Raw genomic sequence first — 144,179 nt, 5'->3', positions numbered from 1 at the left:
TGTAGTTCGGGTATTTTCCTATGATACATCCTTTTGACCCAGACATTATTGTATGGATATATTAGAGGGCTAGAATTGTCCCTCTATTTGGCATTGGAGCACTAGATAGCAACTGGATCTTTCTTTTATCAGGAGGATGATTATGAGCAGACCAATTAGAGAATAAGTATTTAGACCTATAGAAATGGTGGAAAGAGGCACATGATTAGTATAGTACTGCTGGTGTTTTATCAAGAAGTAAGGATCTTTTTGGTAAAGTCCAGCTTTACCTGCAGCCCATTAGCTCTATGCAGACAGTATTCCATACTATGAGTAGTTCTTAGATTAGTCGTGATTATCATAGTTGGTAGAGTCCTCATCAGACTTCCAAAGTGTGGTATGGTTCTTCAGGCTATGCCGATCATTATAGTTTATGGGGGGCAGTATCTTAGAGTATTCTAGGATCTTGGTTTGTTTGTGTCGTGATGAGACACTAGTTGTAGGAACGGCTCATATATGAGATACATGATCAGCTAGAGTTAGCATGTTTTCCCTATCCAGCCTAGAGTTCTTGATATGCTAGTATTCCTAATATGTTTCAAAAATTGGTACGACCGTAGACAGAGTGACTGCTAGTCTTGGGAGTGTCCGCGACATAGCATTTCCCATTATTCAAGTCAGCCTAATGATGTTGTGCCATATTTATTTAGAGGCAGTATGTGTGGAACCTTAGATGATAATTTAGTTGGTCGATCAGAGTTAGACTTGTTCAAATTTATTTTTCCCTATGCCCGTCAAACATTTGGTTGCGGATGTCACCACAATTGGTGTGCTTTTATTTCCTACATTTATATCTTATTATGTGTATTGGGGTTTTCATACCCATTGATGATTATATGGCTTGATGAATTGATGTCGGTCATTATGTGCATTAATATTAAATTAATAATTATTTCACTACTCTATAGTTTATTTATTTTAGTAGTAGATGGAGTAGATATGCATTGATATTTTCCCCGATGGGTGTAGTTTTTGGGTTCGATTCCTATTTATCTTGTCATATTAGCCCTATTATGGCCTTTGCATGATACACTATATTGATGTTCATTTTGGTACCAGCTATTCAGTATGTTGATATTGATATTGTTGTTACTATTTCTGCCACTACTTGATGTTGATGATATTACTCAACATTATCACTTGATGTTGTTACTTGATGTAATTGATTCTTGCTGGGTAGTTGTATAAACTAATGTTATCTAGTTAGACTTTTATTTTCTTGTGATATTAGTTGGTGACTTAAGTAGATATAGCTCAATTTCATGATTTTTTCCCCTAGCGTGGCGAGGTTGACTGTGTTCCCTCTTGGTTATCTATATTAGATTGACTAGGGGATGTATGTGGTATCAAAGGTAAGTTGACCTTCCATGGTTCTGTGTGGTTTTTGTGCCGGTAATTTAGTTATGTTTCCCATTATTGAGTTTGAGATTCTAAGACTTGCCTCCTGCATTGCAAAAGCTTTCTCTTTGGTTGTCCCATCCTATATAGCACTTTTATGGGATTGTCCAGTTTTGAGATCTGTTTTTTATTTGGGGATATTTCTTTGTCCGTTAGTGGTTTTGATATTGATTTTTAAATGTCGTGAATTTATCTCGTAGGTTTGTAGTGTTTGTTCCTTTAGGATGATTTTCCCTATTTTTAGTGTGAAGATTGGATACTCCTTTGTTATTATAAAATAGTTTGTCTAGTGGAGTTTGAAAGTTAGAGGAAGGTGGCATTTCTTGTGATTGCTTCTTCAGTTGGAAAATTAGAAACTCTTTAGCTTGAGTTGTTGGTTCTCTGATGGTGGTTTCAACTTTGACCTTGATGTTGAGATTGGTAGCTTTTCTTTGATGATGTGATGCTTGGGTGGATTAAGGAATTCCTCATTTCAAAATTTGTTCAGCGTTGTAAGGATTGGTGGAGTGTTTCTCCTCGACGATATGTGCATGTGGCTATTGTTTGCTGAGATGGGTGTTTGAAACACCCTAAACTTTGGCCCTTGCAAAAATTTCTTTAGTTTTGGACATTCTGGAAAAGGTACAGTTTGAGCATACTTCTTGTATGCTTTAGTATAGGTCGGTGTCCCTCTCTCGTATGTTAGGTAGTGTGTTTGGGGTTGGCTTCTATCAAAGATATGACTAAGCATCATACTAGTCATATGGTAGGATACGAGGTGTATGATGCCAAGTCATATGATGCTTATTGGTTAGTCCAGTTGAATTTGTCCAAGTTATGGGATAGGGGTTCTTCTCATACGTTAGGGTATGAGTTTGCCATGTTTGTCTTATGATGATCAGTTTGGAGGTCCATTATAAGGTCTAGGGAACGAGTTAGGGTACCACTCATTCCCTAGAGTACGGCAGCGGGGGTGGGGGGTGGGGAGGTGATAACCCTCCTTCATGCTTATTTTTAGTTTTTGAGTAGGGGGTATTCTTAACATTTCCCACCCTAAACCCTTATATACCCATGTTATATAGCATGTTGTGTCCTCTCATAACACTCATTGGAAGATCAAAATACTCCAACTACCCTCTCTAAACACTCTCTTGAAGACTGAGGCTAGGGTTTCTACAAATGTTCTTCAAAGGGCTCAAGATTCAACATTACTTGAACTTATGGGATGGAATTTGTGAGTATTTAGGCTTGATGGGCGAAAACTACAAACTGTAGAAATCCTTCATCATCCTTGAAAGAGGGATGAAGGTGAACATGAGGTAACCCATAACATCCTTGAAAGAGGGTTATAGGGGGACAAGGAAATAGTGGACAATTAAGCCTATGGGTTACTACCTTTTGCAATCTTAGAAATAAGCGTAATAGGAGTGTAAATCATGTAAAGAAAATCATCCTAGAAATAGGGATGCTTAATTGAGATTTTAGGTGATTATGAATAGCACATTTGTTAGGTGCTTGAACCAACCAATGAATGAAATCATTGTGGTTTTATTGATAGATAAACCACAATGATCTTCAACCGAGCCTAGTCTTTTGTTAAAAACTAAGCTTCATGTTAAACCATCAACAACCCACATACTTTTACCTTTAGGCGGACATAATCCCAAGATCTCCTTAAATCTTGATTTTAAATCAAAAGTGACATATTCATGCATTATTAACCAAAAATTATTAAAAACCAATCCCAAACTAATTCCCCTCATTTTATATTACTTGTCCTATTCTTTAGCATTTTGGGTAACCTTTTAGAAATTAGAGCACCCATAGGACTTGACATTTATAATTCACTCTTTGTGGATTTGAACCCAAATTATGATGGGTTATTGACAATGACCGCCTCACCCTTCAAATATGGGAGTGAGTTGAGCATTATCAAATAGTGTTGTTGCCGGGGAGTGGAATATAGATTTCACTTGTGCAGTGTGATTCTTACTTGGGAATACTTGGGGTGGTATAGTTTACTTTATTTGTTTTTTTTGAACATTTGTAGATGATCGAAGTTTTAACAGAATAATGAGTGATAAAGAAAGTAACATGGGGCCTTTGATGGCCCCTTAGATGATGAGGGCCAACATAATAAAGCAGACCAAACAAGTGCAATCCGTATCCTACCAACTAATGGGAACGGAGTCTTCCATGTTACTATCATCATGGCTCACATGTTGCAAATGAAAGTATTGTACAGGGTTCAAGCCCATGAGGACCCAAATGTCCATAAGAAGAATTTTGTGGAAGTGTGTGTGCCATTTAATATAGCACACATTACTCAAGAATCCATTCAGCTTCACCTCTTTCTGTTCTCACTAAGGGGCAAGTCAGTTTATTGCTCCGCTCACTTCCACCCATCTCAATTTTATTTTGGGACAAACTTACTACGGTGTTTCTTGATAGATACTTCCCACCATCTAAAATGCTTCAAAATTGGGATGAGATTGTGAATTTTCAGCAAATCAATAGAGAGTTGTTGTTTGAAGATTAGGAATGGTTTAATGAAAAATCGACCCAATGCCTAAATCATGAAGTCCCAGAGAAGATGCTTCTTGAGATCTTCTACCGTTCCCTTGATCCTTTAAACAAAATGGTGGTGGATAATGTAGCTGGTGGCTCCATAGTGAAGATGTACCACCATGCGGCCTTTCTATTAATAGAAGAAGTGTCAAAGCAAAACCAAGATTGGCATACCCAGGATATCGAAGTTCCCAACATCCCTTCCACTACTTACATGGTAGATAATGAACAAAGAAAAAGAAATAAATAGAGGGACGAGGCCATGGAGAAAATAATGAGCCAACTTGAACTCTTGTCAAATAAAGTAATGGGTACACCTGCGAAAGCGGTAAATGCCTTAGGATCAAAATATTATGAACATAATGAAGAATCAAAGAAGTTAGATATGGAAATCCACAATTTGGGTAACTACTCTAGGGGTTCCTTCCCCATCTATCAAAGGAAAAGTGGTAAGCAAAGTTTGATGGACCACGAGCAGGATAGAGATTGGAGAGATAGGGAGTGTGATTATGACCATTATGTTCCCCGTCATGATCAAGCTAAGACAAAGAAGTCAAGTACCATCAACCCTAAAAAATTCAAGGCCGAGGATGTGTTAGCAAGAATATTAAACAGAGTAAATGATAAGGACAAAATGATCCGTGAGTTGAAAGGTGACATCTCTCAACTATCTCAAACTGTGGTGTCTCACTCCACCTCTATCAAGCAATTGGAAAGCGAAATTGGGCATATCTCCATGCAACTAAATTCTAAACCTAGAGATGGACTCCCTAGTAACACAATTGGTAATCCAAAGGATGATGCTAAAGTTCTAGAAATTGTCACAAGGAGTGGAAAGACACTTGATGAACCCTCCAAAGGAGACTGGGTTGAGAAAATGCCCAAATCTAAAGCAAAAACGGTGTTACCTCAATGTAAAGAAGAAAATAATAAGAACCTAACTGATAAGACTGATGAAGAAACCATAATCCAAGTTCTTTCCCCATCCCCTTAATGATTGCATAAGAAAACAAGGTGATAAATTAAGGAAGTTCATGGCAAGACTTAGCAATCTATCAATAAACATCCTATTGCTCAAGGCAATCTAAGAGATCCTGGGATACGCTAACTAATGAAAAAATTGATGCCTAAAAAGAAACTTATTGAAGGTGACAACATTGAGGTCAATTAGAGGTGTAGTTCATCATGGATAGTAAGGTTACAGAAAAGAATGAGACCCCAGAGAGTTCACCATTCCTTGCAAAATTAGAATGCATGAGTTTGCATAAGCTCTATATGACCTTGGTGCGAGCATCAACTTAATGCCTTTTGTCATCTATAGGAATCTTGGATTGGATGCCCCCACACCGACCTTTATGCAACTCTTAATGGCAGATTGGTCCATCAAAAGTCCGATGGAAATTTTGTTTAATGTCATTGTTAAAGTGGACAAGTTTATACTCCCAACAGACTTCATTGCATTGGATTTGGAGATAGGGGAAATAAAGTTTAGAGTATAAGAGGATGAGGAATCTTTTAAAATATGCAATACAAAGAAGCAAACCGTAGAGCTCCAAGTTTTGCACGATGTCATTAAGGGTATACATTATTTTTTTTCTTACCCACTACTATTTTATGACATAAAATAGTACCATAGCCCCATTTCCACCCATTAAACATAACATATAAACTCTCTTCTCTCTCAAATTCCTAAGTTAAGAACAAAGCTAAGGTTTATACGAGTTGGTCATCTAGGGCTCAATCTATGGTTTCTATTCAAAATTCTTCATAATTTTAGGCATGCATCTCTTTTATAAACTTGAATTTTTATCTTTGAATGTAATGGTTTGGTATATATTGTTTTAATATTTGTTATCGAATTTGTGTTGAGGGTTTTGGATGGTCTTTTCTTAGATTGTATTTCCATGGTTTACATGCATTTGTTAATGCTTTATTGGTGGATTGTGGAATTCGTTTGGTGCATGGTTATGAGTAATCGAATGGGGTCATGGATTTCTCTAAATTTATGAATAATTGAATGGGGGTCATGGATTCCCTTAAATTCTATGGATTCATGGTATTGGAATTGGTACTAACCTCAACCCACCTTTCGAAATTGCTTTCAAAGATAAATATATACATGATTTAACCATTTTGAAACTATTTCATTGCATAAAAATTTTAATAGAATATAAAAATATTTTTAAAGGCCTTGGTGGCCATGGATTAATTTTAAGTTAGAACATTAGAGTCTTATGGCCAATTAGTTTGATTTGGCATCGTGGAATTGGCTTGTAAGCATAATTAATTATCATGAAGAAACCATTCTTTAAATGCCTAAGTGGATGACTCCTTGGTTAGATGGATGGGTTATGTGTAAATATTTTAATTGCAGTTTAAACAGGGTTGTCTAGCTCATCGTGGAAGGTAGAGGTCCTAGGGGACCAATACTGGAAACCACATTTGTCAGTATAGGGGCCTTCGTGGCTGTGTGCATAGTTCAAACTTTACATATATATATTTTTGAATGGTTGGGGTCATGAATTCCCTATCCCTTACTTGGATTTCTCTCATTCGTGCAGCTAACACAAGCTGGAGCTCTTTCAATAGGAGTGGTTGAATCGATATAGCCCGTGAATGTCCTTAGGATAGTTATATATACACAGTCCAGGTTAATGCTTTGAGATCTTATTCTTAAACCCTGTACCCTATCCCGACATCTTATATATATATATGCAAGGATGCGAACTAATACATTGAGATTTTGTTTTGTTTTAGAAAATGAAATTATTTTATCTCTTGTCCTGAGTTACATGCTAGAAATCACCCCTCTAACCATACTAGGATGCTACATTTTTTCATAATGTAGATTCGAGGACACCTCTTTTACTCCTGTGCAACATTAGGTGGATTCTAGTTCATTGGTTGGTCTATATTGAAGTAGAGTGCCTCCATCTTCCAAAAGGCCAGAATTTTTATTGCTTTCTTTATGAGCACAAAAATCCTATCGGATTCTTTTCATATATTAGATTCCTTTTTTTCCATGGTGATGGGTATGTCCCAACTTAACTTGGTATTTTGGTTAAGAGGGTTTTGTGGACATATTATAGGCTGGTCATGTCTGAACTCTTAGTACCATTTAAGTTACATTAACTGTCTTTTCTTTATTATTGTTTTCTTCCGCTATTATTATTTCATATTGTGTCCTGGTTATCTTCGCTAAGGGGGTGGTCTCCATCCATTTGGTGACTTGAGATATCTATCATGAACAAGCCTTGGTTTGGATCATTACAAGCTTGGTATTAAAGAATAGGTTTAGGTTAATTGGGTGTCAAAACAATCGTCTCATGGGTGTGTATCACGCCCAACTTATAAGGGGGAGACTATAAGATATTGAGGAATATTTCCCTTTCTTGTGTTCCATTTTGGGCTATACAGTCTAGGGTCATGGAATTTCACTATCTCCTTGTAATGCCTCGAGTTTGTACCCTGAACGCTACATGGTGCTTACAACCTCGAAGGACCACAAGCTAACACATGACTGATATCTATTGTGAGCACTAAAATATGATAGAATAATAATGCCATAAGGTTCAAAATCTATAAATGTTGAAAAAATATGTCGTCTGTGATAATATCTATTAAACTGAATACTGACTAAAAATTAGTCTGAAAATCCCCTAACTGAAACTGTTTGAAAGTGGAATTCATGGGACAATTCCCCAACTAACTCTATCTACTAAAATACTAAGTCTACTGAAATAATGAACCAAAAGAATATTCTCAAATGATGAGGATTCACTACTAATCTACTACTTCTGGCTGAATTTGAATGTATCTATGTATGGTCGGGAAACTGAGCATCCGAACTATGATATAAGATCGCACAGCACCAGAAAGAGTATGCGTCGTGGAATTTACTGGTATGCTAGATGAGGTAAGGCTGAATGCATGGGTTCATATGCATTAATAATAACTAACTGTATGATATAGAGTAACTGAACATGAGACTACATGGATAACTGATACCGCTATAAATACTGAGTATGCATATAAATAAATACTGGGACTACGCTTGTATGAAGCTAAGTCCTAAATTCTGAAATTGAGTAGCTGATCTCTGAAGTTTCTGATAACTAATTTACTGATATTGGCTGACTATATCTGATAGTCCTGATTCTGTAGAACTGAACTGAGTTTTATTCGAAAGACTAAAACCAAGAATGTGGGAGGTAATCATCTAACTGACATACCCCAAATAAGATAAGAAACTGAGTTGGGGTCCAACCTATGACCCCTGTTGGAAGGGTGTCATTAGTATGACACAGGTAAAGAGACTAAAGAGTTACCGTCATCTTGCAGGTACTCTAATGAGAACGGTGGAACCCTTATCTGGTAGGTTAAAACACCTCATCAACTTTCAATTGGAAGATTTGATGTCCTAACGTAGGCTAGTTATGTAGTTCTTGAATGGAAGGATTGATTTTAGAGATCACACCCTCTACTAGAAGGTGAGACCCCATCCTTGGGTTCAATAGGTACTGAATCCTACTCCCAACTGAAAGACACTGAACTGAGTATACTAAAATGGACTGGACTAATACTGAGCTTACTAAGTTTTCCTGAGTTCATTAACTGACTGAGTTCTATTGAGTTTTGTAACTGACTGAGAGTACTACTGATTGAAACATGACTGAGATTCTATAATTGAGACTGGCTCTAGGCGCACAGCTAAATTGTCGGGTATTAAATACCCCTAGGACACGATATCTTGAACAATAAAGCATAACATACTCTTGAAAATCATAACAATGTATATTTTTCCATCTTTCACTCATAGAGGCATATAATCAAACACTTGTAGTGCATATACTTATACATGAATGGGTAATTCATGCTATTATGTTATAATGGCACCATTTCATTCACATAGGCATTTTATAAAACACATGGGGAGCATGCATAGGTTATACTATAATCAAAATATATAGTTATCGTGGCTACATCAATACTTGAAAATTGAAGGGTTTATTATGAAGATCATATAATTCAACACATACAATGATCTATTTCATAAAATCATGTGATTTAATCAAGGACTAAAACCCAACAATAACATGAACATAAATTTCAATTCAATTCAAGTATGGAATTTCATAATTCAAAAATATTGTATTTTTAAAATGGATTCGTGGACTCTATGGGTGAAAACAACCCATAGATAAACACCTAACATACCTTGGGTTATTAGTTCTTGAAGGTGGTTGAAGAAATTCTTGAGTTTTGACCTTAATTCTTGAAGCTAAGGTTTTGTATTTTATAGAGAAAGCTTTTATTCTTGTTATAAGTGAGAAAATAATGGGATAATAGGCTATTTAGGGCTTTAATCCCATGTTTTGGCTGACTGGAATGAGGAAAAAATACCTCAACACCCTTGGAAATGAAATCTCTGAATTAACTAAAAAGTCTCGATTTTCACCCTTGGCGCGCCGCCCCGCTATCGTACCATGTCTTTGGAAATGGCCAACTGCAAAAATGCATGGGTGGATTGACATGGGGTTATCGCATTGCTACCTTGGATGAGACCTGGAAGTTTGGACGATGCGGTACAATCGCATTGCTTTACTAGAAATTGACAAATGTAAACTGGGTCCTTGGCGTGACGCACCAATATCGTGGTCCCTTACTAGAATTAGACAATTGGGAATTGGAAGCCCTCTGCGACGTAGTGAGTTTGTGGGTCACACTGAAAATTTACAATTGTCATTTATACTGGCTTCGCGATGTGCTAGTGATAAAAATGAAGGTGTTTAAAAACTGGAACTTAGAATCGCCATAACTTCTAACCCGTTTATCCGATTTAGGTGAGTTTTATATTATTGGAAAGATAATTGAATTTCCTACGCAATGGCAAGCTCTAAACTAAAAAATAATGAATATTTAAAATATTTTATGTTAGATAACTCATGAATTGAGAGTTAATCTTAAGCTAAGGATATACGAGGTATCACAACATCTCTTCCTTAGGAACATTCGTCCTCGAATTAGACTAATTAAGCTGAGACACAGATAGATTGAGTTTACACACTGAACATGCCTATCTAATGCATGACTACATGACTAACCTACTAGCAAACTGAGCTCTTATCACTGAACATGCATGTCTGATGAATGGAATACATGACTGAAGTACTGATAAGCTTAAATTTCATATTGAACATGTGTATCTGATTCATGAGTACATGACTGAACTAATTCATGAATGCATGACTTAATATGCAACAGTAATGGATACCAAGTTATAATTATAGCTGAATATGGAACTGAGTGAAGCTAAGTAAGACTGTTACCATAATATGGATCTGAGGTTGCGGAGAAGAGGTGAGGATACTTGGTCCACAAATCTGGTTATACTTCACAAGTAGCTCCCTCAATGGACTGATTTTTCCAAAGAATTTTGACCAAGGGAACTTTTTTGTGCCTCAGTCTATGAATCTAATGATCGAGGATCTGAACTGGAACCACTTCAAAAGATAAATCATTCTAAATATTTATATCCTCTAAGGGGACTATGAATGTAGGGTCACCAATGCATTTTTTTAATAGGGAAACATGGAATATTGGATGCACTGAGGCTAGATCTGAAGGCAACTCAATCTCACAAGCTACCTTTCTGAAATGACTTAGAGTTCTTTAAGGACTGACATATCGGGGATAGAGATTCCCCTTTTTTCGAAACCTCCTTACCCCATTCATGGGAGAGATTTTCAAAAATACATAATCATTGATCTCAAACTCGAGATCCCATATCCTCACATCTGCATAGGATTTTTGTCAGCTCTGGGCAGCTCTAAATCTTTCTCTGACTAACTAAACCTTCTCCAATGCATCAAACACTAGGTCGGGCCCTACTATTGAGGCCTCACCTATCTAGAACCAATCGATTGATAATCTATATCTCCTATCATAGAGAGCATTAAACGGGGCCATCTGAATACTGGAATAATAGTTGTTATTGTATGCAAATTCAATCAAAGAAAAGTTGTCATCTCAAATACCCTTAAAATCAACAGCGCATACTCTTAGTATATCTTCTAGAGCCTGAATGTTCCTTTCTACTTGACTATCTTTCTGAGAGTGGAAGGTTGTACTTAGATGAACTTGGGTACCCAGACCCTTTTGGAATGCTTTAAAGAAATAAGAGGTAAATTGAGTACCTCTATCTGAGGTAATGGATATTGGAACTTCGAGTAATCTTACCAACTCTCTGATATAGAGTTTGGCTTAGTCCTCGACTGAATAGGAAGTATGAACTGGCATGAAATGAGCTGATTCAATCATCCTATCTATGATAAACTAAATATAATCATAATGATAATGAGTACGAGGTAAATCCGTCACAAAGTCCATGTTCACTTCTTTCCATTTCCATGTGGGAATACTGAACTCCTTCATAGACCCACTAGGCTTCTGGTGCATAATCTTAACTGGCTAACATGTAGAGCATTTAGATAAAAACTCTGCAATATCTCTCTTCATCCCACTCCACCAATATATCTCTCATAGATTACTATATCTTAGTGGACCCTAGATAAATAGAGTAACGCGCACCATGCGCTTCTGCAATAAGTTATTGCCTCAACCTTCTGTACCTAGTACACATAAACGACTCTGGAAATGCAACATACTATCTCCCCTTAGGGAGAAAACCTCAACATTTTGATCTCTAACTGACTCTTTTATCTTAACATGACTGCGAACTCTATCCTATTTTTCCTTCACCTCAGAAACTAAAGATGATTCAAAACTATTCTGAACTCGCACACTATTTTCTGCTAAATCGACTAAACAGACACCTAGTCGGGAAAGCTGATGAACTTTCTGAACTAAGTTTTTCTTACTGTACTCAACATGAGCAACACTACCATAGACAGTCTACTAAGAGCATCAGCCACTACATTGGATTTCTTCGGATGACATGGAACACTTGTGTCATAATGTTTTAATAACTCTGACCACCTTCTCTGATGCAAATTAAAATCTTTAAGAGAGAACACATACTAAAGGCTTTTGTGATTTGTGAACACATCAACATATGCCCCATATAAGTAATGCCTCCAAATCTTTAAGGCAAATACTATATCTGCTAACTCGAGATCATGAGCCAGATAATTCTTCTCATAGGGTTTATGATGTCTGAAGGCATAGGCTATGTCCTTATCTCTCTGTATGAGGACACAACCCAAGACTACTCTAGATACATCACAGTATATAATAAACATATTTGAACTATCTGGTATAGTCAAAACTTGGGCTGAAGTAAGTCGAGTCCTGAAAATACTTCTCGCAAGAATCTAAGTAAGTCAAGTCCTGAAAATACTTCTCACAAGAATCTAACACTTAAATTGGACTTTTTTCTGAGTCAACATCGACATGGGGGATGCATTAGATGAGAACCCTTCAATAAACCGATGGTAATATCTAGCTAAACCCAAAAAACTCCATATATCTGATGAAAAGATAGGTCTAGGCCAGTTTTTTACCACCTCGATCTTTTGAGGATCAACTCTAATGCCATCACTGGAAATAATATAACCAAGGAATGTTACTAACCTTAGTCAAACTTTGCACTTACTGAATTTACCGAACAACTAACGAATTCTAAGAGTCTAAAGTACAATTCTGAGGTGATTTGCGTGGTCATTCTCACTACAGGAATAGACAAGAATGTCATTGATGAATACTATAATGAACATGTTCAAGTACTATTTGAGCACATGATTCACTAAGTCCATGAAAGCTTTTGTGGCATTAGTAAGACCAAAGAACATGAATAGAAACTCCAAGTGACCATACCGGCTTCTAAACGCTGTTTCTAGAATTCTTTGACTCTAAGCTCATGATAGCCTGATCTGAGGTCTATCTTAAAAAAGTAACTAGCTCCCTGAAGTTGTTCAAACAAGTCACCGATTACAGGAAGTGGATATTTATTCTTGATTGTGACATTGTTTAACTAATAGTAGTCAGTACATATTCTGAGAATTATCTTTTTTATGCATGAATAGAATTGGTGCACCCCACAGTGAGATGTTGTGTTTGATGAATCCCTTATCTAGGAGATCTCTTAACTGTTCTTTTAATTCTCTGAGTTCTGTTGGTGCCATTCTATACGGTGGAATAGATATAGGTTGAGTGTCTAGAAGAAGGTCTATTTCGAAGTCTATATCCCTAATGGGAGGAACTCCAGAAAGATCATTGGGAAATGTATCTGAGAATTCATTTACTACTAGAACAGAATAAAGACTGGAGTTTCTAAGTTAGAGACTTTGACTAGCATAAGATGGTAGACACATCCCTTGGATATCATTTTTCTCGCTTTATGGTATGAAATCAACTGACCCTTAAGTTTTATAATACTACCCCTCTATTTAAGGACTGGTTTATTTGGAAACTAAAATTGAACTATTATTTTTCTACAATCAACTAAGGCATAATATGAGTGGAGCCAATCTATGCTGAGAATGACATCAAAATTTGCCATCTCTAGCTCTAAAAGATCTGCTGAATTAACTTTTTGAGATATCATAACCAGAGGATCCTGTATACCCGTTGGTCTATGATAGATTTAACCACTGGTGTAGAAAATGAGAAAAGTCTATGCTAAGATTTCTGGACTGACTCCAAAGGTAACCACTAAATAAGGAGTTACAAAAGATAAAGAAGCTCCTGGATATAGCAAGGCATAAACATGTAAATAGAAGATTTGTAACGTACCAGTGACTACATTATGAGAATTTTCCTAATCTTGTTCGGACGGAAGTGCATAAAGCCTTTTTGGGCGTAGCCTACTGGTGGAACTAGAAACGGTACCCTGCTAATTTGGGCAACCAGACTGAGTTGAAGAACGAGTATGCTGACCCTGAAAACCTGACTGAAGAGAATCTCTAACTCTGGGCCTGGATTTCCATGCCTAAAACAAACATCACTACCAACCATGTAGACATCCTTGTGGTTTCTGCCACATGTTTGATAAAAAGTATTTGTTCAAGCACTGCTGACACTACCCTGGGATTTAGAGCCTGGTGCGCTATCGTTATTTCTATTTTTGAACCTAGGTACTAGAGCAGTGGCTGTGGACGGAGCTGGAACTAAAGAGTTTTGATAAATCTTGGAATTGTTACTGCCCTCTGACTTAGGCTGATTGAAATTGAAGATACTTGTTCTAGTTTTCTTGTTCTGCCTCTCTTTCTCTCTAATCTTATCCTCTTCTATCTACTGAGCATGGACCATGAACCTGGATATGTCTATCTCCTTCATCAATATTACTGTTTTGCACTGCTTAACTTGACTAACTGATACTCCAAATACGAACTTGCTCATTCTGGACCTACTGTCTGCTACTACATAAGGAGTATACCTAGCTAATTGATTAAACTTGAGGAAATACTCTTTCACACTCATAATACGCTACCTGAGATTGACGAATTCTAACAGCTTGCTTTCTCTCAACTCTAAGGGAAAGAATCTCTCTAGGAAGGGAGTAGTAAACTCTTCCCACTCTATGGGCTCTACAGTTGTGCCCCTGTCTACCTTTCACTAATTAAACAACGTACGAGCTATATCTTGTAGCTGATAGGCAGCTAACTTAGCACTCTCACTAGAAGTCATTCCCATAATATCTATGAATTTCTGGACCTCATTGAGGAATAGGGGTGGATTCATTCGGTGAAGTCCCGAATCCTGGCTGCAGCGAGTATTAGCCACTGGATTGGCTGGAACAGTAGCTGGCCATTCATTCTGAGCTACTATAGAGTTGGCTATAGTAGTGAATAAAACTCTAGATTTTACATGAGAGATATGTTTTTCTAGGGGATCTTCCTGAACAGGCTGAGGTGCTAACTGATTTCCAGTTCTCCTTTAGTTAGTCCTTTTAGAAGGCATGTTCTATAAACAAAAAGGAGAAAACAGATTAGACTGAGAGTTTAACTTGAGCTTATTCTCACTCGCACGACATTAGTACTGAAACAAGTGAAACTTTTCCTAAACATCTCATAGCCTCTTGTCCATAAGTGTGGTGCATTACACACCCATACACAAGACTCTACTAGATGCAGCTTTCAGAATTCTTATGATACTATTGAACCTTAGGCTCTAATACCATATTTTTGACACCCTGAGTCTGTACCCCGGATGCTACACATTGCTTATGACCCTAAGTCTGTACCCCGGATGCTACCATATTTTTATGTTGGATAACTCATGAACCGAGAGTTAATCTTAAGCTAAGGAAATACAGGGTATCACACTCCTGGTTTTCTCATATTTCATATTATGCCTCCTTGAATATCTGATGTTCGTACAAACACAACCAAAACCTCTGCCCTATGACAGCACCCAAGCACACACGCAAGTGTACGTGGTATACCAAGTAATATAGTGGCCTTCAAGAAATCCAAATATCGAACCCATAGGGACTTGTTCTAACAACTATTTGATTTCAGTTCACAATTTAGATCAATCTAGTGGAAGCATTACCAAACAAGGGTTTTGAAAATTTGTAAACTAAATTAGGGTAAGCAATGAATAAAATAAAAGACTTCATATAATGGAGAATGCAATTTGGGGCATTGGTTATTTCAGAGAGAATGCAACACAAGGAATTGGTTATCACATTGGTAGAGAAATTTGTCGCATCTAATTTGTGTAGGCTCACTGGAAGTTGCATCCAAAAATTCAACTAAGTGTTTTTGTTTTCCTCATCCATCCCTTGTCTTGTGGTGTTGTTTTCCTTTGATTTCCATCTTGTATTTCACCAATATATCACCATAATAAACTTACCAAGCATCCTACATGATCAATCACCAAATATTAGAGCTCACAATAACACAATGTTCACAATGATGGACTAAAAACATGAGTTACAACTAGGTTAGTTCATGTTGATCTTAACTATTTGTTTTGACTCTTGGCTTTATACAATAGAACTTTGCACATCAAAAACAAGTTGTTCCATATATATTTATACATTTAAACCCTTTGGAACATATTTAACACACTGGAAACCAATGAGATCAGCTAGACACATACTTTGCTCAAGCAAATAACCCTAGTTTCTTCAATTGAATTCTAAATGACCCATTTAAGTAAACACTTGTTTGGATTACACTTGAACATTGTAAGAACAAACTTGAATACTCAGATTCTTATTTATATCATAATTAACACATTAACAACCCAAGTTATCCTCAAAACTAGGCAAACTAAGCTAGAATAAGGACACCCCAGTGTATAAAACCACCTCAGATCAACACCTCATACTTAACCCCTTTTTCGAACAACTCTTCACTTTAAGCATCCTAAACTGATGTAACTCTACACTTCTACTTATACAAAGACACTCAAGATAGTACTACAATGACTGTACAGAATGCAAGTTTCTACACTAAGAATGTTCTGTACCCAATTGAAAGCTCATAAACACTGTACCAAAACATCCTAGCCTAAAGAATTTACTCAACAAGTGGAAAACTTATGCATATTTCTCAATATAATACACCACACAAATCACCCACATTCATCAAACATGTGCCCTCATAACAAAAGAGTTACCCATAACCACTCACAATAATGCAATTAATCACAATAGGTACAAGAATCAAATTTCCCCCACTCTCACAAAGAATTTACAAGTTGCACTAGATTAACCATAGGCTTGCTCTTGTGTAGTACTCCACTAATATCAAAATATTAAGCATAGGATCAAATAAGTGTTTTTAGGTTGTAATGAAGGCTAAGGGACTGGTAGGAACTATTTATGTATAGTGACTATCTTCCCTAAGCTCTTTAATACACTACATTGCGCATTAAAAATCTATCCCCAACAACCAAATTACTCTACTTTTGTCTACCCCATTCTATTGTTTTCACCCTATATTATTAAGGTCATTTACATACACTATGGGGGGAGGATTCTATGTAAAACTTATTTAATTTGAACAAATTTTATTTATTCCCCACCACAACACATAACAATTCTTTTGAACACCAATAACTATCACTTAGGGGATTCAATTTCAACTTTTCCTTCTTCGATTTAACACTCCTTAACTTACGAATTCTATACTAAAGCGCTTAGGAACTTTGGATCAAATTAAGGTTTCTTAGAAAATGGATTAAGCTACACAAGAGGCTGCCAAAGAAAAAGTTAAAGGCTATATGGGGTTTACTAGGATTATGCACAATGGTAGGTCAAAAGGAAGGTATAAAACAAGGCTATTAAAGAAATCCCTATATCATCTCCTAAACCCACACTCTTTATTTTGCTTTGCACACATACCAGGCAAGTTCTAGAAATACATGTAACAAGGAATATAGAACCAACTTACACGCACATGGAACATGCTCAACTCATGTAGGATCATTGTAGACTCTTCACCAAACAATCACAAGAATTTGAATTAAGCCGACAATTATAAGAGTCATAAACAAGAACCTAGGAGTCTCAAAAGTAGAAATTCACACAATCAACATACTTTTACAACTAAAATACTTGCATCATGCAGTCAAATATCGCACCAACAAGAATATCCCTCTTATTTCTAATAATTTTTTTAAAATATTTACTCTAAAAATAATAATTTCTCTATACCACACTTAAAAATCTACTTTGTCCCTAAAGTATACTTTAAAAGTAGAGATAGAAATACTCTCTAAGGCCTCTAGTTCTAGCTAATAGCTTCTTCGTACATTAAGAACCCCACACTTATTCTTCTTCATGCTCTTTAGCTTAGGTTTTTGGTACTCAGACATCCCATCTACCCGTGCCTCAAAAAACTAAAAACTACGTGAAGTAAAAAATTCTAAAAAAACAAAAAAAAATAAAACATACCTACTTAACTTAGGTTGCCTCCCAAGCTGCACCTGATTTAGTGTCGTGGCACGACCCAACTCAACTTAACCAAGTTCCTCCATCCCTTTCCTTACACAAGAAGGCTGTTTTTATGTTGGTTTCTCACATGACCCAACTCAGCTTAACCAAGTTCCTTCAACAACTTTTTTAGCTATAGACTTTTCAGGTTCATCAATCTTCATTATGTCAGGGTTAGGTGGTTGTGGATTAGGGTGCCCAATGAGGGTGTTTGAAGAGGTCTTTTATGTAATGGACTCTACCACCCCACATTTTTCCCCTTCAATCATAATAATCATGTATATATATTTATAGTGGGATAGTGTATTAAGTAGCTTGTAAACTTTGTAAACAGCCTCTTCATCTTCCAACCTCATTGTGAGTGTGTCCTCTTTCACATCAATTAAATTTCCCCCCATCACTAAAAATAGGTTCCCCAAGATAATTGGTACCTGTTCGTCTTCCTAAAAATCTAGAAAAATAAAGTCAGCAGGAATAATAAATTTACCAACCTTTATGAGAATATCCTCTATCACTCCTTCAGGACCGCTATGACCCCATTTGCTAGTTGCAAGAATGTAGAGCTTGGTCCAGGCTTTCCCAATCCTAATTTGTTGAATAATAATAGGGGAATCAAGTTGATAAGTTCCTAAACCACGTTGTTTCTTCCAATCCAAATAAGGAAAGTGAACTTCCCTGGGTGCTTATGATTTTTGGGCATGTTTTGAGTAACAACAAAACTACACTCCTTAGCGAGTGTAAACACCTCCACAACTTGTAACTTTAATTTATTAGCAACCACACCCCTCAAGTATTTAGCAAATTTGGGCATTTCCTGCAAAAATATTTATAAGAGGCAAGTTAATGTGTAGCCTTCTGAACGTGTCAAAGAACTTCTTGAAGCACACATCCTCTTGTTACTTTATATGTAGGTTGTGTAGCTCCCACTTTTAGTCTGTTAAACTGGGTGTTGATAAAATTTTGTAATGTAGCAACGTGAGTTGATAAACCAGTGTATTGGTTTACCTCCAATACACTTGCAACTTTCTTTGTGGCACTCTTAAAATCACCATGCCACTCTAGATTTCCTTGTGCAATGAGGTTCAATATGGTGTAAAACTCATCATATATCAACTCTTGTGCTTGACCACATACAACTTAATCTAGCAAATTTCTTGTGTTGTGGTCAAATACTTTTGCAAAATTATGAGCAAGTACCACATTGGATTGTTGATGATAAGGATAGTCCTGAATAAGTGCCTTAAATAACTCCCAAGCATGATAAAAGTTCTTTTTTGGCCTCTTTTTGAATCTCACTATCTCATTAAGAAGTTTCATAGTCCTTTGTGACATATAGAATCTAATGAGGAACTTTCGTGCAAAGTTATCACATGATGTGATTGAATATGTTGTGTTAGAGTTCAACAACCTTTTAGATTCCTAAATAAGTGAATATGGTAAGAATGTCAGCCTCACATAATCAACATTTACATCTATTGGAGTGAATGTGTCAGTGAGCTCAATAAAATTCTATAAGTCGACCTGTGGATGTTCATGTGCATTCCCTATAAATTGTGCACTATTAATCAATAGCTTCCATATTGTTCTTTATCTCAAACATCCCTCCAATATATGGTTTATATAAAGGTGAGGTCAAATTTATCAAAAGTGGGATTGCCATTTCTCTAACCTCCCTCCAATAGATGGTCTGTAAAGATGAGGTATAAGGATTTCTTTTCTCCTTCGTTGATGGAAGAGTTGCTCAGGTTAGGGGCTTAGTTTAACTAATTACCAAGACCTTTACGGCTTACTACTCTGAAAACCTATTTCCTACAAATACAACGCCAACCCTAAGCATAAAACACCAAAGAAATTTACAAAGCAAAACTAAAAATAAATTAGCTGCCAAATTATAAGTCTTCGACAACGGCACCAAAAACTTAACAGTTCCCTAGTGCACACGCAAGTGTACATGGTCTACCTAGTAATATAGTGTCCTTCAACAAATCTAAATATCGATCCCATAAGGACTTGTTCTAACAACTATTTGATTTTAGTTCCCAATTTTGATTAATCTAGCGCAAGCATAACCAAACAATAGTTTTGAATATTTATAAACTAAAGTAAAGTAATCAATGTGTAAAATAAAATAATTGATACAATCAATCGAGTAAATCCCAAGGTTAAAGCACTTTGAACAAACATACTATGTTATTGAACTTCATTTGTCAACTCACTTATCTCTGTTGTTGATTTATAGGGTTAATCACATGATCATGGTCTCCCGACCTCTAATTATTTGTCTAACTTGAACATTACAACTACATAATTGAGTGGGGATGTAATAATCCAATTAGGTTCATAAAGCTATCACCCTAAATATGAATTAAGTAATGCTTTTAGGTACATGCCTGTCCTTGATGCTAATTTGAATTCATTATTTTGTATGATAATAAGAACCCTAATTTGTTCATCCCCATGGTATATCTCCCTATCTCATCTCCCGTTATCATAAGGTTGACAATATATTTATTCTAAGGGTGATCAATCCTTAAAATAATTAAAATAAGGATAAACAAAGATTCTTTACAATATGTCAAATTTGGCCGTGTGAGGGAATTCCAATGGGTCGCCTTGGTCAATTCATGGAGAATACAATGCAGGGCATTGGTTATCATGTTGATTTATCAATGCGTCATATCTACTTCACATTGGATCATTGGAAGTGGCATCCAAAAATTCGGCTAAGTGTTTTGCTTTCCTCTTCCATCCCTTGTCTTATGGTATTGTTTTCTTTTTATTTCTAGCTTTTAATTTATAAATATATCAACATAATGAATTCACCAAGAATCCTACATGAACAATAACCAAAGGTTATATATCAAAACAACACAATATTCACAACGATGGACTAAAAATACAGGCTAAGACTAGGTTAGTTCACTATTTGTTTCAACTCTTGGCTTGGTCCAATTAAACTTTTCACATTACAAAAAGATTTTAAACATATAATTATACATTTAAACCATTTGGCTCTTATTTTATACACTGGAATCAGACGAGATCAATTAAACACACACCTAGCTCATGCTAGTAACACTAGTTTTCTCGATTGAACTCTAAATGACCCATTTAAGTACACACTTGTTTGTAATACACTTGAAAAATGTAATAACACACATAAAAACTTAAATTATTATTTCTATCATAATAAACACATTAATCACACAAGTTATCCTCAAAAGAAGGCAAACTAAGCTAGAATAATGACACTAAAGTGTATAAAACAACCTCAGATCACCCCACCTAAGGGCAATATGGAGTAGACTCGCCTTATTTATGGAGTGCGAACTTAGTATAGAGTTCCTTCTTCTAATTACACTGCTTCACATGCTGTTCCACCAATCCCTGCTAGTCCATCTCTAATTGATGACTCTTATGCTCTGTTACCTTAATGAAACATCTCTAATCCAGAGTTCTACGAATCTATTAATTTGTTGACTCAGTTGGTGACTTTCCAATATCACCAATCAAGTTAGGGTGGTTCTATTGATCCCTCTTCAAAGTTTACTAAATTTGGTCAGTTTAGGTGGTTGAATCCCCCAACTTTCACTGGCTATAAGGTGTTGGAGGATCCTCAAGGATTTATTAATGAGAAAGATAAAATATTTAGGGTGATGTATGATTATAATTTTTAAGTTTTGGAGTTTTCTATAATTCCATTAAAAGATATGGCATATAAGTTTAGGAAGAGTGGGAGTAGTTGAGAGGTGATGATGCTAAGCTAGTTATATGGGATAAGTTCTCTGGTTTCTTTCTTTATTATTTCTTTCCTAAGGATTTGAGAGAAGTAAAGTTAGTGGAGTTTATGAATCTAAAGCAGGGTAAGATGAGATAAATAAGTATGCCTTGAAATATTGTTAGTTGTGTCACCATGCTCTAGAGTTAGTGTCTAGAATGAGTGCCAGGATGTGAAAGTTTGCTTTTGGTTTGTCTCATGATTTGGTATTAAAGTGTAAGACTGTGATGTTGAATAATGATATGGATATCTCAAGACTTGTGGTTTATACATAAAAGGTAGAGTATGAAAAAAAGAAATAGGCATAGATTGAAGAGAGGTAAAATAAGAAGTTCATGTATTCTGAGCATGGTGGAGGTCAACAAACTAGTGGGAGAGATGGTAGATAGTACAGCAAGAAGAATACTTGGGGAAATTTTGGTTTATACTCTTTGGATAGTGTTCTATATCCTAAGCTATCTAGTGATCATAATGTTAACGCTAGTAGTGGTCCTAAGGCATAGAGTGCCCAATCTTAGGCTAGTGAAGCTCAGTCAGCCCCACCCTATTCTTCTTATCAATTTTGTAGTCAAATTCACCATGGTTATTGTGGTGAGAGAAGGAACTTGAGTTCTAAATATGGCCAACCTAGTCATATTCACAGGAACTACCCTTTGGTGAAAGTAGCTACTGGGGCTAATAAAGATCCAATTGACACTTCTTTAGCTTCTGCACAAAAGGGTGCTACTTTTGATACCGACATTGGCCAAAAATATATCAATGCTCTTTCCGCCTATTAGGAATATTAGGTATCTCCTTATGTTTTCACTAGTACATTAATTCTCTTTTCTCATAATGTGTATTGTCTACTTGATTTGGGGTCCACACTTTCCTATATGAGCCCATATGTGGCTGTGAATTTTAGTTTTAGTCTCAAAAGTATTTTGACCCTTTTTCAGTTTCTACTCGGGTGGGTGACTGTATTGTGGATACAAATATATATAGGGGTTTTGTGGTGTTTATCTTTTATATAGAAACATTGGTAGATTTGGTAGAGGGCCCCTCTTTGCAGTCTGACCTTATTGTTAATGAGTTTTCTTAGGTGTTTCCCGATGATATTCCTTGTATTCCTTCTTATAGGGAAATTAATTTTGGGATTGATCTATTACTAGATACCCGTCCAATCTCTAATCCTCCATATAGAATTAATGTGCTATAGAAATATAAAACTTTTGATGCTTAAAATGATGAAAATATTCATATTTCTTAGGTTGTTTTGATAGATATGATGTGTGTTTTGGGTATTGTAAGACCCCATAAAATTCTAAGATTAAATCAGTCCTTTAGTCTTCACAAGGGGTCCAAGACTTAGAATATTTATCCCAGACTTAGAATATTTTGGCTATGTATTCAGGCTTGGTGTTATTTTAGCCTTCGATAGTTGGAAATCTTATTTTGCAAACTTTATATCCATTAAATGTTGATATTTGAGTTAATTTATGATAAACAAATGTCAATAGGTGTTTTTGGACAAGTTTTGAATTTTTTGGACTGCATTTAGATCATGTTTGAGTACCCAAAATAGTTGGTCCATGCGATCCTGATGCATCATGTCGACCATCACATTGATATGATAGTTTTTCCCCAGCTTAAGTGCAAATACTAGAGAATCGACATGGAATCGATGCGGCGCATTGGCTATCACATCGATGCTAATGATGCGGCGCGTTGGCCTGCACGTCGGGTAAAACAATTTCACTCATTAAAATACTGCATCCTTTGGGGTATTTGTGTCTTTTTCTACGTCCTTCAGCACTCAAAAATATGAAATTAAGCCCTTAGAAGAGAAACTATACTTATTCATTCTCTAGTTTGCTCAAGAATAGAACCCTAGGTGTTTAAATTTCAAATCAAGAACTCAAGAACTCACCATTCACTTTCAGAAATTCATCAACTAAGGTATGTAAAGTGTTTATCCAAAGGTTCCTTCCACCTTAGGAGTCCAAGAAACTCTTTTAAATTTCAAATAAAGTGATTTCATGATTTCCATGATTTGAATTAAAGCGTATTCATAATTTATGGTAAGATTCATGTATAGTTAACTGATATGTGTGCTTTATCATGTAATTCCATGTTTAAACTCTTGGAATTTCATAATTGGAATTGAATCATGATGCCTACGTGTTGTGTTAGTATCATGTGCATATATTATTCCCCACAAGTGTTTGATAAATTTTCTATGTTAGTTGAATAATGAAATCATATCATGTTAGCATGTATGCAAGTTCATGTCATGCAAGTGTTTGCTTGAATGCCTAATGAATGAATGATGACTAAATATTAATTACCATGTCTCACGATTTTGTCATGTCTTTTAAGTTTATGTTCCTAAGTTCTGGTGGTATTTAATACCCGACAATTTAGCTGCTTGTCTAGAGCCATAGTTAGTCACAGAATAAAATCAGTCATGTCTCAATCAATAGAATTCAGTTAGTTAACAGAATTTAGAAGTATTTCATCAGTCCACGGAACACAATGAACTTAGTTCTATTCAGTTATATAGTACAATCACTAACAACTCAGTATAGCCTAGATTAGTTTAGAATTCAGTCCAGTGTTTATTCAGTTGGGAGTAGGATTCAGCACCTAATGAACCCAAGGATTGGGACACACCTGCCAGTAGAGGTATTACTCTTTAAAAATAGTCCTTGTATTCCAAAAATACATAGCCAGCGTAGGTAGGCACATCAACCTGCCAATTAAGGGTTGATGAGGTGATCTACCTTTCAGTTGAGGGTACCACTATTCTCATTAAGAGCACCTACCAGATGAGGGTGAATCAGCACTTATCCTTACCTGTGGCATGGTATTGACACCCTTCCAACTAGGCTTAAAGGTTGGACCCCAAATCAGTTAGAGAAGGGACATGTCGATTAGATGATTACTTCCCACAGTCTCAGTTTTAGATTCAGTATCAGTTTCAGATTCAGTCTCAATATGGAACTAAGTTCAGTTCCACAAATTCAGGACTGCCAGGCATAGTCACTCAGCTCAGTACGGGACTTAGTATAGCTCCACAGTATAAAAACTACCAGATACAGTCATTCAGTTACCGATAATCCAGTATTTGATGTTATTATGATCTGACTATAGTTTTTATATTCATGCATATACTCTTATTCAGTCATACTCATGTTATTTAGATATTATTGTTCATATATGTGAACCCATGTACTTCATCCTACCTCACTGAGCATACAAGTACATTCAAAGTACTGATGCATAGTTTTCTTTAGTGCTATAATGTCTTGTAGGTTTAGATGCAGGGCTCTAGAGCACCCTTAGCAGTTCAGGTTTTTAGCAGTCAGCATAGTCATAAGTCCTCATAGTTCGAGGACATGGTTGTTTTCAGTATTTTAATATTATTTTCTATAGTCGGAGTTAGTTGGGGACTTATCCCATCAACTCTATAGTTTAGACTATTTTGAGGCTTTTCAGACTAGAGTATATACAGACTATTGTTTAGTTTTTCTGTACTTATATTTAGTATTGGTATTTTTATACCTCATCCAGATTTATTTATAGATTTGAACCTTATGTAATATGTTTCTGCCAATTTCTGCAATTAGTACAATATTTATTACACAGTCATTATAGCAGGTACCATTCATGGGTTAGCTTGTGGTCCTTCGAGATTATGAGCACTGTGTAGCCTTCGGGGTATAGACTCATGGCATTAGAAACTTGGTATCAGAGTGTAAGGTTCAACAGTTTCCTAGGAAGTTTGAATGTCGCATCTAGTAGATTCATGTACATGGGTGTGTTGCATGCCACACTTATGGAAAAAAGGCTACGGGATGTTTTAGGAAAAGTTTCCCTTTTTTCAGTATTCATGTCGTGCGTGTGAGCATGAGCTCCAATTAAACCCTTAGTCTAATCCTTTCTCTTCCATATATAGAAATATGCCTCTAAAGAGGATTAAGGGAAGAGGAATAGGAGATCAACAAGAACCCTAGCCTATCCATCCAGATTCACTGGACGAATATGTCTCCCACGCTGAGTTTAGAGCAGCCTTCACCACCCTAGCTCATTCTATGGCAGCGCAGAATGAACGACCAGCTGCTGTTACAGCCAGCTGCCATTTCGTCCAACCCAGTAGCCAATACTGGTGCTGCCTAGATTCGATACTTCAACCGAATAAACCCTCCATCATTTATCGGGTCTAAGTCAGATAAGAACCCTCAAGAATTTCTTGATCAGGTGCAAAAGGTTACTGATATTATGGGGGTGACTGCTTTTAAGAGCGCTGAGTTGGCCACATATCAGTTACAAGATATGGCTCATATATGGCTTAAATAGTAGAAGGTAGAGAGGGCAGTCGATGCAGGGCCCATAGAGTGGGAGGAGTTTTCCACATATTTTCTAGATAGGTTCTTCCCACTGGAGTTGAGGAAAGCGAAGGTTCTGGAGTTTATAAATCTAAAGTAGGGAAATATGATAGTGAAAGAGTATTCTATCAATTTGACTCAATTAGCTTGATATGTTTCTCTTCTAGTGGCAAACAACAGATCTCGAATGAGTAAGTTTGTGTCAGGGGTGTCTAGCAGCATGGTCAAGGAGTGTAGGACCATAATGCTTATAAAGGAGATGGAAATATCTAGGCTTACGGTCCATGCTTAGCAGATAGAAAAGGCCATGAGTAAAGAGAATGAGAGAGAGAGAAAGAGAGCTTAAATAGGTAGTTTCAACTTCACTCAGCCTACGTTAGAGGGTGATAATCTTTCTCAGTTTTTCCTGAATTCTTTAGTCCCAGCTCCGTCCTCAGTCTGCTCTTATGCCAAAATTTAGAGATGGCAATAGGGATAGGGTACCAGGCCCTAAATCCCAGGGCAGTTTTAGTAGTCCCAGAACCAATTGCTTTTGTCAGAAGTGTGGCAGAAACCACCAGGGCATCTGTAGAGCGGGTAGAGATATGTGTTTCGGGTGTGGCAACCCAGGCCATAGAGTCAGAGTTTGTCCCCAATTAGGTTTTCAGCGAAAGAATAACTGTCCCCCAGCTTAGTACGGTCGCATAAATCAATAGGGTGCTATGTCCAGTGTCACCAGTAGGCAACACCCAAACACACTCTATGCTCTTTAGTCCCGACAAAATCAGGAGAGTTCTCCTGATATGGTCACTGGTACGTTATATGTTTTTCATTTGCATGTTTATACTTTCCTAGATCCATGAGCTTCTTTGTCCTTTGTTACTCTATATATAGCAGTTGATTTAGGAGTCAGTCTCAAAATTCTGGTAGATCCTTTCTCAGTTCTACCACAGTGGGTAAATCCATCATAACCATGCTGGTATATAGAAACTAGTAGGTTATGATATCTCAGAAAATCACTTCAGCAAACTTTGTCAAATTAGAGATCACTGATTTTGATGTCATTCTCGGCATTGATTGGCGTCATTCCTGCTATACCTCAGTCGATTGTAGAAAAAAATTGTTCAGTTTTAGTTTCCGAATGAACCTATCCTAGAGTGAAGGGTTAGTGCTTCAACACTTAGGGGTTATTTCTTACCTTCGAGCTAGAAAAATGATATCTAAGGGATATGTTTACCATATCGATCGAGTCCATGACTCTAGTTCAGAAACCCCTACTCTTGAGTCAGTGTTAGTAGCGTGTGAATTCCTAGATGTGTTTCACAATGATCTTCCTAGAGTTCCTTCCGAAAGGGAAATTGATTTCAAGATTGATCTTCTTCCATATACTCAGCCCAATATCTATTCTGCCATACAAGATGGTTGTAGTAGACCTTAAAAAATTAAATGAGTAGTTAAAGGATCTCATAGATAAGGCATTTGTAACGCCCCGAGTGTGTATCCCAGATGCTACACGATGCTCATAATCTTCAAGGACCACAAGCTAACCCATGTCAGGTACCTGCTACAATAACAGAGTATTAAATACTGTAATTATACCGAAATAGGTGGAAACATATGCCTTAAGGTTAAAATCTATAAATAATCTGAATGAGGTATCAAAATATAAAAACTAAATAAAAGTACTGAACAACTCTCTATAAATTCTCTAGTTTGAAAATGCCTCTAACTGTCTGAACTATGGAGTGGATTGGACAAGCCCCAAACTAACTCCATCAACTGAAATAAGATAGAAGTACTATAAATAATAAGCAAGTCCTCAAAATATTAGTACTCATCACTACTCTGAAAACTGAGAATCTAAACTTTTAAGGGTGCTCTGGGCCGGTGCGTCTGAGCCTATGATATAAGATATCATAGTGCAAAGAAAAACATGTGTCAATACTTTGAATGTACCGGTATGCTTAGTAAGGTAGGCTAAAATTTATGGGTTCATGTGCATAAATAATAATAGCTGAATAACATGAGTATGACTGAGTAAGAGTATATGTATGAACACATAGACTATAACTGAGATAGTGCTAATACTGAGAACTGAATTGGCATACTGATAACCAATATTTGGATTTATGAATATTTTATTACAATTTATCTGAATGACAATATCTAATAATTCTGAGTACTGTGGAACCATACTGAGTTCCGCACTGAGCTGAGTGACAATATCTGATAGTCCTAAATTTGTAGAACTAAATTGAGCTCTATACTGAGACTTAGATTGGAATTGAGACTGTGGGAGGTAATCATCAAACCAACATACCCCTTCTTTAGTTGATTTAGGGTCCAACCTATAACCTCAGTTGGAAGGGTGTCAATACTGTGACATGGGTAAGGAAAATCTATGAGTTAACCCTCTCTGATAGAAATCTCTTTCGTCAACCCTCACTAACCGGATAGCTAAGATGAGAAGTATCATCCTTTATAGTGTCTGGCGGGAAGATACCTCAACCTACGATGGCTACATAGTTCTGTAACATAGGGATTGCTGATAAGTGTCAAACCCTCTGCTGTCAGAAATGCCCCTATCCCTGGGTTAACTAGGTGCTGAATCCTACTCCCAACTGAATAGACACTAAACTAATTTCTAGTCTGTACTAGGATGGACTAAATGATTACCGAGCTTACAATTTGGCTGAACTGAATTGAGTTCACTGAGTTCTGTTGACTGATGAAATACTATTGAATTCTGTTAGCTGACTGAGTTTACTACGGTCTGAACTAGATACTGAATTAGACTGGAATAATATTGATTTTACTGAATTTTCCTGAGTTCCGTAACTGATTAAGAGTACTACTGATAGTGTCATGACTGATACTGTTCTATGACTGACCATGGCTCTAGGTAGTCCGCTAAATTATCGGGTACAAGTACACCCAGGACTCGATAGTATAAATTAAGAGAGATGGTATAACATGAAACATGTAAACTATGAACTTGATCATCATTCATACATTGGGGCATCTTGACAAATACTTGCATGATATAACTTGTAAATAAGCTAACTTGACATGATTTCATTCACTTAATAGATCACATGGACACTTTATCAAGCACTTGGTAAGCATAGAATATGCATATAGTATTGAACAACGAGTGAGCATCATAATTCATCTTTAATTTTATAAGTCAAGAGTTTGTCATGGATTCATATGAATCTAGACATATGATGATCAATTTCACATAAGATATATATATATATATATATATATATATATATGTATATATATATATATATATATATAATCATGAATTAGGAACTTAATCCAAATAACATTCATAGATACATTTTAATTACAGCCATGGAAATCATAAAATCAATTGCTGGAAGTTTAAAAGAGATTCTTGGAATCCAAGAGTAGAAGGAACCCTTGGATGAACACATACCTTTGTTGATGAATTTTTGAAAGTTTATGGTTGAATCTTGAGTTCTTCATTTGAAATTTTAGCCCTTAGGGTTTTATTTTTGAGGTAATTGGAGAATGAATTACTATATTGCTCTATAGGGAGTTTAATTTCATGTTTTAAGGGATGAGGTTTGAGGGTAAAAGACCTAAATACCCCTAAGAACACATTTTTTTAAATGAATTGAAACTAGGTTACCGACGTACAGGTTGATGTAGCTCATCGATGGCATCGACATGATAGCCAATGCTTTGCTCCATGTTTGTGTCAATTCATTGAAATCAGACGCTAATAGCTAGGGAAAATAGTAATCAATGTGATAGTCAATGTGTTGAATGAAGATCGCGTTGATCCACTATTTTAGGGTTCCGAAGGGACTTCAAACGAAGTTCGAAAAATCCAAAACTTGTCAGGAAACACCTACGGACATTCCTGATCATAAATTAACCTAAACATCAATATTTAATGAACATAAAGGTTGAAAAATAAGATTGCCAACCTTCGTAGGTTAAAATGAAACTAAGTATGAGTACTTAGCTAAAATATTCTAAGTTTGGGACCCCTTGACAAGCCTAAATGATTGAATTAATTTTAGAATTTTGTGGGGTCTTACATGATCTCCCCCTTGGGAATATTCATCCTCAAATGAGACTGCTGACATGGAGAATACTGAGATGCTGACTTACTTATTGGACAAGAACATCTGGAACTTGACTATTTGACTGATATTACTGGTATTCTAAATTATCATACTGAACATGCATATCTGGTGCATAGATGTAGCTGAACATGATTCATGAATGCATCACTGGGATTACTAATAAACTGAATCTATATATTGAACATGCAATAGGAACTGATACCACGTTTATAACTGATATCCAAACATGAAATAGATCAAGCTTAAGAAAACTATTACCTTGATTTGAGTCTAGATTGGCGGAGAATGGATAAGGATACTTGGTTCGCATGTCTGCTTCTGCTTCCCAAGTAGCTTTATCAATGGACTAACTCCACCAAAGAACTTTGACAAGAGGAACTTCTTTATTCCTTAGTCTATGAATCTAATAGTAAAAGATTTCAACTGGGATAACTTCATGAGAGAGGCTATTCTGAATATCTATGCCCTCAATAGGTACTACAAATGTTGGGTCACCTATGCATTTCTTTAGCAAGGAGACATGGAACATTGGATGAACTGAAGATAAATCTGAAGGAAACTCAAGCTTGTAAGCTACCTTTTTGAAACTAATAAGAATTAGGTAAGGACCGACATATCGGGGAATGAGTTTACCATTTTGCAAAAATGCTTTACTCCTTTTATAGGAGAGATGTTCAAGTAATCATAGTCACCAATCTTGAACTCGTCATCCTTTTTGTACACATCTGCATATGATTTCTATTGGATCTGAGCTGTCTTAAGCCTTTCCCTTATTAACTGGACATTCTCTAAGGTGTCAAACACCAAGTCAAGCCCTAATACTATGGGCTCACCCACTTCAAACCAACCAATGGGAAATCTATACCTCCTCCCATAAAGCACCTCAAACGTAGCCATCTAAATACTGGAATGATAGCTGTTGTTATATACAAACTTAATCAAAGTCAAGTCGTTATCCCAACTACCTTTAAAGTGTATCGCATATGCTTGCAGCATATCCTCTAAGAGCTGAATGGTCATTTCTTCTTGACCATCTGTCTGAGGATGAAAGGTTGTACTGACATAAACTCGGGTACCAAGACCCTTTTGGAATACTTTCAGAAATGAGAGGCGAACTAGGCAACTCTATCTGATAAAATGGACAACAGAACCCCATACAATCTGTCCAACTCCTTAATATAAAGTTCGGCATAATCCTTGGCTGAATAAGAAGTATGAACTAGAAGAAAATGAGCTAATTTGGTCATCCTATCTATAATGACCCAAACTGAATCATGCTGATGACTAGTACGAGGCAAGCCCATCATGAAGTCCATGTTCACTTTTTCCTATTTCCAGGTGGGAATACTGAAATCTTGCATGGATCCACTTGGCTTTTGATGCTCAATCTTAACCTACTGATATGTTGAGCACTTAAACTCAAACTCTACAATGTCTTTTTTCATCCCACTCCACCAATAGATCTCCCACAAACCACGTTATATCTTCGTGGCCCCTAGATGAATAGAGTAACATGAACCATGCATATCTACAAGAATGCACTTCCTCAATCCATCTACACCTAGAATATGAAGATGACCCTGACAACGCAAAACACTATCTCCCCCCAAGAGAAAACCTCTACCTTCTGATTTTTGACTGATTCCATTAAGTGGACTAGATGAGATCCTTATCCTGCTTTTTTTTTAGAAACTAGGGATGATTCTAAGCTACCTATACCCATACACTACCTTCTTCTAAATCAACTAAGTGAATCCCTAGTCGGGCTAGCTCATGAACTTCCTAAGCAAACTTTTTCTTACTATTCTTAAAATGGGCAACACTACCCATAGACATTTTACTGAGAGCATTAACAACTACACTGGCCTTGCCTGGATTATACAGAACACACATATCAATCTTTCAAGAATTCCAACCACCTTATATATGGAGGTTGAGGTCTTTCTAAGAGAACACATACTTCAGGCTCTTATGATTAGTGAAAACATCAACGTGCACAGTATATAAGTGATGCCTCCAAATCTTTAAGGGAAAAACTACTACTGCTAACTAAGGATCGTGAGTAGGATAGTTCTTCTCATGGGGCTTAAGATGTCTATAGGCATAACCTATAACCTTATCACTTTGCATCAGAACACAAGCCAATCCAACTCTGGAAGCATCGCAATACACAACAAAACCGTCTGAACCATCTGGTAGGGTTAAAACTGGAGTTGTAGTGAGTTGAGTCTTTAACTCTTGAAAACTCTTGTCACAAGAATCTAATTACTAGAGCTTGACTTTCTTTGGAGTCAATCTGGACATAGGAGATGTAATAGACAAAAATCCCTTATTAAACCATCAGTAATAGCCAACAAAACCCAAGAAACTCCTAATATATAATAGAGAGATAGGCCTGGACTAGTTTCTTGCTACTTTGGTTTTTTAGGGATAAATTCAAATGCCATCACCCCAAAATTGTATGGCCAAATAATGCTACTGACTTCAGCTAAAATTCACAGTTACTAAATTTAGCAAATAACTGATAGTTTCTGAGAGTCTACAATATTATTTTGAGATGGTGTGCATGATCGTGTTCACTACGGGAGTAAACAAGAATGTCATCTATGAAGAATATGATGAACATGTCCAAGTATTGCTTGAACACAAGGTTTATAAAGTCCATAAAGCTACTGGGTATTGGTAAGACCAAAGGACATGACTAAAATTCAAAGTGATCGTACCGAGTTTGGAAAACTATTTTTGTTTGTCACTTTCCCAGACCCTGAGCCGATAATAGCCTGATCTGAGGTCTATCTTAAAGAAATAAATGGAACCTTGAAGTTTGTCAAATAAATCATTATTTCTGGGGAGTGGATACTTCTTCTTGACCGTAACGTTATTTAACTAACGGTAATCTATGCACATTCTATGAGAACTATCTTTCTTATGCACAAATAACATTGGTGTGCCCCATGGGGCACACTGGGTCTGATGTATCCCTTATCTAGGAGTTATTTTAATAGTTCCTTTAATTCTCTAAGTTCTGCTGGAGCTATTTTACATGGCAAGAAATAGATGGGGCTGAGAGTCTGGGGGAAGATCAATTACGAACTCAATTTTCCTTTCAAGAGGAACTTCGGGAAGATCGTTGGGAAACATATCTATGAATTCACATATTACTGATACTGATTCAAGAATAGGGGTTTCTAAACTAGAGTCCTGGACTCGAATGAGATGGTAGACACATCCTTTAGATATCATCTTTCTAGCCTGAAGGTAAGAAAAAAGTTTACCCCTAAGTGCTAAAGTACTATCCTTCTACTTTAGGGTGGGTTCATTTGGAAACTAAAATTGAACAATTCTATTTTTGGAGTCGACTGAGGTATAGCAGGAATGAAGCCAATCCATGCCAAGAATGAAATTGAAATTAGTCATCTCTAATTCAACTAAATCTGCTGAAGTGACTTTCTGAGATATAATAATCAAACAGTTCCTTTATACCCGCTGGGATATAATAGATTTACCCACTAGGGTAGGAACTGAGAAGGGCTCTCCTAGAATTTTAGGACTGACTCCAAAATTAACTTGTATATATCGAGTAACAAAAGACAAAGAAGCTCTTGGATCTAGGAAAGCATAATCATACAAATGGAAAACTTATAACATACAAGTGACCACATTAGGAGAACTTTCCTGATCCTATCGGGACCGAAAAGCATAGAGTCGATTTTGTCGCCGCCCACTGGTGGCACTGGAAGAGGCACCCTACTGATTCAGGCAACCAAAATGAGTTGGAGAATGGTTATGCTAACTCTGCGAACCCACCTGAGGACACTATCTGACTCTGTGGCCTATCTTACTATATCTATAACATACATTGTAGTTTGTTCTACATATACCCTGATTGTTTTCGTCACACTTCTAGGAAAAGGCATTGGTTCAGACCCTGCTAACACTGCCCTGGGGTTTAGGGCTTGATGCCCTAACTCGGTTGCCATCCCTAAATTAGGCTGAGCAAAATTAAACCTATCTGTTCTTGCCCTCTAACTTAGATTGAGCAAAATTAAACCTATCTGTTCTCGCCCTTTTATTCTTCCTCTTTTTCTCTTTATTCTTGGCCTCCTCTATCTGCTGAGCATGGACTATGAGCCTAGATATGTCCATCTTCTTAATAAGCATTGAGGTCCTATACTCCTTAACCATGCTTCTAGACACTCCTGACACAAACTTACTCATTTTTACTCTACTATCTGCTACAACATGCGGGGCATATCTAAATAACTGAGTAAACTTGAAAGAATACTCTTGCACCATTACATTTCCCTACTTCAGGTTTATAAACACCAAAACCTTTGCTTCCCTCAACTTTAGCAAGAAGAACCTATCTAGAAAAGCAACTGTAAACTCCTTCTATTCTATAGACCCTGAATCTGCAGCCCTCTCTACCGTCAACTATTTGAACCATGAGTGAGCCACATCCTATAACTGATATTCCACCAACTCAACGCTCTTAACAGCAGTCACCGCATGATATTGGTAACCTTCTGCACCTGATTAAGAAATTCCTGAGGGTCCTCATCTGACTTAGACCCGATAAATAATGGAAGATTAATTCGGGTAAAGTCTCGAGTCCTAGCAGTAGTAGTATTGCCCATTGGGTTGGCTAGAACCGCATCATCACATTCATTCTAGGCTGCAACAAAATGAGCTAGGCTGGTGAAGGATGCTTTGAACTTGGTGTGGGAGGCATTCTTTCCCAAAGGATCTGGATGGATGAGTTGAGTAGTTAACTAATCTCCTATTTCTCTTCCCTAAGTCCTCTTTGGAGACATATTTTGTAAATATAAGAGAAGCTAGGATTAGAAAGAGAGTGTAACTGGAGCTCATGCTCACTCTCACGACAGGAATACTGAAAAAAGGGAAACTTTTTCTAAAACATCTTATAGCCTCTTGTCCATAAGTATAGCATGCAACACGCCCATGCATAAGACTCTACTAGATGTGGATTTTTGAATTCGCAGGAATCTGTTGAACCTTAGATTCTTATACAAAATTTGAACACCCTGAGTCTGTACCCCTGATGCTACATAATGCTCATTATCTTGAAGGACTACAAGCTAACCCATGTCTGGTACCTTCTTTAATAATTGACTAATAAATACTATAATTATGTGGAAATAGGAGGAAACATATTATATAAGGTTCAAATATATAATTAAATCTAAATGCGGTATCAAAATACCAAAGGTGAATATAATTACTAAAAAACTAAACATCTATCTAAAAATACTCTAGTCTGAAAAAGCCTCTAACTATCAAAACTATAGAGTGGATGGGACAAGCCCCCAGTTAACTCTATCTTCTATAATAAAACAAAAGTACTATAAATAATAAGCATGTTCTCAAACTCTAAGGACTTACCACTACTCTGAAAGCTTAGAATCTAAACTGCTAAGGGTGCTCTAGGCCCGTGAGTCTAAACTTGTGATATATGATATCATAGCACAAAGAAAAGAATGCGTCAGTACTTTGAATATACTGGTATGCTCAGTAACGTAGGCTAAAATACATGGGTTCATATGCATGAACAATAATAATTAAATAACATGAGTATGACTGAGTAAGAGTACATGTATGAACGCAGAGTCTATAACTGAGATCGTGCTAATACTAAGAACTGAATGGGTATATTGATTCCTAATATTTACATTTATAGATACAGTATTAATGATTATTTGAATGACTATATCTAAAAGGTCTGAGTACTCTGGAACCATACTGAGTTCCATACTTAGCTTACTGACCATGTATGATATTCCTGAATCTGTAGAACTGAACTGATTTCTATACTGAGAATGAGACTAGAATTGAGACTGTGGGAGGTAATCATCTAACTGACATGCCCCTTCTATAGTTGATTTGGGGTCCAACCTATAACCCCAGTTGGAAGGGTGTCAATATCGTGCCATGGGTAAGGATAAGTTGTTAGTTAACCCTCTCTGACAGGAAGCTCTTTTGTCAACCCTCGCTGATAGGATAACTCAAAAGAGAAGTACCACCTCCCATAATGTCTGGCAGGAAGATACCTCAACCTACACTGGATACGTTATTGTGTGATTCAGGGATTGATGCTAAGGGTCAAACCTTCTGCTAATAGGAATGCCTCCCATTCCTAGGTTAACTCGATGCAGAATCCTACTACCAACTGAATAGACACTAAACTAATTTCTAATCTGTACTAGGCTACACTAAATAGTTACTAATCTTACTATTTCTCTAAACTTAATTTATTTTAGTGATTTCCATTAACTAATGGAACACTTCTATATTCTATTAGCTGACTGAGTTTACAAAGGTCTGAACTAGATACTGAATTAGACTAGACATATCAATTCTACTAAGTTTTACTGAGTTGTGTAACTGACTAGGAGTACTACTGATCGTGTCATAACTGATATTATTCTATGACTGACCATGGCTCTAGGTAATTAGCTAAATTGTCGGGTATAAGTACCACCAGGACCCAATATCATAAATTAAGAGACATAGTAAGCATGAAATATGTGAACTATGAACTTGATTATCATTCATATGTTGGGGCATCTTGATGAACGTTTGCATGATATAACTCAAAAATAAGCTAACATGACATGATTTAATTCTCTTAATACCTCACATGGACACTTTATGAAGCACTTGGTAAGCATAGAATTTCCACATAGTATTCAACAACAAGTGAGCATCATAATTTATCTCTACTTTCATAAGTCAAGGGTTTGTCATGGATTCACATGAATCTATACATATAAAGATCAATTTAACATAGGATATATATATATATATATATAATCATGAATTAGGAACTTAATACAAATAACAATCATGGATACACTTTAATTCCAACCATGGAAATCATAAAAACAATTACTTGAAGTTTAAAAGACATTCTTGGACTCCAAGGGTGGAAGGAACCCTTGGATGAACACTTCAATACCTGTGTTGAAGAATTTCTAAAAGTTTATCGTTGAATATTAAGTTCTTGATTTGAAATTTAAGAACATAGGGTTTTATTCTTGAGCTAAGTAGAGAATGAATGACTATATTGCTCTATAGGGAGCTTAATTTTATATTTTGGGGGATGATGTTTGAAGGAAAAAGATATAATTACCCCCAAGAATGCGGTCTTTTAAATTTCTGAAAACTGGATTATCAACGCGTAGGTCGACGCAGCGCGTCGATGGAATCGATGCGATAGCTAGCGCATCGTGCCAAGTTTGTGTCTTGCCACATTTGCGTCGATTCACTGGAATTGGATGCTGGTAGTTCGGGAAAATACTAATCAACATGATATTCAATACGGCGCTCCATGATCGCATTGTTCCACATTTTAACGGTTCCAAAGGGGCTTTAAACGACGTCTAAAAAATCCAAAACTTGTTAGGAAATATCTATGGCTATTCCTAATCATAAATCGACCTGAACATCAACACTTAATGAATGTAAAGGACGTGAAATAAGATTTCTAACCTTCATAGGTTAAAATGACACTAACTCTAAGTAGGATTCAGTCAGTTAACAAAATTTAGTAGTATTCCTTCAGTCCATGAAACTCAGTGAACTCAGTTCAGTTTAGTTATATAGTATGATAAGTTATAGTTCAGTCTAGCCTAGTTCAGTGTAGAATTTAGTCCAGTGTCTATTCTGTTGGGAGTAGGATTAAGCACTAAGTGAGCCCAAGGATGAGTACTCACCTGCCACTAGAGGGTGAACTCCTTAAAAATAGTCCCTGTGTTCCAGAACTATGTAGCCAGCGTAGGTGGAGGAATTAAACTGCCAGTTGAGGGTTCATGAGGTGATCTACCTGCCAGTTAAGGGTACCACTATTGTCATTCAGAGGACCTGCCTGATCGGGGTTACTCAGTACTTATCCTTACTCTAGAACGGTAATGACACACTTCAAACTATGGATATAGATTGGACCCTAATTTAGTTAGAAAAGGGGTATGTCGGTTAGATGATTACTTCCCACAGTCTTAATTTCAGATTCAGTCTCAGTATGGAACTCAGTTTAGTTCCGTAGATTTAGGATTACCAGGTACAGTTACTCAGCTTAGTACGGGACTCAGTATAGTTCTACAGAATCAAGACTATAGATATGGTCATTCAGTTACCAGTAATTCAGTATTCGATGTTATTATGATCTCAGTACAGTTTTCATATTCATGCATGAACTCTCATTCAGTCATACTCATATTATTCAGATATTATTGTTCATGCATGCGTAATGTACTTTATCCTACCTCACTGAGCATACCAATATATTCAACGTACTGACACATGCTTTTCTTTTTTTCTATGATGTCTTATATCATAGGTTCAGATGCATGGGCTCCAGAGTACCCTTACTAGTTCAGATTTCCAGCAGTCAGCATAGTGGTGAGTCTTCATAGTTTGAGGACATGGTTGTTTTTAGTATTTCAGCATTATTTTCAGTAGTCAGAGTTAGTTGGGGACTTGTCCCATCAACTCCACAGTTTAGATAGTTTAGAGGCTTTTCCGACTAGAATATCTTTAGATAGTTGTTCAGTTTTTTAGTACTTTTATTCAGTATTGGTATTTTGATACCGCATCCAAATTTATTTATAGATTTGAACCTTATTACATATGTTTCTTCCTATTTCAGAAATTATTACAGTATATATTACATAATCATTACAGCAAGTATCAGTCATGGGTTAGTTTATGGTCCTTTAAGATTATGAGTACCGTGTAATGTTCGGGCAACAAATTCAGGGTGTTATAGGTATGTTTTGTAGGAAACTAGGTTTTGAATGCAAATCCAAAATAATGAAGAAATTTGATATTTTTTGTTACATACAAAGGCATTTTGGGGATTATGTGCTACTTGGCATATGTGAGCAAAGTATATTGAAGAACTAAAAGTCTAGAGCCTAAGCTTCTAGAAAAACAATAATCTCCCACTTACAAAGGTAACATACGGTGTGTATGTGCCATATACGGTTAGTATATGGCCAACCTATGATATGAGAAAAAAGTTCTAGAGAGTTATAGGTTCAGTTCCTAAAGTCTGGCACATACAAAGTGCTTCATATGGTCTATATATGACCTTTATTTGTGCAAAATCCTAAAGTCCAGAGAGTTATAAGATCCAAGATGGAAGGTTGCTCATGCATGTAGGACCACACACGGTTTGTATATGCAACATATAGTCTGTATGTGACCTTTGTAAGTTGCCACTGACTTTGTTTTTGCTTTTTCATTAGGGATTTAATTTTTAGGGCTTCCTTGTATTCTATAAATACCATATTGACATTTTTTATTGAGGTTACATACTCTATATACTTACAAGCATATATTTTTATTCTGAGATCCAAAATTGGTCTTGAAATTATTTTGCATTGATTTTTTTTGTTAATTCAGTTGAAATTTTTGAGTTTTCCATTATTGATTATTGTTATTTCATCTAATGCATTTAATTATGAATAGTGTTAATTATTTAAAAAGCATGAGCGGTTAAAAATCTTAGCTAGGGTTGTGGAAACCCTGGTAAATTGATGATGCAGGGAAAGTGGTAAGTTATTCTGAACCAATACCCATGTAAGTATTGTATTATCTTTAGTTTAATAGATGTCTTAGTGGTTTAAAACATTTGGATCCCACCAAGATTATTGCTACTAACTACAAAAGAGGAATTGTAACTAGGAAAAGATAATTACAATAGTAATTTGAAGTTTAAATGTTGATCCATACTACTTAGTATTATCTACGTAAGATGGTTAACTATCATCTAATAACTATAGACTCAAAAGTTAGTAGTTAGTTGGGATCTAGGATAAGGGTTAGTAAGGTATCATCCTAAGTCTTAAAAGGTAAAGGGTGAAATATGTCAATGAGTCCAAAAGACAGTTGATGGTACATAACTTATTAGATTCTGCATATAAGGTATCAGGTTGGTTTAATAAAGCACAATAAACCTCCTGAGTTAAGAATCCAGGGGAACATAATCCTACTATTCATCAATGACTGATTACAACCAGAGTTGACATTCGTTACTTATTTCAAGTTGTCACTAAAAACCCCTATTTACTTTTTCAGGTTTGCCCATTGATTATTGAAATTAAGAGCCATAGTTCCACATATTCCTTTGGGATTTGACCCTAACCTTTGTTGGGTTACTATATTTTATAACGACCTCATAATCTTCAAATTGAAGGTGTAGCTCAGGCATTATCAAATTTTCGTACCACTTTTAGGGATTATAGTGTTGAGTTGTGAATCAAAGTTGTTGCAGTTTATGGGTATTTGTGTTTTTGTTCTTTGTTAGGTGTACACGAGTGTATTCAGACTGTATCTTACTATGAATAGAAAGAGGATCCAACAAATGCCTAGTAGGATGACAGAGTCGAAAAGAGTGATATTCATAAAGAGGCTTATGATGGTACACACCAAGTGCCTCTCCCTTCTTCTAAAACAATTTAGGACATTATTGACCAGCATAATGATGTGTTGTTATCACAAGATACCAATCATAGGAGGTAACAAGATGCTCAGTGCATAGCTCAAGAGGAAAATCTAGTTGTTCATAGATCAGAAGTAGACCACCGAGCAACACTCAATAGTAATCAAAATATTGTTAGGGGTTTTCGTGTTCAAGTGATCCTAGTGTACCAGTATTTGCAGCCATATGAGAATGATGATGATTATTTGGGGTACATTGAGCCGGCAGAACAGTAGCTATTATTCTTCATATTTTATACCCATGTGAAGTTTTACATAAATAGTGACATAATCCAACTCTTATTCTTGAAGAGTGTGTTTGTGGGATTGCTTATAGATGACACAAATATGTATTTGGCTAATTTAACTGGTATATTCATTTCTTACACAAATTTTGGGGTAGGTCAAGAGTCATTTAGATTGTGGTTGTTCCTTTTTTACTAATAGGAGAAGAATCATTATGGTTAGGGAAACTTCCAAGAGGATCTATCACTACATGGTATAAGTTATACAGGTGATTCTTGAACTGGTTCTTCCTCAAGCCAAGGTTTGCAGCTTAAGGATGAGATTTATAAATTTAGGTAGATATAGTCTAAGACAATGTAAGATTCCTAGTTTAGGTTTAAGAAGAAGTTGAGTATGGTGCAAGATTATTGGAGATATTTTACAGAGCCTTGACCATTAGTTCCAGAGCCATGACAGACACCATCTCCAGAGGAGCATTTACAAGAGTACGTTGGAAGGTATCCTCGAATATGCTAGACCAAATTTTTCTAACTAACTATGGATGGAAAACTAAGGAGGCTGAAAGGGTTTTTATTACTTATGATATTGGTGCCTCCAGCGACTAGAGAATAGTTGATGATTCTATAGCGCAAGAGATTATACTGTAGAGGACTGATCTTGGGTTTTTGGCAAAGCAATTTTCGGTAGCAAATTTTATGAAAGTGAATTTAGTAGGAGAATAAGATTCAACTTCTGAAGATACGTATGAGTCTGGGATAAAAGAGGAGGCAAAATATATAGATCATAAATTGACAGTTTCTGAGCCCAAGGGCAAGGAAACCAAGGTCAGAACTACTACAGAGATAGATACATTCTTCCTAGCACCAGAGATATAAAAACAAGAATGGAATTAATGCTGACTAAATTGGTGAAAGGTTAGGAGAGTTAGGAAACATCCCAAAGAGATTAAGGATGATATTTCAGGTTTACCCAGAACGTGGAGTCATATGCAACTGCTATTAAGCAATTACAACATCAGTTTGGGTAGAATTTTCCCACTTTTAACCAAAGGAAACTTGTTACCATTCTTATTGACACAGTGTTAAATCATCCAAACACTATTTATTTTCTGGCTATAAACACTAGGAGTGGTTCCCCTACTGATGATCACCCTGTGCCTACTACAAAGGAGCCAAATAATGATAATACTATTACTTATGAGCCACGTAAGGCATAGTTTATAGAGATGACCTATAGTGGTCATGACAATGAGAGTGATGACTATGTTGCAGATGAGCCTAATAGTTAGGTGCAGTAGCGTAGTGTGATACCTTTTGCACCATTAGTAGAAAAGAGAGAGGACCCTGGGGAAGTCACTATTCCATGTTCTATAAGGACTTGTAATATCAAAGAAGCTCAGTCCAATTTAGGAGTTGGCATCAATTTAATACCATTAATGGTATACAAGGTCTTGGGGATGGGGGCACTCAAACCCACAACTAAGAGGTTGTTGGTGTCTAATTCATCTGTAATGGTGCAAATAGGTATTTTGTATTATGTAGAAGTACGGGTGGCATCTTTTATATACCTAGAAAATTTCATAATTCTATACTATGAGGTGGACGTCTAAGCTCCGATTATAGTAGGTAAACCCATCATATCCACTTGTAGAGTATTGATTGATATGGACTTGGAGGAGATCACATTCAAACTGACTATTGAGAAGTACTCTTTAATGTGTGTATGACAGTGTAGCAGCCAGATGATATGTGAGTTGTATCAGTGATAGATGTTGATGATAATCCAGTTGTAGAAAATGTACCTATTGAAGAAATATTAAGGGTTAAAGCATTAGCAGTAGTGATTATGAATTTTTAGAGTGATGGGATAGATGAAGATGATGAGATGGTTAATGCATTACATGAAATAGGTCTTACAATTATGTGCATAAAAATATGGATCTTGATTTGAAAAATAGAACTATACCTCTTGCAAAACTATCTGTAATGCCTTGCAAAATCCTCATCCAGTCTGAGCCTTAGAGCGTATTTTGGTAAAGAGAAAATCAAAGTCTAAATGTTTCAGAAATATCCTCCCAATTATGAAATACTTTGAATCATCTGGGATTCAATTTTAGCATAAATTAAGATCATAGATGCCCCCAACTCATGGACGAGTTGAAAGCTTTCCTATCGTTCAAGTTTTAGTGATCGTCAAAATTTGGGTCAAATTCAATTAACCATAACTCCTAGTATATATTTAATTATAGTAGCTTCTATATATCAAATAAAATATCTTTGAATTATCTTTCCAACGATACCAATTTTGTCAAAAAATGATATCGGAGCAAAGAGTTATTCCTATTTTACTCCAGCATGTTAAGCTGGGAAATATGTGACGACATTTCTGATGGCCCGTCCCATTTTTGATGATATTTTTATGGCCTATCATATTTCTGATGACATTTCTAAAGACGCCATCATCCTTAGGAAGAAACTCACAAAATTCATCCTTTTGTGACGACATTTTGTGATGGCCTATCACAAGTTTGACGCCCTATCACAAATATCGTCAGCCATTTTTTCAACAATTTAGAGGCATTTTTGCTAGGGTATTTTGGTCATTTCCCACCTTTTGTGAGCTATAAATATGAGAACCCACTTTTAAAACCCTAATTTCATCATTTTTCTTTTCCAATTCTCTCGAGAATGTCTAATTAGGATTTCATCAAAAACCCTAATCTTTAAAAATTCAAACATAAATCTTCAACCTTTCTTCAAGAATCAAGTTCCTCATAGTGTGGGCTTCGAGAACATTTATTACAAGTGCAGATAGAGTCTCAAGAATTAGAATTCATCCAATTTCAAAGATTAAGGTATGTAGATGTTGATTCTTTGGTCCCTTTCATCCAAGAAGCTTAAAAACCCTTTTTTAAACTAAAAGATTTTTATGTTTAATGATTTTTGTAAGTTGAAATTGATGTTTAATGTGTTGATGAGTTTTGATTTATGTTTTCCTACAAAATTTATGAGTTTTGACCCTAGTATGTGGAATTCATGTGATGTTTGTGATAGACCCTCTGGAAGTTGTTTTTCCATGTGATGTGTTCATGAATTTTGGGTGTAGAAATAGTTGAATAAGTGAAGAATGTTCCCCATAGGTTTGATAAAGAGCTTAGGTGAAGCATAAGATCCATTTTAGTATGTTGAATGTGAAACTCCAAAATTTTGAGCTAGTCCATGCATGCCTAGTGTTTGATAATATGCCTTAGTAAGTGAAATGTGCCAAATAGCATAAAATCCCTAAGTAGGTGTAAAATAGGTCATGTCAAGTGGTTGTTGATAGACCTTAGTGAACAAGTCGAGATATGATGGTTGTAAATTTCCTGATTATGTGTTCTTTGATATATGCTAAGTTTTTAATGCATGTCAAGTAGTTAGCAAGTAAGTTGTGATATGATAGTACAAAGTTTCCCCAAGCTATGTGATATCTAAACACATGTCAAAACTGATATAGGTATGAAATAGCAGAGGTAACACCATGTTGAATGGATTATGATCTAGTATCAGGTTTCCCCTACATTATTATATGATTATGTTTTCGAGATGCTTAAAGTGACCCCTTGGCGACTGTGATGATGAATAGACGTTTGTGATTCCTAATTACTTGAGAGATTTGGTAATGATTGAGAAGATGCTTTAATGATTATGATGATGCATGAATGATTATGATGATAGATGAATGATTGTGATGATGAATGAACGATAGTGATGATGAATGAATAATTATGCTTTACTTTTATGCTATTGATTCCTGGGGGTATTTATACCCGATAATAGAGTTATTGACTAGAATCTGTGTCAGTTTTTAGATAACTCCAGTTGAGCCATGATTCTCAGAACTCAGTGAACTATAGAACTCTGTATCCTCAGATAAGTGCAGAACTTAAGAAAGCTTAGTAATCTCAGTTATCTCTGTAATCTCTGTATTGCTAGTAATCTACTCAGTTCGATAATCAGCTTAAATCTAATAGTATTCGATACCTTTTTCGTTAGACAGAACTAAGTAATCTCAGCATAACTCAATCAGATCTATTAAAAAACATGATCAGTATCAAATTCAATTAAGTCATGTTCAATTAAGATTTTAGTTAGGAGTAGAAGCTAGCACCAAGCGAGGGAAGGGATGGTAGATCTCCCAAAAGAGAGGCCAAGTCATTAAGAGAAATCCCTAAACTATAGAACTACACAGCCAGCACAGGATGCAAGAGTCTCCCATCAGTAGAGGATGTACCGTCAGAGAGGTTTAACTATTATATTACCTCAGGCCGACTTCTTGCGAGGGTCATCCCATCAGAGAGCCTCAACTAGAGAGGTCTTTACCCATGGCAAGGTATTGATACCCTTCCAGTTAGGGTCACAGGTTGGACCCCACCTATGGTAGGTTGGGGCATGTCGGTTAAGTAACTACTTCCCACAGTTGTAGTTTCATTAGTGATTTTCAAAAATTAGGGCTGTGTGGTATAGTCATCTATCTTTATGGGGAACTCAGATAGTTCCATTTATTTATGGACCATCCCATCAGAAAGGCTTGGTCTCATATACAGTTGTTTGATATTATATTCAAAGATATATCACCAGACAGGCTTGATCATAGTATCAGATTTCTATTGAATATTTTTTCATCAGATTTAGATATAATCATATTTCTTATCATTGATAAATCATCCAAAGTAATTAGTAAGAAAAGTTGATCTCAGTTTTCGACCATGTTGAGTATTCTTATTATTATATCAAGAGATCTCCCGTCAGAGAAGCGTGATCTCCATCTTAGATTGTATCAAGTATTCATGTTGTCAGATTCGGACATAATCATACTTTTCATCATTTAGAATCACTCTAGAATAATCTGTTTAAAAAGTTGATCTCTAATTTTGTCAGTCGAAAATAGTAAGCTCAAGTTCAGTCTTTGATGTAAGTACATCCAGATCCTCAGTTATCAGTATTAGATGAGTCAGTGATTCAGTATCTCAATTTTAGTAGTGAGTTCAGTCTACAGTAAGGTGGTATCCAAGTTTCAATATCTAGAGTTGTAATGATTGTGTTCCTGTTTTGTGCATTCATGTATGTGTTCTCATGTGGCATCTTCATGATTATTTAGTTTATATATTGTGCGTGCATGAGCCCTTGCATTAGCCTACTACGTTTACATACTCAGTATATTCCTGTACTGACGCATTTGCGCTATGGTATTTTATTTGAAACCATAGGTTCAGAGGCACAGGATCCAGAGTATTCGTAGCAGTTCAGTCCCAGTTAGCAGCAATAGCAGTGTGTCCTTTTCCTTCGAGGACGAATCTCAGTTTACTATTATTATTTTATACTTTGTATATTTTCAGTTGATGAAGTTAGTTAGGGACCTGTCCTATCAACTCCACAGTTTAGACAGTTTAGAGGCTTTTTAGATAGATATATTTGTATTTCGTTTTTTGTAGTATGAGTATTCATATATGTGTTGAACCTTATGGCTAGTTTCCGCATTTATTTCAGATATTATGCAGTGTACAGGTACAAATATCAGTAAAGGGTTAGCTTGTGGTCCTTTGGGGTCATAAGCACCATGTGATATCTCGGGATGGGATCTTAGGGCGTTATAATATCTAATGGGGAGCCACTAGTATTAGAATTAAAAGCATTTCTATCTCATTTGTAGTATGAATTCTTGGGGGTCAACAATGCCTTACCAGTTATTATTGTGGCAGATTTGATAGGATCATAGGTAGAAGCATTGATATCTATGTTGCAAAAATTCTAGAGACCTATTTAGTGGACCATTGCAGTCATTGTTGGAATTTCACAAGGTATATGTACACATAAGATACAGGATGAGCCAAATAATATTCCTAGTATTGAGCATTAGAGATGATTAAACCCTTCTATGTAGGAGGTGGTGAAGAAAGAAATAATCAAGTAGCTAGATACTGGAGTAGTTTTCCCCATTGCAAAAAACAAGTGGGTTAGCCCAGTTCATTTTGTGCCAAATAAGGGGAAATCACTGTGGTTCCTAATAAAAAGAATGAATTTGCGCCCATGAGACTAGTTACTAGTTAGAGAGTTTGTATGGATTATAGAAAGCTAAATACTTGGACACAAAATGACAATTTTACTATGCCTTTCATGGATCAGATGTTCGAAAGATCAGTAGACAGGAGTTGATATTGTTTTCTTGATGGGTACTCGAGTTACAAAAAATTTACTATTGCTCCCAAGGAACAATAAAAAACAATATTCACTTGCCCCTATGGGACTTTTGAATTCAAGATAATCTTATCCAGGTTATGCAATGTTCCTGACACCTTTTAGAAATGCATGATGTCCATATTATCTAACGTGGTGAAGGACACAATTAAGGTATTCATGGATGAATTTTCAGTTGTTAGGGACTCATTTGATTATTGTTTGTCCCACTAGGCCTGTGCACTACAGAGATGTTAAGAGTTTAACTTGGTGTTTAATTGGTAAAAATGCCACTTCATGGTAATTAAAGGTATTATTCTTAGGCACAAGTTCTCTAAACATGGTTTTGAGGTTGACAAAGCTAAGATTGAGGTAATTGGCAGATTTCCACCACCAATCTCAACTTAAGACATACAAAGTTTTTTGGGCCATGTAAGCTTTTATAGGAGGTTTATAAAGGACCTCTCTAAAATTCAAAATCCTTTGAGCAAGATTTTAGAGAAAGAGGTGATATTTGTGTTTGATGATGCATGTCTCAAGGCCTTCAAATGCCTTTAGGAGCAATAGATTTTTACTCCTATAATTATATCCCCTAACTAGTCTATGTATGATGCAAGTAGAGTAGCCCTAGGTGCCATCTTAAGCCAAAGATGAGAGAAGATCCTACATTATTTCTACTATGCCAATACAACTTTAAACCCCACATAGAAAAATTATATTACTACAGAGCAGTATCTATTTACAATGGTTTTTTACTTTGAAAATTTTTTGTCATACTTTGATTGGGATTAAGGTAATAGTTCACAGAGACTATGCAACCTTGAGGTACTTTATGTCTAAAAAAGATGCGAAATTTAGATTGATTCATTGGGTCCTCCTACCGCAAGAGTTTGATTTTAAAGTAAAGAACTAGAAAGGCACAAATAACTAAGTTACAAATTATTTATCCAGGCTTGAGGATGACGCAATAGAGAAATTATAAGATAATCAGGATATGGATGATACTTTTCTAGATGAGTAGGTTTTTTCAGCATATCAAGATTAAACAGTTTGCAGATTTTTTAACTATTTGGCAAGTGATCTTATCCTAGAAGAACTATCGTTTAAGCAGCAACGGAGATCTATATATGAGGTACGAAAGTCTTTTTGGGATGAGACATATCTATTTAGAGTTTCATCTGATGGTGTGATTCAATATTTATCTAGGAGGTAGAGATGATGACCCTTCATGAAGATTGTCATTCCGTAATAGTTGGGGGTCATCATAGTGGTACTCACACAACCTACAAAATTCTATAATTGGGTTTTACTGACCAACAATCTTGAAACACCCTATGTTCTGGTCCTTAAAAATTTCCTAGGTTTTGGATTTTCTGGACATTATATGACTCACCATACTAGTCATATTGTGATGGTACGGGTCAGGTGACCTAATCATATATTGTTCAGTTTTAGGTGGTATTAGGTAGTTGAGTTTCTAGAATGGGTATGACTTGGGTGAGTACGAGTCGTATAGTGTGTGACGGGATATAGGTTTTGTTTTTCCTTTACTTGATCTAAAACTTAGTAACTTAACTTGGATCTAATTATGAGTAGCTCACCATGAGTTGTGAGATAGGGTATGAATGGTATAGTCCAACTTGTATGTTGGATAGTATCAACCCCTCTAAAATTTGCCTATGGTATGAGTTAAGGGTATGTGTAGTATGCTTGGATATGATTGGGGCTTGATGTTCACATATTGGTCATTTTTAGGGGTACAAGGGATGCCTAGGGTATGAGTGGTGGGTACCACTCATATAATAGTGTACAGGTGGTATGGTGGAGTCATTCCCTCCTATGGGAATTTTATGTCATTTAAGTTGGGGGGTAATCGGGACATTTCCCCTCTTAACCTCTTAAGGCCCCATGACTTATATCACTCTTGGTACATCATTTACCCTAATATTCTAATCTTAAACACTTAGAAACTCTCTCAAATCCTCCCCAAGGCTCTTGGGTTAAGAAAGGCTAAGGTTCCATCAATAGGATCAAATTAGGACTTACAAGGGTGAATTATCTCTATCATTCTCTTACTCTAAGGCATGTTACTCCTCCGTCATTATTAGTTCAAACTAAAGGCATGTTTTATGTGTTGTTTTCATGGTAGAAATGTTGTATGATTTTGGGTTTCCTATTATATGTTGGGGGTTTTTGTTATAATGGTTAGTTATGGTTTTCCTATGTCTTTTACTTATGGTTTTCATATTATTATGGTGGTATGAATATGTGGTTACATGGGAATGGGTAATTGGTACTTGGTTTTCGGATTGGAAATACTATGCCCTGAACGTGTTTGATGAAATGCCTATGAGAATGTTATTTGTTAAATTGTTACACTTTCATTGAACTGTTGCTTGGTATAACTTGATAATAGAACTCTAGATAGTACAAATGGTTTAAATGGTTTGGAATGGTCATATGGAAAGGTTTTGGTAGTTATGGTTGGTCAAATTGAAAACCTTGTGTGGTACAAGGGAATCCCCCAAGCAAACATAATAATGATCACTTATGGGGTACATGGGATTCCCATAAGTCAACTTATTAATGTAATCTATGAGTAAATCAGAATCCCTTTACTTAAAAAGGATAGCTAAGGACATTGTTTGCAAGCTATAGTCAGTATAACGATACCACTACTTATAGCCTTGGTCAATAGTGAATGGAATGATAGTTTGGTTATGTGGTAATGATTTTAATTCAGAAATATTGACGGGGTATGATAGCTAGCTGTGAAGGTGTGAGTCTAATGGACAAACACTGGAAACTCATGTTTACCAACATGAGGATTGGTCACGGCGCCCAAATATGATACTTATGGGGTACATGGGAATCACCTAAGTACACTTGTACATATGTATCATAGAGAGTGAAGGATACTCGGGAATGTCCTATTCCTATGGTATATCCAGTTTATATGGCTACATGCATGGGGGCCTGTTCAGGGGGTTACACTGGACCCATATAGCCCATGGGTGGTTTTAGGATAGTTAAGCTACATATACCTAGGTTAATGGTTTTAAAGGCATACAAAATCAAATTCCCTTTCCTGTCATGGTTATATATATGTATTTATAGTTGTGAATGCATATGATTAATTTACTTGGTTTTACAGGTTGGCATTATTTTATCCTTATCTTGAATGTATGCTAGAGTTCACCTGCTAACCTGTCTTTGGGAGGCTGTATCCCCACGCGGTGTAGGAACCAACAATTCTACTTTTCCTACTTAGCGATTGATTTGGGATTAGTTTGGTTGGATTAAAGTGTTGAGCTTCCATATTCTAGAAGGCTCCATTTTATGGCATGGATGTCTTTACATACATTGGTCATTTTATAGACATTAGTTTTGGCTATGGTTGGGGCATGTCCAAATCGAATATTATTTTATTTTTTGTTAGAGGCTTTATGTAACTACTATGGGTCGATATGGGCAGTGTCGACAGTGGTGTCAGACTTAGTATTGACATTGATATTGGTTCTAATACAGTTTGACTGTATTCATGCTTGTTCCATCCTTTTATGTTTTGGGATTATATGTATATATTTATAATGGAACTCATTTGGTATAGGATGTATAGATTGGTTTATGATTTTGGATATTTGTTGGACAATGGATGGTTGGACTTTTTTGGGTTGTTCATGGTCATGGACCTATCCCAGATCCTAGAATTGTACTAAAAGATATCTTGTTATATGTTTGGAATTAATCTGACTAAGGGTACATGTTTGGAGGTTGGGTTGGATAATGGGGGTGGTCCCAATCCTAGTTGGACTTGGAATGCCTATTACGCCAATACCATGTTTTGGGTTGTGTCAAATATACAAGGATGCTCATGATTTTATGCAAGCATGTGACTAATATCAGCGTCAAGTCCATATTACATAATGCCATGAACTCCCTATGACACCTATTTTGGAGTTGGAGTTATTTGATGTGTAGGAAATTAATTTCATGGGTCTGTTCGAGAGCTCCTACATAATGAAATATATTATGGTGGATATAACTTGTGTATCAAAATAGGTTAAGGCAGCTGGGCGTGAAGACAATGAAGGTAGAAGTGTCACCACCTTTCTGAAGAAAAATATCTTCTCAATTTGGCATTCCATGTGCAAGTAGTAGTGATTGTGGGTCACGCTTTTGAAAAAAGTTGTTTAAAGCCTTGGTTGATAAATATGGTGTAAGACACAAGGTGAAAACACCTTACCATCCTCAGAAAAATAAGTAGGTTTAGGTCTCAAATAGAGAGATAAAGTCCATATGGGAAAAAACTGTGAATACCAACAGGACTGATTGGTTAACAAAGATAGATGATGTATTGTAGCCCTACAGGACATCTTATAAGACCCCCATAGGTTTCTATCCATATCAGTTGTATATGGAAAGGCATGCCACTTATCGGTTGATCTTGAACATAAGGCCTATGGGCATTGAAAAGGCTAAACTTTGAGTGTCATGATGCAAAATACTTGAGGTTGAGCAAGGTGAATGAGTAAGATGAGTTCCAATTCCATTCTTATAGGAGCCCTGCCATATACATTGAAAGAATGAATTTGTATCATCATAGAAAAATTAAGAAAAAATATTTGAACCCGGTGATTTGGTTTTGTTGTATAATTCTAGACTCCGCTTATTCCCTGGAAAATTGAAGTTTAGGTGGAATGGGCCATTCACTATGGTTAAGGTATTCTCACATGGTTATATAAAAATAAAGCATGATCGTGAAGATACGTTCATGGTGAATGGGCATTGAGTAAAGAACTACATTGGAAACCTTGAGGAAGTGTAATTTTGTGTTGAGATAGACCTTGAAAAGTCTGAGTATCCAAGGAAATTGACTTATACCGCAATGGTAAATCAGGCGCTGCTTCATAGGTAATGCAGGGTACATGAACAACTATTATGTCCCAATTATATCCTCATTACCTTTGTTTTATATTATGTTAGCGAATTAGGGAAAATTCATAGTCTTTTAGTTGGGGGTGGGGTATACCATAGATGCCACAAGCTTTTATTGTTGTACTTCTTTTCCTATCGGTCGCGGTATGGTTGTAAAAACGGCATGTCATCATTAAAATTTCTGTCGTATTGTATTTTGTTTCATATTATGTTGTGTTTTTTGTGTAATTAGGAGAATTTTAAATATTTTGGGCAGTTGTCGTGTTTTTTTTATTAAATTTGGATAAAATTATACCCCTCCAAGAAATTTGTATTTTAGAACTATGTGAATTTATATATATGTGACCATTGTGAATCTTGTTATGACATTAGGATTAGGGACATGATAGCCTCTTACTAACAATTACATGAACCAAATATGTAGTAGCTTGTAATATTAACTTTGTGCCATGTGTGTGTGAGATATTACTTAGTTCCCTTTGTTTGTTAAATCCAGAATTTGCCCCATTAGTCTTTCGTAAGTCGTACGATTGTTGGTTAGGAAAGGATAGTAGGTCATTTCTTATGTTTCTCCACTTTTAGCATAAATAACCTTCCATGTGTTAATTATATCCCTTGATCCCCATTTTTGAACCTGTATATCCTATTTTTCTTCACTTTCCCATCTGTGTTACAATAAACCATATTTTGGTCCTGTTCTCTCTCTGACGTTTTTGCACCTCAACTCAAGAAAATTACCTAAGTTAGGGGTGGCTCTCATCAGGGTGTCTGATGTAAAGTTGATATGTAGAATGGTAAAATTATAGGAAAAGATAGTAGGGCTGGGTGTTGACAGTGCCAAAGCGCACACAGAAATGTACGTGGTCTACCAAGTAATATAATGGCCTTCAAGAAAGCCAAATATCTATTTCAAAGGGACTTGTTCTAACAACTATTTGATTTTAGTTCCCAATTTAGATAAATCTAGTGAAAGCGTAGCCATACAAGAGTTTTGAATATTTGTAAACTAATGTATAGTAAGCAATACGTAAAATAAAAGACTTGAGACAATAAATAGAGTAAAGCCCAAGGTTAAAGAACTTCGAACAATCAAACTATGTTATTGAAGTTCATTAATTATCTCTCTTATCTTGGTTGATGATTCATAGGGTTAATCGCATGATCATGGTCTCCCAACCTCAAATCATTAACCTGACTGGAACATTACAACTACATCGTTAAGCGAGGATATAATAATCCAGTTAGGTGCTTTAATCTATCATCCTACATGAGAATCAAGTAAGGTTTCTAGGTACATTCTTGTCCTTGATGTTGATTCAAATTCTTTATTTCGTAAAAGAATAAGAACCCTACTTTTTTCATTCCCATGTTCTATCTCCCTATTCCCTCTCCCGAGATCAAAAAGTTAACAATATATGTATTCTAAGGGTGATCAATACTTAAAATAATTAAAATAATTAAAACAATGATAAACGAGAAACCAAATATGATAAGAAAATTAAACGAAATCAATTCAAAATGATATTCTACATGTTCTTGGCCTTAACCTCGTAAAAGGACTTTTAGCCACTCATAGTCATAATCTTCATCCAATTAATTGTATGAACGATCAAAAACATAAAGAAGTTAAATTAAAGAATGTAAAACCTAAAATTAAAGTTGAAACATCTTCCTCATTTGTCCAAGACGTTCAAATATTCTTTACAATATGTGGATGCGATGTATTTATATTAAAGTGGAAAGCCTAAGTCGTGTAGAATAAGGAGGTCATATTTGGTTGTGTGACGGATATCCAATGCGCTGACTTGATTAATTCATGGAGAATGAAATGTAGGGTTTTGTTCATTTCATGGAGAATGAAACATAGGGTCTTGGTTATCACGTTGGTAGAGCAATGCGTCGCTTCTACTTTGCATTGGCTCACTGGAAGTTGCATCCAAAAATACGTCTAAGTGTTTTGCTTTCCTCTTCCATTCCTTGTCTTGTGCTGTTGTTTTCTTTTAATTTACAGCTTGTATTTCGTCAATATATCACCATAATCAACTCACCAATCATCCTACATGATCAATCAGCAAAGATTAGAGCTCACATTAACACAATGTTCACAACGATGGACTAGAAACACTAGATAAAACTAGGTTAGTTCACGTTGGTCTTCACTATTTATTTCGACTCTTTGCTTGATCCAATTGAACTTTGCACATCAAAAACAATTTTTTCCAAATGTAATTATACATTTATACCAATTTTAACTCATTTAACACACTGGTATCAAACGAGATCAACTAGACACACACCTAGCTCAAGCTAGTAACACTAGTTTCCTCGATTTAACTTTAAATGACCCATTTAAGTACACACTTGTTTGGAATACACTTAAACATTGTAATCACACACTTGACACTTAAATTATTATTTATATCATAATTAACTCATTAAGAACACAAGTTATCCTCAAAACAAGGCAAACTAAGCTAGAATAATGACACCTCGGTGTATAAAACCACCTTAGATCATCACCCCGCACTTAAACCCTTATTCGAAGAACTCTTCACTCTAAGCATCACAAGTTGATGTATCTCTACAATTCTACTACTACAAAGACACTCAAGCTAGTACTACAATGACTGCACAGAATGCAAGTTTCTATACTAAGCTTGTTATGTACACAACTGAAAGCTCATGAACACTACTCCAAAACATCCTAGCCTCAAGAATTGACTCAACAAATGGCAAACTTATACATATTTCTCAATATAAGACATCATAAAAATCACCCAAATTGATCAAACATGTTTCCTCACAATAAGAAAGTTACCCCTAATCACTCATAATTGCGAAATTTATCACAATAGGGACAAGAATCAAATTTCCCTCACACTCACAAAGAATTAACAAGTTGCACTAGATTAACCATAGGCTTTCACTTAGTGTAGTACTCCACTAATATCATAATGTTAATCTAAGAATCAAATATTTCTTTTCAGGTTATAATGCAGGCGAAGGGTCTAGTAGGAACTATTTTGGAGTAGTGACTATTTTCTATAAGTGCTTTAATACACTACATTATGGTCATTTACATGCAGTATGGTGGAACAATCAAATTGTTCTTATGCTTTTTATGTTAAATAAAGATGGTTCTATTTACATGTGTATAGATTATCAACAGTTGAATATGGTAACAATGAATAATAGGTATCCTCTATCTTTTCGACCTGCTTTAGGGTGCTAGGGGTTTTTCTAAGATTGATCATAGTTTGGCTATCATAAGTTGAAAATTAGGGAGGGTGATATTATTAAGACAACTTTCCAAACCTGGTATGGTAACTATGAGTTTTTGGTTATGTCATTAGGTTTGACTAATGCTCCAACTGCTTTCATGGATCTCATGAATCAGGTATTTAAATAGTTTTTTGGACTTGTTTATTATTGTCTTCGTTGATGATATCTTGGTGTATTTAAGAGTGAGAAGGATCATACCAATACCTTCATGTTATGTTGCAGACTCCTAAAGATCAGAAGTTGTATGCTAAATTATAACGCCCCAAAAAACGGGTCCCGAAGCATCACACGGTGCTTGAGGCGATGAGTAGTCGAATAAAAGAATTTCAGAAAGATAACAAAATACGACTTATTATTTAACTCCCAACATCTATACTAGTCTGACAAGCCTCTAAGAAAATCAATAAAACCAACGAGCCATTAAGACATGCCCCAACTAACTCATACTCAGTTATCAAATGTAAACAATTCCGTGAAACCAACATCAGACATCACGTCCTCAGAACATGAGGACTCACCACAACAGAGGATGTAGAACAGCATGCCCGAAGAATCTCTGTCAAACCTGGAACTGAGCACCTAAACCTACATTCCGAGAAAATATAGCCCACATTCGAAGATGTGGGTCAATACCATGGAAAGGAATCGAGTATATGGGGATGTATGTAGTTGTATAAACATCATCATCGTAAATATTTATAAGAAATATGCATGATTTATGAAAGACTTACATAGCCAGAAGAAAATCATCATAATCATGAGAGGATGAAATAAGTACAATAACACATGTGACTCATCATATAATTTGTCAATCACTTACATTTCATCAAGAAGATCAATTCTCATAATGTAAATATCATTTAAATCTTTCGAAAGAATAAATTTCACAATTCCACTATCAAATCACTTCACTATTCACCATAGACACAAAGAAACACACACACACTGGGAGATCCTATAACCAACATAAACTATGTGAGATACATAGATTCCAACATACAACCCACGTTGGGGAGAGCCGTCCTATCCTTTCCATCAGAGTAGGACTATCGATATCAAATACACACAAACTAGCAATCACTATATAAATTAGTCTTAGGCTCACTCCTATAGGGGCACTTAGTTCTAGGGAATTAAGGTCACTTTATACCTCCCACTCGGTGCTAAAAATTTCTCTCGGACTTAGCTCAGATCATTTTAAAGATAATACACAACAAAATAATTTCAGTAATATATAAATATACATCAGGAGCCATCATGCTTCCCATCTATCAAAATAAACTATGTTGTGGATTTCTTTCACACTCGAGTTCAAAATAACTCCATTAAGACAAAAAGTTCAAATCATTAAAATATCTCAAATATTCAACATTAACGTGCTTATAACACACACTTTCTCAAAAAAATACAATTTCCAATGGGGATTCACGCCCCAAATATCAAAATCATGATAAATATTGTTCAAGATTCAAGCTTTATATCTCCACACATGTAAATTAATCTTTCAAAATCATAAACATCAAGATTTCATAATAATCATCATAATATATGGGTTCACGCTTCAAATTCATAAAAAAATCAAATAAAAATCATGTCTTTGTAAAAAAATTACTTTTGGGCACAAGAACAAAAGAGAGTTCTTGTTGAAAAACTCCACATACCTTGAATGATGAACTTTAGATCAATACTCATTTTTGAGATGTGAATCGTGCCTTTTAATGATGGTTCTTGGAGTTCTTGAACTAGGAACTTGAAATCTTGAATAAATTTGCAGAATTAATGGTGAACTTTGGAGGTTCTTGAAGTTGGATGTAAGAGCTTAGGATTTTCTTTTTTAGGGAATTTGATGAAATATAACATATAATGCTTCTGATAGGCTTTAATATAGGGTTTGGATGGATTTTGGGTGAGGGGGAATGACCAAAACGGCCCTAAAAATCAAAAAGTTCTCAAATTTGTCCTTTGGTGGACTGTTTTGATAGTCTGAAGTAGATCTACTATAACCTTTTACTTCGATATCCAAATTTGATGAAACTAATTTCATTAGAAAGAAAACTCTTACGTCTTTCCATTGATATATAGTATCTCACCCAGATCATTGTGTACGAGGAGTTATGATCCTTTGAAGTTGACCCAAAAATTTTGCTTTTGGTAGGCTGAAGTAGATTGGCCATAACTTTTTGCTCGGATAGACAAATTGGATGAAACCAATTTTGTTGGAAAGAGGACTCGCAGAGATTTCTGTTGATATATAGTAGATCACCCAGATCATTATGTAAAAGGAGTTATGATCGTTAAAAATTGTAGCAAAAATACGCCAAGCCTCAGTACCTTTTCCTGCACGTTTTACTGCTCACTAGTATTCACGGTTCGATCAGAATGTTCATAACTCGTCACTCAGGTGTCCGTTTTGGATGATCCACATATCGTTGGAAAGCTTATTAAATATTCTACGTAATGGTGGGTCAAACACTAAGACATTCCTCGTGGAAAATTCATAATTCATTTTAGAAGATAGAACCCAACACATTTACACACAAAATTTCAACAAAAAAATTTCTGGGGGTATTGCATCATCCTCCCCTTGGAAACATTCATCCTCGAATGACGCTAGACATGCCAAGATTAGATAAGGAATAGAGCATACAGCTGAAACCATTCTTTAGACTCATCACCACATCGTTTCTCACTTCGAATGCAACATAGAATGCAAAAATTCAAGAAACTACAGCTGAACACATAATAAATGACAGCTGAACTGCTGCAACTTTTCTCAAAAGTGCATGATTTAGGAAAGAACAGTACCTTCAGCTTGATCGGAGTTCGCAAAAAATAGGTACAGGTATTTGGATCACATATCCTCCTCAGCTACAGATTGGTTTCGCCACAACACGTTGACCAAGGGAACTTCTTTGTTCCTTAGTCTTCGGACACTGAAATCAAGAATCTCAATAGGAATCTCATCAAAAGAAAGATTTTCTTGAATATCAGCACTCACAGAGGATTCCACTACCACAGCATTGCTAATATGCTTTCTAAGCATGAAGACATGGAATATTGGATGAACAGAGGACAACTCAGAAGGCAACTCGACCGCATAAGCTACCTTACCAACACGGCTAAGAATTTTTTAAGGACCAACATAACGGGGACTAAGCTTCCCCTTCTTTTAGAATCTCTTCACCCCCTAATGGGTGAAATTTTCAGATACACTAGGTCAGCAACTTCAAATGCAAGGTCTCTCCTTCTAACATCCACATATGACTTCAAATGACTCTGTGCAGTTTTCAACCGTTCCCTAATCAACTTAACTTTTTCCATAGCCTCAAATACCGAATCAGGACCACTCACAGCTATTTCACCCACCTTCAACCAACCTATTGGTGATATACACTTCCTCCTATATAAGGATTCAAACGGGCCATGCCAATACTAGAGCGGAAACTATTATTGTAAGAAAACTCTATCAACGGTAATTGATCATCCCAACTTCCCTTAAAGTTAAGTGCACAAGCTCTCAACATATCCTCTAAGGTCTGGATAGTTCTCTCAGCCCGACCATCGGTCTACAAATGAAAAGCAGAACTCAAATCACTTGGGTGCCAAGACCCTTCTGAAAAGCTTTCCAAAATTACGAAGTGAACTGAGTACCCCTATCCGAAATGATAGACAAGGAAACTCCATGCAGTCTAACTAGCTCTCAGATATATAATCTAGCATAATCCTCAGCAGTATATGAAGTATGAACAGGCAAGAAATGAGCATACTTAGTCAACCTATCAACCACAACTCAAATAGAATCATGATGGTGTTGGGAAGGAGGTAAGCCAATCACGAAGTCCATATTTATCTCTTCCCACTTCCAGGTGGGAATACTAAACTCATGCATCATACCACTAGGTCTTTAGTGTTCAACCTTAACCTGTTGGCATGTTGCACACTTAGCTACAAACACTTCTATATCTTTCTTCATGCCACTCCACCAATAGATTTTTTGCAAATCTCAGTACATCTTGGTGGCACCAGGATGAATAGAATATCGTGCCCCATGCACTTCAGCCATAATCCTCTGTCTCAGATCATCAACATTCAGGACACACAATTTACCCTGCAATCTCAACAAACCATCTCCCCCTTGGGAGAAAACCTCTACTTTTTGGTCCTTGACTGACTCCTTCAATTTGACCAAACTAGCATCTAAGTATTGCTTTTCCTTCACTTCCAAAACTAAAGAGGATTGGCCTTGTTCGGATGAAACAACACACTCATATCATAGTCCTTTAAGAATTCTAACCATCGTATCTGCCTAAGATTCAATTCTCTCTGGATAAACACATACTGCAGACTCTAATGATCAGTAAAACATCAACATGGACACCGTACAAATAGTGTCTCCAAATTTTCAAAGCAAACACAATAGTAGCCAACTCAAGGTCATAGGTGGGGTAATTTTTCTCATGGGGTTTCAACTGTCTAGAAGCATAAGTTATCACCTTAAACTTATGCATCAATACGCAACCCAACCCAACTCTCGAAGTATCACAGTACACCACAAAACTATCAACACCATCAGGCAAAGTCAAAACAGGGGCTGAAGTGAGTCAAGTCTTCAACTCCTGAAAACTCTTCTCACAAGATTCGGACCTCAAGAACTTCACTTTCTTTTGGGTCAACCAAGTCATAGGAGACGTTATAGAGGAGAAACCCTAAACAAAATAGCGGTAATAGCCAGCTAAACCCAAGAAACTTCTGATATTAGTCTGAGAAATAGGTCTAGGCCAATTTGTAACAGCTTTGGTCTTTTGGGATCAACTCTAATACCCTCGAAAGAAATGATATAACCCAGAAAAGCAACTGACCTTAGCCAAAACTCACACTTACTGAACTTGGAAAACAACTCGTGATCTCTAAGGGTTTCCAAGACAGTTCGGAGATGATCAGAATGTTAATCCTCTCTACAGGAGTACACCAGTATATCATCGATGAACACTATGACAAACATAGCCAGATATGGTCTGAACACTCAATTCATGAGGTCCATGAAAGCTTCTAGGGCATTAGTTAACCCGAAAGACATAACAAGAAACTCAAAATGGCCATAACGACTTTAGAAAGTGGTTTTTAGGATATCACACTCCCTAACTTTGAGTTGATGATAGACAGAACGAAGGTCTATCTTTGAGAAATAACTTGTACCTTGAAATTGGTCAAGCAAATCATCTATTTTTGGAATGGGGTACTTATTTTTTGTGGTGACTTCATTCAGTTGGCGGTAATTAATGCACATACGCAAAGAACTATCTTTCTTTCTCACAAACAACACAGAAGCACCCCAAGGAGAAACACTAGGAGTTATGAAACCCTTATCTAGTAGATCTTTGAGTTGCTCTTTCAACTTCTTAAGTTTTGCAGGGCCATATGGTAAGGCGGAATAGAAATTGGCTGAGTATCAGGAAGAAGATCAATCCCGAACTCTATCTCTCTATTAAGAGGTATCCCTGGGAGATCATCCGACAAGACATCAGAAAACTTATTGACGATGTTAACAGACTGGAGAGTTGGAGTCTCAGACTTAGTGTCTTTGACTGTAACCAAATGGTAAATACACCCCTTGGGAATAAGCTTTCTATCTTTGAGGTAAGAGATAAAATGACTCTTGGGTGACACATAATTCCCAGACCACTCAAACATGGATGCACCTAAAAACTGAAACTTGACCACTCTGGTCCGACAATCAATAGAGGCATAAGAAGGATACAGCCAGTTCATACCCAGAATCACATCAAAATCTACCATGTCTAACTCAGTCAGATCAACCAACAAGACTCTATAAAGAATGGTAACAAGACACTTTTTATACACTTTTTAGACAACAATTGAATCACCTACTAGGGTAGAAACTAGGATAGGTTCAGGAATAATATTAGGACTCATTTCAAAATTTACAGCAATCAAATGTGTAACATATGAGAAACTGGATCCAGTATCCAACAAAGCATACACATCAAACTGAAATATATAAAGCATACCAGTAACAACATCGGGAGAGTCCTCCTGTTCCTGGTGGGATGGTAAAGCATAGAATCTATTCTGGCGCTGCCCGCCAGTATTGCTAGAAGAGCCACCCTGAGCTGGGGCTGGACGATTCACTGGAACTGGAGCACTAACAGTCTGAGTCTGGGTTTGAGGGCAATAGTCACGACGCCCTTGTCCATCCTGTGGACAATCTCTAACTCTGTGACCCATGTCACCATACCAAAAACAACCACTCTTCTCACCCCAACACTCACCCGAATGAGCCCTACCATACTTAGGACACAGGGGATGATTTGGCTTACTGCCAGCACTGTATTAGGACCTGCATGCATATGACCTGCTACCTTGCTCCTGCCTACCTCTAGGAAAGGGTGCACTAGCAGATGATGGTGCTGGCATAGACGAACGATCCTAATACTAAGGGTGAATCCCTCTCTGGGATCTAGTCTGACCCTATCCGTGCTGCTCGAACCTAACTCTCTTATTCCCTCTCATTCTATCTCTCTCCTTAATCTTATCTGCCTCAATCAATTGGGCATGATTCATCAGCCTAGAAAGATTCATCTTACTATTCAGAATAGCAGACCTACACTTCTTAACCACATAACTAGATACTCCAGTCACAAACTTACTCATACTAGCCCGATTATCAGCCACTAATTCAGGAGCATACTTGGCCATCTATTGAACTTTAGACAGTACTCCCTAATAGTCATAGAGCCCTATTGCGGGTTCATAAACTCTTCCATCTTTGCCTCCCTTATCTCCAAAGGAAAAAAGTTATCTAGGAATGCATCCTGGAACTCTTGCCAAGATGTAGGGATAGCTCCCTCACCTCAACCTTTCCTCTAAGTAACAACCCAGTCATAAGCAACGTCTTTTAACCTATATGCAGCCAACTCCACACTATGTTCCTCTGATATACACATCACCTGAGTAATCTTTTTCCCCTCCCCTAAAAATAACCATGGATCCTCATCAGACTTGGACCCATAGAATTCTGGCAAATTCATCCGCATGAAGTCACGGATCCTGGCAGCAGCTGAATCACCTCCCTACTATTATGGAGCAGGGGCTGGGTTGGCCTAAATATTTGAGGTAACAGCTTGGGCCAGTGCATGAAACGCTACCCAAAATTTAGTATGACACATTTTCATTTAATGGGTCAGCGGGTTGAGGTTTTTGACCATCATTATTTCTTGTCGCTCGACATGAAGGCATATTTCTAAAAGAGGAGAGCATGAATCAATAGCAGAGAGAGACACTTTAAGCATGATAGACTTTTGAAAGAAAGAATCACACTTTTTCCTAAAACATCTTGTAGCCTCTTGTTGATAGATGTGGAACGCTACACACTGATGATTAAGACTCTACTTAACGAGGCTTGTCACACTCTCTAGGGCACCTTAAAACCTTAGGCTCTGATACCAACTTTGTAATGCCCCAAAAAATGGATCCCAGAGCATCGCACGATGCTTGAGGCTACGAGTAGCCCCAAACTAACCCTTTGAGCCATTTTCGTTCAGTTCAACACATATCAACGGGGTTTCCATAAATAACGCTCAAATATCAACAAAGTAATCATCATCCAAGAATTAAAGAATTTTAGAAAGATAACAAAATATTACTTATTAGTCAACTCCCAACATCTAGACTAGTCTTACAAGCCTCTAATAAAATCAATAAAACTAGCGAGCCATTATACATTCCCCAAATGACTCATACTTAGTTATCAAAAGTAAACAATTCCATGAAACCAACATCAGACATCACATCCTCGGAACATAAGGACTCACCACAATAGAGGATGTAGAACAGCGTGCCTAAAGAATCACTATTAAACCTAAAACTAGGCACCTAATCCTATATTACGAGAAAATACAGCCCATATCCAAAGATGTAGGTCAGTACCATAGAAAAGAACCGAGTATATGGAGGTGTATGCAGTTGTATAAATGTCATCATCGTAAATATTTATAAGAAATATGCAGGATGTATGAAAGGCTCACATAGCTCGAAGAAAATCATCATAATCATGAGAGGATAAAATAAGTATAATAACATATGTGAGTCATCATATAGTTTGTTAATCACTTTCAGTTCATCAAGAATATCAATTCTCATAATGTAAATATCATTTAAATCTTTTGAAAGAATAACTTTCACAATTCCAGTTTCAAATCACTTCACCATTCACCATAGACACAATGAAACACACTCACACTGGGAGATCCTATAACAGACATAAACCATGTGAGCTACATGGAGTCCAACCTACAACCCATGTAGGGGAGAGCCGTCCTATCCTTGCCATCGGAGTAGGACTATAGATATCAAATTCACACAAACTAGTGATCACTATATAAATCAGCCTTAAGCTCACTCCTACGGGGGCACATAGTATTACGGAAGTAAGATCGTTTTATGCCTCCCACTCGGTACCAAAGATTTCTCTCGGACTTAGCTCAGATTATTTCAAAGACAATCCATAACAAAATAATTTCAGTAATATATAAAATATACATCGAGATCCATCATGCTTTCCATCTATCAAAATCAACCACATTGTGGATTTCTTTCACACTTGAGTTCAAAATAACTCCATTAAGATAAAAAGGTCAAATCATTCATAATATCACAAACATTCAACATCAACATGCTTAGAACACATACTTTCTAAAAAAACACAATTTCCAATGGGGATTCACGACCCAAATATCAAAATCATGATAAATATCGTTCAAGATTCATGGTTTATATCTCCACACATGTAAATTCATCTTTCAAAATCAAAAACATCAAGATTTCAGAATAATCATCATAAGATATGGGTTCATACTTCAAGTTCGTAAAAAATCAAATAAAAATTATGCTTTTGTAAAGAAAATTACTTTTGGGCACAAGAACGAAAGAGAGTTCTTATTGAAAAACCCCACATACCTTGAATGATGAACTGTATATCGATACTTATTTTTGAGATCTTAATCGTGCCTTTGAATGATGGTTCTTAGAGTTCTTGAACTAGGAACTTGGAATCTTGAATAAATATGTAGAATTAATGGTGAACTTTCGAGGTTCTTGAAGTTGGATGTAGGAGGTTAGGATTTTATTTTTGAGGGAATTTGGTGAAATATAACATATAATGCTTCTAATAGGCTTTAATATAGGGTTTGGATGGATTTTTGGTGAGGGAGGATGACCAAAACGCTCCTAAAAATTAAAAAAATTCTTGAATTTGTTCTTTGATGGACTGTTTTGATAGTCCAAAGTAGATCAACCATAACATTTTACTTTGATATCCAAATTGGATAAAACCAATTTCATTTGAAAGAAGACTCTCATATCTTTTCGTTGATATATAGTATCTCACCCAGATCATTGTGTACGAGGAGTTATGTTCATTTGAAGTTGACCCAAAAATTTTCTTTTGATAGGCTAAAGTAGATCGACCATAACTTTTTTGCTTCGACAAACAAATTGGGTGAAACTAATTTCATTGGAAAGAGGACTCGCAGAGCTTTCCATTGATATATAGTAGATCACCCAGATCATTATATACAAGGAGTTATGATCATTTAAAGTTGGAGCAAAAATACTTCAGGCCTCGGTACTTTTTCCTGCACGTTTTACTGTTCACTACTATTCACGATTCAATCGGAATGTTCATAACTCGTCACTCGGGTGTCCGTTATGGATGATCCACATATCATTGGAAATTTTATTCGATACTCTACGTAATGGTGGGTCATAATCTAATACATTCCGCATGAAAACTTTATAATTTATTCTAGAAGATAGAACCCAACATGTTTATGCACAAAATTTCAATGAAAAATTTCTCGGGGTATTACATAAATTCCCTAAGTGTGAGTTTTTGCTAAATGCAATGACTTTTCTCTGACATGTTGTTTCTAGTGAGAGAATCAAGGTGGATCCACAGAAAGTTAAGGTGGAAGAGGTGAACTAGTCCCACGACTACAACCAACATTAGTAGTTTCTTAGTCTTAGTTGGTTATTATAGGAGTTTTGTTGAGATCTTCTCATCGAATGGTGTTCCATTAACAAATTTTACTCAAAAAAGGTAAAGTTCTTGTAGTCTGATACTTATGAGGGTATCTTTGAGAAGATAAAAAATAAGTTGAATTTCATGCTAATATTAAGCCTACCCAAAGGTATTGATGGATTTGTGGTGTACTTTAATGCATCCCACATGGGATTAGGTTATGTCTTGATGTAGCATAGTAAGGTTGTGGCCTATGCTTCTAGGCAGCTTAAGATTAGTGAAAGGAATTATCTGACTCGCAATTTAGAATTGGTGACTGTGGTTATTGCTTTGAAGATTTGGCACCATTATTTTAATGGGGTACATATGGATATGTATTCTGATCATTAAAGCTGACAGCATGTGTTTACTTAGAAGGAGTTGAAACTTCAGTAGTGGTGGTGGCTAATGTTTCTAAAGAACTATGATATAATTCTTCACTACTATCCAAGTAAAGCTAATATGGTTGTTGATACTCTTAAAAGGTTGTCCAAGGGAATCTTATCTCATTTGGATGAGGAGAAAACAAAATTAGTGAAACATATTCATCGGCTGGATAATTTTGGAGTTCATCTTTGCACTTTCAGGATAGATGGGTTATTGTTCAAAAAGTTGTTAAATCATCTCTTGATGCTGAAGTAAAGGATTTATACAAATCATTGATGATATGGGTTAGAAAAAGATTATAGCCTTTGAGATCGATGGTGATGGTATGCTGAGGTAATGAGGTAAGTTGTGTGTTCCTTATGTTGATGGGCTATAAGAGTGGATTTTGATGGAGGCTAAAGGATTGAGGAATACAGTTCATCTAGGTTCGACTAAGATATATCATGATTTGAAGGAGATTTAGGGTGGAACAATATGAAAAGAGATGTGACTAACATCGTGGCTAAGTGTATGGTTATTCTCCAAGTGAAGATTGAGCACATAAGTCCTGGTGGCATGTTTTAAGAAATTGAGTTTCCCATGTGAAAGTAGGAGATAATCAATATGGATTTTAGTATAGTTCCTCTACGTCTCATAATATGTATGACTCGATTTGGGTTATTATGAATAAGATGAGTAAATCTCCTTACTTCTTTCTTATGAGGACTACTTACTTTGAGGGGATTATGCTAGGTTATTCATTAAGGAGATAGTTAGATTGCGTGGTCCCCTTTTTTCTATTACTTCATATCAAGGTACACAATTTTTTTCTCATTTTGGCATTTGTTTCATGAAGGTTTAGGGAGCAAGGTGAACCTTAGCACCATTTTTCACCCTTAAATAGATGGAAATAGAAATGGACTCTTTATAAATTGGAGTATATGCTAAGGGCCTATGTGATTGATTTTGGAGGAATTTAATTTGAACACTTATACCTAATTGGGTTCACATATAATAATAGTTATCACTCTAGTATCTAAATGGCTTCATTTGAGGCTCTTTATGGTAGGAGGTGTAGGTCACCTATTGGGTTGTTTAAGATTATTGATACTAGGTTGTTTGGTCCTAACATGGTTCACCAAGACATGGAGAAGTTGAAGGTGATTAGGGAAATACTTAAGACTACTCATATTTTCCAAAAGTCTTATGCAGATGTGAGGCGAAAGGAATTAGAGTTTGACGTAGGTGATTGGGTATTTTTGAAAGTTTCTCCTATAAAGGGGTTGATGAGCTTTGGGAAGAAGGGGAATTTTGGTCCCCATTATGTGGGTATGTATCTGATTTTAAGAAGAGTGGGGAAAGTTGACAATGAGTTTACTTTGACTGGGAGTCTGGGTTCCACTCATTAATTTTTCTATGTGTTGATGTTAAAGAAGTGTGTAGGTGATTTTTTCTGGTTTTGCCTATTGAGAATATTGACATTTCGGATTTCCTGTCTTATGAGGAATCCCCAGTTGGGATTTTGGATAGGCAAATTTGTCGATTGAGGACTAAGGATGTCTTTCGGTAAAGGTTCTTTGGAGAAATCAAAAGGTGGAGGAAGCTACTTGGAAAGATGAAGAGGATATGAAGGCCAAGTATCCATTTTTGTTCTTCAGGTTGGATTATCATGCGTAAGGTATGCACTTCTATTATTCTAATTATTTTTCAGGTGTTGTTCATGGTTTTGTGTTTTCTTTCATTCCTGTATTCATAAAAAAGGGTGCCTTAACACCTTATTCAGGGACGAATGATACTAGGGGAGGGGGGTAATGTAATACCCAAGTTTTGAACTCTGGACTTTTCTCAATAATTGTTCTCACTTCTTAGGGTACGACTCAGGCGATCAGTCATAAAGAATCATCATGAGTTGCATAGAGCTAATCATGGTCTAACCAGTAACGTTTCCCTCAGTTTATATCATAGTCATGACAGGGATCATGCAAGTTGAAAGGTAATGCCACGAGTCGTGGTGAGAGACTCGTGACCTTAATAGTGAAATGGTCCAAGGTTTTTACCTTGGTAATGACTAGACTACACTTGTCATAAGGTAAGGTCACAAGTTAGAGGGTGGGACTCATGACCAAAATAGTAAGGTGGCCTTGAGTTTCTGCCAAGGCAACGAGTCTTAGTGATGACTCTTGACCAGTGATCATGAGTCGTTAGGTGACCCATAGCGACTAGGAGTTATAATTCATTCATGATTTCATTTAGGGTATCGTGATATTTTTCTCTTACCCCATTACTATTCCATGCCATAAAACATTCCCTTAGCTGTATTTCCACCCATTAAACATATCATAAACATTCTCTTCATTCTCAAATTCCCAAATTAAAAACAAAGCTAGGGTTTTTAAGGGTTGGTCATCTAGGGCTCAAAGTGTGATTTCCTCTTTAAATGTTTGGTATTTTCAGGCATGTATATCTTTGTTAAACTTGATTTTTGGTCTTGGCATGCAATGGTTTGGTATTCATATGATTTTGGTGTTGGTTTTGGAATTTGGGTTGAGGTTTTTTATGGTTATTGTTTAAATGGTATTTCCATAGTTTACATGAATTTATTTAAGAATTTTTGATGGATTTTGGAACTCATTGGGTGCATAGGTACAGATAATAAAATGGGGGTCATGGATTCCCCCAAATTCATGATTAAGGTAATAGGGGTATTCCCCCAAATTTTATGCATTCTTGGTATTTAAATTGTTAATAACCTCTACCCACCTTATGAAATTGGTTTAAAACATGGATATTGACATGATTTAACCATTTTTTAAACTGTTGCATTGCATAAAAAGGTTAATGGAATATAAAATTGGTTTTGAAAGGCCTTGGTGGACATGGATTGACTTTAAAATGGAGCTTTGGAATATAAAAATGGTTTTGAAAGGCCTTGGTGGCCATAGATTGATTTTAAGATAGAACTTTGGAGTCTTCTGGCTAATTGGTTTGGTTTGTCATAATGTAAATGGCTTGAAAGCATAATTAATTGGTACGATGATACCATTCGGTAATGCCTAAATGAATGACTCCTTGGTTAAATGGATGGTTTATGCATAAATATTTAAATTTTGGCTTAAAGGGTGTTGTATAGTTCGTCATGGAAGGTGGAGGTCCCGGGGGGCCAATACTGGAAAACACGTTTGTCAGCAAAAGAGACTTGGTGTCTGTGTGCATATATATTTTTGAATAGATAAGGTCATGGATTTCTTGCACCTTCAGTAGATTTCCCTGGTTCATGCGGCTAACATGCATTGGAGCCCTTTTATTAGGGTAAGCTGAACTTATATAGCTCATGGGTTCCCTTAGGACGGTTAGAGATATACAGTCCAATATAATGGTTTTAAATCTTATTCTTAAACCATGTACCATATCCCCACATCTTATATATATATATATATATATATAAAAAAAAACATGCATGCATGCAAATATTTACATTGAGATTGGGTTTTGTTTTTGAACATGGCATTATGTTATCCCTTTTCCTGAGTTACATGCTAGCACTCACCCCGCTAACCATCCTAAGATGCTACATTTTTTCATAATGTAGGGTGGAAGGACACCTCTTTTACCCCTATGCAGCATTAGGTGGATTCTTCTTCATTGGTTGATCTGCGTTGAAGTGGTGAGCATCCATCTTCCGGAAGGCCGGACTTTTCATTTCTTTCGTTATGAGTATTTAAATCCTATCGGTTTATTTTCATATTTTTGGCTTCTTTTTTGTCCATGGTCGGGGGCATGTCCCTTCCTAACTTGGTATTTTGGCTTAGAGGAATTTGTGGACAAATTGTGGGTTGTTTGTTGTTTGGAAACTTAGTTCCTTTGAGTTCCACTAATTGTGTTATCTTTATATTCTAGTTGCTTCCGCTATTATTATTTCATATTGTGTCCCAGTTAGCTAGGCTAAGGGGTGGTATCGGTCCTCGGGGGAATTGAAATACCTGTCACGACCAAGCCCTAGTTTAGGTCGTCACACCACGAAGATGAACTATCTCATGAATATAGATACATGCCAACCTCTCGATACTGAAAGAAACCTGAATAGGAATGAAATGAGCAGATTTGGTCAATCGATCCACAATGACCCAAAAACTATTAGAGCCACGAGAAGTATGGGGTTATCCAGTCACAAAGTCCATAGTGATTCATTCCCATTTCCACTCGAGAATACCACCCCACCAATGTATTGTCTTTAATCATAATAACTCTTAGTCACTCGGGGATGGATGGAATACCAGGAACATGAGCCTCTTCCAAAATCAAACAAATCCAATCACCCACTCTCAACACACAAACTCAGCCTCCAATCCTTAAAATATCATCTGAATCAAGCAAGGTTTCCTTAGCCATACCACTCAACACCTTATCCCGAATCACCCTCAATCAAACATCATTACACTTATGAGCCCGAATCTTCTCCATCAACGAAGACCTAGCATCCATAAATTCCAAAATACATCAAGGTGTTGAAATATTAATCCTAATCATCTGGTTAGACCAAGACTGAACCTATATGTCCAAGGGCCTCTCATGGATCAAAAGTTGTGCCAAGCTACCCATACTAGTCGACATTCAACGTAAGACATCTACAACCATATTAGCCTTGCCCGGATGATATAGGATACTAAGGTCATAGTCCTTAATCAGCTCAAGCCAAAAACGCTAACGCATATTAATATCTCACTAAGTGAAGAGATACTGAAGGCTAGGACAATCCAAGAAAATCTCACAATGGACTCCATAAAAGTAGTACCACCACAAATTCAAAGAAAAACCACCACGCACAACTCCAAATCATGGGTAGGTAATTCCTCTCATGGGGTTTTAACTAATGAGAAGCATATGCAATCACATTGCCCTTCTACATCATCACACTACCTAACCTAATATGTGAAATATAACAAAAGACGGTAAAACCCATGCCCTCCTTGGGAAAAGTCAATATAAAAGTTGATGTCAACAAACCCTTATGTTTTTGGAAGCTCTTCTCTCAATCATCGGACCAATAAAATAAGATCTTTTTCTAAGTCATCTTAATTAATGGAGATGCAAAAGATAAAAAATCCTCAACAAAGCATCGATGGTAAACTGCTAAACTAACAAAACTCTGAATCTCGGTTACAGAAATATACCAAGCCCAATCAGGAACCACTACAATCTTGGTTGAATTAACTATACTACAATTTTTTGTCACCACATGATCCAAAAAAGAAGAAGACTCCAAACAAAACTCATACTTGTAGAACTTAGCATACAAGTTCTCATCCCTCAATATCTTGAGTACAATCTATAAATTCTCCTCATGGTCAGTCTCACTTTTGGAATAAACCAAGATATCATTTATGAATATAATGATACACGAGTCGAGATATGACTGAAATACCAAGTTCATCAACTCTATGAATGCATATGGGGCATTGGTCAACCCAAAAGACATGACCAAAAAGTCATAATGATCATACTGAGTCCGAAAGGCTATGTTTGGAATACTCAAAGATCTAATCCTCAACTGGTGATACCCGAATCTCAAATTAATCATCAAAAACAACAAACCCTGAAGTTGATCAAAAAAGTCATCAATACGAGGAAGAGGATACTTATTCTCAACTTTCACCTTTTTCAGCTACCAATAAATAATATATATACGCATAGACCCATCTGTTTTATTCATAAATAATACTGGTGCACCCTAAGGTCATACACTAGGTTAGATGAATCCTATATCCAACAACTCTTGCAACTAATCCTTTAATTCCTTCTACTTATTGGGGCCACCCGATAAAGAGGAATAGAAATGGGCTTGGTGCCTAGCTCAATATCATTAGTAAAGTCAATACCATTATCTAAAGGAATACCAGGTGAATTTGTAGGAAAAAACATCTATGAACAAATATACAATAAGAATAGAATCCAAAGGAGGTGGTGAAGAAAACACTAGTATCACGAATATGATCCAAATACGATAAATATCCCCTCTAAACCAAACAAGGAGACTTAAGAAAAGATATAACTCTATTGGGAAATGAATGAAGCACACCCTTCCAAGCTATCCTCAGCACACCCGGTGAACCTAAGGTCATGGTCTTAGCATAAAAGTATAAGACAACATGATAAGGAGAAAACCATCCCACAACCAAAATAACATCAAAATCTATCATATCTAGGGTAATGAAATCTACAAAAGTCTTATGCCTAACCATGGTAAGAACAAAAGATAGGTGCACATGACCACCACCAAAGAGTCTCCTAGAAAAGTAGATACACAAATAGGCATGGCAAGAGGCTCACTAGCATAATCAAAACCTGAAGCAAAATATGCAGAAACATACAAAAAAGCCAACCCATATCAAATAAAATGAATATAGATATGGAACAAATAGGGATGCTACCTGTGATAACAGAGTTGGAAGCTTCTTCTTTTAGTTTGGCAGGTATAACATAGCACATTCCACATCCACCGCCTGACTGAGTGGCCCTGCGACCACCATCATGGGCACTATTACTTCTACCTTACATAGCTCTAGTAGAACCTATACCGCTCTCTGCCTATGTAGGAGTAGGCCTTAAAATACTGCGAGTACAGTCTTTGGACAAATGGCCAACCTTATCAAGCACAAAGCACACTCTAGGGCTGACTTAATAGGGGGAAGTATGAATGAGCTCTAACAACCACTCAATGTTGTTGAACTAGAAGACCCACTACCTGAACCCTGAACGACTGACTATAAATGTCTGCCATGATATCCATAGAAACCTCTAGAATCCCTACCCAAGGATTATGACCTCTGAACTTATCCTAATAATGCACCCTCTTAGTGTCTCCCTGTGACACTCGAAGAATAGACACACTCATCTTAGAATAATTCATTATAATCTAAAATAACACCTTTGACACTGCCATATGGGCAGTAGCAAGCTATAGTAAAATATCTAACCCCTTCACAAACTTTTAAATCTTCTCATACTCGATGGTAATACTGGTATAAAAATATTAGATAAGGCATAAAAACATGCCTCAAATCTCTACCAAAGTCACGGAGCCCTCCTCCAAGTGATCAAACTCATCTCTCATCTGGTCCCTCAAACTATAACGAAAAAACCTATCTAAAAAGGCCTTAGTAAGATGATCCTAAGTCATCTCTAGAAAACCAAAAGACCTGAAACTAATAAGTGACCTCTACTAATCCATGGTTGCATCACTCAACTGGTAGGCAGTGTAAGCAACCCCATCCGACTCAAGCAAACCAAGGTTATGAAAATTCTCATAACAATCAATAAAGAACTCATAGGAATCCTCGTCCAGAGCATCACTACACATGACTGGACCTAATCAAGTGAATCACTCAAACCTCTTCTAATCCTTAAAGGACATAATTACACTCGCAATAATAAGAGGTATAGTAAATCTAGTTGGCTGAGATCCCACATGAGAGTCTAACATAGATGAAGGCTGAACTCCTGATCTTAAAAGACCATACTCAGATACTGACACTGAAGAAAGAATGACGTTCAAAGTCTATGGATCTCAAAATCCCAAATAAGTAGATATCGGTACCATTAAAGGATCCACACTAAGAGACGATGGAACACCATAGGTAGGTTCTGGAATAGACAGAGGTATAATAATCAAATTTAAGGAACAACAGGTGCACTCAAAGAAGTAGCCTCAAAATGGGATACCAATTGAATCAATAACACCTCTAAGATTGGGGTAAAAAAAATCTACGGAACCAAAGTAGGCCCTATATATCTATCTTGCTTGGCACAAGACTCAGGGGAGATCCCCCTATTAATATTTCTACATGGGGAAGATCCTCTTGCCCAGCCTCTACCTTGGGTCCATCCACGACCCGTAACTCACCCTCTAGACTAATTTCTTTTCTTGAGTGATGGATCCACATCTCTAACCTCATAAAATATAGTCCGTATCATCTGTGCAGAAAAGATTAAAATATAATTTCAAATACAAATTATGCAAAAATACTCAAGATAAATATGGATGTCAACTTCTAAATCCGTGAGACTCTACTATACACCCTATATAGACGTCTACGTACTGATCTGCGATAATTTACTAGACACCTTATTCATACACTGATGATACCAATGAACCTGGCTCTGATACCAATTTGTTATGACCCAAAAACTAAGTTTCATGATGGCACTTATTGTGGCAAGCCTTGACAAGTAAGACTATCTCCTAAACCTAATAAAAAAAAGAAAAACAACACCAAATTTCAAGATAAGGCTTCTAAAATAAAGTCGAACAACACATATAATATAATAATGGAAAATATATAGCAATGATACCTTAAATCTCCCAAAAAACAGTATAGCAATGTAAGAACCAACTAAATACATCCTAAATTCAAAATATACACATGATAGTCTAAAATAAATATAAGCCTATGACTATGAAAACAAGACATAAACTAAATAAGAAGAGGTAGTAGATCAACTGTAAAAGCATAGACTGACCGCTACTCAAAAAACACTCCAAACACTGCCTGAATCAGCTACCGTACAGAACACTTGTATCAACACCATCTGAATCAGTTACCATATAGCACACTCTTATCAAGATCTGCACTGAAAGAGCGTGGTAGGGGTGAGTATGATCCACTTGTACTCAGGACTTCCTTTACCTAGATTTTCCCCAAACTTTAGTTTGATTCTACTTTTGTTCAATGGATTCCATACCCTATGATTATTGTCAAATCTACCACAAGACAAGAATTTCATAGGAAAATTCTTCTTATTTTGCTCTTTATAACCCTTTACTTATGTTTATTTTCTTTGTACTTCCTTATTGATCTTATATTCTCCTTTATATGTAGCCTTTTTTCCCCAGTTCTGAATGTAAGATTGTAAATTCCACATAATTATGCCCTTGTATTTAATATTAATTATAATATTTGAGCGTATAATAATATTTAAGTTTCACAATCTTTTTCCTCACCTTTTTAGTTTCATCGATAATTTCTGTAATCATATGTTTTGAGTGGCCAGCTAATAATTTCAGTTGTGTTTTTACCTTAGTGCAACTTGGCCTTATCTTGTTGAAAGAAGCTATATCAACTTAAATAGGCATTCCAGCTGCTGATGCTAAAGTAAATAGAACCTCTTTGACAAAAAAAAGGTTTACAGTAGATTGGGGAATGAGATCCAATCCATGACTTGAATTGTCTCATCTTCTATTTTAAAATCTGCATCGCATATGCAAGGTCTCATTTGGTAATTGTAAACCTATTTATCATTGAAGTAGTATATATTCCTTAACATTATGATCACAAAATCTTCAAATTGATTGAATCTAATTAGAATGTATCTATTGACTAGATGCACATTTGACTTTCTCATTTTGCACAATATTGTTGAAGGATTAAATTTCGTGCTTCCTCCAACTTAGGTCGTACCTATATGAGAATTTTCCTACCACTGTGTATTAGAGTTTTCTATGATGTTCATCTTTGTGACTTACGCATTTGTCCAACATGCAACTGGACCCTCATCTACAATAATCATAAATTTCATTATATTCTGATAGATTTCTTTATTTTTTAGAAAAACAAAATAATTCAAAGGATTGGTAGGAATTGGATTTATATCTAGATTAGAAGATGTGGTTTTTAAATTTGGTAAAGGAGGGAAAAAATTAAAGGTGCATGAAATGATGGTAACTAATCAGCCATTGAAATTAGCTGATCAGCAGCCGTGGTGGCTATGGCAGATTTAGGCTAGGTTAGACATAAATTTAGGAGAGAGAAGTGCCTACTGTGAACACTCTTAAAAATAAAACCATACTATAAACATGGTATAATTTTATTCCCTATTCAATAAAACTAAATTCAAAATTTATGATGAATCACATATTCTAAATTATAATGTATTTTAAGTAAACTTTATAACATTAGAAAAAAATAAATTATCTATAATATATTAAAGGTGTGAAGGCCGTTAGAAAAGTGATTTGAATTTTTTGTCCTTCATTAAAATACTTCGTAATAAATAAAATAGTCTTTTCACCATTTTCTCTCCAATTAATTTTAAAAAAAAAATTCGCCAGATTTTTTTATGATCCGTGACTATTAAGGATTCATCATGTAATTCAAATTGAGATAACTTTTTTCTTATATATACATTTAAACCCCAACTACTAGGTTTTAAATACTATGGCAAAATCTAAATAATAGAAACCCTACAAATTCTCAAACATGGTAATATTATTATGCCGCTGTATTTCAATTTAATTGGATCCAAAGTCATGAAGTCTCTTACAATTGAGTCAAGATCATCAACCTCTTCTATATTTAGTTTCACAATATTATAAACAATAATTTATCTCAACAATATGCAAATCTTTTTTTTAGTGATTTATAGTAGATGAAGTAGAAGTATTTGAATATGCGGTATATAATAGTTTCATCAATTTCAAGTCTATATTATAGCTTATTTTATTACTATGTGCTATTTTTTGGCATAATACCGATGGTAGATGAATGCTTAGTCATGCTTTGAGGATTTTTTGTGTGAAGGTTAGGTTTAATTGTGTTGTTTTTAAGATATTTTGATTATCATATTATTTTGTTGTGAATGTTCAGTCATGCTTTGAGGAATTTTGGTTTAAAATGTTCGGTCGGATTTTGAGGAATTTTTATTTAAAGGTTAGATGTAATCATATTGGTCTTATATATCCACTCATGAATAGGTTGTAGAATATGATAATCTTATTAATTTAACTAGCTACAGATAGACTATCTTCTGAATTAGACTGGACCTCGACAGTTTTTAGAAGAACACATGGATTTGGGCAATATAAAACATCGGCGTTAAATTGAGACAGAAAAGTAATTGGAAGTTTGATTTCATGGGAACTATGAGAGTATGCTTAATTGGGGCTTTTTTGAACACTTACAAATCGTCGGCTCTACCAAAATAACTTGAACATTAGTTTCGTTTATTTAATTTCTAATTTTGAATGATATTTGTAGGTTTATATAGTCACAGTAAATGGTCGAGAGGTAGTTGATGCAGCTCTTTGCCTCTTGAATCTGGATACTTTGACGAAATTAACAGAATTTGGTAATTTCATCTTTTTTGCTTGTCCATATTTATTGCTTTAAAAGATCTCCATATTTGGTTGTTGATGTCCTTCCTCCTTTCTTTGCTTCTTGTTTGGAATGGGAAGATCTTGTTCGGGGAGATAAAAGGAAGCAAAAGAAATCAAAGCATTTTGCTGAGCCTTTTTTGGTCAAGTTATTTAAACCAAAAGAGCATGTTCAGAATGACAGCCATAGTATTATTTAATTAAATGTTTCATCGTCAAAGCATCAATGTGAAAATAACATCAATGATTTGGGTTCTGAAGTTCTAAAAGGTATGAAATATTATTAATTCCATTGCATTATAAATGCTTTGGAAACCATTCTGATATACAGATCCATTGCAGGTTCAGATGTTACCAATCGCTTGTAATCTAATGAAATATACTACCCCGAAACATTATTTTTACATGATAATAATCCTCATACTAGCGTAACTTATAGGTACATTGTTGAATCTGACCATTTGTTTGAACTAACAAGTTTTATTATGTGAAGAATTACAACAAACACAACTTATAGTTACCTCAGAAGTAAAGAGGAGAAGAAAGTTTTTGAGCTGAAGCATTTGATGAATCATAACATATATGGCATAGGGATGAAATACAACAAAAGTTGACTCATCAAAGTGAAGATCTTTTCTGGAACAACTTATACTTAATACCTTTTGTCCTATAGATTTGAAAGATGTAATTTGAGATGATAGTGTATGAATTATGATATGTACACTTTTCATATTTGTACATAGAAGCAAACATGAATGTAGTTTGCTTATTTGCACAAAAGTACTCATCAATAATATTTCTTTATTCATTTGAAATTTACAAATTTAAATTAGTTGGAAGGTTGTGTTTTACTTCAAGTATCTTTTAGGCGATATGTAGTTGGGGAATGAAAGAAGTTATTATGTGTGTCACACAACTAACATCAGTTGGGTGAGATTTCTTTTGTCTCATGAATAAGTGGACTCAAATTTTTATCTTTATATTTTGCACCTTATGTGTGCGGGATAAGTGATGAGCTTGATGAGCAATGAAATATAAATCAATCCTCAGAAAAGTGATTTGAACTTTTTGCCCTTCATTAGCATATTTTATAATCGAAAAAATCATCTTTTCACTATTTTCTTAAAATTATTATTTAATTATTTAATAAAAATAATTTTTATAATGCCAAAAAAGAAAAGAAAAACAAGTAGTTTATTTGAGGTAGAAGTCTCTAAAGCTAGCCTAATATAGACAAATAGTACTAGATGTTTTTTTTGTTTTCCATGTTTATAATTTTCCATTTTTATTTTTATTTTCTTAATTTGATTGTGGTTTATAAAATGAATACAAATAGAGGGGATTCTATTTATTTTGGAGACCGAATTTTATTTATTTTGAATAAGGAATACCAACTTTAATTTTTGATGTATAAATATACTGCTTGCTATTTTTTATGTTCAAATTTATTTTTTTAAAAAAAATTATTTAATTGTGGTGGTTTGAAAGAAGATTAAAGTAGATAATTTTTTTTTGTGTGTGTTCCAAAACTATTTTTTTATATTAATTATTGTCTGATTATGGTAACTTGTGAGAAGATTAAAGTGAATAATCTTTTGTTAGATGTGTTATTGAAAATATATTCTACTTATCTTTATTTATGTTACTTTATAGATTTTAATAACTTTTACTCTTTAATTTTTTTTTAAACCTACCTTAGTTATATCTATATCTTGTATCTAAGAAATTTGTTTGTTGTATAGTATTTTAATGAAGAAAAAAATTCAATCAACATTGTAAGGATCGTCATAAAATAGAATTCACTAAAGTGTGGTACATGCACAAGAAATATTTGTTTAATGGTTAGGTGTCATCATATTGTTCTTATATATAAATATATTATTTGTTGAAATTTCCAAAGGAATATTTGGTCAGGCTCCAAGGAATTTTTGTTTAAAGGGTAGGTGTAACCGTATTATTCTAATATCTCGATTATCATATTACTTTGTTATAATTTCTATTATGTTACTATGTGTTATTTTTGTTATTATCCATTATTTCTTGTACTTTTATTAGGCATTAAACTCTCAAAGAGATCTCCATTGTATTTGATTCCCAATGAATTAAAATCTAAGGGCAATATCAATCACTTTAAGGTAGTGATATCTTGTTTCCATTAATCAGTTACTTTATTGTAATGTTATCTAAAAATTGCATTTGGTGCATAGTAATGTTGTTTGGCTGTTATTTGTTGTTGCATTACCAGATTCGATTAAATTATTTGATAGATTGAAGATCTTTTTGATATTAAGAAAATATTAAAATATTTTTCCTGATATCTTACATGGCTTTGTGGTTGCATGTAATACCGCATACTTCTACCTAGCTTAAATTCATCCCAAAAATGTTAAAGACTTGCTTTAAAGGTGAATCCCCTTTTATACAAGTGAAATTTCTAAGATTTTCACTTTTTTTTAGTGGAAAATTGAATAATCTTTCCATCAATACCCATTTCGTTAAAATTTGGTAATGGGGTAAAAAGTTATGGCCAAAATACAGAAAACAGTCAAAACTACCCAAGTGTGATGGTGAGAGCCGACGGACCATCGAGCTAGCGATGGACCGTTGCCCAAGCCGTCGCAGCGGAGATAGTGAGACCACATTCTGCCTAAGAGGACGGCTCAGGCTGACGGACTGTCGCGCAAGCCATCATAGGAGAGGCAGTGAACCCCTATTCTGCCCAGATGCGACGATCAGAACCGATGGACCGTTGACCCAGCAACAGACCGTCGGATATTTTGTTCAATTATTTTAAGTGGTTTTATAAAAATTTCTTTTTGGTCTTTTACCATCCGTTCTAATACCTAATAATATCAGATCAAGGCTCATAAGTTCATTATCCATCTACAACATCAAATTAAGGTTTTCTCTCAAAGATAATCTCCAAGAACAAGATCCAAATCCTTCTTCAAGAAACTAAGAGATACAAGTTCTTCAAGTCCAAGGACTTCAAGAAACTTACAATTAAGGCATGTCATGTGTTGATTCATGGGTCTCTTTCACCCATGAAGCTCAAGAATCTCTTTTCAAAATCAAAGATTTATGTTTTTATGAATGTTCATGATTTAAATTGAATTGAAAGTCATGTTCATGATGTTGTGGAATTTTGATTCATGTCTTAATTACATATTCCAATGATTGAGTCTAGTATATGAAGATTTGCATAATAAACATGATAAACCCTTCAAATTAGCAAATTTATCTATGCAACCATGATAATTAGATGCATTGATGATGGTATAACCAAACCAAAGTATGCTCCCCATGTCTTTGATTAAATTCCTATGTGAAGGAAAAGTGCCATGCTAGTGTGATAATATGAAATTCTCATTCATGTTCAAGTTTATGCATGTCAAATGTTTGATGAAATGTCTTAGTCAGTGAATTATGGATACATATGTAGCCCTTGTGGTGATTTAGAACTTGTACTTCATGAAATCTCTAACTTATTATATTATGGATTGTTGATGTTGGCCATGTATTCAAGAAGTCATGCTTTGTCGGTTTCTTTCCATTGAGTCTTGGGGGTAATTGTACCTAAAAAATATATTTGTGTGCCTAGATCCAGTGTCATGTTTTCACGATATCCTTAGTCAAGCCATAATCCATAGAACTCAGTCAGTCATATGACTCAGGAAAGATCAGAGACCCAGTAATCTTAGAAATCTCAGACAGTTATCAGATCTCAGTTGCATTCCGTTAGTCCATGGAAATTCAGTTAACACAGACCAGTCAGTTCAGTTAATCATGTTCAGTGTCTATTCAGATGGAAGTAAAAATTAGCATTGAGCGAACACATTGTTGGGAACCCACCTGTTATATGAGGGTGTGAGTCTTAGAAGCAATCTTTGCATTTCAGAACTACGTAGCCAGCGTAGGTTGAGACATTATAGCCTGTTATATGAGGGTAGATAAGATGGCCTAACCTGTTATATGAGGGTACCCACCATTCTCACTAAAGTTAGCTTTTATATGAGGGTAACTCACATATTGTCCTTACCAGTGGCGCGGTATACCCTTCTAATTGGGGTTACAGATTGGACCCCAACTCAGCTATATTGCATTATTTGGGGCATGTCGGTTAGATGACTACTTCCCACATTTTTAATTACAGATTAGGACTATCAAATACAGTCATTCAGTCTCAATAATAGAACTCAAATAGTTCTATAGAATTCAGGACTGTCAGATACAGTCAACTCAGAATAGAACAAAACTCATCTAGTTCCATTAGAACCTCAACTGTCAGATACAATCGCTCAGTATTAGTTATTAGTTCTCATGTTAGCAGTAATCAGACTCAGTAGTCAGTATTATCAAGCATTTAGTTACAGTCATTTATTTACTCATGTATTCTCACGTTCATGTTATAAAGTTAGTTATCATTGTTCATGCATTTGAACCCACTGCCTTTAGCCTACCTTACATACATACTAGTACATTCAATCGTACTGACGTATTTGCGCTATGGTGTTTTATATCATAGGTTAAGAAGCACGAGCTTCAGAGCATTAGTAGCATTCCAGTCTCAGCAATCAGAGTTAGCAGTCAGTCCTCAACCTTTAAGGACATGACCATTACTTTATTATCTCATTAATTAATTTAATTCAGTAGTTGGAGTTAGTTAGGGACATGTCCCATCAACTCCTTATTCAGACATTTTAGAGGCTTTCAGACTAGCATGTTTAACAGTTATTTCAGCTGTTTTGGTATTGATATACCATATCTTCAGATGTTATGTTTTATCACATATTTGAACCTTATGGCCTTTTAGCCTTTTTCCGCATTTATATAGTATACTATGCAGTGCTCAAATACAGATATCCGTTATGGGTTAGCTTATGGTCCTTCGAATTCATGAGCGCCGTGTAGAATTCTGAGTACTAGATTTGGGGCATTACATTGCTACTCTCTTATCTTATTACAGACAATTCTTACATGAAATCATGTGCAATTCTTACATGAAAAATGTCAAAGGGAACGTGTATATATCTTTGTTATGAATCGGACAGAATAAAGCAAACCGCAAGCAGAAAGAAAAATAAGAACACAAAGATTTACGTGGAAACCCTTTTGGGAAAAACCACGGGCAGAGGTAATGGAATTTCACTATGAAAGGAGAGGAGCGCAATATGGAGCACAGCGTAATTTCTAAACGTCCAAATCAGACCCACTAATTGCAATTATATAATACATGCATACAAATAGGTCCTAGGACCAAAAACATATATTGGCCCGATCCCTACGCTACCTCCACAGACCCCATTTAAAATCACAAACATGGGTCGCACGGCGAAACTTTCAGACCAAATTAATAAAATTCTGGTCACAAATCTAACAATCTTTCATGTGGAAGCATCAAGAATTTTGAGAATATTGTTGTTGTGTTATTATCTCATAGATGTAAAGAATGTACCATTTGAAAATTATGCTACATCCACGAATAAATGTTTTGTTTCAAAATTCATTTAAATAATATCTTCAATCAATATATGATGTTCTCTACATTTAATCAGTTACAATTATTTCTTTCGGCCATTTCATATCAAAACAAACTGGTTTCATTTATATAAAGAGAATTTATCATTAATGAAAGTTATAGTTATTATTTGCACATGCTACGCAAGTACTCTAAATTAGTATTTATATACGTACATAAGCTTTGGTCAAGAGGATATACTAATTTAAGTTTTTATTTTTTAAAAATATTTATTTAATACAATTTTTATTACCTGATGGATTTATTTATGAACTAATATTGAGTTGTACACACATATATGTATACAAAATATTTTCTCTCTCTTGCTGGTTTCATTCATTTGGAAAAGTAGATAAATGAGACCAATTATCTTATTCGTTAAAAATATAATGAAGTCCTACACGCCTTTTGTTGGTTATGTTTTTCACGTGATAATTTTTTTTAAGTTGGATGATTTTCTTATTGCAATAAATTCAAAAATAAATTAACTACATTATTTTCATAAATAGTGAATATTTAAGTAATCAACTTTATTGGGTTTTTGATGGAGAAAAGTTGAAATGGGGATATCCTCTGCTATAAATTATAAAGTATTTTAAGTGAACTTTGTAGCGTTGTGAAAAATAAATCATAATTTTATATGTACATAAGCTTTTGGCCAGAGGATTTGCTTATATAATTTTCATTTTAATAAATAAATTCATACTTGGTGGATTTATTTATTTAACAATACTTAGTTATATACATAAATATTTTCTCTCTCTTGTTCATTGCTTTTATTTGCAAAAGTAGGTAAGTGGATTTAATATCTTATATGTCAAAAATATAGTGAAGTCTCACACAAGTTTTAATGGTTGTATCTTTCACATGATAAAAATTTTCATCCAACTTAGACCAACTTTCCTAAAACGTCAATTTAATCAGAAATTCAATTTTTTGGAGCCAAAGAATGGAGTGGCAGGCCATGCCACCCATTAAACTTTTGACTTTTTTAAATGCTCATCGCACTTGGAGCAAAATCTTTATTTGTTTCTGATATGAACTCCGTCCTAAGTTAATAATATTTATTCAAAAAAAAAATTCTTTTACCAAAGAACGCTTTTGCTTTTTCACTAGGTAAAATATTCTCCTATTTACTCTATAAAACATTTCGCAGGAGCAACAATAATGTCGCCATTTACACCTAAAACAAGAAATCTAAGCCATGGAAGAGATATATGTTAGAAGAGCTGTTAGAATTAAAATAGATTTAGAGTTAAAACAATTTACTTATAATTAAATTAATTATGCGAAGACCATTTAAAAATAGAGAAGCTTTTAGAAAAATTAAAGACACGTTAATTAGTAATTATTCAGAATATATAAGTCTAAATAAAACAAAAGAAAATCCACAAAAACTAGCCTATTTAATTACATTAATATCTAGTATTGAATCAAAATTAATAACACATTTAAAATCTAGAAGAATGAAACACATACCACTTAATTATGATAAAATTAGATTTAGGTATCCACCGAGATATTATAAACATAATTTAAAATGAATAAAGTACAACAATATAAAGAATTAAAACAAATTATCTCTGAAAAACGTAAAGAATTAAAAATAAGAATAGAAAGACTAAATTATAATATATTTGCCGGAATTAGTAAAAATTCAATAAATACACAAAAGGATGAAATATCAAAATTAGAATCACAAATAGATAGCTTAGAATATATATATCAACATGAACTATTCACAATAAAATGAACAAAGAAGAATTTATAATAGATGAAAAAATATATGAAAACTAGGAAGGATCAAAAATAAAAATAGTATTTTCTAATCTAGGACGAAGATATAAGAAAATAGGTGAACATTTATATTTAATGTTAGAAAAAGAAGAATTAAAATTAGAAGATAAATTAACAGCAATGGTAAGAATAGAAAAAGAAAATGAAGAGATAGATAGGAAAAAAGAAATAGAAAAAATAAAACAACAAACTACGGAAGAAATACGAAAAATAGAAGAAACTAAAAATAGTAGAATTGCTGAATTAGAAAAAGAATTACAAATGTTAAAAGAGCTGTATGAACAAAGACAAAAAGAAAAAGAAGAGAAAGATAGAGAACAGAAATTACAAATCAATTTAAGGAAAAATTAGAAATAAAAAATGAAGAATTAGAAATAAATAATATAGATATTGAAGAGACAGATAATTATGAGTCCGAAGATAGTGAAACATATACAGAAATATTAACAAATACAAAAAATTTAGAAATCAATGAAGAACAAAAAATTTATGAGGAAAACTTAGAAAATACCCACACAGAAATAAATACTCTTGATAAAAAAGAAAATGAAAATATAATACCTAAAACAACAGAAATAAGAAAACCCATATATTATAAGAATAAGTTTAAAAAATATAATGAATATGATAAATGGATACCAAAACAAATAGTAAATAAAAATTATAACTTTTTAGATCTAGACTGTGTAATAGATACAGAAAAAACAATACAATTATGGACAGGATATATGACAAAACAATTATTAGATAATAATATAAATATAACAGATGCACCGGAATATATAGAAAAAACACTAATAGGATCAGTAAAACTATGGTTTGCAAATCTAACCGAAAATAGCAAAAAAGTATTAAGAACTAATAAACCTATAGAAGGAACATCATCGACAACAACTAAACTAACACCTATAGAATTATTAAAAAAATATGAAACAGCTATAAAAGATGAATTTGGTAGTACGACAACAATCGAAGAAGAACAAAATGAAGAAAAAGATACAAATAGAAATTTAATGTTAAAATTAGCAATATGTAATACGTGTTATATAGATGAATATACTTGCGCATTTAAAGAATATTATTACAAAGGAGCATATAGTATAGAAGAAAGTAAAGAAATAAGAAAATTATATTTTAATAAATTACCCGAACCATTTAGTTCGAAAATAATAAAAAGTTGGGAAGAAGCAAAAATAGTAGATACGTTAGGAGCAAGAATAAAATATTTACAACAATGGTATAGAAACTTATGTGAAAAATATAGAGAAGAATTAAAAATGGAAAAAACATTAATAAGAAATTTAGCTTGTTGCAAAAATAAAATAGCACCCCAATTTGGATGCGAAGAAAGATATTATAAGAAAAGAAAAAGACATAAGAAATATAAGAAATATAAAAAATCAAAATATAAATATAAAAAACCAAGAAAAAGATATTATGTAAAAAATTATAAACATAAGAGACCATATAGAAAAAAGAAATCTATAAAAGAATGTACTTGTTATAATTGTGGAAAGTTAGGACATTTAGCTAGAGATTGTAAATTACCTAAAAATCCAAAAAATAAACAAATATCAGAAATAAAAATAGAAAATACCGAATACATGCAGATAGATTATATAGATTATGAGTTAGAAAGTGAAGATAGTATATATGAAATTTCAGAAAACGAAACAGATAATGAAATAGATAGCGAAATAGATGAATCAAATGACTGAAGAAGATATAAAAATAATAACAAAGGAAGAATATTTAAATGATGAAGGAACGGAACAAAAGATAATATTTGACAGTAATATATTTGATGAAATAAAAGGAAAAGAATTAGATTTAAGTGTAGAGAAAATATTTAAAATACCAACAATAAAAAATATTTTTACTAGGAAAAAAGATGAATATTATGTAGTGTGCCAAAAAGAACATGTAATAGACTGCAGATATGCAAAAGGAAAAGCTAGTATACCACTGGTAACAAAAAGAATAATTAATAAAGAAATAAATGATATAAAAAGTAAAGGAGATCCAATAAAATATGTACACCTTGGAGGTACAGAGATATTAATAAAAGCATGTTTTAGAGAAGGAATAGATACACCAATAGAATTATATTTAGCAGACGATAGAATTATAAAACCTATAGAAAAAAGCATAATAACTGCCGTAAAAGGAAATCTAATATACCAAAAATTTAAATTTATAATAAGTGCAAATTATTCAGTAGCAGTAACAGATAGGAATATAGATAAATCATTAGTATTATATTGGAAAATATCAGGAATAGAGTTAACCCCAGGAAGTAAAATATTTACAGCAAGATGTAAAAACCTATATGTATTAACAACAAAACATAAAATAACAGGAAAAAATAAGATTAACAAAATACAAATAGAAAGCCCATTCGAACAAATAGTAAAAACAATAGATTATAATGATTATACCTATAGAGACATAGATACAGAAGAAAATTTAGAAATAGTAAATGATAGAATAAGTACAACGAAAAGAATAGCTAATGAAAAGCCAGAATCATCAAGCTCATCAAAAAGAACAAGTTATGAAACAAACTCAATAAGTAATTTAAACCAATATTACATAACAGGAAAAATAAATGAAAAAGAATACCTAATACTTTTAAATACAGGACAAGAAGAAAATTATATAGCAAAATATCTAGTAAAAAATGAAGAAATAAAAACCGACAATAATATATGCCCAGACTTACCAAGAAGTTTAATAAATAATAAAAATCTAGCAGAAAAAGAAATAATATTAGGAGTTAGAAAAATAAAAATAGAATTCGAAGTAAAAGAAGAAATGCAAAAAGCAGATATAATATTAGGAATAAAATGGTTAGAACAAGTAAAACCATATAATATAGAACATACACAATTAACCTTAACATATAACCAAGAAAAGTTATTCTTAAAAAGAGCCTTAACATGAAATGAAGATACATGTATTAATGAAGATAGTAGTAGAAGGATATTACAGTAGATATTATACGCCTATGATAGATACAGGAGCAGAAGCTAATTTATGTAGATATAATTGCTTACCAGAAAGCAAATGGGATAAACTAAACACACCAATAATAGTTAAAGGATTTAATAATGAAGGAAGCTTAATTACTTATAAAGCTAGAAATGTAAAAATACAAGTATGGGATAAGATATTAACAATAGAAGAAATTTATAACCATGAATTAACATCAAAAGATATACTTTTAGGAATGCCATTCTTAGATAAATTATACCCACATATAATAACCAAAACAGACTGGTGGTTTACAACACCATGCAAACAAAAAGTAAGAGCAAAAAGAGTTAATAATAAAATAAGAAAGAAAACTGATTGGATAAAAGGAAGTGAAAAAATTACACAAAAGTTAGAAAATATAAAAAATACTGAAGATACAATAGAACTAGTAGTATTTTCGATAAATAAAACAGAAATAACTATATTTTCAATAAATAAAATAGAAATAATCCAGAAAAAATTAGAACAATTATATAGTGAAGATCCATTAAAAGGATGGGAGAAACACAAAACTACTATAAAAATTGAATTAATAGATAAGAATAGCATAATCACACAAAAACCATTAACATATAATTTTGATGATTTAAAAGAATTTAAAATGCACATAGATGAATTATTAGAAAAACAATATATACAAAAAAGTAATAGTAAACATAACAGTCCAGCATTTATAGTAAATAAACATAGTGAACAAAAAAGAGGAAAAAGTAGGATGGTTATTGATTACAGAAATTTAAATGCAAAAACTATAACATATAATTACCCAATACCCAATAAGATATTAAAAATAAGACAAATCCAAGGATATAATTATTTTAGCAAATTTGATTGTAAATCAGGATTTTACCACCTAAAGCTAGAAGAAGAATCTAAAGAATTAACCGCATTTACGGTACCACAAGGATTTTATGAATGGAACGTGTTACCATTTGGATATAAAAATGCACCAGGTAGATATCAACATTTTATGGATAATTATTTTAAACAATTATCTAATTGTATAGTATACATAGATGATATATTATTATACACCAAAACCAAAGAAGAACATTTAAAATTATTAGAACAATTCACAGATATAATAGAAAAATCAGGAATAAGTCTAAGCAAAAAGAAAGCTGAAATTATGAAAAACCAGATAGAATTTTTAGGAATACAAATAGATAAAAGTGGAGTAAAAATGCAACAACATATAGTACAAAAAATAATAAATTCGAAAGAAGAATTAGATACAAAAAAGAAATTACAATCATTTTTAGGACTAGTAAACCAAGTAAGAGAATATATCCCAAAATTAGCAGAAACCTTAAAACCACTGCAGAAAAAATTAAAAAAGGATATAGAGTATAACTATGATGAAAAAGATAAAAAACAAGTTCAAAAAATAAAATTACTTTGTAGAGAATTACCTAAATTACAATTTCCAGATGAAAATAGAAAATTTATATATATAGTAGAAGCAGATGCAAGTGAATATAGTTACGGAGGAGTACTTAAATATAGATATGAAGCAGAAAAAATAGAACACCATTGTAGATACTACTCAGGTACGTTCAACGAGACAGAAATAAAATGGGAAATAAATAGGAAAGAATTATGTTCATTATATAAGTGTTTATTAGCATTTGAGCCATATATTGTATATAACAAATTTATTGTACGAACAGATAATACACAGGTACGTTGGTGGCTAACAAAGAAAATACAAAATTCAGTTACAACAAAAGAGATTCGAAGACTAGTTTTAAATATATTAAATTTCACATTTACGATTGAAGTGATCAGTACTAACAAAAATGTTATTGCAGATTACATATCAAGACAAAGCTACACAGACTGAAATAATAGAGGAAGATACTCTAGAAAAGATACTTAACACCCTAACTACGCTTTCTATGAAAGTGGACAGTATGGGAAATGAGATAGAAAAGCTAAAGACTAATGAAGATAAACTGAAGTCTATAGCTACAAATCAGCTAACTCAGCAGTGTGCAGAGCTATGTCGATCGGAAGACATTAAAAATCCAGAGCTAGAAGGAGACGTTGGGACACTCCATAAAACCCATAACATTTATCAATCTACTTCTGCAGGTACAAGCAAAGGAGTTAATAAACCAAGATACCAGAATGTAAATATGAACAAAATATTTGAAAAACCATTTACCCCAAAAGCACAAAAAGACCATTTATTCATACCCCCACAAGTTAACACATACCGAGACAGCCTAAACCAAGACAAGAAAATATACAACTACACAGCCCAAAAATACATAGAAAATATATACAGAGTACAAACCTTTCTAAACCATAACCCCAGAGCTACAGATATCAAAGAACCAAATACCAATTATATAACCCAAAAATTACAAGGATACAATAAACTAATAGCACTACCCAAAACTAACCCAAGCCTAGTTAAAACTTGTTTTGACTATGGACTATTAAATACCATATATACCCACGACGGAGAAGAGCTAACAGCTATGGAAGAACTATACAAGATATTTACTACCTATAAAAGAATAACAAAAGGAAATTTATTTTATATAAAGTGTTATACTGCACCAGCAGAGATATTATATGATGAGATAAAACCAGTGATACAAGTTGTAAAGATAGGACTGACAAGAGATATGATTATACCAGAAGATATATCGCAACAACCGGAGATACCTAGGATCGAGATACCAGATTTTTATGCAAATAAAAGACTTATTGGACTAGCTACGATCATACAAGAACTAGCAAATAACTACGCTAACGGAAATCCAATATGGAGCTACTATTCAAGAGATCACCAAATGATATATTCAAATTCGAAAGAACTAAGACAAGCAGATATGGAAGACGTAAGACAATGGATACTGACGCTACTTAACCCAGAAAAACAATCTACCGCGCGAGCAATAAAAAAGGGATTTATTTCAGACGGACTGCTAACAAGATACTGTAAGATAATCGGACATAAATATCCAGACCACCAATGTTCGAGGTGCAATGGAGAAGATAATATTATTCCAGAGGTACATCTAGAATAAAGAAGATAAAATGCCAGCTGGAAAGATATGATAAAGAGCAATAATGGAGCAGATACAGAGCAATAATGGAGCAGATACGACAAAATCAACGGAGACAAGATACTGTACAAAAACAGAATTATTGTACAATATGTAATAAAAGTCTTGATGTACATTAAATTATTGTAACAAAAAGTCTTGTAAGTTGTAAGAAACTTTACGTAAAGTAGATTAGAAAATTAGGAAAGTTAAATAGGGATAGGCCCCACTTTTTTTTGACTTTTTTATTACTTTTTAGAAATAGGAAACATGTAAAGATTCACATTTTCGTTCTATAAATACAGAGGCAGAAGGCATTGCAGAAAGCAAGCCTTCATGCGTTGAAGCAAATCTCTCTCTCCATTCCATAAAAAATATTTTACTCAGTTAATTAGACAAACATACTCCAATGGAAAAAGCTATGGAACAACAAAACTCAGAAACATCAAAGCTACCGGAACAGGTATATCTATTTATAATTATGAATAGCTAATTTCATAATTCCCAACAATCATGATATGATAAAATAAATTCATATTAGTTACTTTATAGTAGAATTATTCGAAGAATAATATGTTAAGAAGTTTATTAACAAAGAGAAAACGGAGAAATATCCGTAAGGACTATGCCATCCTAAAGGTGAAACCAATGAGGCAAGAAGCCGTGGCGGGGAGTAACCAGAGTAGAGGCGCTGTTTAAGGGAAAAAGTATCCGGATTACCATGTTAATAGTGACGGAAGAACATATTATTTAAGAATAATCTAGTATATAGTAAGCTAAGATGACTATATTTTATGTGCATGGTTGAAGGGAATATTTTGAAAAAAGCAAATTTATGAAAATGAATGATAATATATCTGATATGATGGTAGATAAATTCAAGATACTTATTTTGTATGCACTTAAAAATATAAAAGTAGCAGATATAAGAAAAATCATATTAGAAAAAGCTTTTGGTGAAAATTATATGACTAGAGTAAGCTATATACCACAACTACCTAACTACTCTTACAAATATTTACGATGATAAGTTACATAAGATTTTTAGAAAAAGATATAAAAAATACGCAGTTACTAGAAAAACAGATAAAAATAAATATAGATAAATACATGGAAAATAAAGATATAAAATTTCTTAATAAAAAAAAAAAGCAAAAATTACTAAGGCTAAAACAAACAACTATAAAATATTTTAATAAACCCAATTTTAAAAATAGATCATTTAGATTATCTTAAAGTTTTAATATTATATATACTTAAAAACATAGAAATTATAGATATTAAGAAACTAATATTAGAAAAAGTAATAGACTATGAAATTGAAACTATAAATTGCCTAGAACAGTTATACGAAGAAATTTACCCAGAAGGATATTATTCAGATTAAGATATGTTAGAATATATTAGAAAAACAAGAGAAAATCAAGAAAACCTAAATAATGAAATTAATTATAGAAATCGAATTAAGAAAATAATGGAAGACCTAAAAGAAAAATTAGCATGGATAGAAAAAACTTTAGAAAATTTAGATAAAAATACATGTGATAGTTTATACAATTTAAAAAACTCATTACGAGAAGAACAACACAAGATAGTAAATAACATTGAAAATCTAGAACTAGATATATATTATAGCACAGATAGAATAAATTATTATACAGAAATTTGTAACTCTGCAATTACAACAGGATAAAATAATTAATGAATATATCTTACGAAAAAAGTAAATTATTAAAAGATATTAAAACGAAATATCCACGCACTAATAAAAATAGATTCACTAGAATACTATTAAATCTATTATACCTATTAAATCCGCGCACCCCCCTACAAATGAAAAGAAAAAAGAATGTCTATTCATATATATAAGCAAACTATTGATTCGTTTTTAGTACGTCATTTTGGGTATCTAACTTCGGTGACATACTTGGTCAATTTTGGGTGACCTCACGAATTAGTTCGATCAATGTATCAATGATGAGTCAACTTGGATGCAATCCAAATAGACCCATGAGTAAAATATTTCTTACTTTTTTTTTTAAATAGTAAAATATTTCTTACTTAATAGTTCAATTCCGGATGATTTTGGGGAGTTCTGTTATTTTGGGCCATTTTTGACAGTCCTACATTTACTGGAGTTCTAGAATTTACTAATTATATAGTCAGTTCTTTATCCATATTAAAGAGACCTGCTAACTTCTTGCTTACTTGGGTTTTGTTGGTTTAGCAATTTTGCATCCGATCACCACCATGGATTATTACTAAGGGGAAATTCTTTTAAGTCGAGCTTTGTCACCATGCGACATTCAAGTCTTGTACTTAACTGAGTCTTCCCTACGCTTGGCCAAATTTTAGGAATGCTTGGCCTTAGTCTAATTTTAGGCAACAAAAACATAGCACGTTTGATGAATAGCGTTTAGAAACATAAGTACAAGCAACAAATTTTAAAGAACAACATGACAGAAACTTTTCCCAACTTTGTAACTGTAATGACTTGATTTTTGTAAATTATTTATTTATGTGTGATTTGATTATTTTACCCCTCCTAGTTGTTGCTTTGTGGTATTTATGGGGTGTTGGGATGATTGGCACAACTCCCAATGTATTTCGGTGTGATTTGTGTAAGTTTGTGATTTTTGGTGGTTACAAAGACTTATTAGTTGACTTCAATCAACATTTATTATTTTGTGTATTGGATGACAAAATGGACTGCCCCAGTATATTCAAAATGTTGACTTTAGGTTGGTAACATGGTTGGTGTGATTTAAGGGCTTTAGTATCTCATTTTGATATACAGTTTGAAAAATTGTGAAATTAGGTCTCGGAGATCAACATTGTGAAAAAGATATTTTTTATTGATTTTTTTTTCAAAAATCCGATATCTCTATTGCATTTGTAGCGTCGAATTTTGTAGGGTGGCATATCTTATTTGTGTTCATGGGATTGCGAATGAATCTCGAGGGGTCCACGAAGACTTGAAAAATTTTCAAGTTCAGCTGGTGCAACCGCTAAAGCGCCATTTCGGACGCTTTAACGATGGGCGTTAAAGTGCCACTTGGCTGGTTTAATCGCCCGGCTCTAGCTGTGGAGGTGGGAGGGACGTTTTAGCGCACCTTGTCCACTTTAGTGGAGGCCTCTAAAGCGACCCCATGTCCACTAAAGTAGACTGATCTGCACACCAGGTACTGCTAAAGAGGCACTTGACCGCTTTGGCGGTGACCGCTAAAGCAATTATTTGTCTGTACTAGCGATCAAGGCTGGTACTGTACATAGACTTTTTCTCAATTTTTTCACCATTTTTGAGACATGGAGCTTCAAGTTTAGAGTTTTTGAGCGATTTCTTCCATTTTCAAGCTTGAGTAAGCTCCAAATCCCTATTTCTATTCTTTTTCTTTAACTCTTGTCATTTAAAGTTTGTTAAAACTCAATTTTAAAAGTGAAAATTGGGCATCAATTAGTATTTATTCAATTTAAACCCCAATTTCAATCTGTTTTCACTTGATTTTTCTTTTATGGGTTCCTTTAATCATGGTTAATATATTTTTAAACAAAAAAATTTTTGTGTTTACCCTACTTTTTGAAAAATTCAAGGAGTGGGGTGGGGGGGTGGGGGTGGTCTATTTTGATCCCGACTAAAAACTAGATAATATGGGGATCGTTGGCTTCCTTTGACTTGTAGATTCTATATTTGTATGTTTTATTTAATTTCAAAGCTATTCGTGAGGGAAAGGCTTATTAATTGGAAATTTTTAAATTGAGATTTCATCTTTCGAGGCAGGTTATAACTTATCTTTTTTCAGATGCGGTTGGATAGTTGATATTGATATGGAAGCATGTTATGGGTATGGAAACTAATCATGGAAATTACTTTGTTATTATTTTGTGCAAGTGTGGGGGCCTATGTGGTTGTTATTTGATGGTTTTAAGATATTATTTGTTATGTGTGACCGTGTAGGGTCTTATATGACATTGTTGCTGTAGTACTTATACATATATATATATAATATGTATATATATATTTGGTTATACACTTTTTGGTGGAAATTGCATAAGTTGGGATCTATGTGGTATCAATGTCATATTATTGCATATCTTACTCAATTGGTATGTGGACTATATTGGATCAGAGATAGTTGACATATTGGGTGGATTTTGACTTACGTAGTTGGTATATTGGTCGGCTCTGAAAATTCTCATTCTAGTTTGTTGTGAGCATTATATCCTCATATCATATAAATTCACGAAATATTGGTACCGTCATGGAAATACTTGTTTTCAGATAGAACATGTGACATCTTTAAGAACTCTTTACCGATATATATGCCAAAGAGGAGCTATGAGTATAGGATTGGTATTGGTTATTAGATTGTATATGGGTTGATGAACCTTCCATGGGTCCAACCTCAGGAGCACAGCTCGGTATGTGTTTTACAGGTTGTCCGACACCCTCAAACATATCACATCATCATTTTCATCGCATTTCATACATTGTGTACATTATGTTTTGTATTTATTTGTTTGATTTGATATATAACCATTTATGTTTCTTTTCCATACTTGTATTAGGTATATGTGTATATTTTAGAAATTTTAGTGGAGACGATGTGGTCTACTATTTGAGACATTTTCTGATTGGAGGTGATGTGCCCTTAGTGTGTATTTTATATAATTTATTTTCTACTTTTATTAGTTGGACTATAATACCTACTAAGTACAAGTGGACCATACTCATCATTACTGGACCCTTTTGGTACAGATCTAGGTACAAGTGCACTAAACGATAACTGATTTCAGGCGGTGCTTGGAGTAATTCTTAGGTAGCAATCGATATATGTTTCTAAAGTTATCTTTCTTTTAGACTATCAATTGTATGTTTTAACTTCGAGATGTACTTAGTTAGTTCTTACACTATGACACCAGATTTTTAGGAGATTTATGGTATCATTTTTATGCATTTTTCTTTTATTATTGTATATGTGTGGTTCTGCTTTGTTGTAGAAGCCTTACCTTGGATTTTGGTGTTGTTTTTTCCATTTCATATAAGTTTGGGTAATAGGTTTACTTGTCAAGGCTTATCGTAATAAGTGTTATCATGATCCTTACTTTTTAAATCGTCACAAATTGGTATTAGAGTCGCTAGGTTCATTGGTCTTATCACTATAAGAATAGGGTATCTAGTAGAGTCTTATGTGCCAATACATATATATTCGTATCTATCATTGAAAGGGTATAAGATATCTTTAAAAAACTTTGTTATTTTGTTCATTGTCATACAAATTATTTCATACTATGTATTATAAATTGATTTTCACTTTTTGTTGCACAGATTGTGAAGACTATATCTCATGAGGTTTGAGATGTAGAGCCATCATCCAATGAAAGATCTAAGTCTAAAGGGCGAGTTACGGGTTGTGGACAGGCCCAAGGTAGAGGACAAACTCGAGGATTTACTACTTTTAGAGGTAGTACTAAGGGGCTCTCCCTTGAGCCTTAGGTTGATCATAATGGAGATATGGGGCCTACTCAGGTTCTATAGAGTTTTTCTACTAAAGTCTTGGAGGGGTTATTGATTTCTTTGTTGATCAGTTTTGAGGATTTTCTTTGGTGTACCTAATACTTCTCCCACTCTGAGTGTTATACCACCACCTGTACCAGAGTCTACCTGTCCATTTCCTCCAATTTTGAGTATGGGTCCTTCAGTGGTACTGATATTAACTTATGGTAATTCACAGATTTTGAGTGTTATTCGTCATCCTATGTTGATATTCGAGTATGTATTTCGAAATCAGGGGTTCAACCTTCATTTATATTACCCCCTCAGGTGGGATCTTAGTTAATCAGATTCACTATGTCTCCTATTATTGCTAGTACAATTATGTCTTTTAAAGATCAAAAGAGGTTTGAGAGATTCACTTATTTAGGTCTACCCAGGTTTAGTGGTGCAATGGTTGAGGATGCCTATGAGTTCTTGATTAATTGTAAGAAGAAGACGAACAATCTTAGATCGTTCTAGTTGTATGGGGTTGCTTACACCACTTACCAGCTTAGAGATACAATCAAGGATTGGTGGAGGTCACTTGTTAGTTGCAGACCTTTTGGTTCGCCAAAGATGACTTGGGATCAATTTGTTGATGTATTTTTAATAGGTTTTGCCATGCTATTTGATAGATTAGATGTGATATGAGGTTTATCACTTGGAGAAGGGCTCCATGACTATTGTGGAGTATAAGGAACATTTTGATGCCCTGCCTAGGTACTCTTATGCTAGTATTACCATCGATGCTGAGAAGATTAAAAAGTTCATAAAGGGGTTGGATGTTTCACTTCAATAGGCTACTGCCTGGATGGTAGTGTCAAAGGTGTCATTTTAGTGTATAGTGGATCGTTGAAGATGACTTAGTCTATTCTTCAAGCATCTCAAGGAAGTGCTAAGAGGGTACACCATTAGGATTACTTCAGAGGTCACACCCCTCGTGGCAGAGATTCTTGAGGTTTCTGTTGGTATCATAGCAGAATTATGCTGGGAGATTTGAATGGTTCAAGTAGTGGGTATTTTGGTTTAGCATCTTTGAGTGATCATTCTAGTCCCCCCTCTATTGAGTCGAGCTATAGAGGTTGCTTTATGTGTGCTAAGGTGTTCTAATTGGACAAAGATTATCCCCACCGTATTTTTAGGTTTACTCTTATATCATCGGTGATAGATAGAGGTTCTACTAGTGCATGAAAGAGGTAGTGGTGCCCATGGTGATGGTCACGAGGCTACTTAGTCAGGTGATGGTCGTGGAAGGTATTATGCTTACCCTCCAGATAAGAGGTAGAGGCTTCCGAAACTATCATTACATTTATTGTCCCTATTTATTTCAAATAAGCAGTTGTCTTATTTGATTTGGGGTCTACTTTCTCATATATGTCTACATATTTTGCTTTAATTTATGATTATACTAGTCATCCTCTTGCTATGCCTATTTGTGTATCTACCCCGATAGGAGACTCTTTAGTGATGGATCAGGAGTACCTATTGTGTATTCTGACCTTTATTGGGCTCGATACTTGGGTAAATATGATCATCCTAGATATGGCAGATTTTAGAATTATATTAGGTATGGATTAGTTATCTCCTTATAATTATGTCCTAAATTGTTATGCTACGCCTTGACTTTAGCTTCGTCGGGTCTGCAGAGGATAAATTAGAAGGGTGCACTTCATTTGTGTCCGAAGAGAGTTATATCATTTCTTTAGGATCATTATTTGGTTGAGATGGGGTATTTATTTTTCCTGGCCCATATTTATGATACTAGTATTGATTCCCTCCCTCTTGGGATTTCGTTTATATTGTCCATGAGTTCATAGATGTCTTTCCTAGTATGCCTTTGGATTATCATATTCACTTTCCCATTAATGTTGAGTCAGAAACCAATCCCATCTCTATTCCTCCTTATAGGATGACCAGCAGAGTTGAGAGAATAAAATAATTAGTTGCAGGAGTAGTTGGATAAGAGATTTATCCGACTTAATATATCACTTTGGTGTGTGACTATCTTGTTTGTAAGGAAAATAGATAGTTTTTTCCGTTTGTATATTGATTATCAATAGTTGAATAAGGTGACAATTAAGAATAAGTATCCTCTTCCCTGTATTGATGATTTATTTGATTAGCTTCAGGGTGCTTTGAGGTTTTCAAACATTGATTTGAGGTCGACGTATCACTAGCTGATGAATTAGGTATTTTGACAGTATCTCAACTTCTTTCTTATTGTATTTATATATGACATCTTGATTTATTCCATGACTGAGGCCTATCACGAGGAGCATTTGCGGATTCTACTCAAAATATTAAAGAATGAGAAATTGTATGCTAAGTTCTCCAAGTGTGAGTTTAGTTGGAGTCTGTTTCTTTTTTGGGTCATGTAGTGAGCAAGGATGGTGTTATGGTTGATTCGACCATGATTGCAGCAGTTCGTGATTGGGATAGGCATACTTCTCATACGGATGTTCAGAGTTTTGTTGGGTTGGTAGATTACATTCAACATTTTTCAGGATTTTTCATCTGTTGCAATTCTATTTACCAAGTTGACACAGAAAAAGATTTCCTTTTAGTGGTCCGATGCTTGTTAGACAAGCTTTCAAAAGCTCAAGTATTTGTTGACTCAAGCTCCTATCTTGACTTTTCCAAAGAAGGTCATGGATTTTACCATCTTATATGATGGTTTTGTTTTTGGTTTAGGTGCAGTGATATTGTAGGAGGGTAAGGTAATTATGTATACTTGTCATGAGTTGAAGCCCCATGAGAGGAATTACCCTACCCATGATTTGGAGTTGTGTACGGTTTTATTTGCTTTGAAGTAGGCGGAGGCCTTATTTGTATGGATATACTGGGAGATCTTCTCGGATTCATCGTATCCTTCAGTATTTCTTCACCCAGTAAGATCTTAATATGAGGCAGTGTCGTTGTCTTGAGTTGCTTAAGGATTATGGCCTTACTATTTTCTATCATCCAGGCAACACTAATATGGGGTCAGATTCATTGCACCGAAATTCGACTAGCATAGGTAGTGTAACGCCTCAAAATCTAGTTACCGAGATGCCACACGGTGCTCCGAATTACAAGTAGTCCTTAGCTAATCCTGACTGCCTTTTCTAGATCTGAATGTCAAAATAGGGAAATATAGATGAAAAATCATAATGTATGCGGAAAACTATCTGAATCTTCTGTGTATATCTGAATCATACTAAATCTCAAAAGTCTAATAAAACAAATATTGAAAATTTGAATACTAACTCAAAGGTCTAAATCTAAATCTAATAGTCCGACAAGCCTCTACTATATGAATCTATATAGTCACTGGGAGAGTCCTCAGTTGACTCAGCTGTTTGAAATGAGTAAAGACATATCTATTAGTAACTTGGAAATCTAATTAGCTAAGCCCTAGAACTATGATGACTCACCAACTGAAGGGATATAGATAAGATGCTCGAAGATCAATCACGTTGCTGAGTCTGAGCACCTGAACCTACATTTTGAGATAATATATTACATAGACAAATATGTGGATCAGTAATTTGGTAATGCACTGAGTATATAGAGGTGTATGTAATAAGTAAATAATATCATCATAGTTTATAAAATCATGCATGCTAAATGTAAATGACTCACGTAAGCTTGAGTAATCAAAAATATAGAAGTAAAGCATGAATAATAAAACATGTAATCTAAATTTTGTGAGTCATCACATTTTGTTCTGAAATCTATAGCTCTGTTCTATTTCTCAAATCACATAGGCTAAGTGAAGTCTAAAAATTTATTTTGTATATCTAAAGGCTTCAAATCAAACAAAATTGTTTAAGTGTAGGGGACATTTTTTGGGAGGTTCTTCTAACCGACATGTACACCATGTGAGCATCCATTGTGTCCCACAACTAGCCCCCATGAGGTTAGGGCAGTTCTACACTTGCCATTGGAATAGAACAATCTAATCTCAGTGATCACAATCTCAGTCATCTACGTAGAAGTGGGAATAATCTAAATCCTATATTGGCATATAGTTCTGGGGGTACAAAATCATAGTAACTTACCCATCCCGGTGCTAAATACTACACCAAATCTCATGCTCAAAATCTTAAGGAATCCACTTTAAAATTTATACAAAGGTTTACAGAAAGCCAACTATGCTTAGCTTTTCTTTAAATCTCAAGTATTTTGGAATAAAAAATGGATTCATTATCTGAAATCTGAAAATAATCTAATCATGGGATGCTTATAGCACCAAAAATATTAAAACAATAATCTTTGAATGAGGTCCAATGACCCATGCATAAGTCTCATGTTAAAACATCTCAAAATTCATACTTGTTAATGTAAACATTCATAAATCATCTTAAAATCTGAAAATTACTGCGTAATGAATAAAAATGTGAATAAAGCCATGTAATTCAATTTCTAAAACCTAGAAAATTTCATAATCTTACAAATAATGATAATGGGTATAGACCCTAACTTGATAATCATGGAAAATCATATAAATTGCAGTAAATTTATACTTAAAATAATGTTTTGGGCACAAGAATGAAAGATTAACCCTTGTTCAAACCCCACATACCTTAATTTGATGATCTAGATGCTAGAACTTGAATCTTGGATCTCTATTGATGTTTTGGAGATGGCTTCTTGGAGTTCTTTAATCGGGGATTCTCAATCTTGAATTGTCTTAGAGGATTAATAGAGAAATTCTGAGTTTCTTTGAGGGGAAGTATGGTGAACCAAGGTTTTATTTTCAGAAGAAAGATGTATAAAGCATAAAGTACTTTGAAATTTGATAAATCTTCTGTTTTTTGATGGACTAGGGGTTGTAGAATTTACCAAAAGTACCCCTTTAACTTTTAAGCGAAACTGAAAAACGTATATTTTTACCGATCTGGGTGGCCACCGCGACGCGCCACAATCGCGGTGGCTCACTTGAAAAAGGATGAGGGGGAATTGGGTTCCCTCCGTAATGCACCACCATCACAGAGTGACACTGGAAATTACCAAATGGGAAATTGGGCCCCTCCGTAATGCGCCAAAATCATAGAGTCTCACTGACAATAGGGAATTATGATTTTATGTTTCTCCGCGACGCGCTAAGGACCCAAATTATGGTGTTTTCTGACTGGAACCTAAAATTGCCATAGCTTCTTACCCGTTTATCGAATTTAGGCTAATCTTATATCGTTGGAAATCTAATCCAATTTTCTACGTAATGGAAATTCCAAATCTAGAGAACACCACACGAAATAAACATCACTTATTCTTGAAGATACTCCTTAACATTCTCGGGACGAGTTTAAGCTAGGAAAAATAATCGCAGGGTATTACAATATTTTTCCTTTGGGACCATTTGTCCTCGAATAAGGATAGTTAAGCTGAAATTTTTAAGGAATCAGAGAATATAAGATAGCATGCACAACTGAAGTGAACTGAGCAACTGAATCTGAATCTTTTTGAGCTTCTAAGTAATCTTGGAGTGCATGAATTTACAAGAGGACAACTGTACAACTGAATATATCAGTAGAAAAGAATTGAATCAAGAAAGAGTAGTACCTTCGGCTAGATCTGAGTTTCTGGAGAAGAGGTGAGGGTACTTGACTCGCATGTCTGCTTCTGTTTCCCAAGTAGCACCCTCAACTAACTGATTCCTCTAATGAACTTTGACCAAGAAAACTTCTTTGTTCAATAGTCTATGGATCTGATAATCTAGAATCTCAACTGGAAGCTATTCGTATGAAAGGCTATTCAAAATATCTGAGCTTTCTAAAGGAACTATAATATTAGAGTCACCGATATTATTCTTAAACATAGAGACATGAAACACAGGATGAACGTATGACAAGTCTGTGGGAAACTCAATCTTGTAAGCTACTTTTATAATACGACTCAGAATTCTATAGGGCCAACATATCGGGGACTAACCTTCTCCTTCTTGCCAAATCTCTTCACCCCTTTCATGGGTGAAATCTTCGAATACACAAAATCACCAACTTTAAATTAGAAGTCCCTTTTTCTGACATCTGCATAGTATTTCACACTACTCTGGGCTGTTTTCAATCTTTCTCTAATCAACTTAAATTTCTCCATGGCCTCAAACACTGCATCAGGCCCAAGCTAAGCGGCCTCACCCACTTCCAACCAACCTATGGGTGATCTATTTCTCCTCCCACAAAGAGCCTCAAACGGAGAAATTCGAATGCTAGCATGATAACTGTTATTATAAGAAAACTTAATAAGTGCCAAATGCCCATCCCAACTACCCTTGAAATCAAGAGCACATGTCATCAAAAAATCTTTTAGAGTTTGGATGATCTTCTCTGCCTGAGGATGAAAAGCTGAGCTTAGGTGGACTTGGGTACCAAGACCCTTCTGAAAATCTCTCAAAATCTAAAAAGTAAAATGAGTACCCCTATCTAAGATGATAGACAAGAGAACTCCATGCAATCTGACTAACTCTCAGATATACAACTTTGCGTAATCCTCAGATGTATAGGACATATGAATTGGAAAGAAATGCACTGACTTAATCAATCTGGCAACATTAACCCAAATCGAATCATGATGAAATAGGGTAAACCAATCCAAAAATCCATATTCACCTCTTTCCACTTCCAAGTGGGAATACCAAACTCTTGCAACGTACCACCGAGTCTTTGGTATTGTACCTTAACCTGTTGACAAGTTGCACACTTGGCTATAAATTCTGCTATATCTCTTTTCAAACCACTCCACTAATAGATTTCTCACAAGTCGCAGTATATCTTGGTAGCACTTGGATGAATAGAACACCGCAACCTATGTGTTTCTGCAATAATTCGGTGCCTCAAATCATCAACACATGGCGCACATAATCTACTTTGATGCCTCAACACACCATCTCCCCCTTGATAGAAAACCTCTACTTTTGGTCTTTAACTGACTCTTTCAGGTCGACTGAACTAGAATCCATATCTTGCTTCACCTTTACTTCCAAAACTAGGGAAGATTCAGAACTACTCTAAACCCAAACATTACCCTCAACTAAATCAACCAACCTAACTCCCAATCTAGATAATCGATGAACATCTCAAGCTAACTCTTTCTTATCATTCTCAACATGAGCAACACTGCCCATAGACAACCTACTAAGGGCATCTGAAACTATATTGGCCTTGACCGGATGATACAATACACTCATATCAAAGTTCTTCAACAACTCCAACCACCTTCTCTGATGGAGATTCAACTCCCTCTACGAAAAAATAGACTGCAAGATTTTATTGTTCATAAATACATTAATATGTACACCATAAAGATAATGTCTCCATATTTTCAAAGCAAACACCACAGCAGCTAATTCAAGATCATGGGTTGGGTAATTCCTTTCATGAGGCTTCAATTGTCTAGAGTCATAGGCTTTCATCTTACCTCTCCGCATTAACATACAACCCAAACCAACTTTAGAGGTATAACAATAAAAAACAAAGCCGTCTATACCATCAGGTAATGCTAAAACTAGGGCTGAAGTGAGTCGAGTCTTCAACTCCTGAAAACTCTTCTCACTGGAATATGACCATTGGAACTTGACTTTCTTTTGGGTTAATCTAGACATAAGGGATGCAATAGATGAGAAGACTTCAACAAAATGGAAATAGTAACCATCTAGACCTAAGAAACTCTTAATGTCTATCGAAGAGATAGGTCTAGGAAAATTTCTCACAGCTTCTGTCTTTTGGGGATCAACTCTAATACCATCAACTGAAACAATATGACCAAGGAAGGCTATTGATCTTAGCCAAAATTCGCACTTTCTAAATTTGATGAACAATTGATGATTTCTAAGACTTTTCAAGACAAATTTAAGATGATCTACATGGTTATCCTCACTACGGGAGTACACAAAGATATCATCTATGAATACTATGACAAATATGTCTAGATACTGTTTGAACACTCGATTCAAGAGGTTCACGAAAGCTACTAGGGTATTAGTTAGCCTGAAAGACATGACTAGAAACTCAAAATGACCATAACGGGTTCTGAAAGCTATCTTTCGAATATCACATTCCCAGAATTTAAGTGAATAATAGTCGGTTCGAAGGTTGATATTTCAGAAATAACTTGCACCTTGCAATTGATCAAACAGGTCATCAATCCTAGAAAGAGGATATTTGTTTTTGATGTTAACTTTATTTAACTGACGGTAGTCGATGAACATAAAAAGAACCATTTTTCTTTGGCAAGAATAGGATGGGAGTGCCCCATGGAAAATACTAGGACTTATGAAACCTTTATCTAAAAGATACTTGAGTTGCACTTTCAACTCCTTATGCTTTGCAGGAGCCATATGATAAGGAGGAATAGGAATAAGCTGAGTATTTGGGAGAAATTCAATACCAAATTCTATTTCCCTATCGGGAGGTACCCCTAGGAGATCTTCTGGAAAAACATTAGGAAACTCATTGACCACTTAGACTGATTGAATTATTAGAGTCTCTCACTTAGTGTCTTTAACTCGAGCTAAACATTAAATGCAACCTTTGAATATCAAATTTCTGGTCTTACGATAAAATATGAAATGACTCTTGGCAGACACTGAATTTCCAGACCACTCAAAGACTGGCTCATTTGGGAACTGAAAATTCACCACTCGGGTGCGACAATCTATAGATGCATAACAAGAATGAAGCCAATCTATACAAAGAATACGATTAAAATCAACCATGTCTAAGTCTATTAGGTCTGTTAACATGAATTTATGAAGAACAGTGATAGGACACTTTATAAATCTGTTTGGCAATAACTGACTCTCCTACGAGAGTAGAAAACAAGAAAGGCTTAAGGATCTTTTCAAGACTTCTCAAAAGTCACAGCAACTAATGGAGTCACATAAAAGAAAGTCGACCCAGGGTCTAACAACACATAAACATGAAAAAAAAAAGACAAACCATACCAGTCACAACATCGGGTAAACCTTTCTACTCCTTGAAGGATGGTAAAACATAAAATATATTCTGGTGCTGACCTCCACCGGTACTAGATGATGCGCCCTGAGGGGAAGCTGGGCGACCTAAAGAAGCTGGTGTACTGTTAGCCTGAGTCTGGGGATGAATAACTCTATTTCCCCATCTAGCACGTGGGCACTCTTTGATCTCGTGACCCTCCTAGCCACAACCATAACAACCTTTCTGAGCCCACAAATATTTACCTCCATGCTTTTTTCCACAATTAGAACATGGGGATTGATTAGGCTTATTACACCCACTATTCTGAGATCTGGACATAGAAGAGTTACCCCACTATTCTTGCCTATTTTTGGGTGTAGGAGAACTGGCTAAAGAAGGTGCAGGCATGGATGAATGACTCTAAATCTATGAACAATTTCTTTCTTCAGACCTATTCTGACCATGATCAAACTGCCTTATTCTATCCCTCTTATTCACTCTTTTTCTCTCTCCTTTATCTTTTCTACCTCAATCTGTTGAGCATGCATCATTAATCTAGGAAATTCTATGTCCCTGTTGAGCATAGCAGTCCTACACCCCTTAACTACCATCCCAGATGTATCGGTCACAAACTTACTCATGCTTGACCTAGGGTCAACCATCTGGTCAGGGGCATACCTAGATAACTGGTTGAACTTGAGCCAATACTCCTTCACTGTCATAAGCCCTACCTTAGGTTCATGAACTCTTCTATCTTAGCTTCCCTAATCTTAAGTGGGAAGAACTTTTCTAAGAACACATCCTAAAATATCTGCCAGGTCATGGGAGCCGTATTCTCCCCTCTACTCTTATTCAATATCACTACCTAATCATAAGCAACATCCTTCAGCCTATAAGATGCTAATTCTACACTTTTCTCCTAAAAATCATTCATAATTCCGGTGATCTTCTTCACCTCATCAAGACAAAGCTATGGGTCCTTACTTGCCTTTGACCCAAAGAATTCTTGTAGGTTTATTCTCACAAAATCCCAAATTTTGATTGTTGCTAAATCCTCATCCTGCTGAGGTGGGACTGCAGCCTGACGGATGCCTTAAATATTAGTTTCCATAGCTTGGGATAGCACCTGAAAGGCAGCCTAAAACTCTACATGCGACACATTCTTATTCAAATGATCTACGGGCTGAGGTGGCTGGTTATTATTTCTGCGGGTGTTAGCTTGATAAGGAGGCTTTTTCTATCACGTGAAAGCATAAGTTAAAAGAAGAGAGAGATAACTAATGCATGATAGATCATAAAAGAATAGATGATTTCCTAAAATGCTCCATATTCTCTTGCTTATCGATATGGTACGCCTCACACCAATAATTAAGACTCTATGTAATGCGGGTTGTATGACTCCCTAGGACTCTCTGAACCTTAGGCTCTAATACCAAGTTTGTAACGCCCCAAAATCTGGTTCCCGGGATGCCACATGATGCTCTAAACTATAAATAGTCCTGAGCTAACCCTGACTTTCTTTTCTAGATCTAAATCTTAAAATAGGGAAATATTGATGAAAAATCATAATATATACGGAAAAATTCCTTAATCTTCTGGGTATATTTTAATTATACTAAATCTCAAAAGTATGATAAAACCAATGCTAAAAATCAAAATATTAACTTAAAGGTTTAAATCTGAATCTAATAGTCGACAAGTCTCTACTATCTAAATCTAGAGAGTCACTGGGAGAGGCCACAATTAAATCACCTCTCTGAAATGAGTAAAGACGTATCTACTAGTAACTTGGAAATATAATTAACTAAGACCTCGAACTATGAGGACTTACCAAATGCAGAGATGTAGATAAGATGCTCAAAGATCAGTCACGCTGCTGAGACTAAGCAGCTGAACCTATATTATGAGACAATGTAGCACATAGACATATATGTGGATCAAGACTTTGATGATGTATTGAGTATATGGGGGTGTATACAATAAGTAAATAATACCATCACAGTTTATAAAATCATGCATGCTAAATGTAAATGACTCATACATGCTTGAGTAATCAAAAATCAGGAAGTAAAGTATGAATAATAAAATATGTAATCTAAATCTTGTGAGTCATCACACTTAATTCTAAAATCTATAGTTCTGTTTTATTTCTCAAATCAGATAGGTTGTGTATCTAAAGGCTTCAAATCAAACAAAACTATTTAAGTCTAGGGGACATCTTATGGAATGTTCTTCTAACCACATTTACACCATGTGAGCATCCATAATGTCCCACGACTAGCTCTCATAAGGTTAGGGCTGTTCTACCCTTGGTATCAAAATAGAACAATCTCATCTCAGTGATCACAATCTCAGTCATCCATATAGAAGTGGGAACAATCTAAATCCTATGTTAGCACGTAGTTTTGGGATACAAAACCATAGTAACCTACCCATCTAGGAGCTAAATACTACTCCCAATCTCATGCCCAAAATCTTAAGAAATCCACTTTGAAATTTATACAAAGGTTTACAGAAAGCCAACTATGCTTTGCTTTTCTTTAAATCTCAAGTTTTCTGAAATAAAGTGGATTTGTTATCTAAAATTTGAAAATAATAGAAGCATGGGGTACTTATAGTAGAAACAATCTTGAAACAATAATCTTTAAATGAGGTCCAATGACCCAAGCATAAGTCTCATGTTAAAAAATCTCAAAATTCATACTTGGTAATGTAAACATTCATAAATCATCGTAAAATCAGGAAATTACTACACATGACATAGAAATATGAATAAAGTCATGTAATTTATCTTCTAAATCATGGAAATTATCATAATGTTGCAAATAATGATAATGGGTATAAAACCTAACTTGAATCTCATGGAAAATCATATAAATTGCAGTAAATTTGTAGTTAAAATAATATTTTGGGCACAAGGATGAAGGATTTACCCTTGTTCAAACCTTACATACCTTAATTTGATGATCTAGATGCTAGAACTTGACTCTTGGATCTCTATTGATGTTTTGGAGATGGCTTCTTGAAGTTCTTGAATTGGGGATTCTCAATCTTGAATTGTCTTGGAGAATTAATGAAGAAATTCTGAGTATCTTGGAGAGGAAGTATGATGAACTAGGGTTTTTTTTAGGAGAAAGTTGAATAAAGCACAAAGTTCTTTGAAATTTGATAAATCTTCTATTTTTTGATGGATTGGGGGTTGGGTAATTTACCAAAATGTCCCTTTTAACTTTTAACGAAACTAAAAATGTACATTTTCCAAATCTGAGTGTCTACCATGACGCGCCACAATTGTGGTGGCTCACTGGAAAAAGGACAAGTGGGAATTCGGTTCCCTCCATGATGCACCACCATCGCAGAGCCCTTATGTTTTCAATTTTGACTACTAGCGCTATGCGCCAGTATCACGAAGTGATATTAGAAATTGTGAAATGAGAAATTGGGCCACTCCACAACGCTCCAAAATTGTGGAATCTCACTGGTAATAGACAATTATGATTTTATGTTTCTCCGTGATGCGCTAAGGACCCAAGTCACGGTGTTTTGTGATTGGAACTTAAAATAATGATAACTTCTTTCCCACTTATCGGATTTAGGTGAATTTTATATCATTGGAAAGACAATTAATTGCCTACAAAATGGAAAATCCAAATCTGAAGAGTTCCACACGAAATAAGAATCACTCACTCTAGAAGATACTCCTTGATATTCCCAGGATGAGTTTAATCTAGGAAAAATAATCATGAGGTATTACAATATATCTCCCTTGGGACCATTCATCCTTAAATATGGATAGTTAAGCTAAAATTTCTGAGGAATCTGAGAATATAAGATAGCATGCACAACTGAATTGAACTGAGCAACTGAATCTAAAACTTTTTAAGCTTCTGAGTAATCTAGGAGTGCATGAATTTACATGAGGACAACTATACAACTGAATATATGAGTAGAAAAGAATTAAATCAAGAAAGAGTAGTACCTTTAGCTAGATCTAAGTTTGTGAAGAAGAGGTGAGGGTACTTGGATTGCATGTCTGCTTCAATTTCCCATGTAGCGCCCTCAATCGACTGATTCCACCAAAGAACTTTGACCAAAGGAACTTCTTTGTTCCTTAGTGTATGGATCTGATGATCTAGAATCTCAACTAGAATCTCTTCGTATGAAAGTCTGTTCTGATTATCTGGGCTTTCTATAGGAACTACAACGCTAGAGTCACTGATACTCTTCTAAAGCATAGAGATGTGAAACACAGGATGAACAACTGACTATTCTGCGGGTAACTCAATCTCGTAAGCTACTTTACCAACACGACTCAGAATTCTATAACAGCCAAATTACTGGGGACTATGCTTCCTCTTCTTGCCAAATCTCTTCACACCTTTCATGGGTAAAATCTTCAAATGCACAAAATCACCAACTTCAAATTTGAGGTCCATTCTTCTCACATCTGCATAAGATTTCTGATGACTATAGGTTGTTTTCAATCTCTCTCTAATCAACTTAAGTTTCTCCATGTCCTCAAACAGTACATCAAGACCAAGCAAAGTGGTCTCACCTACTTCAAACAAACCTATGGGTGATCTACATCTCCACCCATAAAGAGCCTCAAACGAAGCCATTTAAATGCTAGCATGATAATTGCTATTATAAGCAAACTCAATCAGTGGCAAATGCTCATCCCAACCATCCTTGAAATCAAGAGCACATGCCCTCAATATATTTTTTAGAGTTTGGATGGTCCTCTCTTCCTGACGATCTGCCTAAGGATGAAAACATGAGCTAAGGTGGACTTGGGTACCAAGACCCGTCTTAATAGCTCTCCAAAACTTCAAAGTAAACTGAGTACCCCTATCTGAGATGATAGACAAGGGAACTCCATGTAATCTTAATAACTCTCGGATATACAACTTAGCATAATCCTCAGCTGTATAGGACATGTGAACTAGCAAGAAATGTGCTGACTTAGTCAATCTGTCTATGATAACCCAAATCAAATCATGATAACTAAGCAAATGGGGTAAACCAGTCACCTAATCCATATTCACCTCTTCCTACTTCAAAGTGGGAATACCAAACTCTTGCAATATACTGCTAGCTCTTTGGTGTTCTACCTTAACCTATTGATAAGTTACACACTTGGCTACAAACGCTGCTATATCCCTTTCCATACCACTCAAACAATAGATTTCCTACATGTTGTGGAATATCTTGGTAGCACCTGGATGAATAGAATACCCCGCACCATATGCTTCTACAATAATCTACTTCCTCAATTCATCAACACATGACACACACAATCTAATTTGGTGCCTCAACACACCATTTTCTCCTTGAGATAAAACCTCTATCTTTGGTTTTTACTGACTCTTTTAGTTTGACTAAACTAGAATCCATATCTCCCTTCTCCTTCACTTCTAAAACTAGGGATGATTCAGAACTACTCTGAACGTAAACATTATCCTCAGCTGAATCAACCAACCTAACTCCCAATCTAGTCAAACAGTGAACTTCTTGAGCTAACGGTTTTTTATCATTCTCAACACGAGTAACACTGCCCATAGATAATGACAGCGCCCAAGTGCAAACGCAAGTGTACGTGGTCTTATCAAGTAATACAGTGGCTTCAAGGAAGCCCAAGTATCGATCTCTCAAGCACTTGTGTTCGCCGCCTATCCAATTCTAGTTTAACTAATTGAGACAAAGTAAACAAGGAGAGAGTTTGTAATTTTATAAATTAAAAATAAAATAAATAATTCACGAAAATAAAATACTTGGGACAATCAATGGAAGAAAACCCAGGGTTGAGGTATTTTCAACAATCATACAAATATCTATTCCTATCGCAGTTTAGTTGGTTATCGGATTGTTGATTCGCCAGGTTTATGCTATGATTTTAGTCTCCCGGCCTCAAATCTTCTATCTAGTAAACATCGTAGCTACAACTCCCACAGAGATACAAAAATTCTTCTAGATTAATGAAGTTGTCTTCTTGCAGGTGAACCAAGCAAGGCTTCTAGGTATATCTCTATCCTAGATGCTAATTCAAATCCCTTATTTTGTAAAAGAATAAGAACCTTCCTCCCTAATTTCTTCATTCCATCCTATGATTCTCCTCCCAGATTCACATAAAAATATAGATTTATTCTAATAATAACTAGTCATTAAAATAGTAGGCTCAAGAAATTATGAACAACCGACATGATAATCCAAAATTAAACTACAATAAAGAATATTAGAAAGTATTCATGTTCTTGGCCTCAACCCCGGAAATAGGGTTTTAACCTTTAATGGAAATATTCATCATCCAATCCCTTGGAATGATGGTACAAACCATAAAAAAAACTAAAGTAAAGAATAACAAACCCTAAAAAGAATTTGTGGTATCCTCCAATGATGTTCCAAATTGATCTAGGGTTTCCAAGAGGTCCCAAGATGATCAAAACAAAGTTTGAGACATAATATTTATAGTATACAAGTCATAAACAGACTTGTATTTGGTTTCCACACTATTTTACTTCAGATGGGAAGAATTATCCCCATTTTGGGCATTGGCGCGATGCGGAGACATGCAAATTCACAATTGACAAAATATCTGTCAAATTCCAGTAGCTGTTTGTGATTTCAACGCGTCGCGGGGCCTCCAGAAAATCCAAATTAAGCTACACGCTCCATTTTACCAAAATCTTGGGCCTCTTCTGAATATATTGATGTTTTGAACTCGTCTATTGGACACCTGTACAATTCACACTTGCCCAATACTTTTCAGGGGTCCAACTTGCATCCAACTTGTGTCTTGTGCATTCGTTAAGCATTCTAAGACTTACTGAGTTGTTTCCACTTGATTTAAAGATTCTATATCCTTGATATATCATCATAATCCATGAAAAAAGTATCCTAAATCATTAAACACATCAATTAAGAGCTCAAAACAACACAACATCCTCACCGATGAACTAGAAACACGAGCTATTCATAGGCTAAATTCATATTGAGTTTTAACTCATTGTTTTCACTCTTTTCTTGATCTAATTGACCCTTGAACATTATAAATAAGTTTTTTCACATATAAAAACATACTAACAACCTTATTAACTCATTAAAATACATTAGAATTCAACACAAGAGACTAGACAACACCTAGCTCAAGCTAGTCACACTAGCTTTCTCGGTTGACCTCTAAATGGTCGAACTGAATCAAAACTCATGTGGAAACACCATTAAATATTGTAAACACATAATTGGACACATAATTGCTCATTTATATCATTATTAACACACATAACATAAAAATCATCCTTAAAACAAGGCTAAAAAGGCTAGAATAGTAACGCTAGAATGCATAAATACACCCAGCATCAGACAACCTACTAAGGGCGTCTGCCACTTTATTAGCGTTGCCCGGATGATACAACACACTCATATCATAGTACTTCAATAAATCCACCCACCTTCTCTGATGGATATTTAAATCCCTCAACGTAAATATACACTGCAACCTTTTGTGGTCTATGAACACATCAACATATACACCATACAGATAATGTCTCCAGCTTTTCAAAGCAAACACCACAACAGCTAATTTGAGATCATGGGTTCGGTAATTCTTTTCATGAGGCTTCAACAATCTATAGGTATAGGTTATGACCTTACCTCTCTGCTTAACACACAACCCAAACTAGCTCTATAGGTATAACAATAAACAACAAAGCTGTCTGTACCATAAGGTAATGCTAGAATTAGGGTTGAAGTAAATTGAGTCTTCAACTCCTGAAAACTCTTCTCATAGGAATCTGACCATTGGAACTTAACTTTATTTGGGTCAATATATACATAGGGGATGCAATAGATGAGAAGCTTTCAAAAAAACACCGATAGTAACCAGCTAGACCTAAGAAACTCCTAATGTCTGTCAGAGAGATATATTTAGGCTAATTTCTTACAGTTTCTGTCTTTTAGGGATCAACTCTAATACCATCGACAGAAATAATATAACCAAGGACGGCTAGTAATCTTAGCCAAAATTTGTACTTTCTGAATTTGGCGAACAATTGATGATCTCTAAGAGTTTGCAAGAAAATTTTAAGATGATCTACAAGGTCATCCTCACTATGGGAGTACAAAAGGATATCATCTTTGAATACTATGACAAACATGTCTAGATGCTATTTGAGCACTTGATTTATGAGGTCCATGAAAGCTGATGGGGCATTAGTTAGCTCGAAAGACATGACTAGAAACTCAAAATGACCATAACGGGTTCTCAAAGCTATCTTTGGAATATCACATTCCCTTACTTTAAGCCGATGGTATCAGGATCTAAGGTCTATCTTTGAGAAATAACTTGCACCTTTCAATTGATCAAACAAGTCATTAACCCTAAGAAGAGTATATTTGTTCTTGACTGTAACTTTATTTAACTGACGGTAGTCGATGCACATACGCAAAAAACTACCTTTCTTTCACACAAATAGGATGAAATCACCCCACAGAGAAATACTAGGCCTTATGAAACCTTTATCTACAAGATCCTTGAGTTGCTCTTTCAACTCCTTAAGCTTTGTGAGAGTCATATGGTAAGGATGAGTAGAAATAGGCTGAGTAACTGGGAGAAGGTCAATACCAAATTCTATTTTCCTATCGGGAGGTACCCCTGGGAGATCTTCTACAAAAACATCAAGAAACTCATTGATCACTCGGACCGACTGAATTGTTGGAGTCACACACTAAGTTCAAAAACTCAGAAATTTTTAGGGACCAAAATCCGCGGTGTTACTTCTCCCTCATTTAGGATCATTCTTCCCCAAATGATGAGACTAGCCATTCATTAACATGATTTTACACCAAAACACAACCCAACTTACCTTGAACAAAGATAGAAAACAATGATATAAAGGAAACCATAATTTCCTTTAACAATGCCAGAAAATAATGATATTTAGGAAAACACATACCTTAAGCATAATTATCCATAACGGGGAACAAGAATTGGTATATGAACTTTATTTCCTCTTCAGTTTCCCAAGTAACTTCCTTATTCGTTTTGTCTTCCATCAAACCTTTACTGAATACACCTCCTTATTCCACAACCATCGGACTTGCTGATCCAAGATATCAATTGGGACTTCGTCATAAGGCAAGGAATCTAAAATACCAACACTTTCCAAAGGGGTGATCGTAGAAGGATCGCCCACAGACTTCTTCAACATAGAAACATGAAAGACCAAATAAATAAAACCTAAATTGGGAGGCAACTCTCCCCAAGATTAAGTATGACCTAACATAACAGGGATTGATCTTCCCGTTCTTTCCAAATTGCATTACTTCCTTTATAAGAGATGCCTTTATGAACAACAATAATCAACATCAAACTCTAACTCTCGTTTCCTCATATACACATAAGAATTTTGGAAATTTTGGGCCATCTTAAGCCTATCCCGAATTAGCTTCACCTTCAGTATTGCCTGATGAACCAAATTAGGACCAAATAATCTAGTCTCAGTAATTTAGAACCACCCAAAAGGAAAAAAAATATCCTACCATACAAGGACTCTAATGGACCCATTCGAATGCTGGAATGATAGTTGTTAGTATAGCAAAATTTATAAGAGGCAAATGATCAACCCAACTACCACTAAAATCAATCACACTACATCTTAACATATCCTCCAATGTCTAAATAGTCCTCTCCATTTGTCTGTCCATTTGATGGTGGAAAGCAATGCTAAGGTTCAATTTAGTCCTTAAACCTCTCTGAAAAGAACACCAAAAGTGAGACAAAAACTACATACATTGATCAGATGATAGAAATTGGGGCATAATATAATTTAATGATCTCCTAAATTAACAACTTTGCATAATCCTATGTAGAATAACTAGTCCTTACAGGCATCAAGTGAGCATACTTGGTCATACTATCCATGATGACCCATATCAAATCAAACTGGCTATAAAACTACTAAAGACTGGTAACAAAATCCATATTAATCACTTTTCATTTCCACATAGGAAACTCAATCTCTTGAGACAAACAACTAAGCCTCAAGTGCTCCATTTTTATGTGCTGATCGACCACTAACTTGGCCAAAAAATTTACCACATATCTCTTAATGTTATCTCACTAATAAATCTCCTTCAAGTCATGGTACATGTTTGTTCAAGAAGGATGAACCATATAACTCGACTCGTGAGCTTCAACCAAGATTATCTATCTTATCCCATCAATATCAGGAACATACAACATACCTTAGTACCTCAAGATATCATCACTACTAATCTAAAAATCCAAAACTTTTGGCTAAGCTACATCAGCTTTAATCTGTATCAAGATAGGATCCAAAGCCTGCTTCTTTTTTACCTCAGTACTAAGAGATGACCTTACCATCTCTTGCACAATCACACCTCCATCCTCAGAGTCAAAAAGATAAACTCCAAGATTAGATCGATATTGAATATCCTTCACCAAATGTATCTTTTCTTCCTCGACCCTAGATAAGATTCCCATGGACAACCTACTAAGATCATCAACGACCACGTTAGATTTACCTATATGATAATGGAGACTCATGTTATAATCCTTGAGAAACTCAGGACATATCCTTTTCCTAAGATTTAACTCTTTCTAGGTGAACAAATATTGGAGAATTTTATGGTCAGAATACATATCAATATGAACTGTGTGGAAGTAATGGAGCTAAATTTTTAAATCAAACCCCATAGCTAATAATTTCAAGTCATAAGTCGGATAATTCTTCTCATGAACTTTCAAATGCCTAGAAGCACAAGCCACAACCTTACCATGTTTCATCAACACACAACCAAGTCCACTGGGACGCATCACAATAAGCCATGAACCCATTAGTACCCTCAGGTAGGGTCAAGACAGGATCCGAAGTCAATTTTTCTTTTAGCCTCTCAAAGCTACCCTCAAAAGAATCAGACAACAAAAACTTCACCTTTTCCTGATTCAACTTAGTTGATGGAGTAACAATAGACAAGAATCTCTTAAAAACCCTCTTATAACACCTGGCTAAACCCAATAAGACTCAAATACTAATTGGAGTAGTAGGTCTAGGCCACTTCTTAACCAATACAACTTTATATGGATCTACCATGATCCCTTCACTAGAAATTTCATGGCCAAGAAAAGTAACAACATTCAATCAAATCTCACACTTCAAAATTTTAGCATACAAATAGTGATCTTTAAGGTTCTGCAACCTATATAGAGGTGATTAGCATGATACCAAAATACCATCAATGAACACAATGACGAACAAGTTAAGAAACTAATGGAATATCCAATTCATAAGATCCATAAATGCCATCGGGGCATTAGTCAAACCAAAGGACACAACCAAAACTCATAATGGTCATACCGGGTATGTAAAGTGGTCTTAGGGATATCTACCTCAGTAATCTTAAACTTATGATAAACCAGCCAAAGGTATATCTTTGAGAAATATCTGGCTCCTTGAAGCTAGTTGAAGAGGTCATCAATTCTAGGAAGAGGATACTTACTCTTTACGGTCAACTAATTTAACTTGTGGTAGTCTATGCATAAACAAAGTGATTCATCCTTCTTATGCACAAAAATAACAGGATCATCCCATAGAGAAACACTAGGGAAGATAAAACCCTTATCAAGAAGATCTTTTAACTACTCATTATGTTCTTTCAACTTAGCAAGAGCCATACTATAAGGAGAAATAGAGATAGGATGGGTATCCAAGACTAGATTAATCCTAAAGTATATTTCCCTATCTGGAGAAAAACCAAGAAGATTATCAATAAGGACCTCAGGAAACTCACTGACCACAGGGACATATTGTATAGAGGCACCCTCAAAATTAGAATCCTTAACACACACAAGATGATAAAGACACCCCTCTAAAACTAATTTCCAGGATCTAAGATATGAAATGAATTTTTGCTTAAGGACTAGGGATCTACCTTCCAAATCAATCACAGGTTTATTCGAGAATGATAAACTGACCTTTTGGGTCCTACAACCAAGAGTGGAATTAGAAAATAAAATCAATCCATCCCCAAGATAACATAAAAATCTAGAATATCAAACTTTATCAAATCCACCAAGGTCTTTCTACTATCGATACATACCACACAACTGCTATAGTTTCTCCTAGCAACAACAGAATCACCCACTAGGGTAGAAATAGAAAAGGGATATGAAATACTTTTAGGATCGAGACCAAAATGATTACCTATATAAGGGGTCACATAAGAAAGAGTAGAACTCGAATCAAGAAGACAATACACATCACAGAAAAAGAGTTGTAAAGTATAAGCGATGACACTAGGAGAGAACTCAAAGTCCAGACAGGTGTCAAGAGCATACAGACAATTTTGGTTAGAGCTGATACTGAAAGTAGCACACTTTAGTGCAGAAGTTGAAGAAGTAGCCAATGGGACCTTATTAGCCCCAGTAGCAACATCGGTCGAAGGACAATTTCTCTGAATATGGCCAGGCTAGCCATATCTCAAACATTTGTTTGTCCCGTCATCACAAAACCATGGTGAAATTGTCCACAAAATCTGCAAGGAGTATATGATGAATATGACTAGGCCTTACTGGCATGAGATTGGGCACCTTGTGCTTTAAACCCATTATTTCTCTAAAAGTGGAAATCACTGAACAACTTAGGAGATGGAGTACTAGACAAAGAATAAGAACTAAAATTTCCTGACTTTTTCTAAGACCATTGTCTGACCTCTCTACCATTATTTTGGTAGCCTTCACCCTACTCAAAATATCGAGATCTCTTACCTTGTCTGTTCCCCATTTTTGCCTGCTTCTTTTTTTCCTCCCCAACCTATAACATGTACACCACCAATATATAAATATCCATGTCATTATTTAGCAAGGTGTCCTTGCACTCAACACCAAATCTTGAGATAAGCTTGAATTAAACTCCCTTATCTTAGCCCGTATAAAAGGCACTAACTCCAGAGCATAATGGGATAACTAATGAAACTTTAACGCATAAAATTTCACAGATATCCTACCTTGTTCCAAATTAATGAACTCATCGACCTTTGCCTTCCTCAAATCCTAAGGAAAGAAGTGATCTAGTAAAGCACTAAGAAAGTCATCCCATATAGCTGGCTCAACATCACCTCCCCTCATCTACTTCCACTCCCCATGCCACAGATATGCTGCATCCTTCAGTTAGTATATAGAAAACTCTAAACCTTCTGAGTCAGAAGCATTCATTACTTAAAAGATCTTTTCTATCTCGTCAATGAAATTTTGAGTATCTTTCTAGATTTTGAACAGGTAAAAGTTGGGGGATTGAGCCTCATAAACTGCCTAACTTGAGTAACCTCAGAAGAATTCACAGCAGTACCAATATGGCCCCACTAACATGACTGAGATGTCACTAATTGGGTTAAAAAGTGAATAAAATAGCTAACTCAATACTATAAATGTCTTCTTGAGGTGCGGGGGCATTATCATCATGTACTCGCAGAGGCTAATAAGAACCGGTAGGGATTGGTAAAACTCCATGAGGGGAAATATAATCAAGAGCTAAGACTCTAGAACGAGTCTCTACCCCATAAATAGGATGAGTTCCATCCATATTATCCTCTAGCGAGACATAAGAGCTTCCACGAGCATCAAATCTTCTAGGAGGCATGATCCAAAATGCGAATAAATAGAAATTAGAGAAGTTTGAGACCATACACTCTATAACCCAAAAAAGAAAAACCAAAAAGGGGAAATATTCCTTAATGTCTTATAGCCTCTCTCTTATAAGTATGGCACACTACATATCTATAAAAGAGACTCTATTTGACATAAGTTTGTAGACACCTAATTACCTATAAAACTAGGCTCTGATAATAACTTTTTCATGACCAAAAATGTTACCTGGTTGAGATGGGTATCTGATGTTCTCCGTGGAATGGAGACACCCCTTTTTTCCTATTCAAACCGAACTAGATACACTAGCAGCGAAAGAATTCCAAACATATAATAAGATAGAATTATCAAATAATCTAAACTCAAGAAATCAAAGAATGTCAACCACCGCCCCAATCCAGAGAATCCACATAGCCTCTAAAAGATCCCAAAAGTAATTTAAGTCTGTACATGCCCCAATGATAGCTAAAAGCAAAACTAAAGAAACAAGTTGAAGACACAAATAAAACACGACTTCAAAATGATAGACCTTTTAGAGAATGGAAGATCACTACTTTAAAGATAATGGTTGACAATCCAGAAATCCTAACACTATGTAGAAAAAGTAAAAGTGTCTCCCGATGCTTGCATCGAATGGGGATACAATTTCCAGAGATGGTTAGCCGATTTAGCGCTAGCATGTAACTTAAAAATAAAAGATAAAATATCGTCAACTTAAAACCATAGTAAAATCCATATAGAATAAATATACATACGTATATATGTAATTATGATGGGTAGGGAATATGGCTATGGATTAACATAAAGTAAAACATTAAAGTAGACTTTGGAGCTCAACTATCATAAATAGGCACCTACGGGCTATATAAGTTCAGTTTCTCCCCCTACTAAAAGGTCCCCAATGCGTATTTGCGGCACAAACTAGAGTTATTAAGAAAGATCAAGAAATGTACCAAACCCATGTCAATCTAGGATAAAAATATATAATAAATTTGTCACAAGCACATGGTCGTTAAGACCAATAGTCACGTTGACAAATGTAATTTTCTAGTACAAGTCCTTCATGGCCCACACCTTTACAGCTTAGCAACATAACCCTCTTTAAGCCCAATTAAAACAAGTTTCATATAATCCTTTCTTTAAACCATGGAATTACACATTATGGAAAACCATAGGTATTGCCATGCATTTGCAAGCTTACACTTATGCCATTTTAGTTATATTCCATCATCTTGGGGGAATGCCTTGAACCCTTTTGGTAATTAAATCAAAACATAGCCAACAAGGTCTTCAAAATCAATGTTCATTGTTTAAACTTTTAATTAATGTAATGGTATAGGTGATTGAGTCAAACCAAGTGACAATTTCAATAATTCTAAGCAATTTACATAAGTGGATTGAGAAAACACGATTATTCCAAGCGAATTTCAAGTAAAAATATCAATTTGGAGGGATGTCTTGACCCCCCATTCCATTTTCCACAACCATGCACCCAACAATTTCTAAACCGATTGATAAAACACAACCAATGCATAATAAAACATGGGAAACAATTTAAGAACCAATCATACCAGAACCCTCAACCCATGTAAAAACTCACATTTAATTTCACATTAATAATCATTTAATACACATAATTTAAGGATAATAATCTTAAGGGTCGAGGCACTTAACTTAATCACATAGAAAATTGAAAAAATAATCACCTGTGGAAGCTTGAATTCCCAACCTTGAGAAACCCTAAGTGTTTTTTCTTGAGAGAATTTGAGAGAGCTTTGTGAGTTGTTTTGATTATGTTATGGATGATAATAGCGTCCCCAATAGTGTTTTAAGTCATGGGTTATTATTGGGAAAAAGGGGAAATATCCAAAGTACCCCTAATTAAAAGACTAAAAATTATCGCCTAGTCGTTATGGGTGACCTTACAACTCGTAGGGTCATTCGATGACTCCTGAAATCTAGTCGTAGGATGGGCAGTTTCCACTGGCACTAACACTGGGTAGACCTATAGCTACTATTATGAAAACCATTGCCATAAAATACCTATGGAAATACTTGATGTATAAAAATGTACCTATTACATCGGGTCTTTTAGTTTTCTCCAAAAATAATCCACAAGTCCCCCAAATTAAAGCCTTTTTCTTCTGATATTTGTCGGCTCAATATGTTGCAAGTCCATAAGATACAACTTTTTTGGTCACTCTTTTCTCCTTAATAGCTCTCTGATTTTATTGTTGTTAATGGCAGACTAGAGCTAGTGCTTATCAGAGTGGTACTCTTCATACTGTTGCAACCAGGGCTTCTATTTTAGATATCGGGTAATAACCGTATGCTAGAATTTTTTAGCATGAAGACTAATGGAAAGGCTATTTCTATTCTTAAACTTATTTACTTTTAGATCTTCAACCCATTGCTTGTGCCTTGAGAACAAACAAATTTTGTTTTTTCTTTCACTTACCTCAATCTTATGGAGAACGCTGCCAAAAATTTGTCAATTTACCCTTTTATTTGTCATCTAAATTTGTAATTTCAAACCCTATAACTCTCTTCTACTTCTTCTTCTGTTAGAACCTAAAAGATTATGATTTGAAATCTTGTCGGTGCCAGTTCATGTGATTTGACACTATGGCTGCTCTATAGTTGTCAATATAATACTTGTCAGCCACTGTTAATAAGAAGAAAATCACAGGTTCTTGCAATTTACCTTGAATTATGTAGAATATGTTCCACGAGAAACATGCATAGATTAACTTTTTGTTAATGTTCTTAACTTTGTGTTGATTACAGTTGCTTTTTAGTTTTTAAGGGGTGTTTGGTGTGGCAGAAGATGTTTTCCTTCAATATGGAGTACATTTTTGTTTATTTTGAATAGTGGATAATATGTTTCCACCAAAATTATGGAGAATGGTGATTAAGATCTCATGTTCGCTAGCTTAGTATTGCTACTGAAGAATGTGATGGTGGCGGTGGAGACTTTTAATAGTATGGCAGCGGTGATGATGGTGGGGTAGGGATTTACAATAGTATGGCCTATAAAGCCTCATTTAGGCAAAAAATACATGACCTAGCCCCTCAATATGGCTAGTTAGAGTAAGATGAAAGAAGACAACATTTATTTTTTCCAATTAAGAAGTGATGACTTTTGGGGATTCATTAGCCTATATATTTATAGTAACGAACCTTGAGAAGTATTTGTTAGTAAAAAGTTGTCTAAAGGACCAATTCAATTGCTCTAATTCATAATCTAAGTGTAAAAAGAATAATAATAGCTTTTAAAAGAGATGAGTTTCATGTCCCATGTCGAGCATCCTCATAAGTTTATATCAAACTACCTTTCACCTTTAGAAGCACATGCAAAATTGAGATAAGAAGCTTGGAATCTTGTAAATAATAGGTGAGTGTTATTTAGGCTTTGTTATGCTTATCTGAATATGTTTCTGATGTTGGTGTCGACAATAGAAAGTATTTCTTGAATTGCTACTAGTTATAATATTACCTTCTTGCCTTCATGTATACTGTAGATATTTAATGCTCAATACTTTAGAATTGATTGATCTATATTTTTGTTTTGACCATATTTTTTCCTATATTATCATGTCTTGTCAACTTGAAACACTTAAAAGTTGTACCACCTTTTCTTTTTGGAAGCCTAAACTCTGATCTTAGCTTGAAAGTTGTTAAGTCCTTTAGTTCATACCTTAGGTGTGGCATGGTCAATATCTGGCAGTTTTCATAATCCAAAGCAGTCCTTGTTAATGAAATAGTCATGTAACTTATATGGAAGAATGAGGTTCAACCATCTCTATGTTCCTATTTTAGACCCTTTTATATAGATGACATTTTGGAGGACATTGGTTTATTCTCTCAGCATCATGGAAGTGCTTCATTGAGACATTGGCTTCAATAATCTGACTAGCTTCCAACTGTAGAAGCTACTCTTTCCCTAGATCAGGAGTCTATTTGAAGGGTGAAGGGTGATACTATGTGACGACCAACCTTTTCTCGACAACTGCAGCTAATCCAAAATTTAATGAGGGATCTCTTGATTGAGGTATGTGCTATCTGTCTTCAACTCTTATCGACTAGGTACTAGATACCAAGTTTTTCTCTATTTTCTGATTGATCCTTGATTTTCCATCTCTCGGGTGAACCATGTGCACAACCATGGCCTTGTGCATACAAAGTTGAGGCTTGAAAATTTGCATATCAGTGCGGTGGACAAACATATTAAAGTGAGTCTCATGCATATTTCCTATTGTAGTAGATATTGGATGGTATGAGTACATTAAGGACAAAGTACTGCAACTAAGCTAGAATGATTTCATATAAGACCTTATACTGTAGAGGAAAATTTTGAATTGTAATGAAAATAGATAATTGTAATGAAAATGGATAGGCTTTACTCTCTATAGGTTCCAAGTTCTCTAGTGGATGAGAGAAGTTTTCTTCAATAAAAAATAAAGATATGAACCATGTCTAATTGTTACAAAATTATAGAATACATACAAGTGGTAATACTTTTGCATACTTATTTAATACCTTCTCAGCTATGCAAACTTAAATTTATCTAGATGCCAATTTTTGGAGTATTCCAAGAATGCTTACTTAGATTAGGGTAGTTAGCATTTTCAAAAATAACAACGATCCCTGCATTTTGTTTTTTTTTTCATGGATGGGTTTGTGGTTATGATACTTATCGATAATATGGTTCAATTTGGAATACTGTGCTATATTTTAAAACTTAAACTAAATTACACATTTTTGTAGTTTTAACAATTCAACTTTTCCTATTAAGGAAGTAGAGTCTTATTTTGGTTTGTCTTGAGTTTTAAAACTATCCACTTATTATTAGGTAGGTATATTGGGAAATGTTGCTGACTTTAATGAGGCTGATCCTGCAGATAATACAACATATGACAATATGTATAGGAGGAGATTGATGATTGCATTTGACATGAGGTATGATGTGCATATTTTCTTGGATGAAGTGACCTATGATGTGCATGATTTTTCTAGGTGACATGAGATATGATGTGATATTTATGTTTCTTATTTAGCGTGAAGCAAGTTATTCATGAGTTTCTTTCTGTTTTAGCCTAATACAAAGATTTGTTGGATTCATCATGGAAATAATGGTTTTGAGGGAACTCATGGACCCAACGATCTTTTAGGCTATTTAAATCTTTTATATTCCTAGGATTTATGGCTACTATTATTACCTTGTCAATTGCATGTCATCTGTCTGTGGGAGAGTTGATTGTCTGTTGCATAGCTTTTCTACCAACTGGTTGGGGCTAGATATTGGTAACTGCAGTATATGTTCTTTCTATTTGACTATATTTACCTTTTCCTCTCCCTGGTTTTTGTTTCATTTTTTAATCTATTCTTATCATGTAAATGGTTATTTTCTCCAGGTTGGGTAAGTAATGAGAGCCATGATTGAAGGTACTAGATTGTGGCACTTCACTCGGGTGTTTTCTTAAGCTTATGGCTATGGAATGGGTGTTGGTTCTTTTTGCCGCTCTAGTTTCATTGGCTTGGCTTCCAATAATTGTTTATTCAAGAATGTCTTATAAATTTTTGACATCTTCTGCTGCTGGTAATTTTCTTCTTTTTTTGAATTAAACCATTGATTTAACTTGTATGGCTCCGTGTTTCATCAAAAAATGGACTCATAAAGTGACCATACCATATATTGTTGGAAAAATGAGTTATACTGTTTCTTGATGATGTGTTCTCTATAAACCCCACTAATTTTATGATCAGTATAGTTATCTGGATTCCCAAATCTAGTTTTGTCCAAAATAAAGCAAGAAACACTTTTCATTGATAGTTGTTATCTAAAATTATGGTACTCAACCTATTTTTTATTCTATTTTCTGAACTTACAGGTTAAAATTGAATATGAATGAAGGGTGTTCAACAAATTAATCGCTGCAATAGTAGATTAAAATAGTTGCAATAGGTAACAAATATTTTTGCAAAAAAACTCGAAAAACATTGCAATATGTATCAAAAAGAGTCGCAATAGGTAGTTAAAAATCATCGCAAAAGACTAATAAACGTCTCAATAGGTGGTTAAAAAACTATTACAATAGGTTTATCTATTGCAATGATTTTTATAATCGTCGCAAAAACCGTTGCTATAGGCCTATCACAACGCTAACATATCCAACACATGCCTAACCATTGCGGTACATCTATGGTAATTTTTTTTTACCTATCGCAACAATTTATGAACTTTTGCCATAGGGGTAATTTCTAATAGTGTTCCCTTAGTATTGATTGGTGTTTAATGGTGGCCAATATTAGACCTCATCTTAATCTTTATTTGCTGGACCAAAGAGGTAGACAATAGGAAAGGCGACTGACAATGGTGATTTAAGACTATCAATCCCCATCTAATAAATTGGTCCCTATCTGAGAATAGCTAAATTGAGATTAAAGTTAATTGTTAGTAATGCAAATACTTGTAGATAGACAATGTTTTAAGTTATATTCACCTAGATAGGGGTAAAACCATTTAGCTGAACCTAACTTACTGATTTTGCATGCTAAGCACCAGGATAGATCACTAGTACACTACACTTTCTAAGTTATGAAATCATGGGGAATACAAGCCTAGTTCATTCTCATTAACTAGTTATAAATAAAAAATTTGCATACTTGTTATTTAAAAATACAAATTGTTACTTTTCTTTTCGTTCCCCCTTTTGAAAATAATTAACTATTAGCTTGTATAATTGTTTTAAATTCGTACTTAGCCATATTGTCTATGGGATGGAGCCCAACATAGTTTGGTTCTACATTTGATTTAATTACCACTTGTAATTGTAATATGAGTGACATCAACCCTACATAATGGGATGTTTCTCGCTATATCAGAAACCAATCCACTACAGTGAGACAACATGCAGTCACTTTGCAGTTTCAAACTACTTTCCTTCTTAGTTACAAATTAATGACATTACCAACTCATTCTAGTAAAATCATACCATTCTACCTAGTGATGAGAATGATGGAACTACAGGGATCACTTTTAGAGGCCAAATATTGACTAAAAATTTCTTGAACAGGTCAAGGAATGAGAGTTCATATCTCCGTAACGACAACTTATTTCCCAGATATGCTAGGTTTAATGTGTAGTGATAGAATAAGGTTAAAAAGCATGAATATGATATAGATTTATAGTAATTTCAAATTTAGGCCTATAGGAAGGGCTTTTGGTGGATAAAAATAGACTATTTAGGGTAGAAATGAGTTCATTTGGTGCAAGTATAATTGATTGAATAAGTTGGGATTGATACCTTCATATGGTTAGATTAAGAATGAAATTAATAAATTAAAGTCAAGTTATATTAGTCTGGTCTTAAGGTGATTGAATTATCTTTACTTATTGATAGTTATCTTATATGTTTGCTTTCTTTGATAATAGGAAAATTCTAGGTATTAGTGCATTGAGTTTAAATGTAATAACTATTTAGGTAATTTCCTCAATTTATGTGCATTTCTTTTGAGCCTTCCAATAATGGCTATAGGTTATTATGACTTACCAAAATAGTCGGTGCAGTTATTATACAGTTTGTTTAGGTTTTAGGCTTATTGAGCAGTTTTGGACTTTTACTATTAATAAATTAATCTTGGAACAAAAATCCTGGTAAACGACTTTGAATAAGAATTCCAATAGAGCCATTAGCTCTAGAATGTTGACTTTAGGCAAGGGGAAACTTTGATTCATGTACCAAGGCTTTTAGACTCAATTGAGCTATTGGGTGGATTATTCGAAAATGGAACTATAAGTGTAGGCCGAATATTTATTTAAAATGATCTTTGGTAAATGTTTTGATGGATCTATTGATTCAAAATTATCAATTTGTATGGTACCATTGTTTGTTTGCACACACAAATTTCCAAATAAATCCCGAGCACCCAGTCGGAGTCGATGTTGGACTTTGCAAATCTGGTGCATGGCACCATATGGTGTACACACTTAATTGGACCTTTGGTCGGTTAAGCAATGGTCGTTTAAGTGGAGGGGATCACTGTAATGATCTCCCTTGAACCCCACTACACAACTTAAGCGATGGCCTTGTTGCTTAAATGGTATTCAACCACTTAATAAAGTGACCACTTAAGTGATTATTTGACCGTTTAAGCAATGATCACTTAAGTGATCATTGGGTTTCTTTATTTATACTTGGGGATTATTAAATCCCCTTATTCACCAAAATTTCCATTTATTTTCTCCCCATTTACCCATCGTTTTTGTGATCTTGAAGTGAGGAAACATCCATTGATGCTAAGGTAAGTTTGCATCTCACTTCTTGGTCATTCCCTATTACTTTCCCCATTAATTTCAACCCTATTATTGTAATTAGAAAATAGGTATTTAAACCCTTAGACCTTAGGGCTGATTGGGCACCAATTTATGTACCATTTGTGCTCAAGTTTTGAGCGCATATTCTTTGTCCTTTGAGGGACCTCATAATGGATTCAATTTTGGATACCATTTGTGAGCCTTATAGGCCCGTTTTGACCTGAATTCTGATCTGACCCTTTATAGGAATATGGTTCTCATTTCACTTTTAATAATATGTAGATTTATATTTTGATAGTGTGTTGAAATTTTTGGATAATGAAGAAAAAGCGGACGCTTGTAAATAACTCAAGGATTTATGGTTAATCATCGAGGTAGGCTTCAGTCTACTATTATTCATGAGATAGTGTATGATATATATTGCATGTTAGGTAAGCATGTTAGTATATAATAATGGGTAGGATAACATAACTTATTCTACTTTAGGAATTCTTAGATAGAAGGGTGAACCAACCCTTAAGATGAAATGCTTGCATTGAATAATAAGAGACTATCACCCTAGATTATAAGCTAGTTGGTCATAGTTTCCCCAGATTTTGGTATTATTATTATGCTAGTTATACATTATTGGGTCAAAGGCCATGGTTACAATACTAATTGGACTCCACATGAGTATTTTAGTTTGTAGAAGCTTAGATGCTGATGATTGTATTGTTTGGATAGTGGTGATGGAATGGATAGATCATGGCACATTAATGCCCATGTAATGGAACTATTCCAACAAAAATCATGATTTTACTACTGGTTTACAAAAAGGGATTATCTCCCCACTTTTCACATTTAAATAGATTTTTTAACAAAGGGTATAGTACCACCTTAATTGATGATTTATGAGCTTTTAGAATTAAAAACTATGTTTTGGAAATTAGACCAAGATTGATTCTTCTCCATGGTTTATCCACTCATTTAACTCTGTCATTTACTTCAGTCACAAGATTTTGACCCTTTCTACTCTATTATGATTTAGTCCCAAAGTTAATCTCAGTCAATGGATTTATTGTACATCTCTCCACTACAAGATAGAGTATACTCATTATTAGGACTATGGAAATCATGGATTGGGAACATGTTAATGTATATGGATATTACCAAATCCGTTAGCGAACCATTCATTCATGAGTCATCATGCCATAGAAAAGAGGTTGTCATAGGTCCTGCCATTGCAAAAAGTCGAGCTAGAAGAGGTGTATACACTAGGTACGCTATGAAAATTAGATCGATTGTGGTATTATGGATTTACTTTGTATTTATTTATTCCTATGCATTACTTATCACTATTATGATGTTTGGTGATTTCATTTATCAACCTTATAGGAGGTCACATAGGTATAGGGTATGATTACTATTTTTTAAGTGTTGATTGAACTTTTGGGTCTATGCGGTAGTGGTATAAACTATGTTTACTTACCCTTCCCAGTCCATACTTAGTTGGAATATACTTGGTATCTTGTTGTTGTTGTAGCTAGGTATTGTTTGTTCGGTCTAACCAGATACTTTATTATTATTATTATGGTTAGTTCGTCGTATGCTAATTATGTACTAATACTAAGGTTGGAGGTATGATTCTATTCCTTTTTCTTTTATGGAATATTCTATTATGGATAATTATCTTATGGTTAGAATTATGATTAGGGACCCTAATTATGTTATTATGAGTTTCCTACTTGATTAGGATGCCTTGAGATTCTAGGTTGTTTACCTTAGTTATTACCTTGGGTAATTTATTTATATATATATATATATACATATATAGGCATTGATATGATATTATCATATATCCTTCTTTTCCTTACCTATTCATGTCATATACATATTATTCACGTTGTATACTACTATATCTCCTTTTACTACCCTTGAATTATCTGATGGCTAATGATATACGATATTGTAATTTAGTTCCTGAATAGAGATAGAATAGGATAGTTTATCCTTACTTTATCTCTATCTTTGTAATGATTAGGTTTTTGTATAGTGGCCTATATTTTGCATTTATATTATCTATATTTGTATTATCTTTGGAGCTTACTTGACGGTTGCCTACTATGTACCATGTGTCTGGTAATCATTCTACACTTCTACAATATGAAGACCATAGTACGAGTATTCACTGTTGTTGTGCATCATGTGGAGCAACTATATATTGGAGATTTGGGATGATCTCCTGGTATTTGGAGTACTACTACTCCCTCTCTTTTGGGTTAGACTGATATCAATATTGCATTTTAAGATTGGTTTTACATTATTTTATTAAGTATTTTTCTTGTTCATTTATTGTATTAAAAGATCTTTTACTAACTTACTAACTTTGCCAGGTGGGTATATATATATGTATGTATGTATATACATATATATCTATACTAGTGGTTCAAGACTATGGTTTGGCTTACCTACTAGTAGGTTATAGTAGGTGCCATCATGCCTGATAAATTGGGTCATGTTATAATGGTATCAGAGTTAGGTTTACTAATATGTTGGTACAAGAATTAAGTGTCTAATAGAGTCATATGAATTGATAGAGAGATGTTTGTATATTATCTTTAGGAGGCCACATGTCAATTTTAAGAAATTTTATTCTTCACCCCTTATTGTGTTTCTATATTTCTATTAACCTCTAGTATAGTCTTTGAATCTATTATGTTTGAGAAGGATGATATGAGGTTATCAATAGATGCAGATGGGACTTTGGAACGTGTTCTCAAAGCTTTAGTGTAACATCAGACTAGGGAGTCATAGATTAACATTGATAATCTATAGTATTAGTCAGAGAAATTAGGGTAGGCCCAGGCTCAGATTAATTTTGTGACCACTTCAGCCTCTCAAAATTCATCATGGGGATTGTTATCCTCATTATGAATACTTCACATCCAGAGATAAGCTTCAGGTCATCGATCAACTCTTAGGCTAGAGTTTGTTTTTTTGATTTTCCTCATTAGTTTAAAAGTATGAGATTAGGTTTCTAGAGTGCTCTAGACATTTTCCTATGTTATACCCTTTAGATCATAAGATGTTGTGTTGATTTGTTTGAGGATTATCTTTGCCACTCTATTTGGCATTGGAGTATCTGGTAGCAGCTTGGTATTATTTTCCACAGTTTGTTTTTCATAAGAGGGCCACAGAGAGATCATGTATTTAGTGTCTCTTTGATCAGTATTAGTAGTCACAGATTAGAGTTCTCATCATACCTTGTGGGGTATTTGACATGGATATTTAGGTCGTGGCAACCTTTCTGGATCAGTGGGTGCAGTAACCTTGAAGTATTTTAGGAGCTTTGTATTGTTTTAGAGAAATTGATATTTTGTCAAGAGAGCACCCCAGATGCGAGTTTGCTGTTCAGATGAAGTTAGCATGTGTTTTGTACCAGTCTAGTGTCGCTGAGATATGTTATAATGATGGAAAAGATGGTCATTCTAGTAGGGAGTGTCCCCGACATTAGTTAGTCAGCTGGTTGGGGTCAGTTTTTCTTTCTTGCTAGGTTAGAGATTTAGAGGTTTACTGCAACTGTAGAGAGATCGTCACTAGTCTAGAAAGTATCCCCGACATTAGCTCATCCAAATCTGTCTCATGGTGTTATGGCATCTTAAGTTAGAAGTAGAGTACTTAGTGCCTCAATTGGTGATTCAGATGCTCAGTCTGAGTTTGGACCTACTCATATTAATACTCCATCAAGTACATCAAGCATCTAAATTATGATTCCACCATGATAGGTGTGCCTTTTTGCCTTTACCTTTTTATTTAAGTATATCAGAGTTTCTGTAATGACCCTTCAAGTCATTTTTTGTATTTTTTCCCATTATTTTCTTTTAGAGCTTTCCTATAGATTCCTAAAATCATTTATGGCTTGCTGGAACTGATAGTTTGGTTAACAAGTAGTTTATTTAGTTTTTAGATGTATTTTTCCATTTTTAAGCCTTCACTAGTTGAAATTGGCTACCGGGTAAAATCTTTAGCCAAAACCTCTTATGCCTATTCTAATAGTTCCAACAGCTCTAGAACATTGTTATTAGTCTAGATGGACCTTTTATTTCTGTATTGAGGCTTTCAGACTTATTTTGGGCTATTGGCTAAAATTTAAGAAAAATTCCAAGTGGGTGTGGGACCTACCTTTTATCAAAACGACCTTGAATAGAAATTTCAACTTTGTCATTGAGTCTAGAATGTCGAATTTCATAGGGTATCATTTTTCGTTATACGATATTCTAGATAAATCGTATGGGGTTGCAGAGACTTGGAAATTGGGTTGCAGAGACTTGGAAAATTTCCAAGTCTCAACTGGCACTGGAGTGCGCGTATGCGACCAGCCATAACTTAACAACCTGGCATTTTCCTACTAGTATCGCTTTAGCGATTCTTCATTCACATACGTGAAAGCTGCCTAAAAAATACTAATGTCTCTTATGCGACATGTGTTGAGGCTTCCAGTGTCGCGAAAGCCACACATGGTTTCTTTGGAAATGTTTGCTTAAGTGATCCAATGTCCTCTTAAGCGACACCTGCTTACATAAAAAGGGTATAAATACCCCACTTAGACTAATTTTCCTTCTTTTTCCATGCATTCTCAAGAATATTGAACCAGAAAAAGTGGGAAAACTTAGGAGAATCAATTGTGGGTGATTTTGAAGCTTTAGTGAAGTTAATTTACATATTTCTTCCTCAAATTTGTGGTAATCTTTCATAGATTTCTTGATTTAACTCTCTATATCTTTCTAAAATACCTAAGAGGCTTGGTGGCTTGATTCTAGCACCATTAGAGCTCGGAATTCTCTAATTTTTTAGCGTAAATTTTCCTTTAGCATTGAGGGATGTGTTGTTAGGTTCAAAAGTGCAATTCTTCAAACGGTCCTCACATGGGTTTTTTACATATATTTGTACCCAAAGAACAATAGTAAAATATTCAATATTCTTTTTTTGATGAGTAGATTATGATTTTGATAGCATGGCATCTTGCCGAAGCTTCTCAAAAAGGGAATTTAGTGGTTTAGTGGATTCTTTAAGCTTTTCTTTAGCGTCCAGGTATAGTAGGTTTACCTTCTTCATAGATCGAGCTAATTTGTAGTATAATTCTTATATTATTCTAGATATGTGTGAGATTTAAGTATTGGAAGCATAATTGGTGTAGTTAGTCTTATTTGGATTGTTTAAGCTATCTTGGAATCGTAATCTAGGTGGAATATACTTAGTTGCTCATGTTTTAGGAAGAATTTCTAACTTAGGGCTAATTATGGATTATTTAACATTTAGAAATAAACTTTGATATCATAGCCTAGTCTAGGGTAGAAATTAACAAAAAATAGATTTTGGGGATTAAAAATGGGCTCCTTCAGTCCACCTTATGCCAAATGGGCTATTTGTCTCCAAATTAGCCCATTTGTCATAGCTTCAGGTTACGATTTGGCTTACCTACTGGAAGAATAAAGTAGGTGCCATCGTGACTCATAAATTAGGTGGCACCTACTTTATTCTTCCAGTACTTATGTTACATACTTTGAAATGCTTACTTTACGAGTTTAAGGAGATTAATTACTTAAATATTATGCTATTTTGGTATTTTTAAGTTGGTTTTGATTCCGAGTAAATCTCGGCGGCCTATTGATATGGTTTCTGGGTATGGCTTATTAATATGGTTTGTGGGCATGGTCTATTGATATAGTTTATTGGTATGGCTTATTGATATGGTTTATAGGCATGGTCAATCGATATGGTTTAGGGATATTAGCTTTATAGTTATGACTTATTGATATGGTTTATGGGAATAGTTTATTGATATTGTATATGGGTATGGTTTACTGATATGGTTTATGGGAATAGTTTATAAATATGGTTTATGGGTATTGTCTATTGATACGATTGATGGGTATGATTTATTGATATGGCTTATTTTGATTTATTAATAATACAAGTTCTAGTTCAAGTACGATAAATAATTTTTTGATGTTTATGCTATTAAGAATATTATTATATTGATAATACGAGTTCCAATTCAAGTTTGACAAATGATGGTATGATCTTGATACTATTGAAAATGTTATGATATTGATAATATGAGTTCTCAATCAAGTCCGACAATTGATGTTATGATATTGATACAATTGAGGATGCTATGGTAATAATGATGTGAGTTATGTCTTGTGTTCAACATTTAGAGTTGGGTATGATATGATACGGTATGGATGATTTATTGGTTATAGCTGATATTTGGAAAAGTTATGGATCACGGTCATTTTTATTCTTTTAATTATACTCTTCGGGCTTATGCAGCCCATATTGGGTTATTTAGTTTTTCACATATATTGGCGTATAGGTTCCAATTTTGTAGTATTAAATATTCTTTCTTTCATATTACTTATATTCCAGTTATTTATTTATAGTGTTGGATTATATTTCTAGGTTTTCCCTTTTACCTTGACTTAGCTTATTCTATCTTGCATCGTATCATATTTATATCATGATTTAGCTTAGTCGATTGGTAATCCCTACTGAGTACCCATGGTTTTGGTACTCATACTACACTTTTATACCTTTATATTATTTATTTCTCTTTTATTTCTGAGATAAATTGTATTTTTTTACCTATGTTCCATTCAAAGTAGCTCTTGTACCGACACCAGTATGTCATGAGAAAGTTGTTGATATTTTACTATCTATTAGAGTTTATGACTATCTTGTTGCTATTTTAAGTCATTGATAATTAATTTTGGGATTTGGACCATTTGTCACCAAATTAGCCCATTTGTCATATCTTCAGGTTACGATTTGGCTTACCTACTGGAAGAATAAAGTAGGTGCCATCATGACTCGTAAATTAGGTGGTGACAATTTCCATACCCATTGATGATTATATGCATTGGTGGTTCATATCAATTGTTGTGTGCCTTAGTATGGAGATCATAATTTTGTGGCTACCCCTAGTAGATGATTTCTTTTAGTAGTGTATAAAGTTGATCAATATTGATATTTCCCTAGGGGTGTAGCATTTGGGTTTGAGTCCTATTTACCTGGCATATTTGCCTTCTTATGGCACTAGAGTGGTAATTATCATTGATTTTTATTTTTTTGAACCACTTTCTCTTTATACTGATGTTTGTATTTCTCTTGTAATTATTATCACTGATTGATGATTATAGATCCTTACTTGGTAGATAACTAGACTAGAATTTTCTAGTTAGAACCTTCTTCCTTGTGATTATTGTTTGATTTCATAGTTAGCTAGCTTGATTGTGTTGTTTTTTTATCATACTGAGGAAAGGTTGGTTGTTTTCCTCTTTTGTCGGAGATTCTAGATCGGTTGTTGAGTGGTCTATGAAGGTGGAGGTTGGGTGGCCTTCTATGGTTTTGTTATGGTTTTAGAGTTGGCAATTTGGTTACATTGCCCATTTCTAAATATTGAGATTAAGGACCTTACCTTTGAGTCTATTAGGATTATTAGTGGCTATCCTTTTCTATGTTCTATTTTTGAGGTTGTCCAGTCTGGGATTTTTTTATGAGTTGTCTAGTTCATCACTCGATAGTGGTCTTAATGCTGATGTCGAGAGGTTTTGGTATTTTTCATCAGGTTTGTCGGATTTTCCTTCTAGTGATAGTTTGACCTTGGTATTGGTGTGGAGGCAGAGACTCCATTCTTTCTATAACATGGTTCCTGTTCTAGTGGAGTTAATGACGGTGAAGATTAGTGAGTTTTCCTATGATCACTTCTTGAGTTGGCTAATCGATACTTCATTAGGTTGATTCGCTTGGTTCAATTTTTAGGTAAGGTTGCATTTTTTGAGTTGCTAGAGTTTTGGTCATATCTAGTACTGTTGTAGCATTGGTGAATTCTTGGGTGTACTTTGGTGTTTCATGCCCTCAAGATGTTATACAATTGTTTGCTTGTGCTATCAGCTTGTGGTTTATCCTCCGTTATAAGTTTGTTCTTTAGCTAGATTTTAATTTTCCTCTGGTAGTAACCTGTGAGAATATGCCTAATTTTTTATAGTGAGGGCGAGTTGGGTGTTTTTCCTTTGTTTAGAATTTTTGCCTTAAGTTTTAGACTTTGGCTCTTGTCATAGACTACCTGAAAGTTATGCTAAAACTGGAGTGTGGATGCTTACACGTCTACAAGATTGGTGTAGATAGTAGAGATAAAATAGTTCAACATTGGTATTGAGATTTTGGCTAGGAGTTGTAGATCTTGGGTGCATCTGTAACGCCCTAATAACCTATACCGAGATGTCACAAGGTGCTCAATGCCCCACATGGCCTCAAGCTAACCTTCTAAGTCTATCATCACTTTCAGAACTCATTATAGCGCAAATCATGCTTAGATAAAGAGGAATAATCATGTCATAAACATACTGAAATACGAACTAAAACTGCCCTGTACAAACAAACTACTGAAATCTCTGTACATGCTGGTACACTAGTCTGACAAAGCCTCTACTACACAGGACTGAGGAGCCATTGGGATAGATCCCCAACTGACTCGTATTGAATTGAAAGTAAAATACCATCTATTAACAAGACAAAATCGGAGATACAGGTCCTCAAACCATGAGGACTTACCAACCGCAGAAATGTAGATGAAGGATCTCAAAGATTAATGTCGCTGCTGAGACTGAGCACCTAAACCTATATCATAAGGAAACATAGAGTACAAAAGAGTATGGGAGTCAGTACTTAGGAATGTACTGAGTATGTAGGGGTGGATGCACCATTTTAAAGAATGTCATAAATGTATAAGAAAAACATGCATGCTGACAATAATAACTCTCTTCGCTTGAATTATCTAAAACATCATTTTCGGAAGTCATCAGTAATAACATATTCTTCATAAATCTCATAAATCATTTAAATCTTGGAATAATTTCTAAGTCACAGGAGTATCATTCTCCCCTCTACTCTTCCTCCACATCTCCACCCAATAATAAGCAACATCTTTCATTCGATAGGCAGCCAATTCAACACTCTCCTCCTCCATCACGTGCATAATCTGAGTGATATTTCTCATTTCATATAAATACATTTGTAGGTCTTCACCTACTTTCGACCGAAAGAACTCAGGTGGATTCATTCGTATAAAGTCATGAATCTGGGCTGAAGCAGAATTATTTCCTTGCTGAGGTAGAATAGTAGCCTGGGTGTTGGCTTGGGCATTGGCGGTGACCGCCTGGGCTAGCTCTTAGAAAGCTACCCGAAATTTGGCATGGGACACTGTCTCACCTAAAGGATCAATGGGTTAAGGTCGTTCATTGTTTCTACAAGCTCTACAAGGAGTCATTTTCTGTCATAAGAGGGCATAAATTAACAATATAGAGAAATAGTCATAGGTACGATAGAATCTTGAAAGAAAGAAAAAACTTTTCTTAAAATGTCCCATAGCCTCTTGCTCATAGATGTGGTGCACTACACAATGATGATCAAGACTTTACGTAACACGAATTGTCATACTCCCTAGGACTCCTTAAACCTTAGGATCTAATACCAAGCTTGTAATGCCCTAAGAACCTATCCCAAGATGTCACATGGTGCTCAAGGCCACACGTGGCCTCAAGCCAACCCTTTAAGTCTGTCATCACTTTCAAAACTCATTATAGCATAAATCATGCTAACATAAAGAGGAATGACCATGTCATTAAAATACTACAATAGAAAGTTATTCTTCCCTGTACAAATAAAATACTGAAATCTCTGTACACATTAGTACACTAGTTTGACAAAACCTCTACTACATAGGACTGAGGAGCCATTGAGACAGATTTCCAACTGAATCATACTAAACAACCATCTATTAACAAGACAAAATTAGAGGTATAGGCCATCAGACCATGATGACTCACCAACCACAAAAATGTAGATGAAGGTACTCAAAGATCACTGTCGCTGCTGAGACTGAGCACCTGAACCTATATTATGAGAAAATATAGAGTACAAAAGAGTATGAGAGTCAGTACTTGGGAATGGGGGGTGGATACAACATTTTAAATAATATCATAAATGTATAAGAAAATCATGCATGCTGACAATAATATCTCTCTTTGCTTAAATTATCCAAAACATCTTTTTCAGAAGTCATCAGTAATAACATATGCTTCATAAATCTCATAAATCATTTAACTCAACTCAAACTCTTTGAATCATGACTTAGAGTTACTTGGTACTCATGGTACTTTGATTATTATGGACGTGGGAGTTTCTTATAACCGACATAACTACACCATATAAGCCGCATGGAGTCTAATATTTTTCCCTTCTAAGGAGAGAACCCCACATTGGTAGGGGTTCCGTACTCTTTCCAGGGAGTACGACCTCAATCTCATTATAAAAATCCTACACTAGGCCTCTGGCCCACAATTATAAACATCAATCCTACGGTGGCATGTAGTTTTAAGGCAATACCATATTTCTCGCTCGGTGTTAAATACTCCTTCCAGACTCAGCTTAGAACGCGTTAGCAAATCTAACTTAATCAATATCAACTCATGGATCTATTTTAGAGACCAAAACATAAATATATATCTTATCTATAAATAATAAACATCTTATGGATATCTAACCTGACTCAACTCAACACAATCTTTCTAAACGTGAAGTACATTTGCTTTTCGAATCATTTTCAAATATCAAAAACTTCAAGGAAACATCATAGGACTCATTCTTGAATTTCAATCTCAGATATCAATATATATTCAATAGCCAAATTTCTCATGGAAAGGCATAACTCACGACACTTGTCTTAAATCTCTAAGAAATCATCAATACATAATGACAATATACAACTCATGGAATAAATTATCAATTTAAGAAACATGATGGTGAGATAATCATAAATATCAGACTTATTCAAATCAAATGTCATAAATCATAAATAGATAAATTTGGGTGTAAACCCAATTGTAAAATCATGTAAATCAATAATAGAAAGTAAATATTTAGGCAAAATAAGGAAAGGAGTGTTCTTGTTCAAGCCCTATATACCTTGGATTATAATTTTGGAGATGTAGAAACTTGTTTGGAACTTTTTTGTCACACTTTTAGACCAAGATTCTTGATGCCCTAGACTTGGGGAACTTAATTCTTGAACAACTTGGATATATCCATGGAATATCCTTGAATTTATTGGAAGAAGACCGAATTTTAGGGTTTTGAAAGAAACCCTAATTTCTAGATGTTTCTTCAAAGAGGAAAGGAGAAAAATGAATGGGTATTCTCTACTAAGATATTTATATATATAAGACCATATGGAGTGGAAATAACCTAAATTTCCTTTTGAAAAATCTAAAATTCGTGGATCGGGGCCCATGATGGTCGATCAAACGGTCCACCAGGTCAATCGTCAAACCTTGGGGATCCGATACCATTTAGTAAAACGATCATAACTTTCTCATTCGATGTCGGATTTTGATGAAATTGGTAAAGATGGAAAGATTATTCAATGCTCTACATGAAAAAAAATAGAAATTAGAGAAATACATCATGGTTTAAACCACAATCACTTTGGAAGTCATACATATCCCCTTAAAAGATGGATTTAGGCTTAAGAAATGATTGGGGTATTACAGCATCTTTTTATTCTATATTTGTGTCAGTAGGGATTTCATCAATAGACTGGCTAAGCCTAATTTTTTTCTACTTATTTTTCCTCCTTCAGTTTAGATAGATTATGGTTGGCATATGCCTGGATGATTGTCTATTTGCATTTAATAATGATTTCTTCCACTCTTGACCTTGATTCTTCAATAATCATTGGAATTTTAGATTACCTACTCAACAGAAGAAGTGTACTCGAGTTTGAATCAGTGTGTTTTCATCCTCATATTAGTAAGACATCCTAGAGTGGATCATTCAGTAGTGAGTGTTTGTGTTTCAGACTCTTGGCTGTTAGTTTCGAGGGCCATTAAGACTAGTTATAGCATTGGCAATACATTGCAGATATTGGTCATCACCATTTGTATGCCCAGGTAATGCTTATCCTAGTGATCACAATAATGTATTTTGCTGGGTTATCTTGATTTCTCCAAGTTAAGTGTGATGGGGTGGAGCGGACAATAGTCAAATGACCCTCCACTTGGTTTGGAGTAGATGATAGGTTTGGAAAGTTAGAAGGAAGGTTATATTTAGATGGTGGAGGTGGTTGCATGATTTAAGCCTTGGATTTTCTTTGGCTTGGATGATTTTTTCTATGTTGTGCTGGTGCTAGTGTGATATTAATGTGTTGTGAAATGGATTTTCATACATCAGCCTTCTGTTGTTTAGTTGGAGGCAAGTTGGTTGAGGTTGAGTATGGGTTTTTTGGGAACTAAAGGAAGAAGGTTGGTTGAAATTGGATACCTACAAAAAAATCTCTTGGAAGTGTTGTTTCTTCTTGGAGGTTACATGAGTAATCTTTCTTAGGGCATGTGGGCGCAATACCTCTTCCTTTTAAGCTTTCATGTTTTTTCTATTGATGACTTTTGGGGACAAAGGTCCTTTTAGTACTGGATATTGTAATGACTAGCTTTTTCATTTCCTTAATTTACATGTATTTCCAATATTTCAAGCATTCTTTATGAGTTACCAGTATTATCAATGCAGTTCTGAGGCAGTTCGTTTGGGTTTTAGGCTAATTTCCATATTTTGGAGGTTTTGACGTCAAAGAATTGAACTTGGACAGAAACTCTTCATAAACAACCTCGGATAAGAATTTTGACAATGTCATCGACTTTGAAATGTCAATTTTAGGCTAGGGAGACCCTTGGTTAAGGTCCCAAGGCTTCCAGGCTCATTTTGGGCTATTCTGTGAATTATATAAAAAATGGCAGTATAGTTGTTGGTCACACATTTAGACAAAACAATCTTAGATGAAAGTCGTCATGGTTCCATTAAGTCTGGAATATGGAATTTGGTATCGTAGAATAGTTTGTTTGTCCGCATGAGGTTCTGAAAAAATCTTGAGCACCGGTAGGAGTTCATTTTGGAGATAACAAATCTAGTACATGGAACTAACTGGTACCAACCACTTAAGCGGACGTTTGGTTTACTAAGCAATGGTTAATTAAGAAACTAGGGGATCACTTTAGTTATTTCCCTTGAACCTTCTCATCCGCTTAAGTGATGGCCTTGCCACTAAGCGAAGGTCCCTTAAGTAGTTCTCGAATGTTAAAGTGAATTCCAGATATTTATAGTGGGGCGCTTAAGCGATCATTTTGTTGCTTAAGCGATGATTGGATCACTTTAACAATACTTGGCGATTGCTACATCCTCTTTATCACCCGAATTTCCCATTTATTTTCTCTCTATTTCCACTATTTTTTGGAGCTTGAGTTAAGGAAATATTGGGGAATCAACCATTGAAGCTAAGATAAGTTAGCCTAACACTCCTTGGTCATTTTCCATTATTTTCCCCATTAATTTCTTCCCTATTTCATTGTAATTTCTTAGAAATTAGATCTTTAAACCCTTTGACCATAAGGGATGATTTTATGTAATACCTCGATCATTCCTTAAGCCTAAATCTGTCTTTTTGTATGGATCTGTATGACTACCAAAGTGATTGATGTTTAAACCATGTTGTATTTCTCAAACCTAGAGCATTGATTAAGATTTCCATCGATACCAATTTTATCAAAATCTGACATCATATGAAGTAGTTATGGCTATTTTACTAAACGGTATGAGAACGCCCAGGTTTGACGGTATACTTGGTGAACCATCAGGTCCCTGGTGGCCCATCAAGTGTCTCGTCAAGACAAGGTAGTAACCTTCTTTTTGGTCCATCGTGTGTCGGCCTAGTTGGTGGACCATCACAAAGTTGACTGACCGTCAAGGTGTCGGTCAGACCGGGAGAAAATGTCTCATTTCTGGCCCTCAAGCAATGGACGACTTGGTGGACCGTCACTTTTTTGATGGACCGTTAGGTCAACCATCACGTCGAGGCAGAATGGTCTAGTTTTTGTGATTGAGTGACGGGTGACTTAGTGGACCGTCAGTCCCTCTGACGAATCATCAGGTCGATCGTCAGTCCCTCTGACGAATCGTCAGGTCGACCATCAGAGGTCCCTATCAGCAAATGTCAACTTCTTTTCAAAGGGGAATCTTGGTCATTTCCTCTTCTTGTGGCCTTATATTTGTGTATGTAGAGAAGAAAAGATCATTTTTTATCCATTTCTCTCCAATTTTCTTTCAAGAATTCTCTAGAAACCTAGGGTTTCTTCCAAACCCAAAAATCAATTCATCTCCAAGAAATTCAAGAAATCTCGTATAAATTTCTTCAAGTTGTTCAAGAACAAGTCCCTCAAGTCAAAGGGAACATGGTCTTGATCTAAAAGTGTGAGAAAGAAGTTTTGAGCAAGTTTCTATATCTTCAAAATCAAAATTTAAGGTATGTGGGGTTTGAACAAGAACACTCATTTCATTCCTATGCCAAAAGATTTACTTTCTCTTATTGATTTACATGATATTGCAAGTGGGTTTACACCCAAATATCTCTATTAGTGATTTATGAGATTTGAGTTAAATAAGTTTGACATTTATGATTATTTCACCATCATGTTTCTTAAATTGAGAATTCATTCGATGTTCCATATATTATCATTATGTATTGATAATTTCTAAGCAATTTAAGTAAAAGTTCCATGAATTGAATATTTTTATTACGAATTGATGATTTTTGAATAATTTGAGACAAGTTTCATGAGTTATGCCCTTCCATGAGAAATTCGACTATTGAATGTATATGGATATGTGAAATTGAGAGGCAAGAATGAGTCTTATGATGCTTCCGTGAAGCTTTTTAATTTCTGAAATGATTTGATAAAAAAATGTACTTGATATTAAGAAAGCTTGTGTTGAGTTGAGTCGAGTTAGGAATCCATAAGATGTTTATAATTTTCAGATGAGATATATATTTATGTTTTGGTCTTTATAATATAACCATGAGTTGATATTGATTGAGGTGGATTTCCTAACGCGTTCTGAGCTTTGTCTGGGAGGAGTATTTAGCACCGAGCGAGAAATTTGGTATTTCCCCAAAATTACGTGCCACCGTAGGATTGATGTTGATAATTATGGGCTAAAGGCTAAGTATGAGATTGTGAATATGAGATTGATGTTTTACTCTGTGGCAAGATTACAACACCCCTCCCATTATGGGGTTCTCTCCTTAGGAGGGCAGAATGTTCGACTCCATGCGGCTCACATGGTGTAGTCATGTCGGTTATAAGAAACTCCCACGTCCATAATGATTTAAGTCTCTTGAGTTACTGAGTCACTCTAACTCATGAGTTAAAGAGTTTGAGCTGAGATAAATGATTTACGAGATTTATGAAGCATGTATTACCACTGATGATTTATGAGAAAAATGTTTGAGATAATTCAACCGAAAAGAATTATTATGGTTAGTATGCATGATTTTCTTATACATTTATGATATTATTTAAATGTTTCATCCACCCCCGCATACTCAGTACATTCCCAAGTGCTGACTCCTATACTCTTTTGTATTCTATATTTCATCATGATATAGGTTCAGGTGCTCAGTCTCAACAGCAACATTGAGCTTTGAGTACCTTTTTCTACATCTCTACAGTTGGTAAGTCTTCATGGTTCAAGGACCTATATCTTTCATTTTGTCTTACTGATTGATGGTCATTTATTTTAAGTTCAGTATGAGTCAGTTGAGGATCTGTCCCCATGGCTCCTCAGTCTTATGTAGTAGAGGCTTTGTCAAATTAGTATGCCAGTATGTACATGATCTCAATATTTTTATTGTACAGGACTATATCATTTTGTATCTAAGCATGGTCATGACATGCTTATTCCTCTTTATCTTAGCATGATTTGTCTTACAGTGAGTTTTGAAAGTGATGACAGGCTTAGAGGGTTAGCTTGAGGCCACATGTGACCTTAAGTACCGTTTCACATCTTGGGATGGGTTCTTGGGGTGTTACAAGCTTGGTATCAGATCCTAAGGTTTGAAGAGTACTAGGGAATCTGACAAGCCATGTTATGTAGAGTCTTGATCATCGGTGTGTAGCGCACCACATCTATGAGTAAGAGCCTATGAGAAATTTTAGGAAAAGCTGTATCTTCCTTTCAAGAGTCTATCTTGCCTATGATTGTTTCTCTCCGCTGTTAATCTGTGCTCTCTTATGATAGAAACTGCCTCCTTGTAGAGCTCTCCAAAACAACAAACGACCTCAACTCATTGATTCTTTAGGTGAGACAGTGTCCCACACTAAATTTTGAGCATCTTTTTAAGCGCTAGACCAAGCGATTATCGCCAATACTCAATCCAACACCATGGCTACTATTCCACCTCCGTAAGGAAATAATTTGCTTTAGCCTGGGTTCGTGACTTTATGAGAATGAATCCATCTGATTTCTATGGGTTGAAAATAGGTGAGGACCCATAAATATATTTAGATGAAGTGAGAAAGATCACTCAAATTATGCACGTGACTGAGGAGGAATGTGTTGAATTAGCTGCTTATCGAATGAAAGATGTTGCTTATGATTGGGTGGATATATGGAAAAGTAGAGGGGAGAATGATACTCCTGTGACTGTTCAATTATTCCAAGATGCCTTCTTAGATAGATTCATTCCCCCAGAGCTGAGGGAAGAAAAATTAGAAGAATTTATGAACTTGAGATAGGTTCCCATGACAGTTAAGGAGTAAGTTTAACTAGTTATCTAAATATACTCCCGGTATGATGGCCAATTCTAGAACTATTATGAGTAAGTTTTTGGCTGGTGTGTCCAGTTATGTTGTGAAAGAATATAGGTCTGCTATGCTTAATAGGGATACGTATCTTTTTAGACTAATTATCCATGCTCAACAGATTGAGGCAGATAAGGTGAAAGAGAGAGAGAGTGAGAGGAAGTAAGAGAGTTAGATTACAGTAGCAGGTGTATGGTCAGACTAGATTTTCTGGAGGGATCTGCCCTCAGTTCCAGAGCCATTTTTTTGTGCCAGTACCTTCATCATACAGTACTCCCACATTCAGAATTAGGCCGGAGCAGGGTAATAGGCCTCTATGACCCGATCCCAGGATAGTGTGAGCAACAGACCTCATTGTCCCCTATGTTTGAAGTGCGGTAGAGACCATCCCGGTGTGTTCTTAGTCGGCCAATGAGGTTGTTTTGGTTGCAGTAAGTTGGGCTAAAAATTCAGGGATTTCCCATATGCTAGATAGGGGAGTTGCGATATTCCTCCTCATAATCAGATTATTAGTGCTCCAGCCCTTGTAGTTTGTCCTACTCCTCTTCAGGGTGCCTCATCTAGTACTGTAGGTGGTCAGCACAATAATCTCTTTTATGCTTTACCACCCCACCAGGAGCAGAAGGATTCACCAGATATTATTACTGGTACACTTTGTGTATTTTATTTTGATGTGTATGTGTTGCTGGACCCTGGGTCAAGTCTTTC

The sequence above is a fragment of the Capsicum annuum genome, chromosome 12 (assembly GCF_002878395.1).
Source record: "Capsicum annuum cultivar UCD-10X-F1 chromosome 12, UCD10Xv1.1, whole genome shotgun sequence".
NCBI classification, from domain to species: Eukaryota; Viridiplantae; Streptophyta; class Magnoliopsida; order Solanales; family Solanaceae; genus Capsicum; species Capsicum annuum.
The sequence above is the reverse complement of the archived record's forward strand: the minus strand, read 5'-3'. Positions refer to the sequence as shown.